Source organism: Mytilus galloprovincialis, chromosome 2 (genome assembly GCF_965363235.1).
Source record: "Mytilus galloprovincialis chromosome 2, xbMytGall1.hap1.1, whole genome shotgun sequence".
Taxonomy (NCBI): Eukaryota; Metazoa; Mollusca; class Bivalvia; order Mytilida; family Mytilidae; genus Mytilus; species Mytilus galloprovincialis.
Window position 1 is genome coordinate 50,392,218 of NC_134839.1, and position 142,750 is coordinate 50,534,967.

Genomic DNA, 142,750 nt, shown 5'->3' on the forward strand with positions numbered 1-142,750 from the left:
AAAACCAACTTCACTAATTGTTGATATCGATATCAGGATATGATATACCTCCCCCCCCCCCCCCAAAAAAAAAAAAAAGTCAATAAAATTTGTATAATTATGTGACACAGCATGCATTGAAAATGTATCAGTATCATAAAAAACATCCATGCATTGGAAATGTTCCAGTATCATACAAAATATCCATGCATTGGAAATGTACCAGTATCATACAAAATATCCATGCATTGGAAATGTACCAGTAGAAAAAATATTCATGCATTGGAAATGTACCAGTATAGATAATAACAATGCATTGGAAATGTGCCAGTATAAGTAATTATCATGCATTAAGGGCATACGATACAGTTTTGATCCCGTATTTACAGTTTGATGAACATTTCCATATAGGCTATGTTTTGCCTGATTAAATCAAATATGTAATAAAAAAAATATACCTTCATGTGCTACTTTGTGAGTTAAATGAGGTCGAAATTTTGTATATTTGCTCAAAATTTAGATCTGTGGCCGTATTTTTCCTTTCGAAAGAAAGCCATAACTTTTTTGTTTTGAAAGATAAACACAAACTGTTTTTTGCTAAATAATTTGTAATTTCTGTATTTTATAAGTATCATAAAAAATTTATGCATTTTTTATTCAGAAATAACTTATCAAATGGTCATGAATTGAGAAAAAAACGTCATTTTTTGCTGTATATTTATCAAAATTAAAAAAAATTGCACTATTTACAGTTTTATAAAATTTGGTTCACATAATCTCCCTGCAAAATGAAACAAAATGCCGTTTTAAAAAATAGGGGTCCATGCACTCGTTTTCAAATTAAATCAGTTTGAATGATAAAAATCAGTCGAAAAATGCATCTTTTCCCGATATGTCACAGTTTGACGTCGCGAAAATAACATTTTACGTTAGCAACGTCATTACCTCCCCTGTAACTGTATCGTATGCCTTAAAAAAAGAAATGTATCAGTGTAAAATGTTACCATTCATTTGAAATGTACTAGTATGCACTGTACTAGTATGAACTATCTATACTTTTGTTATTTTAATTTACAGGCAGACTACAGTAAAACGCTGACTGGCAACTTCCCTTCACTCGATGATAATATAGTTGCAGGTAGGTAATGATATACTGCCAATATTTACGCATAGACATGGAGTATAAATTATAATGGATATCTATTTAAACCAATTAAGAAAAGATTTCTTATATTTTTTAAGATTTACAAATTCAGGGCGATAGTTTTGATTAGTCTTGGGAGATATGTTCTTGGTTGTTTGTTGACTGCTAATTTGATAGGAGAGTTACGCAAGGGAAGCAGAAAATACATATAAAATACTGGTTCTAATCAACTTAAGATATGCCAACAAAGCAACAACAAAAAAATTGACAAAAGAATGAGTAAATCACATATTAAATCAGTCATTTGTAAAACTGACAAGTTTTGACTTTGCAATATTGAATAAAAGTTTCTAAACCAAAACTCTTCATAAGCAAATCAAAATCGATATGTAAAGAACAACATATAAAAAGAAGCAATCTTGATATTGTCATACAAGAGTATATTGAAACATTTTTTGATAGGTGGTGCAATATTTTATCTCTCCTGTTAACATGTTCAAAAGAATTTTTGGGTTATTTAGAAAAAGTTTCAATAAAATATTAAGCTTGTTTTTCATGGCAAATAAGATGGTTTTCAAGATTAAAAACTCATATATATATTCGTTCTGTGTAATGTTAGATTATTTGTAATTTTCCCATGGTGTACTGAACGAAAAAAAATACCTCTAAAAATTGTTTTTCAAAGGTTATAAAAATAACCACAAACAACGTAAGTATTAGATAGCATTTTACAATGTTCATCATTGATCTCTTTCTATAATAAACCAAACATCAAGTAATTCACTCGCATGTTGGTTGACTTTGTCGTTTTGTTTTTGGTAAAAAGGACGTACGTTAACGATATATCACCATATTAGGTTCTATCCTGTTACCCTTTATGGTACAAATGTATCCTAGCACCAATAGCAGTGTTGTCTTTTGTATAAATGCTAAATTGCAAAGATTTAGACGTTGAATCCTTTAAATGAGTGCAAACAAAAATATTTCATTATGTGTAAAAACAATGTAACAATATAAATACAATTTCTTTAAATCATTTCATTTAAATATTGTCTGTCCTGGTACTGTAACCATAGTAACAGGATAGACACCTTTTCATTTCAATAACTAATCCACTTGATGCATTGGTAATGTTTTCTTACGTTGATTTTAGTTTCCAATCCGTAATTGCACTTTTTACAAGAATTGTTGTAAATAATTAAGTTGTTAGTAACAACATAGACTTGTTAAAGGGTAACCCTTATTTTTGTTCCCTAATGTCTTGATTAATTTTCTCTGCACTGTTATGCAAGACATGTGCTGTTTTATATTTAAGGATGCTTTGAGCTTTTGAAATTATCAAGGAAATTCAACGGTTAATTTAGTATCTGAAACATGATAGACATTCAATAATTTTCATGTACGCCTATTGAAAAATGTTACAAAGAATAATTAAGGAGATTTATCATTAACATTCGAAAAAAAGTTCCTTTTGAAGATATCAAGACGATAAGAAAATACGAAAAAAATACACTGATCCTGTATTCACATAAATTACGCAAAAATCCAATTTAAACATATTTCAAACTAGATCTAAATCATGTTTATTATTGATGTTTTGACTCATAAATCCTAATTGGAAAGCTTTATAAAAATAAGCATAAGTGTACTGAAAATTCTACTCTTTTTTTAAAAAAAATTACCAAATTGTGAATGTATAGAAACTGATACAGTTTAACGTCTAGTCAGCATAATCCAAAATTCTTATGTCAATTATCCACAACAACATATCGTTGCATACATTTGTGAGCTTACTGGAAAGGGATTGCTAGAGAACCTGAAACAATTTAAATTATAAGAGAGATATAAATAAAAATGAAACCCGTTTTAAGAGACCGATAAAGGGAGAAGAAAAAAGTGGTCTCTTAAGACAGTTGGGTTTTTAATACAGGATCAAACTATTATATGAAATGTACTACAGAGGGATCGGAAATTTATGGTCTTGTAATACAGGTGGTTTCTTAAGCAGGTTTGACAGTATATAAGAAAGATCTGATAAATATGATTTATTGTATTAAATAGTCGACCCACATTGTTCTCATGACGCCAACCATCCGGCTAATGTGACTGTAACAGCCGATATGGACGTCAATGTATTCATACACTGCGAAAACGGAAGAACGTTTCATGTGGATCAGGATGAAGATCAGGTTCATTACATAGCTCATGTTCACTACTCCGGGAACGCATCTGGTGACAACTGCGTATTTCATGTATGTATATATATTAGAACTAGTCCATATAATTATGATATTTGAACGTTTTTTAATAATGATTAAAAAAAATTAAAATTGAACGCCTTTTTCGTCACTGAAAAAATATAAAATAGCCTTTCAAGACGTCATATTATAAGTTATATGGTTTGCTACTGACCCCTACGGATCCATAGATGGTTAGTAAAATCCATAGGGGTAGAGGCCGTATGCCGTTTAACCAATCACAACGTGAAAAATTACCCGCGGTGCGATAATAAAGTATTTGACTACATTGGAGCATGTTCATTGTTGTTCATAATAGTTTTACGTTTGACCGTGGGTTGTGGTAAAACATACAGTTGTTAGTCCGAGATAGCTCTGAAGACCAATCTCGGACTATGCTGTTGTATACAACAGATTTGTATCTGCCGTTCCAATTGCCATTGGAGTACAATGCATTTTGGAAATTAAATATGATATGTAATACCCATAACCTGTGATATGGTGTGGGTCACTTGTCTGCATGTCAACTGAAAGATATGGAAAAATACCCCAAAAAATCAAGGATTTATTTAGGAAATTGCTTTTTCTGACATTGTTGCGGCCTTTATAACAAATAAGTATATATTTTCATGTATTATCAGACCTAGGTTTTTAGCAAGGTCATGTTTCATTTGTATCGTTTTTGTGAGTGTTTCTTTTTTCTATCCATTCCTTCAAAAAAATATTCAAATCCCATTAAATTTTATATCTTTTCTTCTTCAGAGCAATAACAATTCACAATTCTATCAGGTGGCTTTAGAAATTTATTTCATACAAAATGGTGTGTTCCAGTATAAAGATGCCTACATTGTCACGTGTTCATATGCAGAGTATGGAACCAATGAAACTCAAGGAAATGAAGTTGATGTCCCGTATGTATTAGGTAGCAATCATTCAACTTCAAGGGGGTTGTGTTTTTTTGTCTGAGCTGGATTTTTTTTCCAACGCTGTCACATTTTCAAAATTTATCACTATCAGGTAAATGGGAAAATCTGAATTCAGATTTTTTTTTTGGTCATCTGTTTGATCATAATATTTTTTTCATCAAATAAGGGATCAAAATATTTGTTCTATGGGAAATCCTTTAACCACCCATCCCCTCTTTGAAGTTAAATGGTCGTTCTCTTATGTCGTAAATGTATATTTCTTTTTAAAATCTGCTTCAATGGTTCAATAGAACTAAAATCAATTAAGTGGTGTTTGTTTGGTTAGTTCTATCAACAACAAGATTAAATAAATCATACTCTTTAAAATTGCTATTCTATTAGTCAATAAGTTTTTTTCTCCGCTGAGCACAGCATATAAAGTGGTCATAGCAGAATTTGATCAACTCCCAACTTCACCGGCAATGCTCGTCAAAATGCATACTAGACATCTAATCACTTGGAGTTCGGATAATTTTGTTTTGGTCATTGACTTAGGTATATACCTTGTTAGGTCTGATATAAAGCAGGATGCAGTCATAATTACATTTTATCGTTTTTAACATTTATGGCATATCTTCAGATTGATTGCCAAAACGTTCATCAATCCGTTAAAACAAATGCATAGTAAAGTTAACCGCCCGGTCTCGTAGAAGAGTGATCGCTTCAACTTGTTTCTATACCGAACGGGTTAAAGTAAAAAATTGTGTTTGCTGTAGCGAAGCACGCAGCAGTTCGAAATAAGAGAAAATACTGGTTGGCTTTGAGGCCGAATAATTTGTCCCGATAGGGTGACATAACTTTCCCGCTTCAGTGAGTCAATCTAGTATAAAGCAGCGAGTTCATATTCATATATAAACATTTTTCTGTCCTTGTATGCATACAATATTTGTCACTTGACGCTAAACAAAAATCAATCGTCACCAATATTGACAATCATACCACATCTAATTACATGTATATAAAACTTATCGATTTCGTACTCAGTTATACTCATTATTCATCTGTGCACATTTAAACTTATTTTGCAGCATCGTAGCTCCGTATGAGACGTATAAACATCTTCACCGTGTCCACAACCATACACATACCAATGATTCATCGACATTTAATGTAGATATTCTAGATAACAGAGATCAAATCGTTATTGGTCAAATACCACTGGGAAAGAAAATCAAAATCCGTGTTACGATGACAGGTAAGTAAATAGTGCGGCACCTCTTCCAACTGAATCTCACTACATAGGGATATTTCGTTAAGAGTGTATACACCGGGATCAAGATGAGGATAACAAAACCAAAGAAGAATAATTAGCCAAAATAAAAGGAAAAGAAAAAACGTGCAATTAGTAGAGAAAATTGGCATAAACATTTCATTAAATAATACAGAATTGAAGGCCACTGAACGCGTGTAAAACATGACAAAGAGAATGCTTGATACATAGACATACTACAAAACTAATATTTCCTTGGAGGTGTACTTTCTGAGCATACTTCAAATAAGCTCCCTGACCTTTGTTAAAATGATGTTATCTACAAACTACTGATCTATCTAGTAAGAAAAACGATCGTCAATAATTCGCTTTGAAAAATTTGAGAGAATATTTAAGTTTTACTTGAAAAAACTTTTGGTCTTTTTTGACAGCTGGTTCAGCTGCCGAGGTAGGATTTCATGTGTTCATGTGTGAAGCCAAGGGTTCTGAAGGAACGCGACCATTTGCGTTTATTAGAGAAGGGTATGTATACATCATTGGCAATCTATTTCTTAAATTTATTATAACTGTCATAATATAGAACTTGTACAACTAGCCTCACTGTGATTGTGCTAGACAAAATAAAAGTAGGCGCAAAATTAAAACTACATGTAGTTGCAATTATAGGTTCGCAGTGTTTGCTTAAAAGTAAGTATACTAAATACGTTTTTCTAGCTGTTACATGTCTGTAGTTCAAGATTGATTGTTATGTTATTTATTTGTTTACATTATACATACATAAACAAGAGCTGTTTTGTGGTTATAATTGGGTTCGAGTACTATCTCGAGGGAGGAGAAACTTCAATATACGTACACTTTTAATTTCATACCGGTCGGTTTTATTTTTTGGAGTAAACCGGAGTCTCCATGAGTATAGCACTGTTATGTGGCTAATAACGAGTTCTAATACATTTAAGTAGGGCGACGTTAGTTTTCTCGTTTGGATTGTTTTACATTGTCATTTCGGGGCCTTTTATAGCTGACTATGCGGTATGGGCTTATATTCTGAGACAAGTGCCTGTGAACACAGAATAGAGAATAATGAGGGTGATAAAATACAAAGAACGGAGAATAATAGGCAAAAAATAAAAAACGAGAAAAATGACATAACAATTTCAGAATAGAGATATGAAGATCCATCCAAAAACTATTATGTTGTCAACATACATTTTTACAGGTGTGGAGAGGGGTTCATTATTCCGAAAAAATTAGGATTCACCTCGAATGGTCTGACAGCGGAAAGTCCATTTTTTAAAGCATTTGGATTATATGGGAGCCCAGCAGTGACACATGAGTGCCATTTCTATGTGTGTCATGAAAATTGTGATGGGGTATGTGTATTTATATCTATTACATAAAAAAGTGTGTGTAACATTTTCTTGGTATGGCCTTACCAGATATATATAATTATTATGTATGGCTCTGACCTAACAAGCTGTCTGTCTGTTCGGTTATTTTTTTTAAAGTTTGTTTGCTGTAGAGTACTTGCAGAATTTTTTTCACTTTGTTGTGTTGATGGAATGCATTCAAATACGTTAGTCCCTTTCTAATATCTCTAGTTAATACCATTTATTACGTTTGCAATCTAGTTCAAATGATTATTGCTTTGAAGCCCAAAAAAACAAAATAGATTTTTAAAAATCGAAGTTTTCTGGACTCGATAATATGTATTAACATTTCGTGAATATTTGTCTGGGCGCCATCTAATTAACCATCTAGATGACTTCCGAAGACTGCCGATGGTCATATAACCCTATATTAACATAAATATAAATAGGTAGCGGCCACTTGAATTTGATTTGTCTATGACTGTTTAATTTCGTATTGTAGGTAAAAAGTATGTCTATCATCGTTTTTACCTGCCTATGAATAATTTTCTTTCTGGGTTGAATCAGTCAACTAAGTAGTTCATCATTGTTTTACTTTCAATGTAGACATTCTTTTCCTTTTAAATTAATAAATGAAAACATTAATAACCAATCTCAGGCTAAGGGGTTAAAATTGAAGGTCACATGAATACGAATTGAATGAGGTCGAATTATTCACCTGCAATCTGCAAGTGTTTAGCTTATGTCAACAAATTTAATGAAATCTGCCGCTGAAAGCAAATTATTATTTCACTGTACATGTATAACTTTCATTATTAATGAATAAAAGAAAATCATATTTTAATGTGTTTTTGTATGTCTTTATACATGTAAGTGTCTTAGTAGTATGTCCAAAGATTTTGGACCACAAACGTATTTAAAAAGGAACTGAAGATAACAAATAGTCAATAAAAGGCGGGTAGAAGAAACAAATATGCAAAGATCATTCTTTCTTGCGTTATCTGGAGTCGAACTGAAAAAATAATATCTTGAATTTTTTAAATTTGATACAATATTTGTATGCCCCACCTACGATATTAGAGGGGCATTATGTTTTCTGGTCTGTGCGTCCGTCCGTCCGTCTGTTCGTCCGTTCGTCCGTCTGTGCGTCCGTTCGTCCCGCTTCAGGTTAAAGTTTTTGGTCAAGGTTGTTTTTGATGAAGTGAAGTCCAATCAACTTGAAACTTAGTACACATGTTCCCTATAATATGATCTTTCTAATTTTAATGCCAAATTGGAGTTTTTACCCTAATTTCACGGTCCATTGAACATAGAAAATGGTAGTGCGAGTGGGGCATCCGTGTACTGGGGACACATTCTTGTTTTATATTAATTGAGGCTTGTTTTAATCAGCTTTAAAAATTTGCACTGGTGTCAATAATAAATTACCAAAACTAACAGACATCCACAGGTCAACGCAACTTGCCAAGGCTTATAACAATAGATGTTCATACAATATGTTACATCGAGTTTAAAAATAAAGTTTTATCTAATAAAATAAGATCTGTCACTTTGCTCCGTTAGATGTGTTTGTCGCGAGCGATTTTGGTTAGATTTTAATAAATGAAATAAATTTAAAGTCGACTATAACATGTTTAAACTCGCAGCATTTGTATGCAGCTGTCTTAAGTCAGCAGCCTGTTTAATGGTTGTCGTTTGTTGATGTGGTTCATAAGTGTTTCTCAGTAATTTTTATTCAGATTAGACCGCTGGTTTTCCTTTTGGAATTGTTTTTCACTAATCATTTTGGTGTCCTTTATTGCTTGCTATTCCTTGTGAGCCAATGCTGTGTGTTGAAGGCAGTATTTTGAGCTATAATTGTTTACTTTTTACAAATTGTGACTTAGAAGGAGAGTTGTCTCATTGGCACTCATATCATACTTTCTTATTTCCATTAGACTTTTCCCGCTAAAACCAAATATGTATACTCAAATGACAATATACAGTAATTAAGATACAGATTGGAAAAACTGTCAGACGAGGAAACTGACTATCGATCTTTTTTTTTTTTTATTTCAGAGTTCCTGTATCTATAGTCATTTTCCAACCGGTAGTGCACGTCGACGTCGAGATACTTCTTTTGTATCTCATGACCGGGGGATGCAACATTCGGGAACAGGAAAACCACGGGTTAGGCATTCTGTTAAACGGATAAGAGCAGGTATTATTTTTTTAAAGTTTACTTGAAAAAATTGTGTTCTGACAAAAGTAATGATTACTAAGTAAATGATCAAAATTAAAACAATTAAAAAAAAACGTCTTTTAAAATATTAATATTTGTTTTGTATATTTTCAGTGGTTTAAAAGGTTCGAGTTCTAATATTACAAAAAAAAAATATAAAATGTTCAAAGAACTGCAATTGTCTTTCATACATGTAACAATTTAACACTGTCTATCTTAATCATCAGGTATGACTTCTGTAAATGAAGACATTGATTTTGCCAACCATTTCAACAGTTTAAACGATGATACAAACCAGCAAAAGGTCAAGTTCAACAAAGATGATAAAATATATGAAACTTTAGAAAAAAGTAAAAAAAACACCGTTGGCACACATGAAAGTCGGAATACAAATGCAGAAGTACCGTTTGCTTCTTCCAGAGAAAGAAAATCTCTAAAGCCTTGTACTAGAAAAACAGAAGAATCAGGAAAATCCATGAATGATGGAACTAAACAAAGGAAACTGATGTCTTCTGAAGATATGCAACACAACTCCCTAAGAATGAAGATTTTGTCCCCAGAACAGGTGCAGTTTGACCGTCCCGAAATGGAACTGCATGTTAAGATTCTAACAATTATACTTATGTCAGCAGCGTCAATTGCTTTAATGGCGATGTTTGTAACTGTCACGTGCATCTTGTATAAAAATTCAAGCAGACTTACCACACTTATCATACAGGACTGAGTCTTAAAAATACAATGAGACGGATATCAGGCATAAAGATAAAGATGGTGTTTTCTGTTAATAAAATATATATAATCATGTCTATGTCGCTTTTGGTCATACAATTGTTTGCGGGCACAAGGTGGCCAGTGGCCATAATACATATTTGAACCCTTTTCTCTATAACTACATTAGCAAATATATAAATTAGGACTGTTATAAAAAAAAAATATTGTACAAATTTAAGTCTAGTTGGACATGAAGAATGTTTTCCTAAATGGCGTTAAAAATCTTAAGGATTTCTGAAAAGATAGGAGATGTTCTGGGTGTTCAAATAGATAAATGTATTTAACTTTATTTTATCTATATGTGTGTGTGTTTGGTTTAAATTTTGAGAGTTTTCTAGTAGTCTGTCAATTTTGCCAGTTTTAGTTATTTAAAGAGGGTTTTATTACTTTATTGTTTAAAATGAAAAAAAGAACAGTCGTTATTGTAAGAGGGTGGTAAAGGGGGACCTAAACACGGAAACACGTTACATAAAAATCGCAAAAATGTTCCACGGAAAATAAAAATCGGGAAAAACGGAGAACGAGATATAAAATCGTTAATAATAAGAAAAAAGTTCTAGAAGTTATTACTCACCCGTTCTTGGAGATCATGCAGTTATTATTAATGGACGCAAAGACCCTGCGGTCACCTATTAGTGTCCTGTATTTGTGGAGGAACCCCAGTGTCTTGAGAGAACAATCGACCTCCGGTAGTAAACTAACAATCCTATTCAATAAAGATTGTAGTCGAATGCACATACCATGTGCGGGACTCGAGCTATGAAAACCTCAGTGTTGACTGGCTAGTGACACAGTAGTTTGATTACCTTTCAGATTCTAGACTACATAGACTTCTCGGCTAAAGAGGTCTCGTCAGTATTAAGATCATTGTACTCCAGACCTTTTATTTTGAAGCCCATTTCCAGTATACGGATATGGAAAGTAAATTGCACATTTGATGGAAAACACAGAAATATTGCTGCCAAAGTTAAAAACGTTACTAATTTAATACAAATTGACAACAAATACCAACCAAAATTTGCAAAAACAATTCAAAACAGTGCCTCTGTGGTAAAAATAGGGCACTTTAATATTAATTTTAAATCTTGTTTTGCAATCGGTTATGTTCCTTTCAAGTTGATAAGTGTTGTTTCTTCACTGTCAAAAATACAAAAAGGAAAAAAGGAAAAATCTTCCTACAAATTAAAAAGTATATTCAAAATTTTGGTCATATTGATTTATTTTCAAAATAGTTTATTCGATTGTTTTCATTTTCCGGATAATTCAATAAAAAAAAAACTTCAGGTAAAATAGCCATAGCATCAATAACCCCCTCAAAGGGCGAATAATCCCTTTAAAGTGTCAAATGACAATGATTATAGTCAAACAGACAGGGTTAGGGTTATAGACAGCATTAGGGTTAGGGTTATAGAAAGCATTAGGGTTAGCCGTTATAGACAGCATTAGGGTTAAAGTTATAGACAGCATTAGGGTTAAGGTTATAGACAGAATTAGGGTTAAGGTTATAGAGAGCATTAGGGTTAGGGTTATATACAGCATTAGGGTTAGAGTTACAGACAGTATTAGGGTTAATAGTACGGTGACCAAGTAAGGAAAAGTCGCTTATTTAAGGAGTTTAATCGTCATTCGGACTATACGGCTATAAATCACAGTATTGGTAGTTCAAAGGTTACACTTCACATTTTGACTTGTCAAAAAATCGTACGGTGCAATTTTTGTAAAATGGGCTTTGAAGTTCGTTCCCTTACTTTAAAGAAAAAATTACTTTCAAAAGAATTTAGGCCTACATTCTAAAAGAACATTCGTGATATGCTTTTTGTTATTATATGCATTGTTGTAAAACCTTATTTTAACAATTTCAAACAAAGTTTAGCAAAATTAATCTGTTATTGAAGAGTTTTTGTAAAAATTGAACACTACGAATATTTTGCATTTAATAGAGTACGTTTCAATTCATTTTCGTCATTTAATTTTACGATTAAACAACAATTTCAAAATCATTTATCTCAGAAGCATTACTTCGACTTGTGCATTGAAACAAAATATACACTACAAAATGAAGATACAGGTTACAAGTTTTCCTCTAGAAATTCGACTTGTACAAAAATATTGAACCGGACCGATACTATTATTTTAATCTATAAATGATATTTCGTATAACAACGATTTTTCATTGCCAAATTTGTTCAATTCGATCTTTTTTGTCAGTTCATAGTCCTATTTCGTGTTGGTTATCGTGTCTTTTTATGTATTTTTAAAAGATTTCTTATTTTCGTATGTTTATTTGATATGGTTTTTTTTCTTTTTGATATATTTTACAAAGTAAGAACCAAGTCTGAATTTGGACATGTACTTATCTGGAAAATGTTTGAATTATAAAGTCCTTTACGATTAGGTCCTAGTAAAAAAAGGCAACACATGCGTTTTAATTTTGAAAAGTGTATCGTCTGCCAGAGAAGAAGTACTGAATCACTTCCTTCACTGTAAAGAGTGTCTGTTGAAAGACTTAATTATGGAATCTGCTAGCAATGTGTTAAAGAGTGTGGGTCGTTTGATGAAATTCCTGATTTGGTGATCCAACTTGATTCTAATGTCTCTTGTGCACTTTCCTTACCTTCCTTTGTCCCATCACTCACAACTTACACCAGTCTGAAAGGTGGTATGGCATTGCTCAAATGTATTGATGATAACAGAAAGTAAAAAATTTGGTGACCTTGCAGCTGACTATTATAAAAATATGACCCAATGATTTTCTCTAGCGCACACAGTAGCAGACATTCTTTTACCGCTACGACATGAACAACTCAATAAAGTTGTCTGCTCCAAAGTAAAGCCGCACAAAGATTACAGCTTCCACCAAAGTGTATCAGATTATTGAAGGGAGAAGGATTCCTCTCTCTAATTTCTTTGGTAGTTTTTCTTCTTCACAACTCTGACAAATCCCCTATGATTCCACCTTATAGTGAGCTTAACTTAGCCGGAACGGTTGTAAATCCGAAATTGTCGGAGTTATTTCAGACAATAGTGTTAATGACTGTCGTAACTTGGTAAGCACCCAACAAGGGCCAATACTCGTATAATAACTAATGCCTTATACATGGACATGAAAAGAACCAGGACTGAGCGACAGAATAATCATACGGACCACATATACGGGTGTGATTGTTCTGTGTGTTCACTACTACAAACAGATGACACATGCATGCGAGTTGTAGATGCAGATGGGGAACATTAGCAGTGTAAAGAATAGTTGAAGAATTTTACCCATTTACCAACTATGTGCTTGCTTTTCCCCAACAATTTATAAACTGACTCCTACTGTACACACTCTTACCGGATGCGACACAACTTCGTCTCTGTTTGGAGTAGTGAGAAAATAGTATACAGGACTTTGAAGGACACGCATGACTATTGTAGTTACAGAGCTTTGGGAGTACTGACGAAGATGAAGCTCTTGTTTGTGCAAGAATTTAGTTTAGAAGATGCATGATCTGAAGAATATCTTTAAATCATGATATGAATAAAATGCGCGTCAAGCTTGCCACCAGTAAAGATGTAGGTTTAGCCAGGTTACCTCTCTTTGAATCGGCAATTTTGACCGCATCACACATTGCTAAACCCCCTGTTCCGTCATCTTTAGAATAAGGTTGGCGAAAATTAATTAATTCTTTACACACTGTTTATTTTGAAGGGCATATTTCAGCAGAATTATTGCAGGATCTTGTGTGTTCATGTGAGGGAAAATCTCCATGTGAAAAGAGTTTGTTCACAACAATTAAAACCTTAGATGTACGGAGCTTTGCTCCTGTCAAGGGTCAGAATTATGTAGAAATTCCTTGACAGACGAATCGGAAGATATTCCTTGAAGAAATCTGCTTTATGGATCATTTTGATTGGATTTTTTAATTGTAGCTGTTTTTGAGAGGTAATAAGTGGTTTTTGGTTGCAATGAATTACATGCATGAGCTTTTGCAAAATAAACGTTCGGTATAGAAGGCTTTAATCGAAAACAACATTTATCATTTATTGCTGAGGTTGAATGTCGCCCGGCAAGGTAACTTCAACGGAATTTGTATTGATCTTGTATAATAGAATGGGATCATACAACAAGTGTTTGAAAAACGCCAATTTTCAGAAATAATCGATTAAGTAATAAGATTCCTTTTTTTTTTTTTTTTTTTTTTTTTACATTTTAGAGATAATTTGTCAATTGATTTGAAATTTAATACAAAATGCTGCTGATATCTTTCAATTTTGAAAATATAGAAAGAAAACAGTATGTTGATCTTTGACCTTAATTTATACAAAACTGTTACCCCATTTCTTTTTGGCGACATCGATATTCCAAAAGTACTCATTTTTCCGGATCCAATGATATATGATATAGCCATATAGTATGTTTCACGATTAAATTTTAAAAATATTGGGTTTGGTCACCGTACTATAAGGTTATAGACAGCATTAGGGTTAGGGTTACAGACATCATTAGGGTTAGGGTTATAGACAGCACTAGGGTTACTGTTATAGACAGCATTGGGGTTAGGGTTATAGACAGCATAAGGGTTAGGGTTATAGACAACATTAGGGTTAGGGTTAAAGTCAGCGTTAGGGTTATATACAGCACTAGGGTTATAAACAGCATTAGGGTTAGGGTTATAAACAGCATTAGGGTTAGAGTTATAGACATCATTCGGATTATGGTTATAGACATCATTAGGGTTACAGTTATAGACAGCATTAGTTATAGACAGCATGAGGATAAGAGTTACACATCATTATGGTTAAAGATATAGACAGCATTAGGGTTACGGTTATATACATCATTAGGGTCAGGGTTATAGACAGCAGTAGGGTTAGGGTTATAGTTATCATTAGGGTTAGGATGATAGACTTCATAAAGGTTAGGGTTATAGGCAAAATTAGGATTAGGGTTATAGTCATCATTAGGGTTAGGGTTTTAGACAGCATTAGGGTTAGGGTTGTAGACATCATTAGGGTTAGGGTTATAGACATCATTGGGGTTAGGGTTATAGACACCATTATGGTTAGAGTTATAGACAGCATAAGGGTTAGGGTTATAGACATCATAAATGTTAGGGTTATAGACAGCATTAGGATTAGGGTTAGGGTTACCGACAGCATTTGAGTTAGGTTGATAGACATCATAAGGGTTAGGGTTACAGACAGCATTAGGGTTAGGATTATAGACGTCACTAGGGTAAGGGTTACATACAGCATTAGGGTTAGGGTTATAGACAGCATTAGGGTTAGGGTTACAGCATTAGGGTTAGGGTTAGGGTTACAGACAGCATTAGGGTTAGGGTAATAGACAGCATTAGGTTTAAGGTTACAGACAGCATTAGCGTTAGGGTTACAGACAGCATTCGGGTTAGGGTTACAGACAGCATTCGGGTGGGTTAGAGTTATAGACAGCATTAGGGTAGGAGTTAAAGACAGCATTAGTGCTAGGTATATAGACAGCATTAGGGTTAGGGTTATAGACAGCATTAGTGCTATATAGAGACAGCATCAGGGTTAGGGTTGTAGACAGCATTAGTGATAGATATAGACAGCATTAGGGTAAGGATTATATAAAACATTAAGGCTAGAGTTTTAGACAGCATAATGGTTAGGGTTATAGACGGCATCAAGGTTAGGGTTATAGACATCATTAGGGTAAGGATTATAGAAAGCATGCTGGGTTAGGATTTTAGAAAAAAAAATAGGGTTAGGGTTATGGACATCATTAGGGTTAGGGATATAGACAGCATTAGGGTTAGGGATATATACAGCATTATGGTTAGGGTTATAGACAGCATTTGGGTTCAGGTTATAGACAGCATCATGGTTAGGGATAAAGACAGCATTAGGGTTAGGGTTACAGGCAGCATTAGGGTTCGGGTTATATATTTGCATTAGGGTAAGGGTTACATACAGCATTAGTGTTAGGGTTATAGACATCATTAGGGTTAGAGCTATAGACAGCATTAGGGTAGGGATTATATAAAGCATTAGGGTTAGGGTTATAGACAGCATTACGGTTAAGTTTTATACAACATACATTATGGTTACAGTTATAGACAGTATAAGGGTAAGGGTTATAGACTACATTAGTGTTAGGGCTATAGTCAGCATTAGGGTTAGGGTTTTAGACGGCATAAGGGTTAGGGTTATAGACGGCATCAAGGTTAGGGTTATAGACATCATTAGGGTAAGGATTATAGAAAGCATTCTGGGTTAGGATTATATACAGCATTAGGGTTAGGATTTTAGAAAAAAATAGGGTTAGGGTTATGGACATCATTAGGGTTAGGGATATAGACAGCATTAGGGTTAGGGATATATACAGCATTATGGTTAGGGTTATTGACAGCATTTGAGTTTAGGTTATAGACAGCATCATGGTTAGGGTTATAGACAGCATTAGGGTTAGGGTTACAGACAGCATTAGGGTTAGGGTTATAGAGGTTATTAGGGTTAGGGTTACAGACAGCATTAGGGTTAGAGTAATAGACAGCATTAGGTTTAAGGTTACAGACAGCATTAGCGTTAGGGTTACAGACAGCATTCGGGTTAGGGTTACAGACAGCATTCGGGTTAGAGTTATAGACAGCATTAGGGTAGGAGTTAGACAGCATTAGTGCTAGGTATAGACAGCATTAGGGTTAGGGTTATAGACAGCATTAGTGCTAGATAGAGACAGAATCAGGGTTAGGGTTATAGACAGCATTAGTGATAGATATAGACAGCATTAGGGTAAGGATTATATAAAACATTAAGGCTTGAGTTATAGACAGCATTACGGTTAGGGTTATAGACAGCATTAGGGTTAGGGTTATAGACAGCATTACGGTTAGGGTTATAGACAGCATTACGGTTAAGTTTTATACAACATACATTATGGTTACAGTTATAGACAGCATTAGGGTAAGGGTTATAGACTTCATTAGTGTTAGGGCTATAGTCAGCATTAGGGTTAGGGTTTTAGACAGCATAAGGGTTAGGGTTATAGACGGCATCAAGGTTAGGGTTATAGACATCATTAGGGTAAGGATTATAGAAAGCATTCTGGGTTAGGATTTTAGAAAAAAAATAGGGTTAGGGTTATGGACATCATTAGGGTTAGGGATATAGACAGCATTAGGGTTAGGGATATATACAGCATTATGGTTAGGGTTATAGACAGCATTTGGGTTCAGGTTATAGACAGCATCATGGTTAGGGATAAAGACAGCATTAGGGTTAGGGTTACAGGCAGCATTAGGGTTCGGGTTATATATTTGCATTAGGGTAAGGGTTACATACAGCATTAGTGTTTGGGTTATAGACATCATTAGGGTTAGAGCTATAGACAGCATTAGGGTAGGGATTATATAAAGCATTAGGGTTAGGGTTATAGACAGCATTACGGTTAAGTTTTATACAACATACATTATGGTTACAGTTATAGACAGTATAAGGGTAAGGGTTATAGACTACATTAGTGTTAGGGCTATAGTCAGCATTAGGGTTAGAGTTTTAGACGGCATAAGGGTTAGGGTTATAGACGGCATCAAGGTTAGGGTTATAGACATCATTAGGGTAAGGATTATAGAAAGCATTCTGGGTTAGGATTATATACAGCATTAGGGTTAGGATTTTAGAAAAAAATAGGGTTAGGGTTATGGACATCATTAGGGTTAGGGATATAGACAGCATTAGGGTTAGGGATATATACAGCATTATGGTTAGGGTTATTGACAGCATTTGAGTTCAGGTTATAGACAGCATCATGGTTAGGGATAAAGACAGCATTAGGGTTAGGGTTACAGGCAGCATTAGGGTTCGGGTTATATAAAGCATTAGGGTAAGGGTTACATACAGCATTAGTGTTAGGGTTATAGACATCATTAGGGTTAGAGCTATAGACAGCATTAGGGTTGGGGTTATAGACATCATTAGGGTTAGGGTTATAGACATCATAAATGTTAGGGTTACAGACAGCATTAGGGTTAGGGTTATAGTCAGCATTAGGGTTAGGGTTACCGAAAGCATTTGAGTTAGGTTGATAGACATCATAAGGGTTAGGGTTACAGACAGCATTAGGGTTAGGATTATAGACGTCACTAGGGTAAGGGTTACATATAGCATTAGGGTTAGGGTTATAGACAGCATTAGGATTAGGGTTACAGACAGCATTAGGGTTAGGGTTATAGAGGTCATTAGGGTTAGGGTTACAGACAGCATTAGTGCTAGATAGAGACAGCATCAGGGTTAGGGTTATAGACAGCATTAGTGATAGATATAGACAGCATTAGGGTAAGGATTATATAAAACATTAAAGCTCGAGTTATAGACAGTATTACGGTTAGGGTTATAGACAGCATTAGGGTTAGGGTTATAGACAGCATTACGGTTAAGTTTTATACAACATACATTATGGTTACAGTTATAGACAGCATTAGGGTAAGGGTTATAGACTTCATTAGTGTTAGGGCTATAGTCAGCATTAGGGTTAGGGTTTTAGACAGCATAAGGGTTAGGGTTATAGGCGGCATCAAGGTTAGGGTTATAGACATCATTAGGGTAAGGATTATAGAAAGCATTCTGGGTTAGGATTTTAGAAAAAAAATAGGGTTAGGGTTATGGACATCATTAGGGTTAGGGATATAGACAGCATTAGGGTTAGGGATATATACAGCATTATGGTTAGGGTTATAGACAGCATTTGGGTTCAGGTTATAGACAGCATCATGGTTAGGGATAAAGACAGCATTAGGGTTAGGGTTACAGGCAGCATTAGGGTTCGGGTTACATTAAAGCATTAGGGTAAGGGTTACATACAGCATTAGTGTTAGGGTTATAGACATCATTAGGGTTAGAGCTATAGACAGCATTAGGGTAGGGATTATATAAAGCATTAGGGTTAGGGTTATAGACAGCATTAGGGTTAGTGTTGTAGACTTCATTAGGGTTAAGGTTATAGACAGCATCAGGGTTAGAGTTATAGACATCATTAGGGTTAGAGCTATAGACAGCATTAGGGTAAGGATTATATAAAGCATTAGTGCTAGATATAGACAGCATTAGGGTAAGGATTATATAAACATTCAGGTTAGAGTTATAGACAGCATAACGGTTAGGGTTATAGACAGCATTAGGGTTAGGGTTATAGACAGCATTACGGTAAAGTTTTAGACAGCATACATTATGGTTACGGTTATAGACAGTATTAGGGTAAGGGTTATAGACTTCATTAGGGTTTGGGCTATGGTCAGCATTAGGGTTAGGGTTTTAGACATCATTAGTTTTAGGGTTATAGACAGCATTAGTCTTAGACTTATAAACAGCATTAGGGTTAGGGTTATAGACATCATTAGGGTTAGGGTTATAGACATCATTAGAGTTAGGGTTATAGATAACATTAGGGTTAGGGTTAAAGACTGCATTAGGGTTAGGGTTAAAGACAGCATTACGGTTAGGGTTTTAGACATCATTAGGATTAGGGTTACAGACAGCATTAGGGTTAGGATAATAGACAGCATTAAAATTAGGGTTAGAAACCATTAGCGTTAGGGTTACAGGCAGCATTAGGGTTAGGGTTATAGACAGCATGAGGGTAAGAGTTAAAGACAGCATTAGGGTTAGAGTTATCGACAGCATTAGGGTAAGGATTATAGACATCATTAGGGTTAGGGTTATAGACAGCATCAGGGTTAGGGTTATAGACAGCATAAGGGTAAGGATTATAGACATCATTAGGGTTAGGGTTATAGACAGCATCAGGGTTAGGGTTAAAGACAACATCAGGGTTAGTGTTATTAGTGGGAGATATTATGGACATAATTGTGCAAATCGTGATACAAGCATGAAATTTGGTATAAAGGTTGACTAAATGATATTGATAAAAAATCCGCTGCTGGCCAGAAAAAAAAATCAACTTTTCAAGATGGCCACTACACATTTTGGAAATGGCGTCATTACAAATTGACAATGATTCGTTAATCCTTTAAAAGGTGTGTTATATGTAAAATCTAATGTTAGATTTGATAAAAAGCAAAAGACAGTTCCTAAATTACGACTAGACAATACATTATTGAAACTTTAGGTGACTTCCGGTTTCAAAATGCCGGTAAAAAAGTCAAAAATTTCAATTTTTATACTTTCAAGCAATTTCACAAGGGATGTAAATCCTTGAAAGATGTGTTATAAGTATAATCCAATGTAAGTTATGATAAAACTTTAAAAACAGTTCCTAAATACGACAAAACAATACATAAATGAAGAAAAAGAGTGATTTCCGGTTCCAAAATGGAGGCAAATACTTTTATAATTTTATCAACTTTATAACAAGTGAGAACACTCTTTATTAAGTTTAAATGCCTAGTTTGGATAAAAAGACAGGTTGCTTATCTTATAATTATCCGATAGTTGCCTAAACCACAACCCGTACAAGGAAGGGCAGAACGGTAGCATTTACAGTCACCAATGCCTCCGCATTTCAAAAGTTCCTGACACGAGGATGCAACGGCAGTCAAAGAAGTCCATTTCAGTTTCCAATTGTCATTGATTCTTTCTTTCATCCAACCCCAGTGTTCATGACTTGTACATGTACCTGTCGAATACATGAATCAGGCTGAGCCCAAACACCCCCCCCCCCCTTTTGATTTACTTCTCTTTTGATGTGCTCTGGAAAAGAACCTCTTGTAGGCGGAATTGCATCACAATGCCGCTGCTTCCTGGCAAATAATTCACATCGTGCCTCGATTCATAATTAAGCCAAAAAAAAAAACGTCCTTTACATCTAGAAAAAGACCTTCCATTGTTAGCCAAGCTGACCTCTTCCCTTTCCCACGACAATTCGACAAAGTGTCATATCCACTGAATGCATGGACGAAATGAAGATCAGCTACACAAGGACCAAACGCATTTGATATGTCACGTACAGGAAGCCATCAAAAGTCTTTATTCCGTTCATAACCTATCCACAATGTGTTATACCTAGTTTTGCTGCAATTCTTGATACTATTATATCTGTGTCAGTACTACCTTAAATTACATTTTACAACATTTCTCATAATCATGCCGAACCATGAGTAACATACACATTTTTATTAGTCTCAATTTTGTCAGCAAGAAACTTGTACAATTTCGTTTCGTTGTCATCTTCACAGAGAAAACTACTCCAAACTCTTGGTGTTCTACCAGAACAAACACCTTTCAATCTGGCACAAAAACCTTGCCTTTGTCTTGTCACAGCCTTAAACTTATTCATTTTGTAAACATCAAATACCATGTCTACTCTTGAATACTTATCGATGCAAGATTATATGTAAAGCGGAATGACATCATTTGCATAATAATCAAATATTTTTGCCTAACTTTGTGACCTGGAATTAACCTTTCCTGCCCCACCGACGATAAATGCGTCCGAATTTGGATCAGCAAATCGCAAAATGTTTCAAGTAAACCCATTTGCAGCGATTTAATACCACTATTTCAAGAAACATCCTAAGATAAAAACGGAGGAGCAGTTTGGTTTTTATGGATAAAGAAATATTCTATGTAAAACTGTCTACTGTAACAAGAAATGAAAAGTCTAGAAAAGTTTCCCAAACACTTTTAAGGTTCTCTAGCTTTGTTTTTGACAAATACGTTTGCAGTTTCATTTTGCGGCCAACATAGGAAGTTGTTATTTTTAATTTGTTATAAAAAGCAGGTTCTCCTTCGTTTTGCATTTGCTTCAAAAGATCTTCGTATTTTTTGGACCAATATATTGGAGTTTATTTACATATCTTACCTGTTCAACAATTTCCTAAATGGAGTATTTTTTTACAAATCTGACGACTCTTTTAGAAATGAATTTCTAAACTCGTTCATCACTTTACAGAGCCTTTAAAGCTGTTTAAAGACATCTTTTTGTGTTTGCGTAGTTATCATTAGGTCGTTCATCTGTTAAAGAATGACCCAAACCACAAGATCTTTCAAATTCAGCTTCTAGTATACTGACTCCTGGTCCAGCTACTATCCATTTGTCTAAATGGGATCTTCGGTTAATCCTAGAACACCAACATCGCCTTCACAATTGCATTATTCTGTTTTTGTGTCTGATCAATTGTGTTATAAGAAAGAAATTTGCTGGTCTTACATACAGTGAAATTATCATTTTCAAATTTCATTGCCACCTGTGGTTGATGTTCGGGAAGGGAAGTCATATCTTGGAGATGGGTCGGTAACGCTCGGGCATAATTTACACGATCAAGACCAAAAACAATACGCTATCATGCTTTATATGGACTGTTTGTAAAGTACGAAATCTCACTCATAAAATGAGCATGATAACAAAACCAGAAGAAGTTCTTATTTTATAATTGAACGCCAGGAATGAAACTTTAATTTAGCTTTCATAATCCGAAATTAACAGTTCAAGCAAAATACATGCAGTTGTCTGATGCGCCTGTCTAGTCCTAGATACATTTGAACATACATTAAAAGAATCTGCCGTTCTTGATGTTGCAATATTGGCTCCAGCGAGAGCACATGTCCATCCCCAATCACGCAATATATCACCTGGAGAGTTTTATAAAAAGTCATTTCAATGTGCAATCCACAAAACATGACGATAAACTTATCTTTTCCCTACAAATCAGACCATTCCCAGTGAATTTACTTAGGCATTTCCAAAAGTGGCTGATTTGCAGTTACAATTGATATTTTTCCGGGATTCACCACATTTTTGCCTTATTCATCGAATACCTGAGAATTGCCTGGTAGTGCATACAAATCGCTCTTGATGTCTATAAATATTTTGCACATGCGCAAAAGTGTTAAACACATGTGTATCATAACTTTGAAAAATGTTATTAAACCAATTCATAATATTATCATTAGAAATCCAAAAACACTAAATATATAGTAAATAGTTCAAATGTTTTTAAAAGAATTTTGTAACATTTTCACGCATGCGCAAATACTGGATATGTCAAATATTCATTTTTAATAAATATGTGATGTAAGGAAGGTAGCCGCCAAACCTGATAATTGGTTTTTACTAAACGAAGTTCAAAGAAAAGTTTTCCAGAAAAATCAGTATTTTCAAACTAAAGAAAACAGTCATTTTAGAAAATGTCCGTGGCCATCTTGAAATTTTTATTTTTTTTAATGGCCAGCAGTTATTTCTTAAAATGTATATAATAATGATGCTTTGTGGTAATTTTCATGCTTGTATCATCATTTGCACAATTCCCTCGATTTTGCTTGCTAATATCTTCCACTATATAGACAGCATAAGGGTTTGGGTTATAGACAGCATAAGGGTAAGTATTATAGACATCAAGTTTATAGAATGAAATTCAAAACAGTGTGGCTGTGGCCATTGATTGACACATTAAATTCATCCATTGACTGGGACAATTTACGTGAACGTTTGTCTGTAACGACCACTGTTCACGACGTACCTACGATAGACATTTAAACTGTGGGGTTACCAAAGGTTTCTTAACGCCTTTAATTATAAAATAATTCGAATAAATAATCAGGAATAACCTTTATGTTTTGATTTATATAATTGATATAAATCAAAACATCGTGTTATTTCTGATTAATTGTTCGAATTACTTTATTAAGGTGTTGAGAACCTTTGGTGACCCCATAGTTTAAGTGTCTTTAAAAAGTACACAGTGAGCAGTGGTCGTTACATACAAACGTTCACCTAAATTGTCCCAGTCAATGGATGAATTTAATGTGTCAATCAATGGCCACAGCCACACTGTTTTGAATTTCATTCTATATTGTTTAGAGGTGGGGATTTCGACCCAAATGAGGATCCAGGGGGGCTACCCCAGCCCCTTTTTTCGTGAGGATTGGTTGTATAGGGAATCACTGAAGTATGACTGGAGAGCCCCCCCTTTTTTTTAGGTCAGTCAGTGGGCCCCTTATATTCTTGATCTGCCAGTGACCATTACAAAATACAAGCACATTTTCAAATTGAAGGGGGTCAGGATAACCACCTAATATTTCAGTTGATTTGTTCTATTCTCCTGTTACCTTTTCTGAAGCCTGTGTGTGTCTATCACTTACCTGTTTTATGTAATGGTCATTTGAAAATTGGAAAAATTAAATCCCATAGGCTTTTATAGGCCCCTCAAAATACCCAAGTGCACAAACAAAAGATTGATGGCTCCACTAGACATGTTCGTCTAACATTTTATGAAACCCTAAGTAAATCTGACAAGCAGTTGAGTTGTCTTCTTAGATGGTTCGATTTGTCTCGGGGACGAGTTGTCCACATTTCTTTAAACATCCCATCAACATCAACTTTATTTGGCAAGCAGTGATAAACAGATTATAATAAAAGAAAGGAATTTAAATGTGCATAGATTTAATTGAAATCAATTAAATAATGGCAATCTTCCAAAACACAAAGAACATCACAATTATCAAAACTTACTTTATAATATCAAAATACTTACGTTTCTTGTAAGTTAAAATACCACCAACTTATACTACTATATATAACTATATTTCCTCTATTCTAGAGATTTGGTGTACAATATCCCTGCACCTTTTGCCATTTTGGTGATGTAAACGACTTGTAAATAGAGATTTTCGGCAATGAAATATTTCTTACAATTGTTCTTTGACATCTTAGCCAAAAGCACATGGGGTAATAAACTACATACAGATTTCTATTGAGCACAACTTCCTATGTCCAACTTCAAAGATTTTGGGTGGTTTGACTGCCATTTAAAGATTTTCTGGTCATATTTTTTGTATTCCAGAATTGAAAGTATGAACAAAGTGCCCAATTAGTTATTCATAGCATATTAGCCACCTAGATAATAAGTTAACAATAGCACTCTTTACACCATTCAGTGGGAAGAACACAAATCTAGGGTGGTAGCATAAGACAGCTTAACTGCCTAAAAAAGTATTACAGTGACCTTTAGTTGCCTCCATCTATGGCATCTGGTGGCTTGTTCTCTCATTGTCTCTAGGTGAACACTTTTATGGCTCACAATACCACATCATCTTATTTCTAAAGTGAACAAATGTTCTACTCAAATGGCCATATATGTGACTTAAAAATAACGAAATATTTCTTTATTTTCAAATCAATTTATTGAAAATAATTTGTTATACAAGTTATATGTTTTAAAATATTTTTTTCATTATGAAAATGAGTTTCTATATATAGTCAAAGAACAATACATGAATACTAACATTATATGGATAGTGTAAGAATTTGAAATCAACCTTCTGTTGTGATTGTGAGCAAGAGACATTCCATAAAAACGAGGAAAGTTGATACAAAAATCAATTTGATAATTCTTCAGGCAAGTTCCATTTCAAAATACATGATACCCACAGATGATAGGACAAGCAAAATATTTTTCTTCAAATTTTGATAAAAAATTCTATTCCCTATATGGGCCATTGAAAAAGCTGGTCTTATGACCTTGACCTAATGCCTTAATTTGTTGTAGAGGTGTGATTATGGGTTGAAAAAAATGAAAACTAATGAAAACTAAATAAAACAGTAATTCTATTTCATTAAAACAATTCCAGTTTCAAATAAAAAATTTGACCTTTTACTTCTTCAGTTCCAGTATTCAGTCAGACCCTATAGCTACCTTAGATGGCTTCCTGTAGAAATTAGTTTAACCTAATGTTTCATACCTGCACAACGTCAGGACAATAATTTGAATGTTGTTTGTACATCTTTTCTCAGAGAAGCCAGGAGTGGGGTGTGGGTATTGTCTGTTGTACTGACCAATGTTTTTGGAAATTCCTTTTATACTTTGATATTATAGCATTAACATAAGAAGATACCTTTGAATCATGATATCAAATAGATTCACGGATTGATACAAATACACATCTATTTGTAACTTAAGAGATTGCAGTACATGTTAATGAATTGCCTGCCATGTGACATGATGTATAGAATTCAATCTTGTGATCCTTCAACAATCCAAATTTGGGACAACTTTTTATCAAGTTTTCCCACCTTCACCCCTGTCAGGAACCTGTGGGAACCATGAATATCTAAATAGTTCTTTAAAATGAAAGTACATGTATAACCAACTCTAACTGGTATAAAATAACAAGGTCAAAGAAATACTTTTAAAAGTTACATCTTTTTACAATAATTAAAACGTAAATGTACATCTATAAAACAGAATTAAAATAAGAATTAACAGTGACAAACAGAAAATAATATAAGTCTGTTTCAGAGTTAAATATTTAAAATGACATGAAAGCAATTTTTTAATATACAATTAAAACCAGAAATACACATTTTCATCTCTGTCAACAACCAGAGGCACACCTGTGCCTGTATTGCTTCCCTTGTCAATTTTTTTTCAGTGGTTTAAAGTTAAATCATAAGAAATATCTAACAGATTTAATTAGCACTTAAGACCTAAACGTTGTTTTACAGCAATTGATATTGTATAACTCAACAATTTATGTCAACTTAGTGCAATGATTTTCAAACATGGAACATTTAATCAGAAGGTAATCTTCACTTATCTGCCTATTAGTGGAGTCTCAGAAATCTGTAAATGCTGCCACTATCACAATAAGTTTTGCTGCATAGAAATTACGAATTTTTTTAGTAAAATACTAAACTCTAATCTTTTCAAGCCAAAATCAGAAAACTTCATTTAAACAGAAATAATTCAACAATTAAACTTCAGATGGATATTATTCTGCAATAATATATAAAGTTCAGAATTTTAACATGACTATTATTTCTATAAAATTCACAGATATTATATAGCTAGTTCTATATTTGTATCACATTTTCAAAAGTTTTATTTTTTCTTCCTTTTAAATTAAAGAATATTTTAACAAAATTTCTAATATTCATAAACCGGGCAAGACTATGTATGAACAAAATTATTCAACAATTCACTTGGAAATAATATAATACATAAAGTTCTGTTCTGAAAAGGGATAGAATAAATTACCTCCCTCATATTAGCCAATCAAAATCTGGCATGTTAACTTGAAGTATAAAAAGATATCTTGTTCTTCGTTAATGTTTGACATAACAAACATACCTAAATAAATTTCTGTGAAAATCTAATACTGTGAATTCATAATATTCGTTGGATACTAATTTTTGTGGATTTCGTGGGTACATGAGAACCACGAATTCAAATATTCAACGAATTACATATTTCCTAAAGGAAACCACGAAATCAAATATCCACGAATATGCAAATTTTTCTCAAACCACGAAATCAAATATCCACGAATAAGCAAATTTTTCTCAAACCACGAAAATTGGTACCCATAAAAATAAATGAATCCACGGTATTAACTTGTATACTATCGCCTTATCACAAAAAGCTTTTAAACTTTTAGACTATCAACAAATTAGTGTGAATACTCCACTTTTACATCTAAACAAACAATTATCTTTCTACTTAAAACTTTCATTTTTTTTTTGTTTGAGGCAACAATACATATATACTTTTTAAAGAAGTAAACATTAGATTTAAGGCAACAATACATATATACTATTTAAAGAAATAAACATCAAAGACAAACAAGCTATAATTTCCCAATCAAATAATTTTTAAACCAACAAATTTGATATCTTTACTCCAATAACAACTTACTATTTCAAACGATTTAAAACAAGAATGTGTCCCAAGTACATGGATGCCCCACTCGCACTATCATTTTCTATGTTTAGTGGACCGTGAAATTGGGGTCAAAACTTTAATTTGGAATTAAAATTAGAAAGATCATATCATAGGGAACATGTGTACTAAGTTTCAAGTTGATTAGACTTCAACTTCTTCAAAAACTACCTTGACCAAAAACTTTAACCTGAAGCGAACGGACGCACAGACCAGAAAACATAATGCCCCTCTACTATCGTAGGTGGGGCATAAAAATATCTATTTTCATTTAGATTTGCAACAGAAAGTTTGGTAGCACTAAAACTATTTATATATACACAAAATAAATGTATTACCATAGCAACCATTTATCACATTTGTTCATGTTAAACAAGTTATATATATAATTTTTCAAAAATAATTTACATTATACACAGTGAACACATAGGGGTTCCCAGAGACTGATAGCCAGATCTAAAATATGCCAGATAAAACTTAAATCATGTACAAAAATAATAAAAATTGAACTTTTTTCAGTACTATCATAAGAAAAACATTCAAGAACGGATTGCAGCATCTTTAAAAGTACCATAATATGTGTTGTATGGTACTTTTTTTGAACCATAAAACAGTAGAAAAAAATTAAGACTAAAATATTTCATTACCACCTTTTTTTAACAAATAGATTTTACTTCAAATATTATGTTTAGTACATGTAAAAGTGACACAAATTCATCAATTTCTGTTATTTTTTTTTTATACCTTCCTTGCTGTTTATGTTCAGAATGCTTTGATTATTTATATTGGCATAATACTATAAAAGGCATGTATCAAAATAAATCTATTACCTATTCCAATCTATGAATGTACACAAGTATCTGGCATATTTTTGATCTGGGAGGATTTTCCAGTAAACAAACAAACTATACACATGAACAATAATTTACATAAAACATAATTTATATTACATTAACACTCAAATTTTATTCAGGATATAAAACAATCCTGTTCCCTGGATCGACTCACATAAAATTATCTAGTTCGATTCTCAGATAATAGAGAATGTATAAAAAATTGGCTGCCTTCTCCAAGTTGCTGACATTTAAAATAAAGAATAATTTGTATGATAATTAAGAATAAGGGAGACAATTAAAATTCTGATTTTTTTTGGACATGTGAATTGGCATATATGTATCAAAAGTATCATGCTTATAAAGTTGGCTCAAAAAGGGTTTGGAAGTCACATGTTTTTATTTTACATGTATTGTATGACATATATCATGTTTTTTTCAGTCGGCTCAAAAGGCTATTCATTCAAGGGTTTCGAATTCAAATTAAATTATTTCACAATAAAGTAAATTGTCTGTAGTTGGTCAATATGATGAGGTACCATCAACTAGACATCCCAAGGGGCATCAAGCAGTAACTTCTAAGGCCCTGTGAATTGCCATACAATAAATAGTGGTTGTTTTAGATCTTGGTAAATTTTCATGTTTAATTTTCTTTTTCTTTAAATCAACACTGAAATAAATTATAGCCCTAAGAATTTTCAGGACAGGAAAAATTAATGTTTTTGGACCCTTGTCATATACATGTAATCTAACTTCAATAAATATATATGAACTTTTGTACATGAAAATATATAAATATAATTGTAAATCAGTGTTACTTCTTGAATGTTGAAAATGTTAACAAAGTATTATCAAATAAGAGTACTCTTCTGAATAAAAAATAATAAAAATTATTTGTGACCTAGACAATGATGAATCAAAAAACCTACACTGATACAGCTTTCACTAGGTATTTCTACTACATTATAATTTTCATAAAATTACTCATATACTTTGAAATTATTGAAAAATTATTTTTGTAGAACTCAAATAATTTAATCATTTTTGTCTTTCTTCTCATCATACCCTTTACAAATCAGTAATGTCCCACTTATTTCAAAGCATTACAATAAGTAAGGTCAAGAAACATATATCTTCAAAGTATTTGAAATTCATTTAAGAATATTAATTATCTGCTTCAATCAGTTTTAAAATTTCACCTATCTTAATTATGATATTCATGATATATTTTGAAACAATCGCCTTTTACAGCCATTGCATGCTAGAGAATGCTTTTTCAATTAACATCATTTCTATAAGTCTTAACAACTCTAAATAGTTGATAAATTCTGAAGGTTTATTCAGATTACTGAAAGCAATTTTGTTTTTGTATTTAACCAAATCAGTAAATTTTGCAAATTTCATGCAATAAGCATTATTGACAAAAAGTAATGACATATATATCTATATCCATGAAATGTACATTTAAAAGCAGAGTTTCATCATTTGGTCTGTAAACCCTCCCACTGAATTAAATACTTTGTTTTCCCATCATTAGTGACATGTTTACCAAACACATTGTATTTCTCACCTTTTTTGAGACGATCAGCTGCCCCAAAGTACTGACACATATTATTTCTAATCTGAGCCATATTAACGGGCTCTGATTTCACACTTTCTATTGTTTGCACATCTAGAACATTAAAATATGATGTAGTAACTCGTTTCCGCTTACTCTGCCGCATAGGCTCTGTGGGTGTGTCCGCTGCTTTACGCTTACGTCCACGAGACTTTATAATATTCTTTATCTCTACTTTAGAATTCCCTGAGGTGATCGATGGTGGTGGAGTGGGTATGGCCTTAGTTGGATCGTCTTTAACGGATGAAACAGCTGACTCGACAGAACTCTGTGACACAAGATCGCTCTCGTACTCCATAAACAAATAATTAATAATTTCATTTTTTCGTTTATGATGTGCAAGTTCTTCTTCTTGTTCAAAGAAATGTTTAAAAGGATGATTGAAACCATCAAAGTTTTTGGTAGGAGGTATAAGAGCCTCCAAAGTGTGTTGATTGGCTACTATGTCTGTAGGTACAGAGTTTTCACTGTCATAACCTTTATATTCTTGATTTCCAGACTGAAAGAAGACAAAATAACATTAATAAAAAGAACAAACATTATTGGGCATATATGTTGTGTACAAATTGTAATGTACAAATTATAATTTGTACACAAATTTTGTACAAGTTGTCAGTGTTTTATTTACCTCTTAACACAAATGGATGATGCAAGCTCAAAGTCTTTTGTTTTGCATATTTCTGTCATATTTCCACAACTTCATGGTACAGTCTAACACTGAGCATTGATACAAACACATTATATAAACTCAGGGTTCGACACTAACGCTAGCCCGCTAGCCCGAGACTAGTAACTTTTGTGTCGGGCTAGTAAATGTCCGTTGCGCGGTAGCCCGAGGGGCTAGTAAATTTATTTGTCATTGAACATCAATCTGTTGTACTTTCGGCAAAGTACAGTCCAAACGCCGGTCAAATCTGACAACTTCGTCGAATATTGTCTACACTGGTTCCAGGGCCTCTTCATTTACATACAGATACACATACTGGAGGGTAAAATTTCTACCGTAAACCAGTCGTTATATATAGTCAACTCGGCCTAAGATTACTCGGCCTATAAATTAATGCACCACGTTTCAAGATAACCCGTTTTGAAATAAACATTAATTATACTGCATATACATTTTGGTTTTATTATATTTTATTATTAATCACATCAGAGATCCTGATAAATCGTGTGCATAGTTTAGCCTTATCTAATACATAGTCGTCACGTAAATAGTTTAAATTGGAAATGTCCTTTCGTTCTTAAAATAGAGCATTGAAAGGTTCCCTGTTGAAATTTTCCTTTACTCCAAAGGTACACGTGGTGATGAAAACTTTTCGATCTTCTCTGTCTTTATCGAAATAGCATTTGTCATGTCGTCATAATTCTTTTCGTATTGCTCAGGATTTATCATTACAGTTGCAATGGACTGAAACGAAAGTAAATTTCCGGTAATAATATTAAATGTGATTAGCTTCTTTTTGAGAGCTGAGGGGTGATGATGATAACAAGACTTATCTATTGGAATCAGAAAGCGTCCATTGTACAAACCAAGATGTATGCATGTCATAATGCATTAACGAGAACAGGGTTAAAACTCATCATGAGACAAATCAGTTGGAACATGAAGACTCAGCATTAGAAACCAAAAGTAAAATAGGGGACAAGTCAACTTATTTATGTAAATAAAATCAAACAAAAACATTGGCTTTTTTAATTTGATTATTTTAGTTGATGAGTTTTTTGTAAGCCAAAAAAGTGTCCCATGAAATTGTGTCTTCTTGAACTATATTTCACAATTCATCTGTGAAATTTCGTTCACAGGACAGAATATCACATTTTTAAATTGAAATTTAAATCAGGACAACAGAGATGTAAACAAAAATGGAAAGTGGTGAATATAAACAGCTATATGACTTTTTGTGTGATGGTCAATACCCTTCAGAGTTTGATATTATAATAATGAAAGAAGATCATTTAGAAGGAAGGCCAAGCAATTTGAAATTAAAAACAATGAAATGTTTTATATACATGTTGCCAAAAAAAAAAACACAGGAGAAAACATTAAAACTTGTTATTCATAAAGACAAACTGAAACAGGTATTGTACCTATGCCATAACGAGAGTGGATGCAATCTTGGGGTTAATGAGACCTCTTGTTAATAAAGGGCTGCGCTTTAGCGCATGAGACGCCCGTTGCTCTTTTAACTTGTCTTTTATGCTTTAAATGAATTTATATGATCAACTAGAAATATATATACAAATCAAAAGGGATGTTACATTAATATATTCACCAAAGTTTCATAATATCCCCCTTTTTTAAGTATAAAAATTCATTACTTAAGAAAACGTAAAATCTGAAATTTATAAAAATTGAAAGGGAGCTTACATCAATAGATATAAACAATTCACCAAAGTTTCATGGACATTGGTGAAAGCCTTTTTGAGTTATTGTCCGAAGTGTTGAAAATCCCCCTTTTTTTTATGAATAAAGCCCCATAAATCCAAAACTTAAAATCTGAAATTTATAAAAATTGAAAGGGAGCTTACATCAATAGATATAAACAATTCATCAAAGTTTCATGGACATTGGTGAAAGCCTTTTTGAGTTATTGTCGGAAGTGTTGAAAATCCCCCTTTTTTTTATGAATAAAGCCCCATAAATCCAAAATTTAAAATCTGAAATTTATAAAAATTGAAAGGGAGCTTACATCAATAGATATAAACAATTCATCAAAGTTTCATGGACATTGGTGAAAGCCTTTTTGAGTTATTGTCCGAAGTGTTGAAAATCCCCCTTTTTTTATGAATAAAGCCCCATAAATCCAAAACTTAAATCTGAAATTTATAAAAATTGAAAGGGAGCTTACATCAATAGATATAAACAATTCACCAAAGTTTCATGGACATTGGTGAAAGCCTTTTTGAGTTATTGTCCGAAGTGTTGAAAATCCCCCTTTTTTTTATGAATAAAGCCCCATAAATCCAAAACTTAAAATCTGAAATTATAAAAATTGAAAGGGAGCTTACATCAATAGATATAAACAATTCACTAAAGTTTCATAGACATTGGTGAAAGCCTTTTTGAGTTATTGTCCCAAGTGTTGAAAATCCCCCCTTTTTTATGAATAAAGCCCCATAAATCCAAAACTTAAAATCTGAAATTAAAAAAAAAACGAAAGGGAGCTTACGTCAATAGATATAAACAATTCACTTAAGTTTCATGGAAATTGGTGAAAGTGTTTTTGAGTTATTGTCCGAAGTGTGGACGACGGACGGACAACGGTATACCATAATACGTCCTGTCTAAAAGACGACGGGCGTATAAAAAATGACAATAAAAAAAATGTTAAAACAATTCACTGATTCCTACTGTATATTTAAAAACAAATCTATCTAGTCTTATTATTTTTTGTAAATTAAATTATTTGGTATTAGACAAGACTTTTAATGCAATTTGGACATGATTTCACTATGAAAAAATATCCATCAAAGGTCCAAATAGAATATAGTTTTAAGGGACACTTTTACACAGAAGTAGATAAAATGTCCATGGACATCATTTCATGGGGGACACTATTTAATCCTACATTAACACACACATTTGTTTTGATGTTAATGTAGATTGTCACTTTCTTTGTGGTTGGTCTATTGTTCTGTTCAGTACAACATTGTCATTAATTAATTTGATGTTGCAGGGTTATTTGTAAGTTGAATGTGGTGTCAGTCATTAAACCACCCTATAAACATAGTCCAGGTTTTGTGGTAAATATCTTTAATTTAGGAACTATTTTTTTTTTAAAGTAGGTCTGGAATATACAAATGTTAATGTTTGACTAAAAATGTTAACACAATAAATATTTAAGATATATCATCAATTCATTAACAGTAAAAATGCAAGTTTTGACAAATTCCTGCCGTTAGATTTCTTTGGTGTTAATTTTTTTTAAATTTTTTTTTTATGAAGATATAAACAAGTATGCAATAGTTATTTTTCAGACTGAAAACATCTTCTTAAAAGGCCTCAGAATGCAGGATTTTGCATTTAAATTTCAAAAAATTTAGGGGGGGGGGGGCATGCCCCCAGACCCCCCTAGCAAGTTCACTGGCCTAAGGCCAGCTCACTGGGCCCACTCACTGGGCTACCTGACACAGAACAGGGCTAGTTGAATATAATTTTTACTAGCCCTGCGGGCTAGTGACTACAAAAGTTAGTGTCAACCCCTGTTAAACACAAACAGACTTTTTACAGATATGATTTGGGTATAAGGAGAACTAGAGGCTCTAAAGAGCCTGTGTCGCTCACCTTGGTCTATGTGAATATTAAACAATGGACACAGATGGATTCATGACAAAATTGTGTTTTGGTGATGGTGATGTGTCTGTAGATCTTACTTTACTAAACATTCTTGCTGCTTACAATTATCTCTATCTATAACAGTACTTTCTGTGGAAAATGTTATTGAAAATCTTCTCCCTTAGGGGGTCAATTGACTATTTTGGTCATACTGACTTATTTTTAGTTCTTATTTTGCTGTACATTATTGCTGTTTACAGTTTATCTCCATCTATAATAATATTCAAGATAATAACAAAAAAAACAGCAAAATTTCCTCAAAATTACCAATTCAGGGGCAGCAACCTAACAACCGATTCATCTGAAAATTCCAGGGCAGATAGATCGTGACCTGATCAACAATTTTACTTCCTGTCAGATTTGCTCTTAATGCTTTGGTTTTTGAGTTATAAGCCAAAAACTGCATTTTACCCCTATGTTCTATTTTTAGCCATGGCGGCCATCTTGGTTTGTTGGCCGAGTTACCGGACACATTTTTTTAACTAGATATACCCCAATGATGATTATGGCCAAGTTTGGTTAAATTTGGCCCAGTAGATTCAGAGGAGAAGATTTTTCTAAAAGATTACTAAGATTTACGAACTAGAGGCTCTAAAGAGCCTGTGTCGCTCACCTTGGTCTATGTGAATAGTAAACAAAGGAAGCAGATGGATTCATGACAAAATTGTGTTTTGGTGATGGTGATGTGTTTGTACATCTTACTTTAATAAACAGTCTTGCTGTTTACAATTATCTCTATAATGAACTTGGCTCAGTAGTTTCAGTGGAAAATGTTGATAAAAATTTACAAATTTTATGAAAATTGTTAAAAATTAGACTATAAAGGACAATAACTCCTTAGGGGGTCAATTGACCATTTCGGTCATGTTGACTTGTTTGTAAATCTTACTTTTCTGAACATTATTGCTGTTTACAGTTTAACTCTATCTATAATAATATTCAAGATAATAACCAAAAACAGCAAAATTTCCTTAACATTACCAATTCAGGGGCAGCAACCCAACAACGGGTTGTCCGATTCATCTGACAATTTCACGGCAGATAGATCTTAACCTGATAAACAATTTACCCCACTGTCAGATTTGCTCTAAATGCTTTGGTTTTTGAGTTATAAGCCAAAAACTGCATTTTACCCCTATGTTCTATTTTTAGCCATGGCGGCCATCTTGGTTGGTTGGCCGGGTCACCGGACACATTTTTTAAACTAGATATCCCAAAGATGATTGTGGCCAAGTTTTGATTGATTTGGACCAGTAGTTTCAGAGAAGAAGATTTTTGTAAAAGATAACCTAGATTTACGAAAAATGGTTAAAAATTGACAATAAAGGGCAAGAACTCCTAAAGGGGTCAACTGACCATTTCGGTCACATTGACTTATTTGTAAATCTTACTTTGCTGAACATTATTGCTGTTTACAGTTTATCTCTATCTATAATAACTTTCAAGATAATAACCAAAAACAGCAAAATTTCCTTAAAATTACCAATTCAGGGGCAGCAACCCAACAACGGATTGTCTGATTCAACTGAAAATTTCAGGGCAGATAGATCTATACCTGATGAACAATTTTACTGATGTCAGATTTGCTCTAAATGCTTTGGTTTTTGAGTTATAAGCCAAAAACTGCATTTTACCCCTATGTTCTATTTTTAGCCGTGGCGGCCATCTTGATTTGATGGCCGGGTCACCGGACACATTTTTCAAACTAGATACCCCAAAGATGATTGTGGCCAAGTTTGGATTAATTTGGCCCAGTAGTTTCAGAGGAGAAGATTTTTGTAAAAGATGACTAAGATTTACGAAAAATGGTTTAAAATTGACTATAAAGGGCAATAACTCCTAAAGGGGTCAACTGACCATTTCAGTCACGTTGACTTGTTTGTAAATCTTACTTTTCTGAACATTATTGCTGTTTACAGTTTAACTCTATCTATAATAATATTCAAGATAATAACCAAAAACAGCAAAATTTCCTTAAAATTACCAATTCAGGGGCACCAACCCAATAACGGAATGTCCGATTCATCTGAAAATTTCAGGGCAGATAGATCTTGACCTGATGAGCAGTTTTACCCCATGTCAGATTTGCTCTAAATGCTTTGGTTTTTGAGTTATAAGCCAAAAACTGCATTTTACCCCTATGTTCTATTTTTAGCCATGGCGGCCATCTTGGTTGGTTGGCCGGGTCACCGGACAAATTTTTTAAACTAGATACCCCAATGATGATTGTGGCCAAGTTTGGTTTAATTTGGCCCAGTAGTTTCAGAGGAGAAGATTTTTGTAAAAGTTAACGACGACGGACGACGACGCCGGACGCAAAGTGATGGGAAAAGCTCACTTGGCCCTTCGGGCCAGGTGAGCTAAAAAGTATAATATATATACAAATAAGAAAATTATGGATTATAGGAAAGTTGCATTTTTTTCTCATAAACTACTTTTAGAGTGAATTAGAATAAAATGTTAAAGGCCAGGTGACATAAATATGAATATAAATTAAAAATGTATTATTGCAAGATGCTATTTATCAGGAATTGAGTTGCCCTAAATAAAAGTAGTAAAGAATTGGTGGATGTGCCATTTGCAATGAATCTGAAAGAATTAGAGAATAAAATATGTTAGTTTTAAACTAGAGGCTCTAAAGAGCCTGTGTCGCTCACCTTGGTCTTGTGCATATTAAACAATAGACACGGATAAATTCATGACATAATTGTGTTTTGGTGATAGTGATGTGTTTGTAGATCTTACTTTACTGAACATTCTTGTTGCTACAATTATCTCTATCTATAATGAACTTGGCCCAGTAATTACAGTGGAAAATATTTTCTAAAAATTTACAAAAATTTATGAAAAATGTTAACTAGAGGCTCTAAAGAGCCTGTGTCGCTCACCTTGGTCTATGTGCATATTAAACAAAGGACACAAATGGATTCATGACAAAATTGTATTTTGGTGATGGTGATGTGTTTGAAGTTCTTACTTTACTGAACGATTTTGCTTCTTACAATTATATCTATAATGAACTTTGCCCATTAGTAACAGAGAACTATATTTGGTAAAAATTTACATATATTTACCAAATTAATGAAAATTGTTAAAAATTGACTATAAAGGGCAATAACTCCTTAAGGGGTCAATTGACCATTTAGGTCATGTTGACTTATTTGTAGATCTTACTTTGCTGAACATTATTGCTGTCTACAGTTTATCGCTATCTATAATAGTATTCAAGATAACCAAAAACGGCAAAATTTCTTTAAAAATTACCAATTGGAGGGCAGCAACCCAACAACCAGTTGTCCAATTCATCTGAAAAATTCAGGGCAGATAGATATTGACTTGATTAACAATTTAACTTCTTGTCAGATTTGCACTAGATGCTTTGAATTCATAGTTATAAGCCAAAAACTGCATTTTACCCCTATGTTCTATTTTTAGCCGTGGCGGCCATCTTGGTTGAATGGCCAGGTCATCGGACACATTTTTCAAACTAGATACCCCAAAGATGATTGTGGCCTAGTAGTTTCAGTGGAGATTTTGTAAAAGATTACTTAGATTTATGAAAAATGGTTAAAGATTGACTATAAAGGGCAATAACTCCTAAAGGGGTCAACTGACCATTTTGGTCATGTTGACTTATTTGTAGATCTTACTTTGCTGAACATTATTGCTGTTTACAATTTATCTCTATCTATAATAATATTCAAGATAACCAAAAACAGCAAAATTTCCTCAAAATTACCAATTCAGGGGCAGCAACCCAACAACCGATTGACCGATTCATCTGAAAATTTCAGGGCAGATAGATCTTGACCTGATAAACATTTTTATCCCATGTCAGATTTCCTCAAAATGCTTTGGTTTTTGAGTTATAAGCCAAAAACTGCATTTTACCCCTATGTTCTATTTTTAGCGGTGGCGGCCATCTTGGTTGGTTGACCAGGTCACGCCACACATTTTTTAAACTAGATACCCCAAAGATGATTGTGGCCAAGTTTGGATTAATTTGGCCCAGTAGTTTCAGAGGAGAAGATTTTTGTAAAAGATTAATTTAATTTATGAAAAATGGTTAAAATTGACTATAAAGGGCAATAACTCCTAAACGGGTCAACTGACCATTTTGGTCATGTTGACTTATTTGTAGATCTTACTTTGCTGAACATTATTGCTGTTTACAGTTTATCTCTATCTATAATAATATTCAAGATAATAACCAAAAACAGCAAAATTTCCTCAAAATTACCAATTCAGGGGCAGCAACCCAATAACCGATTGACTGATTCATCTGAAAATTTCAGGGCAGATAGATCTTGACCTGATAAACATTTTTATCCCGTTAGATTTCCTCAAAATGCTTTGATTTTTGAGTAATAAGCCAAAAACTGCATTTTACCCCTTTGTTCTATTTTTAGCCGTGGCGGCCATCTTGGTTGGTTGACCAGGTCACGCCACACATTTTTTAAACTAGATACCCCAAAGATGATTGTGGCCAAGTTTGGATTAATTTGGCCCAGTAGTTTCAGAGGAGAAGATTTTTGTAAAAGATTACTTTAATTAACGAAAAATGGTTAAAAATTGACTATAAATGGCAATAACTCCTAAACGGGTCAACTGACCATTTTGGTCATGTTGACTTATTTGTAGATCTTACTTTGCTGAACATTATTGCTGTTTACAGTTTATCTCTATCTATAATAATATTCAAGATAATAACCAAAAACAGCAAAATTTCCCCAAAATTACCAATTCAGGGGCAGCAACCCAACAACCGATTGACCGATTCATCTGAAAATTTCAGGGCAGATAGATCTTGACCTGATAAACAATTTTACCCCCATGTCAGATTTGCTCTAAATGCTTTGGTTTTTGAGTTATAAGCCAAAAACTGCATTTTACCCCTATGTTCTATTTATAGCCGTGGCGGCCATCTTGGTTGGTTGACCGGGTCACGCCACACATTTTTTAAACAAGATACCCCAATGATGATTGTGGCCAAGTTTGGTTTGATTTGGCCCAGTAGTTTCAGAGGAGAAGATTTTTGTAAAAGTTAACGACGACGACGACGGACGCCGGACGCCAAGTGATGAGAAAAGCTCACTTGGCCCTTCGGGCCAGGTGAGCTAAAAATTAACTATAAAGGGCAATAACTCCTTAAGGGGTCAATTGACTATTTTGGTCATTTAAACTTATTTGTACATCTTATTTTGCTGAACGTTATTGCTGTATACAGTTTATCTCTATCTATAATAATATTCAAGATAATAACAAACTAGAGGCTCTAAAGAGCCTGTGTCGCTCACCTTGGTCTATGTGAATATTAAAGGAAGCAGATGGATTCATGACAAAATTGTGTTTTGGTGATGGTGATGTGTTTGTACATCTTACTTTACTGAACATTCTTGCTGCTTAAAATTATCTCTATCTATAATGAACTTGGCCCATTAGTTTCAGTGGAAAATGTTAGTAAAAATTTACCAATTTTATGAAAATTGTTAAAAATTGACTATAAAGAACAATAACTCCTAAGGGGGTCAATTGACCATTTCGGTCATGTTGACTTATTTGTAAATCTTACTTTGCTGAACATTATTGTTGTTTACAGTTTATCTCTATCAATAATAATATTCAAGATAATGACCAAAAACAGCAAAATTTCCTTAAAACTAACAATTCAGGGTCAGCAACCCAACAACGGGTTGTCCGATTCATCTAAAAATTTCACAGCAGATAAATGTTGACCTGATAAACAATTTTACCCCATGTCAGATTTGCTCTAAATGCTTTGGGTTTTGAGTTATAAGCCAAAAACTGCATTTTACCCCATGTTCTATTTTTAGCCATGGTGGCCATCTTGGTTTGATGGCCGGGTCACCGGACACATTTTTCAAACTACTAACCCAAAAGATGATTGTGGCCAAGTTTGGATTAATTTGGCCGAGTAGTTTCAGAGGAGAAGATTTTTGTAAAAGATTACTAAGATTTACGAAAAATGGTTAAAAAATTGACTATAAAGGGCAATAACTCCTAAAGGGGTCAACTGACCATTTCAGTCATGTTGACTTATTTGTAAATCTTACTTTGCTGAACATTATTGCTGTTTATAGTTTATCTCTATCTATAATAATATTCAAGATAATAACCAAAAAGAGCAAAATGTCCTTAAAATTACTAATTCAGGGCCAGCAACCCAACAACGGGTTGTCCGATTCATCTGAAAATTTCAGTGCAGATAGATCTTGAACTGATAAACAATTTTACCCCATGTCAGATTTGCTCTAAATGCTTTGGGTTTTGAGTTATAAGCCAAAATCTGCATTTTACCCCATGTTCTATTTTTAGCCATGGCGGCCATCTTCGTTTGATGGCCGGGTCACCGGACACATTTTTCAAACTACTAACCCAAAAGATGATTGTGGCCAAGTTTGGATTAATTTAGCCCAGTAGTTTCAGAGGAGAAGATTTTTGTAAAAGATTACTAAGATTTACGAACTAGAGGCTCTCAAGAGCCTGTGTCGCTCACCTTGGTTTATGTGCATATTAAACAATGGACACAGATAAATTCATGACATAATTGTGTTTTGGTGATGGTGATGTGTTTGTAGATCTTACATTACTGAACATTCTTGTTGATACAATTATCTCAATCTATAATGAACTTGGCCCAGTAATTACAGTGGAAAATATTTTCTAAAAATTTACAAAAATTTATGAAAAATGCTAAAAATTAACTATAAAGGGCAATAACTCCTTAAGGGGTCAATTGACTATTTTGGTCATGAAAACTTATTTGTAGATCTTGTTTTGCTGAACATTATTGCTGTTTACAGTTTATCTCTATCTATAATAATATTCAAGATAACAAAAAACAGCAAAATTTCCTTAAAATTACCAACTCAGGGCAGTAACCTAACAACAGGTTATCCGATCCATGTGAAAATATCAGGGCAAATAGATCTTGACCTGATAGACAATTTAACCCATGTCAGATTTTCTCTAAATGCTTCGGCTTTTGAGTTATAAGCCAAAAACTGCATTTTACCCCTATGTTCTATTTTTAGCCGTGGCAGCCATTTTGGTTGGATGGCGGGGTCACCAGACACATTTTTTTCAATTAGATACCCCAAAGATGATTGTGGCCAAGTTTGGATTAATTTGGCCCAGTAGTTTCAGAGGAGAAGATTTTTGTAAAAGATTTCTAAGATTTACGAAAAATGGTTAAAAATTGACTATAAAGGTCAATAACTCCTATAGGGGTCAACTGACCACTTTGGTCATGTTGACTTATTTGTAAATCTAACTTTGCTGAACATTATTGCTGTTTACAGTTTATCTCTATCTATAATAATATTCAAGATAATAACCAAAAACAGCAAAAATTCCCTAAAATTAACAATTCAGGGGCAGCAACCCAACAACGGGTTGTCGGATTCATCTGAAAATTTGAGGGCAGAAAGATCTTGACCTGATAAACAATTTAACCCCCATGTCAGATTTGCTCTAACTGCTTTGGTTTTTGAGTTATAAGCCAAAAACCGCATTTTACCCCTATGTTCTATTTTTAGCCATGGCGGCCATCTTGGTTGGTTGGGCTGGTCACGCCACACATTTTTTAAACTAGATACCCCAATGATGATTGTGGCCAAGTTTGTTTTAATTTGGCCCAGTAGTTTCAGAGGAGAATATTTTTGTAAAAGATTACTAAGATTTACGAAAAAATGGTTAAAATTTGACTATAAAGGGCAATAACTCTTAAAGGGGTCAACTGACCATTTCGTTCGTGTTGACATATTTGTAAATCTTACTTTGCTGAACATTATTGCTGTATACAGTTTATCTCTATCTATAATAATATTCAAGATAGTAACCAAAAACAGCAAAATTTCCTTAAAAATACCAATTCAGGGGCAGCAACCCAACAACAGGTTGTCTGATTCATCTGAAAATTTCAGGACAGATAGATCTTGACCTGATTAACACTTTTAACCCATGTCAGATTTGCTCTAAATGCTTTTGTTTTTGAGTTATAAGCCAAAAACTGCATTTTACCCCTATGTTCTATTTTTAGCCATGGCAGCCATCTTGGTTGGTTGGTTGGGTCACGCCACACATTTTTTAAACTAGATACCCCAAAGATGATTGTGGCCAAGCTTGGATTAATTTGGCCGAGTAGTTTCAGAGGAGAAGATTTTTGTAAAAGATTTCTAAGATTTACGAAAAACGGTTAAAAATTGACTATAAAGGTCAATAACTCCTAAAGGGGTCAACTGACCATTTTGGTCATGTTGACTTATTTGTAAATCTAACTTTGCTGAACATTATTGCTGTTTACAGTTTATCTCTATCTATAATAATATTCAAGATAATAACCAAAAACAGCAAAAAATCCCTAAAATTACCAATTCAGGGGCAGCAACCCAACAACGGGTTGTCGGATTCATCTGAAAATTTGAGGGCAGAAAGATCTTGACCTGATAAACAATTTTACCCCAGCCAGATTTGCTCTAAATGCTTTTGTTTTTGAGTTATAAGCCAAAAACTGCATTTTACCCCTATGTTCTATTTTTAGCCATGGCGGCCATCTTGGTTGGTTGGCCGGGTCACGCCACACATTTTTTAAACTAGATACCCCAATGATGATTGTGGCCAAGTTTGGTTTAATTTGGCCTAGTAGTTTCAGAGGAGAAGATTTTTGTAAAAGTTAACGACGACGGACGACGACGACGACGGACGACGGACGCCAAGTGTTGGGAAAAGCTCACTTGGCCCTTCGGGCCAGGTGAGCTAAAAATGGTTAAAAATTTACTATAAAGGGCAATAACTCCTAAAGGGGTCAACTGACCATTTCAGTCATGTTGACTTATTTGTAAATCTTACTTTGCTGAACATTATTGCTGTATACTGTTTATCTCTATCTATAATAATATTCAAGATAATAACCAAAAAGAGCAAAATTTCCTTAAAATTACTAATTCAGGGGCAGCAACCCAACAACGGGTTATCCGATTCATTTGAAAATTTCAGGACAGATAGTTCTTGACCTGATAAACACTTTTACCGCATGTCAGATTTGCTCTAAATGCTTTGGTTTTTGAGTTATAAGCCAAAAACTGCATTTTACCCCTATGTTCTATTTTTAGCCATGGCGGCCATCTTGGTTGGTTGGCCGAGTCACGCCACACATTTTTTAAACTAGATATCCCAAAGATGATTGTGGCCAAGTTTGGATTAATTTGGCCCAGTAGTTTCAGAGGAGAAGATTTTTGTAAAAGATTACTAAGATTTACGAAAAATGGTTAAAAATTGACTATAAAGGTCAATAACTCCTAAAGGGGTCAACTGACCATTTTGGTCATGTTGACTTATTTGTAAATCTTACTTTGCTGAACATTATTGCTGTTTACAGTTTATCTCTATCTATAATAATATTCAAGATAATAGCCAAAAACAGCAAAAATTCCCTAAAATTACCAGTTCAGGGGCAGCAACCCAATAACGGGTTGTCAGATTCATCTGAAAATTCCAGGGCAGATAGATCTTGACCTGATAAACAATTGTACCCCATGTCAGATTTGCTCTAAATGCTTTGGTTTTTGAGTTATAAGCCAAAAACTGCATTTTACCCCTATGTTCTATTTTTAGCCATGGCGGCCATCTTGGTTGGTTGGCCGGGTCACGCCACACATTTTTTAAACTAGATACCCCAATGATGATTGTGGCCAAGTTTGGTTTAATTTGGCCCAGTAGTTTCAGAGGAGAAGATTTTTGGAAAAGTTAACGACGACGGACGCCAAGTGATGGGAAAAGCTCACTTGGCCCTTCGGGCCAGGTGAGCTAAAAACTGCATTTTACCTCTATGTTCTATTTTTAGCCATGTCGGCCATCTTAGTTGGTTGGGCGGGGCACCAGACACATTTTTTAAACTAGATACCCCAATGATGATTATGGCCAAGTTTGGTTAAATTTGGCCCAGTAGTTTCAGAGAAGATTTTTCTAAAAGATTACTAAGATTTATGAACAAGAGTGCACACACTGAAATGTCTCGCCTTCTTTACTAATCATTGATATTATGTTGATAGTCCTAAGTATAAAGCTTGATTACAACTGTCACATAAACTTAACATTAACCAAGATAGCTAAACAAAGACCAATGAACCATGAAAATGAGGTCAAGGTCAGATGAACCATGCCAGGCAGACATGTACAGCTAACAAAGCTTCCATACAACAAATATAGTTGACCTATTACTTATAGGTTAAGAAAAATAGACCAAAACACAAAAACTTAACACTGTGCAATGAACCGTGTAATTGAGGTCATGGTCAAATAAAACCTGCGGGACTGACATATAGATCATAATATATTTCCATACACCAAATATAGTTGACCTTTGGCATATAATATTAGATAAAAAGACCAAAACTTAAAAACTTAACTTTGACCACTGAACCATGAAAATGAGGTCAAGGTCAGATGGCATCTGCCCGCTAGACATGTACACCTTACAACCATTCCATACAACAAATATAGTAGACCTATTGCATAAAGTATGAGAAAAACAGACCAAAACACAAAAACTTAACTATAACCACTGAACCATGAAAATGAGGTCAAGGTCAGATGACACCTGCCAGTTGGACATGTACACCTTCCAGTCCTTCCATACACCAAATATACTAGCCCTATTACTTATAGTATCTGAGATATGGACTTGACCACCAAAACTTAACCTTGTTCACTGATCCATGAAATGAGGTCGAGGTCAAGTGAAAACTGTCTGACGGGCATGAGGACCTTGCAAGGTACGCACATACCAAATATAGTTATCCCATTACTTATAATAAGAGAGAATTCAACATTACAAAAATTTTGAACTTTTTTTTCAAGTGGTCACTGAACCATGAAAATGAGGTCAAGGACATTGGACATGTGACTGACGGAAACTTCGTGACATGAGGCATCTATATACAAAGTATGAAGAAACCAGGTCTTTCACCTTCTAAAATATAAAGCTTTTAAGAAGTTAGCTAACGCCGCCGCCGCCGGATCACTATCCCTATGTCGAGCTTTCTGCAACAAAAGTTGCAGGCTCGACAAAAATGGTTAAAAATTGACTATAAAGGGCAATAACTCCTAAAGTGGTCAACTGACCATTTTGGTCATGTTGACTTATTTGTAGATCTTACTTTGCTGAACATTATTGCTGTTTACAGTTTATCTCTATCTATAATAATATTCAAGATAATAACCAATAAATAGTTGACACAGCATAGGTTTCTGACACAGAATGAATGTGTTCTAATGAACTTAAAATTTTTGTTTTCTCTTAGAGCAATTCACTATGCTGTTGAATATTAATCCTCTCAAAAAAATGTTTGAAGAAATTTTCTTTTTTATTTATGAAATTTCAAATGAGAAAAATTGAACCCAATTTTTTTAATCACATCCCCCTTTCCCTTATTCCAAAACTAATCTCAATTAAAATTTCTAATGGAGTTTGCAACAATAACTACTCATTTAAATACATCATAAAATATTAAGATGTAAAAAAACTGCTTGTTATCACTGAATGGTAAAGATTATTTTAATTTATCAGTTGGTAGTAAAAAGTGAATATACATCGTATATTGTATATAACAAAGATTTAAGTTGATTCTGGACAAAGAAAGATAACTCCAATTAAAAAAAATCTTGCTATTGCACAATATTTTGCAATTAGATATTTCTTGCTTACTATTCTGGACAAAGAAAGATAACTCTAATTAAAAAAAAATTTGCTATTTCACAATATTGTGCAATTAGATATTTCTTGCCATTGCGCAATACTGTGCAATTGAAAAGACTTGCTATTGCACAATACTTAATATAATAATTTTAGATCCTGATTTGGACCAACTTGAAAACTGGGCCCATAATAAACAAGAGGCTGTCACAATGACAGCAAACCGGATTTATTAATATTTATTTGTGTCCTGGCAATATCACAAGAACCATTACTGATGAATGGTGAAAGTGAAAATCGTCAATATCAAATTTGACCTCCATTTTGTCATCAGTATCAACATCTTAAAATTTGAAAAGCTTAGATTGAATGGTTCATGAGTAAATGCAACAACGTGAATTGAAACGCCATTTCACAATCTTTCAAGAACCATAACTCCTGAACGGTAAAAGTAAAAATCGTCATTATTGAACTTGACCTCTAATTTGCCATCAGTAACAACATATAAAAATTTCAAAAGCTTTGGTTGAATGGTTCATGAGAAAATGCACGAACACGACTGGAAACACCATTTTTCAATCTTTCAAGAACCATAACTCATGAACGGTAAAAGTCAAAATCGTCATTATTGAACTTGACCTCTATTTTGTCATCAGTAACAACATATTAAAATTTGGGAAGCTTTGGTAAAACAGTTCATGCATAAATGCACGGACACGACTGGAAACACCATTTTTCAATCTTTCAAGAACCATAACTCCTGAACGGTAAAAGTCAAAATCGCCATTATTGAACTTGACCTCCATTTTGTCATCAGTAACAACATATTAAAATTTCGGAAGCTTAGGTAGAACAGTTCATGCGTAAATGCACGGACACGACTGGAAACTCCATTTTTCAATCTTTCAAGAACCATAACTCCTGAACGGTAAAAGTCAAAATCGCCGTTATTGAACTTGACCTTCATTTAGTTGTCAGTAACAACATATTAAAATTTTAAAAGCTTTGGTTGAACGGTTCATGAGTTAATGCACGGACAACATTTGATGACGCCCGCCCGCCCGCCCGCCCGCCCGCCGTACATCCCCAAATCAATAACCGACATTTTTGTCACAAAAATCCGGTTAAAAATCTAAGTACATTTTTGGATTCAGCATATCAAAGAACCCCAAGATTTCAATTTTTGTTAAAATCAGACTAAGCTTAATTTTGGACCCTTTGGACTTTAGTGTAGACCAATTTGAAAACAGGACCAAAAATGAAGAATCTACATACACAGTTAGATTTGGTATATCAAAGAACCCCATTTATTCAATTTATGATGAAATCAAACAAAGTTTAATTTTGGACCCCGATTTGGACCAACTTGAAAACTGGGCCAATAATCAAGAATCTAAGTACATTTTTAGATTCAGCATATCAAAGAACCTAACTGATTCATTTTTTGTCAAAATCAAACTAAGTTTAATTTTGGACCCTTTGGACCTTAATGTAGACCAATTTGAAAACGGGACCAAAAGTTAAGAATCTACATACACAGTCATGACAGTTAGATTCGGCATATCAAAGAACCCCAATTATTCAATTTTGATGAAATCAAACAAAGTTTAATTTTGGACCCTTTGGGCCCCTTATTCTGTTGGGACCAAAACTCCCAAAATCAATACCAACCTTCCTTTTATGGTCATAAACCTTGTGTTTAAATTTCATAGATTTCTATTTACTTATACTAACGTTATGGTGCGAAAACCAAGAAAAATGCTTATTTGGGTCCCTTTTTGGCCCCTAATTCCTAAACTGTTGGGACCTAAACTCCCAAAATCAATACCAACCTTCCTTTTGTAGTCATTAACATTGTGTTTAAATTTCATTGATTTCTATTTACTTAAACTAAAGTTATTGTGCGAAAACCAAGAATAATGCTTATTTGGGCCCTTTTTTGGCCCCTAATTCCTAAACTGTTGAAACCAAAACTCCCAAAATCAATCCCAACCGTTCTTTTGTGGTCATAAACCGTGTGTCAAAATTTCATAGATTTCTATTAACTTAAACTAAAGTTATAGTGCGAAAACCAAGAAAATGCTTATTTGGGCCCTTTTTGGCCCCTAATTCCTAAAATGTTGGGACCAAAACTCCCAAAATCAATACCAACCTTCCTTTTGTGGTCATAAACCTTGTGTTAAAATTTCATAGATTTCCATTCACTTTTACTAAAGTTAGAGTGCGAAAACTAAAAGTATTCGGACGACGACGACGCCAACGTGATAGCAATATACGACGAAAATTTTTTCAAATTTTGCGGTCGTATAAAAACAGCAAAATTTCCTTAAAATTACCATTTTAGGGGCAGCAACCCAACAACGGAATGTCCGATTCATCTGAAAATTTCAGGGCAGATAGATCTTGACCTGATAAACAATTTTACCGCTGTCAGATTTGCTCTAAATGCTTTGGTTTTTGAGTTATACATGTAAGCCAAAAACTGCATTTTACCCCTATGTTCTATTTTTAGCCATGGCGGCCATCTTGGTTGGTTGGGCGGGGCACCGGACACATTTTTTAAACTAAATATCCCAATGATGATTATGGCCAAGTTTAGTTAAATTTGGCCCAGTAGTTTCAGAGGAGTAGATTTTTCTAAAATATTACTAAGATTTACGAAAAATGGTTAAAAATTGACTATAAAGGGCAATAACTCCTAAAGTGGTCAACTGACCATTTTGGTCATGTTGACTTATTTGTAGATCTTACTTTGTTGAACATTATTGCTGTTTACAGTTTATCTCTATCTATAATAATATTCAAGATAATAACCAACAAGAGGCTGTCACAACGACAGCAAACAGGATTTATTAACATTTATTTGTGTCCTGGCAATATCACAAGAACCATAACTGATAAATGCTGAAAGTGAAAATCGTCAATATCAAATTTGACCTCCATTTTGTAGTCAGTATCAACATATTAAAATTTGAAAAGCTTAGATTGAGTGGTTCATTAGTAAATGCAACAACGTGAATGGAAACGCCATTTTACGATCTTTCAAGAACCATAACTCCTCAACGGTAAAAGTCAAAATCGTCATTATTGAACTTGACCTCTATTTTGTCATCAGTAACAACATATAAAAATTTCAAAAGCTTTGGTTGAATGGTTTATGAGAAAATGCACGGACACGACTGGAAACACCATTTTTCAATATTTCAAGAACCATAACTCCTGAACGGTAAAAGTCAAAATTGTCATTATTGAACTTGACCTCCATTTTGTCATCAGTACCAATATATTAAAATTTGGGAAGCTTTGGTTGAACAGTTCATGCGTAAATGCACGGACACGACTGGAAACTCCATTTTTCAATCTTTCAAGAACCATAACTCCTGAACCGTAAAAGTCAAAATCGTCATTATTGAACTTGACCTCCATTTTGTCATCGGTAACAACATATTAAAATTCGGGAAGCTTTGGTAGAACAGTTCATGTGTAAATGCACGAACACGACTGGAAAAACAATTTTTCAATCTTTCAAGAATCATAACTCCTGAACGGTAAAAGTCAAAATCGCCATTATTGAACTTGACCTTCATTTAGTTGTCAGTAACAACATATTAAAATTTCAAAAGCTTTGGTTGAACGGTTCATGAGTTAATGCATGGACAACATTTGATTGCCGCCCGCCCGGCCGCCCGCCTGCCGTACATCTCCAAATCAATAACCGACATGTTTGTCACAAAAATCCGGTTAATAACAGCAAAATTTCCTTAAAATTACCATTTCAGGGGCAGCAACGCAACAACGAAATGTCTGATTCATCTAAAAATTTCAGGGCAGATAGATCTTGACCTGATGAACAATATTACCCCTGTCAGATTTGCTCTAAATGCTTTGGTTTTTGAGTTATAAGCCAAAAACTGCATTTTACCCCTATGTTCTATTTTTAGCCATGGCGGCCATCTTGGTTGGTTGGGCGGGGCACCGGACACATTTTTTAAACTAGATACCCCAATGACGATTTTGGCCAAGTTTGGTTAAATTTGGCCAAGTAGTTTCAGAGGAGAAGATTTTTGTAAAAGTTAATGCAGGACGACGACGGACGACGAGGACGGACGCCAAGTGATGAGAAAAAAAATAATATAAGAACTAGGTATCCTTATTTTCTGTTTTAGGACAAGGAGAATAGCACTCAATGTAAGGTTGAAGTATGTAAATTTGAAATTAAGACATTAAACGATACATTTTAGAAGATAAACTTTTATCACCTGTTGCAAGAAGGTGTGTATCAAAAAACTTATAACTTGTACAAAAACCCTGTACAAATTATAATTTGTACAAACTTACATCTTGTACACAACATATATATTATGCACGAAAGATTCATTATTATTCATGGGATACCAGTTTTTGTTAACATATTTTGACCATGAATATAAATGTTCCACGTAATACAAAATTTCTACAGACTTGTATATATGATATTAATTTCCATGAAAAATATATGAATCAACAGTACAAGTACTCAGCCAACAATAACTGCTGTTTTTGTAACTATGTTTAAGAAACAAATAAAAATCCAAAGTGATTTTGACATGATCAATCAAAGATTCAACTTACACACAAGTAAGAACTCTTAAAAAGTAATATTTACTTGTGCAAGTAAATTTGTCCAGTTTTAAATTTTCTTTTCAATGTTCATAAGTATTTTATTTTCTGCTTCTACAAAAAGGTTCTTTAGATGCAATTAAAAAGACTAATATTTTCCCCGTGAGGCCAAAACCAGCCACAATAAGAAAGATTAGCATAAGCACTACGAAATTGTATGCTTAAATTTAATTTCTTGCCTTACAAACATTGAATATTTTAAATTGTACATTGTGATGACAAAATTTTCAAGTATATTTCTATCTGATTTGTCAAAATATTCTATAACCAATATTTGTATATACAATAAAATTTACATTTAACTGATAGGAATGGATTCCCTGTTTACAAATAATACTTCTATAGCAGACATATTTTTGAAGCTCTTATTCAATCAGATGAAGCACTTTTAAAGGATATTACAGTCAGGAACCTGTTGTTCAGGGGTTGTTGTTTGCTGATGTTTCTTATTTCTTATATAGATAAGACCATTGTTTTCCAGTTTAAATTGTTTTACACTAGTCATTTTGAGGCCTTTATAGCTTGCTTTTCGGTATGAGCCAAGGCTCTGTGTTGACGGCCGTACTTTGACCTATAATTGTTTACTCTTTACACATTGTCAATTGGATGGACAGTTGTCTATTTTGCATTCATACCACATTTTCTTATATCTATTAACAAGTTCTTGTAGAATTTTAAAACATAAGTACTTACTGCCGACTGAAGAAGATTCCTGCGTACTTTGTCAGACTTGAATGCTATTGAAACATCAATTTCTAATCCTTTCTGTTTGCTCTGCCATGGTAAGCATACAGGTGATGTACTGAAAAATTTCAAAATATCCTAAAAAGGCTATTCAATTTAAAAGGACGTGAAATTGTATCAATGGATTTCCATACCCCATAAAGAACTCCAACTTTTGGCAAGTGCACAGGTTTAATTTGTATACAATCATAAATTACCCCTGATGTTACAGTTCAGCGCAAAGAACAATAATTCATTCAATCACTAAATCTGAATTATTTTAAGTGATCATAATCATAGGTAATACACAGACATGGACCCCACCTCTTTCTTAATATTTTAACCTTTTCACTTATTTACTATATTTTTGATAGATGTAAAGGCTGATCCAAGTCTTCAAGGCAGTTAAACCGTAAACCTTTTTATCAACAATCTAATTTCCTTTTATGAATCTTACCACTGTGAAGGCATAAAACATTTAAAGTTTTTGCCTTTTTCTTTGTATGACATCATCACCTCATGATTGACCTGACCAGTGTGAGGCAACATTACCATAGGTGCAGGTGGTGGTATCCTCACTCGTAGACCAAAGCAGGGTTTACCCATAGGCTTCTTCCTGTTTTCCTTCTGATTAGTAAATCTGTAAAATAGTTCATGAACATGGTGAATTCATCAAAACTCATTTCAGATGGTCCCATTGATAGATGAACAAGAATGTGTCCCCAGTACACGAATGCCCCACTCGCACTATCATTTTCTATGTTCAGTTGAACGTAACATTGGGGTAAAAACTCTAATTGGCATTAAAATTAGAAAGATCATAGGGAACATGTGTACTAAGTTTGAAGTCGATTGGACTTCAACTGGACTTCAACTTCATCAAAAACTTTAACCTGAAGCAGGACAGACGGACGGACAAACAAACGCACAGACCAGAAAACATAATGCCCCTCTACTATCGTAGGTAGGCATAAAAATATTGTATGTCGGAGGAGGAGAATCTTATCTGATTTCTTAGAATACTTAATAAGTTATTTTGTACATGAAATAGGCCCTTTGTTCTCTCGTTTGAATTGTTCTACATTGGTCATTTGGAACCTTTTATAGCTGAATATGCAGTATGAATTTTGCTCAATGTTGAAGGCCGTATGCTGATATATAGTTTTTAATTTTTGTGTCTTTTGGTCTACTGGGGAGAGTTCCCTCATTGACAATCATACCACATCTTCGTTTTATATATATTAAATGACAAACCAATATCAGTTCATAACTAGTTTAGGAACTCTTTAATTGTTCATTTTTTTAAGAAATAATTCTTTCATGTTTATTTTAAACAAGGTATACATTTCATTTGTTTATTTTTATATACAGAGCTTCAGCTAGGTGAACAATAATGAATATTGACAAAATTTAAAATAAAGTACCTACCTATGTTATAAGAGCACAGAGAATGCTTTGAAATTTTTTTCATACATCACATTACATTTTCATTTGCTAACTTTCCATTCCTAATACAGCATGTTTGTTTCAATAAGAGAACTTTTTTCAGGTTCATAAAAAAGATGGAAAACAAGGTTCATTTGAGGTAACATTATACATGTTTTATTCACTTACCTTGATTTATATCCATTCAAAGAGTTAACAACTTTTTCACGTATACTGTCCTTGTCAGCTGACAACTAGAAGTGGAATGATAAAGTGTTATAGAGTTTATAAAGCAGCAACAAAGTAAATTATTAGTTTCCATAAACAATAATGACAATTTTCAAAAGGGATGGAGTGCATAAATTTTGTTTCACAAAGTTGTTATACAAGTCACCATGGTATTCTTTAAATCTTGAATTAGGATAAACTTCCTTTATTATATACTGTAAATTCAGAAATTGTTGTGATGTTTTTATTATTGCAAAAAATGCGACACGGTTATAATCACAATAATTTAAAACTTGCATTTTGAAATTATTTATATGAATTTTATAGGTTTTTTCTCAATATCGCATAAATTAAAATCGCATTTTAGTCTAAAGTTAAAAAATCGCAATAACAAATGCACATAATAATTTCTGAATTTACAGTAACAGTTGTTGTTTGTTTATAACAGGTCATAGTTCATATGTAATTTACATTTCCTTCATTCATAAATTTTATATAAATGTTTACTAGAAGTCTGAAATCAGTGTTCATTCTTATAGTCATGCATTTAAAGAAAATCTAACATTTCACAAATTTCGTAAAAAATTCATCAGCAACCTTTGCCATCGTCACATCAAATTTTTTAAGAAAAGCCATCAACAGTACAACTTTAATGAAACTATAGTGAAATATTGTTGCTACAAGAACATCACAGATGTATTTTATCTTATATCATTGGGATTCCTGAATTTGTTGTGAAAAAATATTGAAAATTCATACTGTAACAAATTTAAAGAATTTTTTGTGTGTGTTGGAAAATGTTGTATATGGCAGATTTTACAATAAGAAGGAAATATTGTTTTTTTGTATCCATCAAAAAAGCAATTGCTGAAACTGTGAAACAGACTGTGTAATGGAGTAATGCATTATGGTATTGAATAAAATGTGTCTTTCTGAGTAAATAAAAATAAAAATTACTCTGTGTTTGTGTTTTTTGTTAGAATTAGAGGATTTTCAATTTCAAAATATTGGACATGGAATAGACATCATGACCTACTTTACTGACATCCAGCTTATTTGGAGTGGAATTTTGAAGTATTATTTATAAGTGGAGCCTAATAACATGGACTTCTATTTTAATAAAAAGTCTTCTTTTGTGTTTTAATCATAACTTTAAGGCAGATTTTTATTGGTAAAGGCTAAAAAAGGTAATTTAATAATATTGTTGCTAACGTCACGTCTTTTCCGTCCATTGTGGTATGTCACGATCGCAATTTTCTTAATGGTTCTCAGACAGCCCATTGTAGTTATTTTTATCCCGGGTTTTATAAATAATTGAAAATAGCAATCATATTAAATTTGGATGACGTAAGGGGTTCAAAGGACTTGAGGAATCAATATCATTGGCTGTTTTATTTTTTGCGAACGTTACTGCTCGACGTTTCCGTCCAAATCAGTGTCACGTGAGCAACATATATTTAGATCTGTAACTCTCCTGTATAGGAGTTACGATATCGCCCTTTGCAGAAATAGATTTGGAGTCAGTTCCTTCACATGATGGGGAAGCAAAGAAGGTAAGTTGTATGTAATATCGTTACAAGAGGACCTTAAATGTATTCCGTCCACCAAAAAGACGTTCGCAACAAAATGTAATGTCATGATAGTAGATGTTGCTAATGTTACTATTACGAATTGGTTTCTTGTGTATTCATTTGATATAAAGTACACCTGCCAATGACATTCTGTATATTTAGAAATTCTAAACCAGACTGTACAATTTTATTACTCCAGGCGTATATTAAACATCACTGTGTGCATACATTTTAACTTTTAAAGATGTTGTTGCTCATGTGACATGTCCAAATGTCGCTAACGTTACTCATTTTTTGGTTTCTTGTGTATTCATTTGACATAAAGTACACCTGCAAATGACATTCTGTATATTTAGAAATTCTAAACCAGACTGTACAATTTTATTACTCCAGGCATATATTAAACATCACTGTGTGCATACATTTTAACTTTTAAAGATGTTGTTGCTCATGTGACATGTCCAAATGTCGCTAACGTTACTCATTTTTGTCTCTGTCACGTTAGCAACATGAAAGTAGGAGACAGATCACAATACTGTAAAATCTGCCATATTTCAACATAAATAAGTAGTTTACACTTACAGAATTTACTTGTAGATTTTCCAAATTACTTGTGATGAATTCTACAATGGTATCAACATCAAAGAATTTGTTCCATCTGCCTTCTATTGTTAGGTTGTATAGAGTTAAGTGTACAACATCCACCCTGTAAATAGTCAAAAACAAGCATGAAGCATAATGTTCAAAGGCATCAAAGGTAAGTTCAGTGCAATATTGCAACATTGGAATGCAAAAACCATTTGGAAAATCAAAATTACATTTCGTGATTATTTGTTTGATACTGTGCTAGTGCTTTTTCACAAATTTTTTTTTGGGGGGGGGGTATAAAATACATTTCCAAAGGACAAAAGTCCACCCCAAAAAAATCCACTTTGTTTGAATTCATGCAATTTTTCATATATTTTATATTTCCAAAGTGAACAATGTCCATAAAATTCAATAGGCAGTCTTTATAACATAATGGAGACATTTGTTGGATGCATCATATCACTATTGGAAAAATAAGTAGGGAATGGACACAGATGATGCATATAACATTATATAGGGACAGTAAAAGTCACGCTTCTCAAATTTGTATTTGATCTGATTAATGTGGTAATAAGCATTGTGTATAAGTTTCATACCATCTGGTTGCAGCCAACTTAAGTAAAGAATGGAAATGAAAAATTCACCATTTTTTTTCATTTGTAAATGTACACGGCTCTGGTACAGTAAAAGTGACACCACACAAAAATTGAAACTTGATCTGTTTTGTGGTAATAAGTATTGTGTATGAGTTTCATAACATTTGGCAAACTCAAGTTAGAGAATGGAAACCAATTTCGGGATGTATGGATGGATGGACAAGGGAAAACTTAAAGCCCCCATGGTCACCTTATATTAATATTAATCAATAAAATCATCATACTAGTCTAACTGAGGTTCAAATAACCTGCATTATTCACCAAACTTACCATTTCAAATCTAGTCTTTTGATGTATTCTGGTCCAGTGTTGCAATGGGAACAAACAAATAAATAAAATCTGTCACCATTCATCAGAGGGTATTCTAAACATTGTATACAGGCTGGAAAATAAGTAAATTAATAAAGATTAGCCTGGTGCAGCCAAATATTTCATTAGTCATATTTAAGTTATCTTTAATGCATTTGAAAGATCTTTTAAAAAGAAAGAAACTACATTTTATTTCATGGAGATTGGATGTATAGTTTTTGAGGTACGACATTTTGAATGTGTTGAATATGTTATATTTTTAGAATGGTTCTATGATAACTTTAATACAGTAATATGGCACCGAAAACAGTTAAAAAAGCAAAAATCAAATAATGAAAATAACAGAACTTTTTAATGCCTCAACCTTTTGATGTAAAATTTTAAATACATATAAAGAAATATAAGAACCTTAAATGAGAATAAGAATTGAATTTTTTTTTGTGTTGGAAATTGAAAAAAATCCATAGTTACCATGGTAACGAAACAGAAAAAAATGAAAATAACTGCTTTGAGGGCTTTTTACTTGCAATAGTATCTACATAAGTCAGCTTTTTTATAGGAATTGTTAGTTTATTGATAAAACAAGTTTAGGGGTTCAATTTCTGCTGTTGTTTTCTGATATTTGATTATAAAATTTTCAGTTACCATGGCAACAGAAAGCATTATTTCGTATTTTTCGTGAAAATTTCTTCTCAAATGATAAAAATTCAAAATGTTGAAACTTTTCTGTAACTACAAAAGATGAGGTTTATTTTTATGACAATTTTAGAGTTAAAAATGCTTACAAAATATAATAATATATGTATTTTTGTTTCCATAGCAACAGTACAAATTCTGAAATTGTAAAAAAAATTAAAAAAATATCAAGTTGTTACGACCAAATCTTCATACATCTTTAATGAATCTGAACAGCTTGAATATAAGAAACACTGACTGAGTGACATTTATTGATACAATTATTGTAGTATTGAGTTTACTTATTGTTGAAGACTGTATCAGTATGAGGATAAATCTCGGTCACTGACTCTGGTAGATGGTGGATGGTTGTCTCATTTGCTAATATATATCATCCTTAATTTTTTTTAGTTTATAATGACTTTTTGAGTTTTTCAAAAGCAAAGAAACCAAACACATCTTTTTTGGGAGGGTAATTTTCAAACATTTGATAATTTTCATCAAACATCGGAGAAGAATCTTGTACTAAATTTGAAATACTATCATGTAACTTTTGGTAATATTGTGACATGTCAGTTATAGATGCATCATTACAATCAAGAAGTTTCCATAGTGGACGATTGATATGGACATCAACTAAACCAAGAGCTCTAACACCAGCAAGGGCAATTTTGAATTCAATGTCAGCATTCACAGATAGTAACAGATTGTTACCTGTACCATACATTTCAATAAAATCTTGGATATGTGTCAAATGACCATATACTGCTCTTGCATTTTGAAATAAAATGTTAAACCTATTCCCACGGAAAGGTACAAGATAATTTTTTAAACCATTTTCAAATAAATAGGCATTAAATTGCTGTGGCCTACCAGCAGTTTCACAACCATGTATTTGCAATAAGTTACAACACGAGCGTATTAATCTTTGCGCAGCAGACTCACTCCTTGTACCCCAATTACTAAATTGTGACAAAGTTTTCATACCAATTTTTTCTGCTGTACTAATTTCTTCAAATTTTTTCAACGATTTGTTAGAATAATCAGCAAAATTTGTTAGTAAATGTAAACCACAATAAAAATCATGAATATCTATAATTGATTGCTGACATTCTTCATTTAAAGTTTCCCAGTTTTCTAAGGCTTTGGGTCATAATGATTTACGCCATTCTTCAAATAGCTTAACATACGGTTTGTTTGTTGGAACTCTATCGCTCATAGTATTATGAATAGTTTTTACCATTTTGCTAATGACTTTTGCTAATATTTCAGGATTTTTTTCATTAGTCAATGATACATAAATTTCACCTAATTCGTTAAACAATGCTTTTGTTGCATTTAATTGTGTTGCACTGTTTTCTGTTGCTAAGTCCATTAAACTTGCTGAATATGTTTTTTCTGAAGTTGTTATGTCAAAAGTAAAACAAGAGTGCACACGCTGAAATGTCTGGCCTTCTATACTAATCATTGATATTATGTTGATAGTCTTAAGTATAAACATGATAAAGCTTTATTACAACTGTCTCATAAACTTAACATTAACCAAGATAACTAAACAAAGACCAATGAACCATGAAAATGAGGTCAAGGTCAGATAAACCATGCCAGGCAGACATGTACAGCTAACAATGCTTCTATACAACATATATAGTTGACCTATTACTTATAGTTTAAGAAAAATAGACCAAAACACAAAAAATTAACACTGTGCAATGAACCGTGAAAATGAGGTCATGGTCAAAAGAAACCAGCGCTACTGACATAAAGATCATAAAATATTTCCATACACCAAATATAGTTGACCTATGGCATATAGTATTAGATAAATAGACCAAAACTCAAAAACTTAACTTTGACCACTGAACCATGAAAATGAGGTCAAGGTCACATGACATCTGCCCGCTAGACATGTACACCTTACAATCATTCCATACAACAAATATAGTAGACCTATTGCATATAGTATGAAAAAAACAGACCAAAACACAATAATTTAACTATAACCACTGAACCATGAAAATGAGGTCAAGGTCACATGACATCTGCCCGCTAGACATGTACACCTTACAATCATTCCATACAACAAATACAGTAGACCTATTGCATATAGTATGAAAAAAACAGACCAAAACACAAAAATTAAACTATAACCACTTAACCATGAAAATGAGGTCAAGGTCAGATGACACCTGCCAGTTGAACATGTACACCTTACAGTCCTTCCATACACCGAATATACAAGCCCTATTGCTTATAGTATCTGAGATATGGACTTGACCACCAAAACTTAACCTTGTTCACTGATCCATGAAATGAGGTCGAGGTCAAGTGAAAACTGTCTGACAGACATGAGGACCTTGCAAGGTACGCACATATCAAATATAGTTATCCTATTACTTATAATAAGAGAGAATTCATCATTACAAAAAATCTGAACTTTTTTTTCAAGTGGTCACTGAACCATGAAAATGAGGTCAAGGACATTGGACATGTGACTGACGGAAACTTCGTAACATGAAGCATCTATATACAAAGTATGAAGCATCCAGGTCTTCCACCTTCTAAAATATAAAGCTTTTAAGAAGTTAGCTAACGCCGCCGCCGTAGCCGCCGCCGGATCACTATCCCTATGTCGAGCTTTCTGCAACAAAAGTTGCAGGCTCGACAAAAATGTTCCCCCCACTTGCTTGTGCCATCAAACTGCAACGTGTTTGCAGAGTCCTTGCTTAAAATAGTATCTGCCAATTGAAATTTTTCCATCAAATTAGCTTGCAGAGCCATTCTTTTAGCAAATGTAACTTCTGGCATATCATTCAGTTCTTGACCAGTCATATTTTTTATGACTGATTTAATTACATTGCTGCACATGTTACAGCTTACACCTAATGATATTAATTCCATATATGTTTTTTTCATTTCATCACAAAACTCTCGCGACCCATCTTTTCTCGTTTTAAAAATAGGTATTTTTGTGCATTCTTCAATTATTTCCTGTAGGATGGTATTCGATTCTTGAAGTTCCTTGTTTTCATCGCGCAATTTAGAAATATTTTCATTCTGTTTATTTTCAAAAAGTTCTGGTTTTGACTTAAGATATGATATTCTTTTTTGTAAATTTCTTTTATCCTCTTTTAAGACTAAGATTTCTTTTTCACTTTGCGTTATGCTTTCTTCCATAAAGGAAGATTTTTCTTTTTCATTTGTTAAAGTTTTGTTTATTGTCTCTAATTTAGTGTCTCTTCTCTGAATTTTTTTGTTAATGTTCCTAGTATTATACTTTTGAAGTTTGTTTATAACAGTTTCATATTTTTGTTTCAAGTCTGAAAGTTCTTTGTCTGATATTGTTTTATCTTTTATGATTTTATTTAGTTGATCAGATAATTGCTGATTTTCCTTATATTCTTGTGTAAGTTCTTCTTCAACTTCTTCTTTTTCATGTTGAAGTTGGTAATTTAAATTTTGAATTTGTTGACAGCACTTTATTGTTTTTAATTTCTGTTTCGAACACTTAGGATTTTCACAACCCTCTGCCAAGTTGTCTGTTGAGCTTGCTTTATTAGTACCCATTTTTGGGTATGTATATGTTTCATTCAAAAACTGTTCCGAAAAGCTATAGCCCTTTCTACTCATATCTAAACGATTCTTTAATAAAGATTTAACGGAGTAACGCATGGCATGTTCTGAAAAAGTTTCGCTTTTAAGCCCCACTATATGATGAACCCACTTTGTTAATTCTGTGAAAGTGTAATTATTTGAGCTACGAAACTTTTCAAGTTCATATACAACACCATTCGTGACTTGACCACAAACAAAATTATACAAATTATTTGAAAAAATTCTGAATTTTGAACAATGAATTCCTATGATGGTTGAATCTTCTGACAACAATAGAACTTCTCTTAAAACTTTTTCTTTTAATTCTTCTGTATTTGCTTTATCAAACTTGTTTTCTATCTTCCTTATCAAATCACTTATTTTACTTGGTATCTTTACTCTTGAGTTTACTTTCTTAAGAAGACTCAGTAACTTTTCTTGTATATTTTGTTGTTCGTACCGAAGAATATCTCGTAACTGAATCACGAACACATAATTAATGTCTGAAAAATAAAAACTAGAGGCTCTAAAGAGCCTGTGTCGCTCACCTTGGTCTATGTGACTATTAAACAAAGGAAGCAGATGGATTCATGACAAAATTGTATTTTGGTGATGGTGATGTGTTTGTACATCTTACTTTACTGAACATCCTTGCAGCTTACAATTATCTCTATCTATAATGAAGTTGGCCCAGTAGTTTCAGTGGAAAATGTTAGTAAAAATTTACAAATTTTATAAAAATTGTTGAAAATTGACTATAAAGGACAATAACTCCTTAGGGGGTCAATTGACCATTTCGGTCATGTTGACTTATTTGTAAATCTTACTTTGCTGAACATTATTGCTGTTTACAGTTTATTTCTATCTATAATAATTTTCAAGATAATAACCAAAAACAGTAAAATTTCCTTAAAATTACCAATTCAGGGGCAGGAACCCAACAACGGGTTGTCCGATTTATCTGAAAATTTCAGGGCAGATAGATCTTGACCTGATAAACAATTTATCCCCCTGTCAGATTTGCTCTTAATGCTTTGGTTTTTGAGTTATAAGCCAAAAACTGCATTTTACCCCTATCTTCTATTTTTAACCATGGCGGCCATCTTGGTTGGATGGCCGGGTCATCGGACACATTTTTTAAACTAGATACCCAAAAGATGATTGTGGATAAGTTTGGATTAATTTGGCCCAGTAGTTTCAGAGGAGAAGATTTTTGTAAAAGATTACTAAGATTTACGAAAAATGGTTAAAAATTGACTATAAAGGGCAATAACTCCTATATGGGTCAACTGACCATTTCGGTCATGTTGACTTATTTGTAAATCTTACTTTGCTGAACATTATTGCTGTTTACAGTTTATTTCTATCTTTAATAATTTTCAAGATAATAACCAAAAACAGTAAAATTTCCTTAAAATTACCAATTCAGGGGCAGCAACCCAACAACAGGTTGTCAGATTCATCTGAAAATTTTAGGGTAGATAGATCTTGACCTGATAAACAATTTTCTAATAGTCAGATTTGCTCTTAATGCTTTGGTTTTTAAGTTATAAGCCAAAAACTGCATTTTACCCCTATGTTCTATTTTTAGCCATGGCGGCCATCTTGGTTGGTTGGCCGGGTCCCTGGACACATTTTTTAAACTAGATACCCCAAAGATAATTGTGGCCAAGTTTGGATAAGTTTGGCCCAGTGGTTTCAGAGGAGAAAATTTTTGTAAAAGATTACTAAGATTTACGAAAAATGGTTAAAAATTGACTATAAAGGGCAATAACTCCTATATGGGTCAACTGACCATTTCGGTCATGTTGACTTATTTGTAGATCTTACTTTGCTGAACATTATTGCTGTTTACAGTTTATCTCTATCTATAATAATATTCAAGATAATAACCATATAACGGCAAAATTTCCTTAAAATTGCCAATTCAGGGGCAGCAACCCAACAACCGGTTGTCCGATTCGTCTGAAAATTTTAGGGCAGATAGATCTTGACTTAATAAACAATTTAACCCATGTCAGATTTGCTCTAAATGCTTCGGTTTCAGAGTTATAAGCCAAAAACTGCATTTGACCCCTATGTTCTATTTTTAGCCATGGCGGCCATCTTGGTTGGTTGGCCGGGTAACCGAACACATTTTTTAAACTAGATACCCCAATGATGATTGTGGCCAAGTTTGGTTAAATTTGACCCAGTAGTTTCAGAGGAGAAGATTTTTGTAAAAGTTAACGACGACGGACGACGCCGGACGACGGACGCCAAGTGATGAGAAAAGCTCACTTGGCCCTTCGGGCCAGGTGAGCTAAAAAGTAACCTACATTTTTGTGAGAAAAAAAATCCCCTACCCCTCTTGCTAGGATATTAAATTGTCTTTAAATTTCATTTTTCTCTCTCGAATATCTTTATTTTTTATTTTAAATATCTTATCAGGAAAGCATTATACTTATCTGAAAAACAATGAAAAGGAACCTACATTTATTGAAAAAAAATGCATCCCCCTCTATTGCCTTTTATTTCATTATTATATAAAAATTAGATCACTTTTTTTCTTGAATTTATGCGACAGTGTGGGAAGTTTTTTTTTCGAATAATTAATCAAGTTTCATTACAAATATCTAGTTTATTTGATGTTAGGAAACTATATTTATTTTATATAAGTTCTTCATAAGAGGATTGCGTAAAATCGAAAGTGAAACTTGATTTTCGTATTGTTTATTAATAGTTCACATAGTTCATTCATGTTACCGTTATCCGTAAGTTCTTTATTTTAGCAAAGAAACATATATCCGTATATTACTGTGCTAAATTACCTATGTTTTCACGTTTACACGCGTCTTCTACTGATTTAAACACGCCATTTATTTGCGCTGCAGCTACAGAAATCGAATTCATTTTTATCTGGAACGTTATCGACTTTCAGAAAATTTTGAAGGTAGTGACCTTTTTTCAACGAAGTAAAGTCAGTATCGCTTTAGTTTCGCATCTTTTGACTAGTTACTGTTTGGAAAGAGCTAAGTTTTAAATTTTTTACACGTATAACTTTTATCAATTACTTTTATAAAATTAATATTGAAAATTTTAAACGAAATTGTTTTTTAAATTTAAAATTTTGATACAGCTATAATATCTTCAAGAAAGTTATACGAAAATAAAGCTTAAAATACGCGCTTTCATTTTATGTTAATTTTAAATGTGTAAACAAACGGGCGAAGGTGGCAAATTTAGTCAGAATTCAAGATCGCTCTAAATTTACGCTGTCCAACTATCATACCGCGTATAAATATCGGTAACGTCGCCGAGTTTTAACATTCGGAGGGTAAGTGTTAATGTACAAATGTTGAATAAAAAAACAGATGAAATTAATCTACAAATGATTCTCTTTCGATTGGTATAATTTTCGTAAACATATTAAAAGAGGAAAATAACTAAAATAGCGTTTTAAAATCTTAGACATTATGCAAAAATCGTGACGTCTAACTGAACGTTACACTACACATGCACCAGGCTATAAAGATTGCACAATCAATAAGAAGGTCCTTCAAAAACATAGTAAACTAGCTATAAATTAATACTGTGAATTTATTATTTTAGCTCAATATCAATTTTCATGGATTTCAAGGGTACAGGTGAATCACGAAATTAAATGTTCAGTCATACATGTGATTCTTCCTGCGGGAGTCAAAATCTCCTGCTTTTCAGACCCTCTTCCGTCCCTCCTCTTTAAATTTGAAATCTTCCGCTTTTTCGAAAATGTCAACCTTGTAAAATTTTCAATACAAATTTTTCCTTACAAAATCGATTGGGACAGAGAAATAGTCCGAGAAACTCGAAATTGATATGGGAAAAGTCTGAGAAAAACAGAAGTTTCCTGTTGTGTCAAATCGTAAAAAAGTTAAAATCAGCCTGAGGTGTTTAGGATTAAACTGTATATACAACAATAAATCAAAGATAATAGGCAATTACCTGGTGATCAACTAGCTAGTTTAAGACACAAGCCTGGTTGATTTAAAGTGAAATACTGACAAAGGATTAAATTGACTAATTGTACAAGTTGTATAAACAACGATTTATTTGATGCTGTTGAAAACATGGAACATTTACTGAACCTCAAAGACTCAAATATGATATTTATGGCTCGTTTTCTATCCAAGCCAATGGAATACCTATATAAGTATAGTTGTCTTGGACTATTCTAAAATTTTAGAATTTGACAAAATGCAAACCGTATTTTATCACAAATACCCCAGCAGCAAATAAAAGAAGACCAAGTATCTAGCCAAATTCAACTCTGCCTGGAGATCTGATTTCAAATGGTGGAGATCCAGTACCAAGGGCCAAGACCATGCTTACTACACTTCATGCAGAGCTGACTATGGTTGCCCTAATGAGTATGACTAGACCAAACTTATGGAGACAGCTACCAACAGCAAGCCTACAACTCTTTCAATTTAACACCTTCTGTTACAAGCATGTTCAGTAGTGGTACCAAAGTTGACAATGTAGCTTAATCAGAGATACTTTTTGCCAACTATGTATGATGGCTGATCACTTTATCTTGAATTATTCATAATGAATAAATATTTGAAAACCCCTTATCTTTTCTTTTTATTAAGTAAAAATGGATATGCAGGTGTTTAGAGGTATGGAATTATTGTTCTTTTAACCAAAAAAAGGAAGATATGCATTTTAAACATACAAAAAAAAACCATTGCGTACGTCGATAAAAAAGTCAATAAAAATCTCCAGTTATGAGACCAAAACTCCAGCTGATAATTTCCAAAGCTCCAGTTGTGGCTTGACAACTCTGTCACATATATGTTCACTACGAATAACAAATTTTCTGTAGGCTTTTATAACTTTTTTTCCAGGATATCATGACTTTTCTCATGCTTACCTTAAGAAACTAAATCGTAAATATTAATTGGATACCTATAATAAATCAAGGCACAAACTGAATTTGTAAAGTCTTAGACATACATGTATCATTAGAATCTAATGTCTCTTTTAAGTATATTGTCACATACCTTCATGAAACCATTGTCTACACCTACAGCATTGTAACATCTTCAGGAACCAGCTGTAAAGAAATGAAAATTAATTAGTATGATATTCTGTTAAAAGTAGCAAAAGGCGCTATCAAAAATCAATTAAGGATCAAAACTCTTGAACATAAAAAGTGATTTTTTTTAAAAATCAAACTTGACCTACATATAACAGTTTGAAAAGCTTTGATTGAAAGGTTCTCAACTTATTGGATAGGAATTACTTTAAATACCCCTTTCCAATCAATGAAGGGCCATAATTCCTGAATGACAAAAAATGAAATCAATTTTGAACTTGGTCTCAAATTTGTCATTAATAAAACATATCAAAAATGTGAAAAGCATTGGCAAATGGGTTTATAAGCTATTGCACACCAACCACATAAAGTGAAATTTTGCAATTGATTAAGGACTGTCATTCTTCAACAGTAAAAATTAAAATAATCAATATTGAACTTGACCTCCATTTTGTCATCAGTTACATAAATTAATTTATTGTGTATCTTTAAAGTATTTAATATACAGATATGTTAGAATCCTGTGACTTTTCTATAAGTCAGTAAATTAATACCTTCCTGGACCCCCACAATAACAGTAACACTGTTCAACATTTGTCTTGTGCTGAGCATCCCAAGTTAACTTGTGTATCTGGAAAAATAAAGAATTTATCATTTACTTACATATACATTGATTTCATAAGTAATAAACACTTGATTATTCTCAAATCATAAACATGTATTTTAAAGGGGCACTAGCTACGAGATATATTAAAAAACTAAAGTAAGATTTTTTTTTGTTCAATCAATAATGAAAGTGAAATAGTGAAATAATAATTCGCTTTTTAGCAGCCAAAATGGTTAAATATTGTCAAATTAAGCGAAGAAACATTGATAATTACTCATTCACTTGCAAGTGAATTAGTCGACCTCATTTAATCCGTATTCATGTGAACTTAAATTTAACCCCTTGCTAGAGATTGACAAGGCATGCATTGTACGTGTACTGGTTATTTAAAGAAAAAGAATGTCATCAATGAAAATGAAACTACGGTAAATCTTTTGATTACTGATTCGATCCATATAAAATCATTCTTATACGGTTAAAAACAATGAGAAACATATATTTTTAATCTATAAAATAAACTCAAACAGACCTAAAAAATCCAATTGCACGAATTGGTTTAATCTATTCATATCTTTATTCATGTTTACATCGCTTATATGGTCATCTGAGGTCAAATCGATTGTTAATTAGATGGCGTCTGGACTAAAATACACACGAAACGAACCTACATATTGTCTACTCCATGCTCTGTAAACTGTTTATTTTAGACTTTTGGTAGTTTGGATAAATGTTTTACATTATTATAAATCAAATATGAGAATTTGAGTCAAATCGATGACCACGAATTTGACAGCTAGTGCCCCTTTAATAAACTTTTGATCTTTTACATATATATTAGTTTATTTTCAAACCTTTAAATTTTCTGTAAAACTCAGTACCTACTTGACAAACCAGAAATAGTTCTGTAATTTGAAGATAATACTTGTACCTAGCACCTTTTTGAATAGTGGTAGCTAAATAATCTTAAATTCAACTGATTTATGCCTAAAGCAGAGCTAAGGATTTCTTAAACTTGCAATGCAGTTTAATGTTTTGTTCCATGTTGATTTCAAGCATTAAAAATTTTGTCCTTTGCCTTCCCTTTTTATTAAATTTTCATATCAATTTATTTCAGGACTTAATGCACTCTCTCTTTTTACCCCAATACAATTTTCAAGGATATTGATGATGTAATAGCTTGTAAGGTCAGAAGCTTTTAAAAACAATGGGCTGAAGGTTTTTTTTTTTGTTTACGAAAAGGCATATCCTTAATCTGAAAGGACAAATTTCATGAGAATGAAATTCCTGCACTACGTCTTTGTCAGCAATATCAAAGAGGTTTGTGTGTTTTCTATATGTAATATAACATTTTATTGATCTTAGCTCATTTATTCATTTCAAGCATTTCTAATTAAATAAAAATAAGTAGAACAAAGCGCTATTAAGAATATGAAGGATGTTTTATTTTTGACATTCGTTTTTCTAATCGTTCAAATTTCACACACAAAAAAATGATGTTATCTTAATATTATATACACACAGGATATTCTGTCCTTTACTTACATCATATGGGAATGTTTGCTTCATCTTTTGTAATGCTTTTGCTGAAAAAAAGAATATTTGACATGAAATTAAAGATCAATATTTATTCGTTCTAACAGTTTTTTGTACCTTCTCTTGTTTTTTTAATTCTAAAAATATAAAGCTTTGCACATTTTATTTATTTTGATTGATTTTAACTTAAATATTTTTTTAAAGCTTTCTCAAAACTTGTTTTCTGATATCGGCTAAAACATATTCAAGATGGTGTTGTTTCTTTAATATGTGTAATTTTATTACTTCATGTTGCCCCATTAATTTGGAATAAAGTATCTTCTATTCTATTCTAGAATCCTATTATTAGTAAGACAGATTGTCTTTCAGATCGGTGATTCTAGGAGGCTAACTGACTCACCATCTGGTCCATTCTTTAAAGCACCACCTTTCTGAAAAAGTCAAAATCTATAATTATACAACAAATAATACACAACAAGATTTTTGTATCCTATACATCAACGTCATATTCCATGTTTTCCAGTTTTGAAATACGGCAGTTTACACTTACTTTTCCTCTCCAGATCATAAATTTTCATAAAATTAATAAGTTCATCATCACTGTACAACATCAGAAAATTATGATCTAGAAAGTACAAACATAAGTTTAAGACAATGTATATGGAGAACATGTCCATGGGACACGGATGTAATGTTTTAAAGGGACACAATTCAAGAAAAGTAAAAGTGACGACACCCAAATTTGAACTTGATCAGAGTTTTGTCGTAATCAGTATTGTGTAAAAGTTTCATATGATTTGGGTGAGACAAACTTAGGTTAAAGAAAGGAAACATAAAAATCAGCAATTTTTCTATTTGTAAAGGGGCATAACTGTAGAATGGTAAAAGTGATACCACCCAAATTCAAACTTGATCAGTTTTTTTTGTGGTAGTAAGCATTATGTTAAAATGTTAAAGCATTAGATTGAAGCAAACATATAGAGAACAGAAACCAATTTTGGGACTTGCGTATGGACAAACAGAGATTATGTACTAATTTATTCCCTTTTTTAAACAAATTACTTTACACCTGCCAGATGTTATTTTCACTCTCATAAAAAGTTGTGTTAGAATGTGTCAGAAAAGCATTAAAAAACATAGACTTCCAGTAACTTCACAATAAAATGTTTGTTTATAATTTTTGTCCATAAATACAGCTACACTCCCGCCAAGATGATTCCCGCAAAGTCCATCTAAAGACGCGGACTATCGCGACGGGGAAATTCAATTTTTACCGATAATATGCCGCGAAAAGTCCATTATGGTCGCGGACAAGTCAATTTTTTATCGTGGACCTTCGTGGAAATCAATAGAATATATATATTGTAATAACGCAGAATTTGATGTTATCGATAATGTTTAATTTTTGTTACAATGAATGTGCTTGAGAATTAATTATGGCGGTCAAAGCTGGTAGCGAAAATTTGTCAGTTTATTGGTTGTGTATTGTTATTTAAAATCACATTGACCCGTAATTACTCCTCTTGTCCTGTTGTTAGTTCTATTCAAGCTCAGGTAAAGTTTGATTGACATTGGGCGGTCTTTCGTTTGTACTTTTGTCTGAAAGGTAATGCATACCAGGAAAATACTAAAAATAGCCAATGAACAGGTGATCAGGTAATAATCGATTGTGGAAGGAGGAGCTACATTAATTTGTGTGGTGAGACATACCTGCCGGAAAATACACAAAAGTCATACGAGAAGTTTAAACCAATGAACGGGTGTTCAGGTAATAATCGAATGTAGAAGGAGGAGCTACATTACAATGTATGTTGACTGATTTTGAACTCATTATCTTTAGAAATTTGTAAAGAGATTCGTAAAATCATTAATGTTACAAGTTATTAATTATCAATAAAAAAAAATAGTTTAAAATCCTGCGACTAATTATTTTTTTTTACTTTATGAGGGGGGTTAGGGGGGTCCTGGTCCCGAAATCCCGGGCTTAAAAAGACAAAATCCCGTGGTCCCGAATTTAAATAAATTTAAATCCTGACATCCCGTATTTCGAAAAAAAAATTTCCGATCCCGAAAGGATCAATCTTGAAATCCCGAGCTTAAAAACACCCGATCCCGTTGTCCCGATAAAGATCCTACCCCCCCCCCCCCCCCCCCCCCCCCCTTTCTCTTTTATTGTTACCGTAGAGAAAAAAAATAGTAATTTTTAAAATGTGATATTCATTTTATCATCATAATGATACTTGTCTTACAAATTGGGCTTATTGAAATGTTGAATGGTTTTTGTTTAGGTTTTTACTGGGAACAGTTTATCATAATATATATGTTCCTGGTTTTTACAAACGTGAGTTCTTGAAAAAAAGAAAAATATAAATAATTAAAATAATTATTGATACAGCTCATTCGGATTTTCAATGTCACGCTGTATACAACTATGTACATTTTATAGGCTCACTTACTGTATCGCATTTGATTATTGATTGCTTTTAGTCTTTATGTCAATTGACAAATGATTCAGTTCATATTTTTGAAAAACACTACTACGTAATAGTACGGAAGAGGCTGACATCTGGTGATTTTTAAGTGAATTGTTTGATCGTGGAGAAACATTTTTTTGTTTTGTTGTAACTGATTATTGTATGGTGCATGTATGTTTAAAAAATCTAAAAGGACATCAGCAAAGACGAATAGAGACACTTGTTATACAAATATCTTTCTGTTCACCATTTCACAGAGATTACCGTATTGATGGTTAAACGTCCAGTGACCAATATATCAATGCATACTCAGAATAGACAGTTCAATATAACCTGCATGGGGCGTGTGCTTAACATTGTAAATCCTTGATGTACTTATGTAGACAAAATGTTCATGTTCTTTATTAGTGAAAGTTTCTATTATAATTAGGAATTTTTGTTTCTTTAAATCACGGACACTTGTGGGTTGGATATGTGAGTATATTTTTTAAGAAGTGAAATGTACTGGTGAATTTGAACTCTTTGACAATTTCGTAACAAGTCTGAAAGGATGAAGATTAAAATTTGAATGGCTTATGTACTATGATCTATTTTCTTATATTTTCTACTTTATTTCTTGGATAGATAGTTGTCTCATTGGCAAGCATACCACATCTTCTATATTTGTATGCATAACCACTTTTTCATATTGATTTTTATCGTTTTAAAAAATTGTTACAACAAATAAAGAATCTTTTTGAAAAATTTGGTGGCCCTGAAAAGGGCCGTTTTACAACTGAGTTAACAGAGGCTTTATCACTGGAACTGCAGACCTTTCAATCGCTTGATGACATCTGGGTCAGTCTTTAGCTTATTGTTGAAATACGCTAGCGATTTACCCCTTGTTCTCTCAGGAAAAATCTTGTCGGGCAGATGACCAGTTGCTGCTCCATTCATCAAGACACATACAGGTGCAACCTTGTATATATGATCAATGTACATGTTGCATTGCTCTACTGTCATCTTCTCGCACCAAAAGGTCTGTAAAGTGTCAACAAGCTCCTCTTTTGTTTTGGGGTCTACACGGGCAACATGACGCTTCATTTGATTCCATACCATTTCTATGGGGTTCAAGTCAGGACTTTCTGAAGGCCATATATCCCACCAATTTATACCGTTGTCGTTCATAAATTCTTTTGCCATTTTTGACTTGTGCTTAGGGTCGTTGTCTTGTTGGAATCTGTGCCCATCAGGAAACTTTACCCGAACATAAGAAAGAAGGTTGTCCCGTAAAATTGAGTTGGTGAAAAATTCTTTTTCCATTATATCTTCAAAGATAGTCAGTTTTGACGGACCCCTCCGACTTATGGCACCCCAAACATGGACTTTCAGTGGATGTTTAGGCTTTCCATGAACCATTGGAGCAGAATCTTTCTCTCTGTAATAATTGGTCTTATTTTGGAAGGTCTGTATGGAACTTTCATCAGAGAAGATTATGTCTGCAAAGTCGTCATTTTCGTCAATGAGGTGTTGGCAAAAATCAACACGTTTTGGTCTGTTTGCCCTTCTCACCATCTGGCCATACCGCGGTCGTGAATGGGTGAAGCCTGCAGCGTCGATGGCTATTTTGGTGAGCGACAGACTCAAGTTGGCACCATCTGCAAGTAGGGCTTTGTGGATCTGCTTGCTTGACATGGAAAAGTCTGACTTGATAAGTTCTTTGATGAGTTCGGCGTCTCTCTCAGAAACTTTTCTGAAGGTTCGTTGTTTTGGTTGGACATGAACACCAAGCTCGGAAATAAAACCCCTGTCATAGGCTCTCAGCCAGTACCGTACGGAATGACGCGAAATGTTATGGCCCCTGGACCTCAATATTCCAGTAATTGCTTGGATTGTGTTGCCCGACTTTCTCAATACTGCGATTTCTTGTTTGATTTTGTCGTCTACTCTGCCCATTGTTACGATGAAACTGATAATTTTTCATCAAACAGTTGGTATTTTAATAAGAAATCAACATGTGACAGCGAATTCATAAATTTCTTCAGATGGTAAACTGAAAAATATCAAGCCATAAAACCCTGTTGCACAATATATAAGGAAATGACATTATACTGCCCCCGGGAATAAACGAACTGGTCAACGGATTTCAACCAGGTAAATGTACATGTACAGGTATTCAGCTGATCAATACCCGAATATGTCATCGTAAACAATTTCCAAAATAAATTCTCACGGTTGTAAGAATATTATAAATACCCGTAAATGTAACAATTGGCAACACATATAAAATACAGATTTATTTTTGGCAGAATTTACTTACCATTTTTTTTTAATTGAAAACGTTTAAATTCTTGTACACATCTTTGTCGGAATTTATTTATTTAATTTTTTTTTTATTAATTTGATCTTTACGCTTCTTATACAACTTACTTTTTTACAAAGATAATCATTCTCTTACATGTATTTATTAAATGACACAACTGAAAGAAAATTTCCTTTTGCAAATAACTTTATCGGAAGAGAAGTCTATGAAACCTTTTGAAAATAACAGGTGTCAATAGATGTTCAGTTGTAAATTCTTACCAAACATCATACATGTACTCTCATTTTCACGCCAATTTAAACATCTAGCCTTTAATTCCGGTTACCATGCATATATATTGTATCAATTGTGTATTTTTTTCATTCGCCGAATATGTATTTAATATTTGTCACTGAAGGTTAAACGAGCAACCATAATTCAATCAATCGATTAAAATCAACATCTTTTAAATACATATTTTAGTCAATACGGACCTTGAATAGGAATCCAGTTTGACAGAAAACTAATTAAGTAATACATTTATTTTGGAATACTATTGTTGTGAAGATGAAAGAGAAAATTTGTTTTGATATAGAATAATTATAATAATCTTTATAGAGTCCAATCTAATTAAAATATTGATCTCTTATTAAGTTCTACTACATATTAGATTGCTTTATAGTCATAATTACGGCATATTTTAATTCAGGTGTAAAACTAGCATATCACACTTTTTTTTATTCATGCAAATGCATTTGTGCCCCCATAATACTATAAAGCAACAGGAGACTGCGGAGTTTAAAACAAATAAAAATTATATATTTATTCAATAGTTTGAAATCTTTTCACAAACTTTGGAAGCACAGGTGTTCAGCCAGACATAGTGTCGCCTCTTCGAAATCATCTGTAATACACAGTAACGTGTCAAGGCAGTGCACGTGTTCTGGGAGTAAATTTTTGGTTTTCCACCAATGAAATTTATGGAATCATTAAAAATCTTCGTCTGGGCGGTGCCAAATTTACTGGCAATAAATACGGAGGCCAACAAAAAATATTATCATTTCAGTTATCCGTTAACTAAAATATATACCATTTACTACAACTATGTCTTTACGTGCCCTAACCAGAGAGCAATCTGACTTTGCTGTCAGATTTGTTAACTGTGGGGGTGTCATGTACGCCAGAGAGTCCACATAGCAACAGAAGACAGAATAAAAGTAAATGAAATTTACCGAGTTAAGTGGAACAGTAAAGAGTACGCTAGTGCCATCATCCTTGGTTCTGGTGACTACGCGGCAATGTCAGCCCTAGTAGAAAAGGCAAAGCAGGACAGACGGTTTTCTCTAGCAGCCGAGAGTGATGATCCTTCAAGCCCACCTGTCGAGAGAACTCAACCCAAAAAGAAAAGACAGACCAAAAAACCAGCAGTTAAACCATCAGGTCCAATACGTCAAACACCAAGCAGACCAAAGGCTTCCAGATCCAAAACTGTACGACCCCTAACTAAAAGTGGTAAACCGGCAGCAAGAGTGATTAGGGTTGTCACTCCCCCAGGGTTTTACGACCCGTTACCAGTCATCAGACCACCTAGACGTCGCATTGCCACTTCTCAACAACCAGCATCTGCTGAAGGTTCCAATCAGACTCAACCAGCAGTCCCCCTACCTGTACCAACTTCTAGTACGCCAGTTGCCATCCGTGGGCCAAATCCGACAGCACCAACTCCACCGCTAGTATCGCCCTTTACACCAGCCAGACCAACCCATTCTTCTAGTCATCTCGGTCCTGTAATGTCTGCACTAGCAGCAATAGGTTCATCAGTAACATCAATCCAGAAAAACCTTGATACTATGAACAGAAAAAATGATACAGTACTCCGTAGGTTAACAGACCTGGAAGTCATGTGTACAAGACTGGCGAGGCAACAAGACCAGATTTTAGCCGGACAACATAGGCCCACCATTCCAGCAGCAGTTGTAGACGACCAACAGGTACCTGCCATACCAGACTTGTACAACATTCCAAATGAGGAGCTGACAAGAATCAAGGTTTCGGCAAAGAGCTCTGGTAATTTTGCGGCTGCCTTAACAAAAAGGTTTTTTCCAGAATTGTACGGCATGGACAACCTGCGCTACTTCTACAACTGGAATGGTGGTGGGAAGCATGGAAAGCGTGAACTGGACCCAGCCAGGCGAGAAATAATTCGTCAATTTACAGTTCGGATGTACCCTGAGGTCCGTCAGGAAGACATCTTCCGGACGAATGTCATCAATGCTGTGAATGAGATGCTGCGTCGGCAGCCAAAGAAGCAAAGACCTGCACTTGCTGCTGTCCAGATTGAGAACAATCCACCAGAAGCTGACACCCATTATCAAGAGCTAGACTTCAACGCCCTTTGAGGTGTATACAGTTTACACAAAGACTACAACGGTCCTTTTAAGGACCACACAAATCTTTCAAAAAGATATTTGAAATTGTTGCATTAAATTAAATACAATAAACTTAGCTCTTCTCCCAGTCCATCTTCTGTCTTTTCCTCTATGCTATATTACTACAAATTATGTCTTTTTGTTTGCCCAGCATTACATTTTCAATATACCCTACTAAGTTTGATAAAGCTTAGTTTTTGGCAAATCATACGACAAACATGTTTTCCACCATTTTTTTCTTATTATTTACATAATGTTCCAACCGTTATCTTCCAAAATGACATGCATTTATTAATGCAGAAAATAGGCATCCGAGTTTACAGTCTGTCCTTTGCATCATATAAGTACATGTATAAACCCCGGGTCTTAACCATGTCTTGTAGTGCTCAATGTTGAATGCATACCAAATGCCATTTAAACTCTATTTGATAACTGTCCTGTTGTCTAACAGTCCCAGGGTTTTAAAGACTGGTATATTGACCGGGGAATTAATTAAATAAACGTGCTAACCAGCAACATCGCTTAAAGAAATTGCACGACAATATACGAGATATTTGTCACTGGACATTTTACAAACAACTTCCAACCAGTCCAAAATGAGTAAAAACGATTGTGTTTAATAATTTGGTCATATTTTTATAATTATAGAATTTTAGCTGAAAATTTTATTACAAATAAAACCAGCATTTGTTTTTATTGCAAAATGATTGAAAGTGTTAATGGATTAAATTTTGTACTTTATTCAAATGAAATCAAAGACAATAATCAAACAATCCAAGTGACGTATTATCCTCCTGAAATAAATGTTTGCATAAAAGACTCAATTAAGAACATGTGAAGCTTGGTTTAAACTATCATTCAACAATTTAATAAAAACACCTATCAATTTCTGTTAACTAACTTCTGTTTACCTGTTGAAATATAAATCGGACACGTACTTGTTTATAACAGCAGGTGTCTGTTGGCCGACGCAGGTCATGCGTTTATTAACCTTTATTGGGGTAATGATTGACAGGCATTGTAATCTTTGTAACTTCCAAATTGGGGTACAAAAAAGGTAGCATGTTTTAAATTTATTAAACAATTTACCACTTTTTATTGGAGGATTAAATTAAAATTATTTTTATAATCAGAATAAAAAGAAATGAGTTATCGTATCATACATATTTTTTATGAATGCGTAAGCCTTTAAAAAAACAAATGTATTTTTTATTCTAAATGTACACCCAGTTAGACCTTGTTGCTTATCTATTGAACTCACAATAAGATCCAAATTAAGGTACACAAAGGTAGCGTGTGTCAAATTTGATAAACAATTTAAATCTTTTTTTCGGGAGGATGAAATTAAAATATTTTATCTTAATTCAGAATAAAAAGTATTTAGTAATCGCATATCATACATTTGCTTAATGAATAAAAAAACCCTTTAAAACATTTTTTGTTATTATTCTGCACGTAGACCCAATTACACCTCGTTGTCTTATCTCATTGCACTCGCATTAAGACAGCTCACATTGTATCAGCTACAAAATGTAGCATCACGTAAGGAATTATTTTAACCTGTAAATCAACCGTCATCGTGGACTTCGCGGACCAGATTTGGATATTATTTAGGTAAAAGGTCGCGATCTTTTAAATGCGTCCATCACGGAAATCCACGATCTTTAATTAATTTCCATCGTGGAATCGCGTGTTTTGGTGAATCCGCGATAGCTGGACTGTACATACATTTTTTGTACTTCCTACAAGTGAGGGTATACCCAAAATTATCAAGGATACAAGTTCTTCTGTCCCCTTAAAGCAGATTGAGGATACCTTTTACTTTAAGCATGTTAAGTGGGACCAGTAAATGTAAGATTACTATACAGAAAGCTAAAGGTGGATCATTGGTATATATTTCCTCAGATAGAACTTTTTTTATACTTGATCAGAATGTAGATTTTTCCATGCTTTTTTTCAAAAATACAAAAAAGAAATATGGGTCAGGGTGCTATATTTTAAGCTATATGTCGTGCAAAATTGATTAACTTTGCATAGATTGTTCATGAAAAAACACTTTTTTGTGAATAAAAAGACATCTTTGAGATGGAATTTTGAAATGAAATATGAGAAGAAAGGTTTTAGGTTTTTAAATATGCTTTATGAAAATACAACGAAAAAATGGTGCCACAGACCTTGTTTTCTTGCTACAAGTAAAAAACAAAAATTTCTCTATCATTCCTTCAAAAAAAAAACTATTTGAGGCACATCTCTTTGAAATGCAAAGTAGACAATTTGATTGAAGCAAGCTCAAACATTTGGTATATGATAAATCAGTTTGAATAATGCAATAAATAACTTATTAGCCTTTAATCCAATGAACAGTTTAACCCATTAATGGCCAAGTTGTCTCCAAATTTGCAGATTTAAGAAAGAACAAGACATAATGAAACTACTTTTTTACAATTCAAGATGGTGGTATACAGTTAAGGAAAAAACGTTTACATCTGAAACAATTTTAAATTATTTTTTTCTAATTGTAGAACTTATTCCGTTCTTAACTTTGCATGAAATACTTGTCACTTTACATTATGTATCCAACTCGTAATAAAAAGTAAATCCATTACCAAATTAAGAATCTATCTGAATTTTTAATATCGAGCAACCAAATGGTTGGTTTAATAAACAACTACCTGCAGTGTTTCCACAGACTCTTTACCATGGTGCAATATAAATTGATTTTACAATAGAAGGTTTCATATAAATGCTGGGCTATACTTTGAGGTAAACAGTGCTATTTATAGTACTGCGGAGCACACTACCTATGTGTGTAAGATACCATACCTTAACTGCAGCAGCAAATACACAGAGGCGGCAACACCATTCCACATCTGGCTGTAATACTTCTGCAGAAATATTAGGGTTGTGACATTCCTGATGATAGCCTACAACCATATTAAATTGTCAAACATTTTATCTTAAAGGAAACATTTTATCTTAAAGGTCGTTTTAATCAAAGAGCTGAACATGATTTTCAAGCATAAAAAAATTTCTATTCTAAACTGGTTACCGTATATTTCTTTCCACAAGTATATTACCAGTATCCGCCCATCACACCGGGGACATCAGGTATTAGTACACTAAATAAGTTGACCAAATGCAGCAACGACGAATGTAGCTATTGCCCTTGGATCAATTTCCGAAAGTCTTTCACAAGCATTCACAGAACGCAAATATAGAAAAAAATATATTGGGGACTGCAACACACCAAATATCATTTACATGATAACATGCAAGTCTTGTAAACAACAATATGTTGGCAAAAGCAAACGTCCTTTTAAAAATTGACTCAGCGAACATCTCCGATATGTCAAAAATAAGTCATCGGAGCCCACTGGTAAACATTTCAACCAGACAGGGCACAACATCCACATGTCTTTGGAAATCATCGAAGTCCTCTGGAACGATCCTAATGACCACACATCAAAATTCCTTAGGGGTAAAAGAGAGGATTATTGGATCCTCCAACTCAAGAGCGCTAAAACCCATTGGAATCAACAGTTTAGAGACTTCCAAATTTCCGTGCACCACTCACTCTATTCTCTATATTACCAGTATAAGAAATGCATTGTTTTATCTGAATAACTTTGCTAATATCAATTTATTTTGCCTAATAGCTAAGAACTTACTATGTTTACTTTTACAATAGTGGTTTTTGAATAATTGTTTCAAATTCAAAAATCTGAATGCCTTACTTCTTTCGTTTTTCAACTATTATGTCTTATGGTGGTTTTTTTTGCAGTAGGGGTTTGGCACCTCATAATTTGAAGTACATTTTTGTATATTCCCATCCCACCCAAATATCATGAAATATCTTTTTATTCATATCTAAATTTCTGTATGCATAGGTCTTGTGTGTACATACCACATACTGAATAAAATAATTTAAATCCTACCTAGTCCACAGTTGTCACAGAGAACTATTTCATTGGGTTTATCTGACACATCTGTTTGACATAGGCAACAGCTGACATCTCCTTCATTGGCACCTGGAATTATAAAACAATATAAAATTACCCAACAGACAATGTCACAAGAAAACAAGTTGTCATGTGAGCAAAGTTATTTTGTCACCAGATTGGCTTCAAAATTATACCCCCCCCCCCCAAAACCACCCCATACAGTAATGAAAAAGTCAAGGATGCAACATTGTTTAAGCAGGTATAGAAATAAGTTGTGTCCAAATGACTATGGTGACAAGATCCTTCTCAACCCCCCCCCCCAAAAAAAAAAGCATCATCTCCTCTTATTTAGTTGTTTATTGGTGTCAAAATATATGATTTCAAACTTAATTATTGAAAATGACACTGAACTTGTCGTTCTTCATACCTTTCTGTAGATCTTTAAATAATATCCAATACTCAGAATCGTCCTCAAATCTAACATAACATTTTCTTCCACGCTCATCGACCTACAAATATTTGAAGATGTTTTTAAACATTTTAAAATACAGCATTGTTATGAACAGAAGTATATATGTATATATATCATTAAACAAATTAATTTTTTTCTTCTGTACAGAGAGCAGCATATGACGGAAATGTGTCCAGTGTCCACATTTAGGGAAACAACTAAAACACTTGACAGGAGGCAAGCAAAACATAATATGACTTTTCAATTTTTGATCGATTGATTGTAGGTTATTTAACGTCCAGGCGCAAATATTTCATGCATGTTCAGGACGAAAACAAGTTTTCAATAAATACAATAGGTGGGTCTAGAAATGAAAGAGGCCTTCCGGGATGATGGTTGGGGAAATTTGGACTGCCACTGGAAAATGAGGGTATATTGGACAGGGACAGAAATTTTGTCTTGCAACAGGCCACCTACATACCCCTTAAAGAGTTGTTGCAAGGATTCTTAACGTGCAAAGATCGTGGCACTCACTTTACACGAGACATAGAATTTAACATCCCCATTCTGACTGGACGTGGCTGCAAACTTGATACATTCTGTGGCTAGCGTTTTACTGCCAGTTGGGAGAAGACCAAGTGACCATATTTCATTTCCCCAGTCAACCTTGGTGGGTTCAATTTTTTCCCCAATCTTAACCCATTTTACATGTTCTATGGATAATTTTATCATGGGCTGGCTGAAAAATTTAAGTTTGCTGGTGTTTTGATGCAATAAAGCGTTAAACTGAGAATAACAAAAAAATTTAATTAAAATGCAGAAAATTTATTTCAATTAATTTTTTTTCAAAGACGGTCAAAACAGAGATTTATTTTTTTCTTCATAAAAGGCTTAAAAATATAAGACACTATTCTTTTAAAGTAGCAATAAGCATGATAAAAATTGTTTCGATTCTTAACATTTTACCTAAGTAGAACAGACCATCATACTATCTAGCCAGCACTTAATAACATTTTACCTTAAAGACAGTTCCTAAGTAGAAGAGACCATCATACCATCTAGCCAGCACTTCCTGATTAATTTGAAATTTACATGGACTCAACATCACTTTCTTCCTCTTTCCAGAGGAGGGTCTACCTCTATTTCCTCCAGAACTCTTCCTCTGCCTTCCTACAGGTTTTCTTGGTCTAACAATTCGCCTATTTGCTTTATCTTCTTGTAATTTGGCACTAGCTGGATGCAACAATTGTTCATCAAAGCTGAAATTAGATATGGACGGATCATTTGTTTCGGAAGATGGAGTTGCTGGTTCTACTTTGACCTTGACTGGACTTCCTGCTTGCGGTTTAAGCGGACTGTTATTTTTTGTGGCACAAATTTCAGTTAGCTGCTTAAGATCTAGATTAGAAGCTGTTGGTCCTTTTGTCGAAGTATTGGTACCTTTCTTTGAAGCCTCACTCTCAGAATTTCCAACCGGAGTTTTCTGTGGACTAGATTGACCTTCTGCATCGCCATCTACTTTTTCAATAGTCTTTTCTTTTGGTGAAGTTTTAACATTTTCATTATCAGATATCTCTGTACTTGTTTTCTTCACCACTGTTTTACACTGAACAACAAAATTTACAAAAGTGTCTATAAAACTATTTGGCGATCTTTTTGATTGACAGCTAGTCATGCTAGTGGGCGATGTTTTACAAGGAGAACTTGTAGGTGAATTCTTAGCTGCAGAACTACTGGGTGAATTTTTAGATGGTGAGCTATTAGGTGATTTCTTTGCTGGTGAGCTACTTGGTGATTTTTTACCTGGTGAACTATTCATCATTTTTTTACCTGGACTCTCGTTATTCAATTTTCTGCAGACTGGTGAGATTTTTCGCTCAGCTTCATCAGCATTTGATTTTAGATGCTGAGGGGATTTCTTCGGAGAAAGTTCATGATCAGATTTCAAGTTTTTTGGAGAGTAATCCTTATAATTTTTTGGACTTTCTTTTGCTGCTCGTACAAGATTACGCCTGGGACTGTTTACTAATTCGGATTCTAAACTTGCTGGACTAATGATTCTAGATCTCTTGGGATTAGGACTTTCTAAATTTTCCATTTGTCTTTTTTTCCTCTTTTTATTACTTACTGCCTGAGACATGGACATTTTAGGACTGTTCTTACCTATTGTTCTAGGACTATATCTCAATGGAGAAGGTCTACTTCTGATATTATCAATCTGACGTCCTCTTCTTGGACTTGACCTTTCAGCTTTTGGACTGCAGGTTACAATTCTATTACAGTCTTTGAAAACTTCTACATTTAAAGGTTTCCAAACTGCCCTGGGGCTTGAAGATTTATCTGTCAACTTGCTGGCTTTTGGTGATAAAAACTTAGAAGGTTGTGTGCCATCTAATATGCTAGATTTAGAAACCCTGCTTGGACTCGCCTTATTCATTTGATTCCCTGCTCTGCCTTTTTTAATTGATGATTTTGGACTACAACCTAATGGGCTGTAACCTACTGGGGTTGATTTTTCACTGCTTGAACAGTCATTTGTGAGATCTATTAGAGATGAAGCTGGAGAGTCATCTATAGCAACATAGCAAATTTTCCGAGGACGTTTTCTGGCATTTTTAGGTGTTGACTCTAATTTTTCATCCCACAGTGGTGGTTGAACTGATTTTGTTTGAACTGGACTATTAGATGCAGTTCTGGCTCTCTTTGGGCTACTTTGCTTCCTACTTCTTCGTCCAGAAAGTCCTGAAACTGAGGTTCCAACATAAGATGAAGCTACTGAAACTGTTGAAAAGAGACTCATGTTGGAATTAATATCCAATGAACTGGTCTGGATAGTCCCAGATTTTGCTATATCATCCATTGTTAAACTGTCAATAAAAATGTTATTTGAGTGAAATGAACTTTGATTTTCCTGTAGGTTTTGAGCTGATGACCCTAGGGAATGATTTCCAAAACCACCATTTTCAACATTTATAACTGTAGGATTAGTTTGTCCTCCGATTTCTACATCTAACCTGTTAGTTGTTGTACTTTTGAGCTTAAATGCGCCATTTAATAAACTACTTCCTGGTTGTGATGGGGAGGAATGTGGTGACCTAATACGTTGACTTGTTGCTGCTGGTGATGAGGATGGAGACTGTCTGACACGATTTCTTAGTTCTCTGCCAGGTGAATATTCCATTACTGAAAAAAATACAAAAAAATTACTTTTTATACTTTTATTAGTCTTACAATTTTAGTGGTTAAATAACATACCATGGGAGTGTTGACTAGGTTTGGCAAAATGGATATTTCTTAGATTGTCATCTATAAAGCAAGTGATTCATTGGGAGTTCATTAGATCACATTTTTTTTTATAGATTTGTCAACAATGGCAGAACAAATTTAACACAAGATCATTTTGTCACTATTCTCTCTCTTATTGGTTGGGTGTCAGAGCATGGTGAATGGTACACAGAAATTTTCTGTTATTTTTGTGAGCAAACTGGTTTACTGGAACCATCAACTTACATTATCTGTTAATTCATGAAATTAGGATTTCCCCATCACAATTTTTTATTTTGTTTTTTATATTAAAATAAGGGAAAAACTCACAAACATGACATGGCATTAAGAAAGCAGTGCGACCTCTGCTGAAGAAATGGTATATTATATTTGATAAAATGAATCTATATAAATGCTGTTTCAGGTTAGGCAATTTTGATGGGCAATTGTCAAATTTTCAAAATATGTACTTCTGTTTCAGGTATACTGTATACAGCATGGTGATGCAAGCATAAAAGGCATTAGTTTGAGTAGTCAAAATAATTATGACGTCTTGAAAGGCTGTTTTATTTGTTTCTGTGATAACATCATAGGAAGGTGTCACAATAAAAAATTAAATAGCCTTTAAAGGTGTCACAAAAATTATTTGGACTAGTTTTAGGTAAGCTAATTTGTACGACTTTTCTAAAATAGAGTTGATAAGACATTATGAGAGATTCTGAGGGCAGCTAGATCATTAAATTACACGATTATACCAGGTATCCCGAAAGGGATTAATTAACCTTACAGGATCTTGTACGAGGGTGGTAATGGGGGTACCTTTATGAGGAATAACAGTAATTCTTGCCAAATGATGTTAACGGTAATTTTAGGTGTATGAAGATGAAATATGCACTTTCTTTTAGACGATAAAAAAATCGAATGATATTGTCGAATCATGTAATTTTTTCCCAAAAATAACAGCGACGATAATTATTTGAGACCTCTGACGAATCATGGTAAAATTTTAATCAATTTGACGCTAGCAGTAGCCGAAAATTGCAGTTTGACAACCGATGGTAAAGGGCATTCCTACCCTCTGGCCTCATATGTCATTGCACGGAGCGTGCCATTTTTAAAGTACCCGACAATATGTGCAAAGGAAGCACAGGAGTTCTTTGGGCTCATCTCCTTGGGAATAAGGAAATAATCTATGGTTAATATGCAGTTGTCTACCATGTCTACAGTGAACATTATCAATGTTTGTATTGACTAAAATTGTATCCTGCCATGAAAATGGGAAAGGAAACTGAAAGTAGCCAGCTCTAAACTCTTCGGATGATCGCAATAATGCAATCATCTATGATGCAATTTTCACGTTTTTAACTGTCTTTTTGAAAAGGAGTGTTGTTTTGCTGACAAAGCAGTTGTTTTTTCCTAAAATCGTATATATATATATATGTGGTCAAAGTTTGTATTATTTCGTTTACATTGTGCTTCTATCGCTGTTTCTGATTGCTGTGATTATTTGTGAGTATAATCGAACCAAAACTAGAGGTTACAAAATTGCTAGTACTTTGTGCTGAGGACAAATATTCAGGAGTTTGCTTCTTTTAGAGTGATAACTTGCTCTCTAATATACAATCATGTTTCTCCCGCCATCTTTAAGGCGTATGAATTTTCCATATTTCCGGTTTTTAAGAAAATACTGTATGGTGATTTCATTCATTACTGATAGAGATATCTTCTTTATATTGAAAATAATCAATTAACTTATAGCTTTTTTCTGATATCTTATCAAATGAACATTGACGATGAATAATTGATTGGGATTCTTTCGTATGTCGTGAAGTTTAAATGGCGGGAGTTTTGAATTTATAACCGCTGGAAATTGTCTCCCCTTTCGCGGAATTTACACATTTCTTTCAAAACAAACTGAGACTTGTTGAATTCGTGGTTCACTCGAATCAGAGACATATATTACAATTCTAATGTATGAAAATTAAGATAGTTAGGTAATATACTAATATTGATTACAAAAATGAACGATGCCGTTGATTTTTGCTATTAGTATAAAGATCTATAAAGTATAACTTAACAATAAATTCATTCAGGGATGTTGGATATCATGTACTGATTGATAATTTTGTCTTAGTGCATGATTTTTTTATTCATCATTTGTTCATTGTTGTTAGTGCCTTTGAACTAGCTGTCAGTAACTGCGAGTATTCTCAGATCTGTACTTAGTGGCCGTTTTGTTGTTGGGATATAAACAAGTAACCGTTCACGTCGACTCTGTGTTATGTTGTATAGCCTATTTCTATTTGTATCCATCTCATGAGTAGAGCCTTTTTCAACTGTGACTGATTGTTATAGTTCGTTCTTACATTGTACTGTTACACCACTGTCCCAGGTTAAAGAAGGATTGGGATCCCGCTAACATGTTTAATCCCGCCACATTCTGAATGAATGTGCCTGTCCTAAATTAGGAGCCTGTAATTCAGTGGTTGTCGTTTGTGGATGTGTTACATATATCTGTTTTTCGTTCATTTTTTTGTACCTAAATTAGGCCTTTAGTTTCTTGTTTGAATTGTTTTACATTTGTCATTCGGGGCCTTTTATATAGCGGACTATGCGTTATGGGCTTTGCTCATTGTTGAAGGTCGTATATTGTTGTTGATTTCTGTGTCATTTGGTCTCTTGTGGAGAGTTGTCTCACTGGCAATCATACCACATCTTCTTTTTCATATATCTCTTAATCTGCCTTATTTAAAGAACACTTTAAATCTGCATTGTTCCCCACCCCTTGAAAATACCACGACTTCAGTTTTATTAACATTTACCTTCAGTCTCCATATGTTACATGTGGTACTCTTCAAATTTGTTCAATATGTTTTGTAAGTCTTCTTTTGATTCTTTTGATTCAGACATGAGGACAGTGTCGTAAACATATTAATCTTGCAAGTCGTTCAATAAGAGAGCAAACAAAAAGCGACAAATTCTCGCCTTGCCTTTCCCCATATCACATGAGAAATAGTCTGATTTGTAATTATATTTTACGCATTGAAAAATGACATGATAATTTTTGACTTTAGTACCATTAAAAGAAGTTTATACCAGAAAGCCTCTCTCCAAACCTTTGCGCAATTCAGTTTCATATTTCTATACTACATTTTTTAAATAGCATATTCAAATAAACAATCGGTTGTCAAGGCCGATTTTCGGAATCCAAATTAATTGATTTTCCTTCAATAAGAGTTTTTCTTCAGAGAACCGACATAATCTTTCAATAAGTATAGCTGTAAAAACTGTAAAATAGGGGCGAAAGGTATCAGAGGGACATACAAACTCATAGATATATAGATCGATAATAAACTGTCAACGCCATGGCTAAAAAAAAAAGACAAACAGACAAATAATAGTACAAATAAAAAGACATAACATAGAAAACTAAAGACTAAGCAACACGAAACTGGGGGTAATCACAGTTGCTCCGGAAGGATAAGCAAATCCTACTCAACATGTGGTATGTGGTAAATAATTTACAAAGGCAACTCAAGATGGTTATCGGACAGACATTTTTGGATCAAACTGATTGCATTTACCTTTATATATAGATTTTGTATTTACAAGCCAAATACGAAGTTAAATAGCTTTTCATCAAGCAGAAGAAACAAATCTGCATTAGATTAAATGTATTCGTTTACTACATAATCTTTACCACAGGCTTTGTTGTTCTTCAGATTTTTAATGCATTTAGCTATTTCTTCTCATTGGTAGTATGGACATTTATTTCATCATTTTTTGTTGTTGAAAGTTGGACAAGTTCGCAAGCGGAATATTTGGTTGCTTTTTTCCCCTGTTTATTCCCCATGCTCCTATTTAAAAGATTTCAATAGTCTTTCGGTCGGAAGTTTTCATTTATACTGAAAGAAAGTCCCTGTTTAAGATTACTACACATTAAATTTTGCTTCATATATATACTTTTTACCATTCGAATCGCGTGTCTTTTATTATCGCTTCTCTGCTTCTGAAACCTGCTCGTCGTGACATATGCATGGGTATAACAAAAATCAGAGAGACAATATTTTAGTAGACTGTAACTAAATATGATTGCCATACATGTACAGCCAGTATGCTTTGCAAATGCAAGAGTTGGACTGTAACTAGATAGTATTGCCATATATATGTACCTGTACAATTCCTTTACATTCTTTGTTGACTGAACAAATTTAGAAGCAGATGCATTTGTATAAAATCATAATGCCTTTGAATAATTTTTTAAATCATATTTTTTACATTTTAAAATATATATTTGTTAATTGACCGGATTCAGTTTCTCTACTGGATTTTTGGTCATCTGATTCTGACACGGGGAGGATTGTTGTTATTGTCTACCGCATTCAACAGTATATCACTTGTCCCTTGGTGTGTCCTGTAAATGAACAAATTTCCATCTTTGAAAATTTGAAATATTAATCAATGCGTTTAGTAGTATATGGGAAACGAACTTGCGACAGGTTTAGGATATCTTTGCTAAGATCGACCTACGGCAGTTTTGAGACGAGGTCTGGGATAGTTTTTAGAGGATCATAAGACATGTCATAAGATATTCTAGTATCTTATGTCTCTTATGACAGGTCTTAGGATAGCTTCGCGAAACCGTCCCATATTTTATTTGACAAAAATCTTATCTCAACAATGTATTAAATTTTTAATTATTTCACACAAGCTAATTTATATATTGAAAATTTTAGATTCACATAATTTTTAAATTTGTTCAGTAATTGTTAACAAAGAATGTAAAGAAATTGTCTAATTTATGAAAATATTTAAAATACGTCACAGATATGAAATTTATATGACAATCATTTGAATGACTTATACTTTGTAGTCTTGTCTCCAATTATATTTTAAAATGTTATGTTATGATAACATGTTTATCGCGAAAAGGCGAAATCGAGAAATCGCGAAATCGGAAAGAAAAATTATTTTGCGTTTTTGCGTTTTTGCGTTTTCGCCTTCGCGTTTTCGCGTTTTCACCATATAGAATATGAAGGGCGAAACGCGAAATGACCTCAACCGGCCACCATATCTTACTTATATTTTAGCACTGTACAAGGTCATGCGTTTCTCAGACTTCTTCTTACGACACTAAATCCGTTGTGTTCGTAATAATTGATTCACCAGCCAGAGCCAATCTAATTTAGATGTTCTTATATCACAACTCGCGTGCTTGTATTGTTATGGCGAAATCAGAGTTTTTATTGTAATTAGCTTGAGTCCGAGAGAGCGTGATTAATGTGTTAAATCAAGTTAAGATAGTTGCAAATTGGCTTTTTTTAAACGCGGGTAGCTATCAATAACCACTACGAGTCTATTGTTTTTTTATGTAAGTGTTTTTTGTGCCTCGTACCGATCGTTTGAGTTAAATCAATTGTAATTGATATGGCTGTTTGTTCTGATACTTTTTGTCTTTATTCTATGAAAAAAGTCAACTTTCGAAGATCTGTTTTATTCATAAATTTTGTGAAATATTTGCCTATTGTCATCGTGAGACTTTAAACAGTCCCCTTATAAAATAATCTTAAGGTTAACAAAAGAGGCTGTCCCGATATTATCCCTTTCAAATTTCATTATATTTTGGACATTTGAGGAAGTGATGAAATATACGTTCTACGTGACCACAGGAGCACAATGGTTTTCGATAAGTTTTTTTAATAGATGGTCCCTTAATAAGAAGAATCTAGATTTTGCTTTGGAGTTTTAGTTTTGCAAAAGACTTTTACAATATGTCAGGGACAGGTTAAGCGCTCACAAACATGTTTTACCCCGCTACATTCTTCATGGTTCAAGTCAGGAGCCTGTAGTACTGTGGTTGTCTTTGGTTTACAAAATATGTCTCTGTCATGTTCTTCGTAATGTTTATTTATCAATTAGGCCGTTAGTTTTTCTCGTTTGAATTGTTTCAAGTTTTCATGTAGGGACTTTTTATAGCCTTATATATACAATATGAGTTATTTTTTCTCATTGTTGAAGACAGCACACTTGCCTGTTTTTTCTCAGTTATCGTGAACCACTTTGTTTAAACTCTGGTAATCATTGGCAATCTGACACAGCATCTCCTCCATTTTAATGATAGAATGCTTTCATTATTCACGTCTGTCAACGGGGCTTAAATGTCATATTTCCTTTCTATGAATAGCATAGATTATCAGAAAAAAAGATGTAAAAAGGTGCATCGTCAAAAAATATAACTTCCCAGAAAAATATTAAAATTCTCCAAATTTAGACACAAGATTAAAATAAGATTGTGATTCATCTACAGTATCAAAATTAAACAGTAACATCTTAAAATCAGTGAGTAATCACAAGAAAGTTAAAAAAAAAGTTGACACATGTTTGAGCAAAAAAAGTCAACAACAAAAAAACAACATAAAAAACAACAACAACAGAACAAAAAAAAAAAAAAAAAAATAATAAAAACAAAGTAAAAAAAAAATCCCTTTCCAATTTCTGGTAAATGTGGACAAGTACATTTCAATAAATCTAAGTTGCAAGCCCCTTTATCTATTAGTTCCAATTATTGTCAAACTGATTCTTAATATAAATCATTGTAACAGCACAAGGACATATAACTAACATATACGTCCTTGAACAGCATGATCAAGTTAGTTATTTCTCAAAAACGAGCAATTCATTTAAAAAAATATTTCATGTTCTATTCGTAAATTTTAGAATGTATTATGTGTAACAATACTATATCTATTTATGTAAATAAAAACCAATATATAGATTAATATATTTCTAAATAAATTAGGGTTCACGAAAATGTAATTAGGGACCGTTTGCGGGATTTGTTATACAGTTTTTTTTATAATGTAAATCATTTGGAACATTTCTGGTGTTATCCATCTCATTCGAGCATAATAAATATTGCCGGGAACTTGTCCAAACTTGGGTCTAAGCTTAAAACTCATACCCTTTCAATCAATGGGGAATTTATGCCGCAAACCAAAAGACAATAGACAAAGGTATCAATAGCAAATCCTTAGAATCGTAGTATGGATACTCACACTTTTTTTGATTTTCTGACACTTGTTTTATAGTTCTACATGATCATGATGATAGAAAATAGAAGAAAAAAAATAGAAGACTTTATTTTGATTCAACAATTATATAGCATGAAAACACATACCAATAGCGGATCAAGGGGAAGAGTCGGTGTGTTGGAACCCCCCCCCCCCCCCATTTTTTTGGACGATCAATGGATACACTGTAGTGCTAAATCCTGGCTGAACTTTTGACGCATACAACAATCACTTTTCCATTGTGGCGTCAGACATTTTGTTTTATGACATCAAAATTTTACGGGAACCTGTGTGATATCCAGTAATGGCTGATAAATAGCGATAAGGTGTATTTGAATGGGGACATATAGTTAGGGGAGGGGGTCCTGATCCCGATCCCAAAATCCCCAGCTTAAACACACAATATCCCTAGGTCCTGAATTCAAATAAATTTAAATCCCGATGTCCCGAAATTTGAAAAGAGAATTCCTGGATCCTGAAAGGGTCAATCCCGAAATCCTGAGCTCAAAAATACCCAATCCCTGAGTCCCGATACAGGTTCTATCCCCCCTCATAGTTGGGACCACCTTTTAAATATGGCTGGATCTGCCCCTGCACACAAATAAGCTCTGGTGAAATTTTTTATTGAATATTAAAGCATTTTCAAAACACATAACAAAGCATCATGCATATGTGAAATAAACTATGAACAGACTCTTCGCTTCAGGCTATATATACATGTAGAATATCAGTAAGACAGTAACACCATTTCTTTCTGTCAGATCCAAAAGTAGATGTCTTGTTTCCTATGTCAGTTCTCCCTATATATTAATTGTACATGTCTGCTATGGGTTTGAGTGTCCTGGGTTTATTTTCCCATTGACTTTGTTTTCCCTGGGTTTATTATCTCTATTTAATACCAATTCTCTGTAAGGACCATACTATTTAAATAGGAGCTTGGAAATGCATGTTCTTAGAATTCAGTCATACTTTGTCAAATAATTCATCTCATCATATAACATAACTGCAAGAAAAAAAAATTGAAAAAATTTAGTGCGTTACCATGGTTACGGGAACCTGTCGATTCCGGCTCTGTTTTAGGCCTTTTTTAAGGAAAAAAGAGCATTTTTCAGTCTCAAATAAAACAAAACAACTAAAAATTGAAGGAAATGCAATACCATTCATGCATTATACACTTTATTGGTAATATTTTTACTACATCTCAATCATTTCAGTTTAACACATTCTCAAGAAAAAAATAGTACAAACATGTGCTAATTTCAGAAAATCCACAATTTCAGAATTTAGCATTTTTTGGCATAATTTAATCTAATTTTACTAAAAGTTGTCAACATAAATTGGAATTGATCTTTTGTTCACCAAGTAGGTATATCATTAATAGATTCAGGAAAAAAATAAAATAAGTGGGGTCTCGATGGGCGATCCATGAAAAATCATGCTAAAAATAGCATGAATTGGAATTAGGTCAAATTGAGCCAATACAACCAAGATCTTTATTTTAAATATTTTTTTTCACAATTGCTTATATAATTGATCAGTAGTTAAATGGATCACTGTGTGGTTTTCAAATTATATTAAAAAAAGATTCAAAGTTAAGGGAATGCCTTATTTTGTGTGCATAGCGACATATTGTTACCATAGTAAGATAATTTTTTTTCAAAAAATCCAGTAATTTATATGAATACAAAAAATTCCTAAGGATAACAATGAATGAAAATTCTTTTTTTTATTTATAGATACTATTTAGCTAGATGCATATATCAATACTGATAAACAGCTATGTAAAATATACCATAGAAACAGCTGTACCACCATAGCAACAATACCAACATCAACTTTAAAATTCTTGTTTCACTTGATTTTTTCATTCGACCATCATCAAATTTTCTATGATCATGTTTTTTTAACAGAACTTGACAAACAGGTGACTTTAAGAAGTAAAATAATTAAGTTTATCATATAAGGATAAACTGTTTTAATAAAAGTTTAACTCCATTTTCCGGAATCAATCCTAATTGATTCTTAATTTAATCACATCAATAATACGTCATTTCGTGACGTCATTCATGCGTTATTCAAACAAGTGCAAAACTGCCAACATAGCTAACGAAAAGGCACAGTAACATACGTGCTAAAGAAAGTAATTTATTTAGATATGACGGAACACATTTATCAAAGATTGGTAATGATATTTATCTAAATAATTTACAAGGAGCACTTGAACAGTTCATGAGATCCGGCGGACCAGCTGTTTTTCCTCAGTGAAATTGATATTATTATGAGAATTGTCTTAAATTTAGATTGGTTTAATAACAAGTGAAACTCGGTCGGGATTTTAAAGGGGCACCAATCAGTTTAATTTGGGGTTGTTTCAGGGGTAATTTCTTTGGCAGTGAGTGGGTATGCCCCACTCATTTGGCGGGATATGGCAAGATGAAAATGGAACATGTCCCCACATTGTACGTTAGCTTTTATTTGGGGTTATATTCTTCTGTGTTCCACAGAGATTAGATTGGGTCTTCTTTGAATGTACCAAAGAGACCGGTTCCTGAATTGGTCCCAGTTTGGAACTTAAGGTGTTCTCTTTGAATTTAATAATTAATAAGCTGCAATGGAAACCAAAGAGTTCTTGGGGGGAATATTTGCTACGTATCGGGGTTCATTTTTCATACGATCTCTCTATTTAGCATTTAACGTAGAGGATTGTAGCTTTCATTGCCTACCAGTGAAGCACAGGCTTGCCAAAAATAATGGTTCGGCGGTTTGTACGTTCATCTTGCCTTATCTTGTCTGCGCAAAAAATTTAATACTGTAGCCATATCATTCCACATTCTTTGTTGATTATTATATTTATCTTTGAAAACAAAAGGAGCCGGTTTTACATTTCACACATACTACTATGGTAAAGAAAGGGTTTGATTGCACATGAGACATAATTAAGAAGAAAGCAAAAATTGGTTGATCGCCCATGAGACATGTATTTAATATGAAGCAGTTCGGATCTTTGATTAAACTTCTTACTATTCTAAAGAATCTGAGTTTTAACTACTTTTTGATGGGATATGGTTGATGATCAATTTGAGTTTTGCAATATAGAGATCACAAATGGTTTTACACTCAGCATGTAACCTCTGAGAAATGCTTGGAAAGTCTATTTCTAACTGTCTTTTTACATCATATAAATAACCTTTGTGTGAATCATTTTCTAATATTCTATATTATATCTTGTCTGTATTAATTCGTGTCTATTGAATATAGGTCAACATTTTTTGTTTAATAATATAACAATAAGATAAATTATGACTGCCAATGAGACAAATCAACATCCAAGACCAAATGTTGTTGATAAAAACAATTTAATGTTACCTTATGGTCTCCAACATGGAACATTAATCTTTAGATGTCTTTCTTTTCCCACATAAATATAGATTCTTACATTGATACCAGTGGATTATCGGATTTATCCAATCGAGATAGTTAAATTATCAATTTTAAAGTTCGAGCCGCCTCGGCGAGTACTTTAAAATTTATAATTTAACTATCGAGATTGGATAAATCCGATAATCCATGAGTAACTATGTAAGAATCTGTTTCTCTAATGATTAAAAAGATATTTTCTTTTTTTGTTTACCGAAAATCCCCTTCGAGTGCCTTTCACATTGCACGAAGTTGTCAATTTCATTAACACCTGTTATCATATTTTGGTTCATCCAGTCAGCCAAAAAGGTCATGACCCTTAAAATCAACCAATGATCTTCTGAGATCACCAGCAACCACACGTTGATTAAATTTTTTTATACAATGGGTTCGAAAAGGGATAAATTTCCATAGAATTAGAGAAATAATATTAATCCCTTAATTATTTTTTCAGAAGTTGTATAAAAAACAAAATTTGTAAAGAGGCCAGACTCAGCCCAAACTGACAGCTTTAATAAATCTTTATAAAGTGTAAAATTGACAAATAACAGATAAGATAATAAGTAGCATTGAAATTTAGTTGAATTGAACTTATTTAGCAATTTGCTGCAAAATTTTAGTTTTCAGTTCATATTTGCTGTCTTCCTCCTCAGCAGATTTAAAATCCCCAGGTTCAGAATTCCTGTCTTTCATTGCAAGTCTTGAAAAATAGGACGAAATTTGTTGTCCAGTCAAATAGTCATTCCTTTTGAAAAGGTACTGATCTTCTTCCTTCATATTTCTCATTTCCTCTGCTGCTCTAAAAGGATCTACCTTACTGCCAGTTCTTTTTCCTGCATAGAACCTATCATGCATGTATTTCCGCTGAGCCTCACTGAAAATTACTCTTTTTTTTTTGGTTTTCAGAGCCCATCCCTGACGCAGCCCACTTTCTCCTACAACTGAGTCTGATGGTATTGACACTGACTGGGTATTAATGAAAAGGCTATTTACTTTTGTGCCATACATAATTTTAGCCTTGTCATGAACAGAAATGACTTGTAGATAGTTACAATCTCCCAGCAGAAGGTGGTTATCCAATGTCTCATTAGAGCTAAATGATTTGATGCAGCCATCTTTAGGACAATCATAAGAAATTTTCCTTCTCTTTGGTTTAGGTTGTAGATCTTCATCTTTAAAAAAAAGTATAAAACTGTCAAATATATTACTGAAGCCTACAATTAATTAGGTGATTTATTAAAATGAGTGTTATCACAGGCTGGGCAGAAATTACCTTCCTGTCCAGGAGCATTATCACTTTATGTTAATAGTGTCAAAGCTTTAGTTTTCATATTTGTGTATACATCTGCATGTCTTTTTATGTTCCTGTGTGCTTGTATCTTTTTATTTAGGTTGTCAAGGTATTGAACATTTTGAAGTCCCACTCAAAGTTGTTTTAGGCATCTTTTTCTGCTTTTATGAATCACATTTACAAGTCATCTGTAACTTTCCTCTACGTCTCAGTTCTAGGATCATGTCATAAACTTAATAAAGTTGGTAAATGCACTGAGGTTTCATTTTAGATCATGACAACTATTTAAAATTTAGCCAATGACATTCAGTATAATAATCACAACATTAGTGCAATGCTTATCTCATCCAGTAGGAAATATTTTCCTTATCTAATTTAATATTTTCTTAATAAAAACATACTGCCAGCTGAATGCAACATTATTGTTTAGGATTTCTTACCTTCAGTACTCAAAGATCTGCTGACAGTTTCCTCATTTGTCCAGTTCAATTTGATGAGAAGTTCAGCTGGCTTAGGTGGAGACCCCAGAGATTTCCAGGGAATAAGTTGTCCTAAAATAAATGAAACAATTATTTTTTCTACCAATAGGAGCTAAATGATAACATACCCTTAGATGTAAATGAAACACTTAGCAAAGTCATCAAGTCATAATCATGCAGAAAATATTGGTCACACTATACATGCCTACAGCTATCACTTTTATGACTGGTAATGGTTTCCTGAGGGACAGTATATGGCTGCAAAAGCTTGAGTTGTTTCGAGGTTAAAGTGATCAAATTATTGGGTTGAATTATAAATACTTCTTAAAACATTACTGATAAAGCACGATATACTTTGACAGGTCTAGAACTGTTAACTTTTTATACATCGGGACTTAGATGGATACATTTTTTGTAGTTGTCTTATCGACACTGATACCATATCTTCTTATTTATACTGAGAAAGTATCTTTATGTAATTCACAGGTCCCTTTACCTTTTCCTATTTTGTACGCTTTCCATACTCTCAATCCATCAGATTCAAATTGGAAGTTATGGAGTTGGGTAATTCCTGCAATTGATTTGGTATTGTTTTTTTCACCATCAATAACGGTTACTGTGTCCACAACTTTAACTCTAAATTGACCATTTTGTCTTGCATCTATGGCCTAAAAAATATAAGTTGTTGATACATGTAAGTCTGAAATCACATTTATATAAGACCCATAATAGATTAGTAGGGTTTTTATTTTATGATGTATTAATTTCGTAACAAATTCGGCATCCACAAATACAGGAAAAGAGAAATCACTGAACTATTTAGCACTGTTTTGTCACTGAAGTTTGTCCATCAATTCATAGTTTAAATGACTTATGAAGTTTGTTTACTTTAAATAATTTCTTTTTGCATGCTAAAAATTATACACAATATTCAAGCTTGATACTGTGAATTTGGATTGTGATCAAATTGTTTATATATTATAGGTTTCTGACACAAAATAAATGTGAACAAAGATATAACAAATCTATTTTGCAATAACTGTGCAATTGAAGATTTGTTCTTGAAACTTTTAAAAAATTTGAAATTTGAAAAAAAATTATAAACCCCTTAAAGAAATTGGAAAAAAATACTCCCCCCCCCCTTTTTGGACCAATTACCGCAAAACTCAATCCCTGCATAGAAAGCACCATTCACTTATACATAAGATATTATTAAAAAAAATCCATGCCCTTAAGCTTAAGCTGTTGTCTGGAAACCAAATGTCTTCGGACGACAAGGATGAACAACAAAGTAATACCAAAATACTACTGGAAATATTTATTAAGTTGTTTTGTGGTCATATAAAAATGATGAGATATCAAAATTACTTGATATATTTACAAATTTAATATATATACATACTACTTTCATTTCTTCAGCTGAAGTAACATCATGACCTTCATTTATGTATCGCTTGATAACTGACTTAATATGGGAGGCTCTACGATCACATGGCCCTAAAATAAAAACAAAATCAAACTATTAAGCAAATTAATTCAGTATATGCACAGAAATCTGCAGGCAATGTCATAATTTTAACTTTAATTTTTAAAGAAATTCATTCAACATTTTGCCAATTTTCTGTAAGCGGTCCTCATAATGTTAAGTTTTAAAACAAAATAAATTTTGAAAAGATTCAACAGTGAATTTATTATATGCATTTTTTGTCAAGTGTATACAATAAATGCTGCAGATCATACCTTTGCCATCCTGAGCTTCTGAAAAGTTGTATGATTTTATTTTATTGCCAACATCTCTTCTGAGTGAAGCCATCATTAATGTGTTTTTATAGCATCCTGCATTGTCTGAATATATGTGGATTTCTTGAATATCTGGTATCAAGGTATGAAGATCAGCAACAGTATCTTTGATCAGAGATGATGTTATGGGGGAATCTTGAGATATCTGAATAACAAAATGATGACTTAATTAATACATGTAATAAGACAAATAATAACAAGACACATATTTCTGAACTTAAATTTGAACCAACAAATATGCAAAAATGTTTATTTTCAAACTTTATTTTATTTTTTCTTTGCAGCACTTGCGTATACATGTTAATTCTTTCTGCTTCCTGACAAATATTTTCTACAAATTCATCTTGTCATTGTTGTAGGGCAAATTGTTCTGTTTTTGACTAAAGAGTTTGTGAAGTTATAAGTTATTCTGTTATTTGTTGATAGCCCTTCATATGTGAGTAAAACGGGCATAGATGTAGAACTATTATTTGCTATTGGTACTTTCTTTTTGTTGAAGGCCTCCATGCAGGTACTTTCTGATCCAGAAAAAAATAAATATAAGGGCTGTTGCAATGCATTTTTTTTCTTATTTTACTGTATGTGAGTTTACGTGTTGTTTTATGCACATTTACTGCATAGTTTGATATATGCAGTGACAACATGTTCTTATCACAATATTCTAAAACTAACATTAAAAAATTGGTGAGTGAATTAAATGGTATTTAAGCAAGTAGAAATATAGAATCATACCTGAGCTGAAAATATATGCACATGTGTGAAGTTTTTGATGCATCCCTGTTCTTTAAAAACTGACACTGCTATGTGCCAGTTCATGCCTCTCTTTGCAAACCAGTCGGTTTGACCCTCTCTATACTTTCTTGGCAACATCTTCATTGCCCAATCACAGGTCACTAAAACTTGTCCGTTTTTCAAATCTCGTACAAGATCTAACCTTGCATCTTCTTGGTTTCGTGATCTCATTATATGAGCTTTCCAGTCTGTAATGCTATCAACAGCTGACTCAACCTGATTAAAAAAATTAATAAATAAAAAGAGGTTATACTTCAAGCAATTCAACTTGTAATTGAATATCAATTTATAAAAAGATGTTTTAAACACAGATACTGCATTCATCAGACAAAAGTATTTAAAAAATAAAAAAGAAAACCTCTCTCAATGAAATGACATAATGATAACCTACTTGACAAATGGTCAAAAAGGAGTACTAAAAACATGTCTCAAGAACATTCTAAATCCTAACTACATAATGATGCAATCATGTTCTAATTATTTTACAGTAGAAAAAACATGTTTAGTACCTGAAAAAGTACTGCATCTTTGTTTTCCCAGTTGACACTCTGAACAATGGTGGAAATTTCATTCAAGATTTCATCAAGATTTCTGCATTGCAGACAAATTTCTGTATGACTGTGACCACACTGCTCTTCACCTTCACTCAATGCAAAAAGTCTGCAATGATCTGCTATATTTGATTCAGCCTCTATGTGAACCTATAAAAATAATTTGTTTCTGTAATTCAAGTCAATATTTGACAATTTTTTGAAGAAATAACATATATCATGTATATCAACAAGCATTAATTTTATTCTAGAGTCTTATGTTAATTTTTGCATTTCATGACTGATGGCATAAGATAAATACTTGATCTTGAAAAGATCATATATGTTTAGTTGCTACTTTTTAACATATCTCCTCTAAAGTTGGATGGTTAATCAGCCAGCACATCTCATATAGTTTATAAGCTATCTCATATAATTTTCTTTATATCTTACAAATTACATGAGTTTACTAATAAATTATCCCTATGATATTAGCTTGTAAACTACATAAGATAGATATCCTACATAAAAAATGTGAATAAGTTATCTTACATATAAAAAGTTTTAAAAAAGATATCTTTATATCTTATAAAGTAATATATAATAAATTTTATAAAGTAAATTAATACAATGTATCTCATAAAAACTATACTAATTGAGATATATAAATGTTATAAATCATATGACATATCCTACATATTATATGAAATATCTTACATATTATATGAGATATCTTTCATATTATATGATATATCTTTTATATTATATGAAATATCTTAAAGTTACAATAGAAACAACAATGGCTTGCCACAAATAAATCTTAGTTGAATATGAAGTTATATTGTTATGTTCTGATTTATTAGCCATTCAAGTTGTTTTTTTTACAAATTTCCAATATATCATTGTTCTAAATATTCTGGTTTATATGTGCATACTCTATATATATTACCTTAAAGTCTGACTTTAGATAGCTTTTACCACTAAGAAGACATGAAATCATCTCTTTCTTTCTCTCATCAGTGATCTCTAATTTTTCTATAATGTTTTCCAGGTCTAGGAAAGATCTTCCCCCCTCAGCCACATAGTAGTCTAATCCCTCTATACATTTTCGTACAGATGCAGAACAGTCATTTAAAATCTTGTATAATGTTGAGGATCCTGTAAAATGAAGTATAAATTGTGAATCTTAAAGATCCAATTTTAAGTTAGAGGAAGATAAAAGTAATGTTCATGTAGTTATTATATAGAGGTTCAACTTAATTTTTATCATGTGTTGTATATCTCTGATTAGCAAAATTAAAAAAACATTTCAAAGAAAAAATATGCAAACTCTAATATTCTATTATACCTAATGGTTTGATATCTTCTGCTTCACAGTATTGTGTGTACTGTGTTATCAGTGAAGATGGTGCTAGGCTTCTAATGAGGTTTGGAACTTCAACAATCTCTCCTGAAGAAAGTTTCATTGTCTTTGTCCCATAAGGCAAATCCTTTATTATGTTAGATGACAGTATGTAGTCAATAAAATGTTCAAGTTTTTCATTGTCTACCCTGTTCCTACATTTTTTGTCAAGTGCAACTGGCATACCACATCCAACATCGTTTGTATGATGCTTGGCTTTATTGAACTTCCAGGCTGACACATTAGGTAATAACTGAAAAAAGTGATAAAGTAAAATATTTTTAATATTTTGCCAGGAAATTTATGTTTTAGTATTTACTATATAAGTCTAGAAAGTAAATTATTTCCTGTCAATAATATAACATCTGAATTAGGATCTGATAACTACCTTTTTTTATTGGCAAAAATCCAAACAAATTCTAAAAAAAAACACTATTCTTTGATAATTATTAAACCCATAAAATGAATTATTTTTGGAAATTAATCATGAACCTTAACCCTCTAAATATTTGAAAATAAAAATAGTCTTTTATGTAAATGATGCCTATACATATATATATATATTTATCATATACTTAGACTAAATAACATATGATTTTTACTGTATTATAAAAAAGAAGATGTGGTATGATTGCCAATGAGACAACTATCTACAAAAGACCAAAATGACACAAACATTAACAACTATAGGTCACCGTACGGCCTTCAACAATGCCCATACCGCATAGTCAGCTATAAAAGGCCCTGATAAAACAATGTAAAACAATTCAAACGAGAAAACTAACGGCCTTATTTAAGTAAAAAAATGAACGAAAAAAACAAATATGTAACACATAAACAAATGACAACCACTGAATTACAGGCTCCTGACTTGGGACAGGCACAAACCTAAATAATGTGGCGGGTTAAACATGTAAGCGGGATGATTATTATCATTTAATTCACGTAAAATCCGTATGTTTCAAACTGTTGCTTAGCAAGCTGATATGAAAAGTTTATCACATGCTTCAACTTATATCACATGCCTTTCCACAAAGTTATTGCTTGGCATTCTGATGATACTTTGCAAATTCCGGAAAATACACTTAAATGGTACATTTTAATGTTTTATCTAAAACCGTGAAAAATTTAAAATATGAGGACACTATAAAGCAATTCTTTTTTTTTAAATATTTTTAGGTCAATAGTATAAGGGAGATAATTCCAATTGAGGTAATAAATAAGGGAGATAATTCCAATTGACGTAATAAAGAATTGTACTGAAATTCATTAGGACAATATCAGCCAAGCAAATTGCAAGAAATTACTCTCAATCAGGATAAAATTTCACGCAAAGCAGCTAGTATCAATTTTTTTTTCATTTCTATAATTACATGATCTTACTTCCTTAATCTCTCCAAAAGTTCTGTCCTTGCAAATAATAGACAGTATTTGCCTTTGTAAAGTCCAAGACTCAGCTTGTAAATATACTTCCTTCAGTATAAAGCTAGTTTGATCTAATGTTGTAATCTATAATAGTAACAATAGAAATTTTTTAGAAATGTGAGTCAATATAATATACATGTACATACATATATAGTGATATTCCACATAAAGAACCAACACTGACTGAGACTGAACACTAAATCTGTGACACATCAAAACACAATAATTATGTTATTACAAAAAAATGTACATGATCAGTTAGATATATAATAAAGAGTTCTAGAAAATCAATATTTCAATTGTAATGTACATGTACAGATGTATATAGATATCATTAGAGTAATGGGGTCATACATCATTACTACAATTCAAAAATATAAAAAAGTCATGTGGTATAATTGCCAATTAGACAACTATCCACCAAATTTCAAACATAGTAGATGTAAGCAATTATAGGTATTTTTAATAAGGCTAATTTCCAATTGATTTGTTCTATATTCAGGGACAATTGTTTTAACTATAGATTTTAGTTTATCATGTTTAACTGCCATGTTTGCAATTTAAATTACCTGTTCATTAAGAAGAGTTTGTTTTGCCTGTAAAACCATGGTTTCCAATTCTTCCCCTTCACCTGGGCATATTGTGCTGCAAATAGCAGTAAGGCACTCCAATGCTTTGGATACACACTTTTTTCTTGTTTTCTCACAGGAAGTACTTAATGGTGTTGTCTTTTCTTTTACTGGAGAAACATTTGTTATTTCAAGATAAGCATTAAGCTTCTCAAGTTTCCCAATGCCACACACAGAAGCCTCAGAGTGTTGGCTGAATATTGGCTGGCTTTCACTATCAGCATCAGAAAAACAATTTACCTGTAAAAATGATAGAAAACTTGACAATATGAAAGACATGGATGTCTTAATCAATTGTGTTAAATTAAAAGAAGCTCACTAATATTTAAGTTAGGTCATTATTTACCTTTATGTTGGTTTTCTGTTTCTTTAAGACTTTTTGTTAAATATTCTAACAATCAAATAGAAACTTATTGCATTGTGGGAACAAACTTAGGTCAGAGCTATTTTTGTGTAGGTGAAAAAGATCAATCTAAATGCATCATAGTGGATATTTCTACATAAATATATTGCAGTATGGTCTTTGCTCATTGTTAAAGGCCATACAGTGACCTATATTTGTTGATTTTGGTTTCTTGTCTTGTGAAGAGTTGCCTCATTGACAATGACATACCACATCTTCTTTTTTAAATGTACATGTATACACAAGTTCCAATTACAAGCATTATTTACTGTTCAGGCTGTGATTCAATTGCTTATTATTTGTAGCTAAATTTATATTGACCTCAACAATAGTGTGTCGTTCTCGTTTTTCCTCAGCAATTGCAATGCATGATGTGGCACCCTCCTACAAAAATAAAATAAAATAAAAATATTATTTAGAGAAAATGGCATAAATACACCTATGTACTAGTATCCTAAAATAAATGAACAGTTTTGCTATTTTACATTTGCATCTGATTGTACAAGTTTTATAATATCACTTGAAATTGTTGAGACTAAGATGAACATGTACAATTAATAAAAAAAAATAAACATGTACATGTATGCTGATATATAATACATGTATATCCACAAGTATACATTCAAATTGTATTAACAATAGAAACATCTTTAATTCTTCTTATAAACTATGTTTCTGTTTATAATATTTTTGCATAAAATAATTATTACTGCAAATGAGACTACTAAATCTATTGAATAAAATGGATATATTAAATATGTAAGGAAACATTAGTACTGTTTAGAAATGTGAAAAACCCATACTATATACATATAGTTGAACATTGTTGAACAAATAAAAGGTTTCATCCTGACAACTGTGAAAAAATAAGAAAACTGACAGCCTACTTAATTTATAACAAAATAATTTATGGACAACAAATATGAGACTGAAACAAGTAAAATGTGCAACTGGTATAGTTTTTGTAAACCATACATTTTGTAAATAACTTACTGCATAAGATTCATGGCAAATAGTCTCTATTGGTTTAACTGACAACTCTTTTCTGCAGTTTGTGCAAATTGCTGGAAAAAATACAGTTTACATGATTATGTATATATATTGGTGAATACATTTAGTACTAGGAAATTAGAAAAAGTCATAATGGTCAAGATTAAGATAAGTTGGTATAGCTCTGAGGTCCTTTCAATTGATTTTGTTACAATATACCTCTGTATGCGTCGCATGTTTTGTTCCATTCATATATGACATTGTACATGTACATTTGAGAATTTAGAGTATGTGTGGTGTCTGTGTCTCATCCAAAATTGTTGGTCGGCTGTTAAACAATTTATTGTCATCACACATGTCACAGTACAATAGTAAAAAGTAAACTTGCACCAATATTTCACAAATAACAAAAATCCTTCTCTAGGTTGAAGTTTTTTCTCCTAGTTCTTTACAATGAACAAAAACAGCCAACAGTTTACACAGAAAAGAGGCAAAAAGTATTAAACAGGCTTCCATACTTGGATAAACTATATATAAAATTGTGAACTTTGAATTCATCTTCTCATCTTTTATTATAGCTACATGTAGCCTTAACAGTCATGTGAAATTATGAAAGGCAATAAAGGTGTCAAAACATGAAGTATTTTTTCATTTGTTTATTTTTTAAGCATATTCACAATTATATATGTAAAATTGAAAGAGTAAGACTACATTAATTTTACTAGATGTGTATCTGATTTAGTAGATACCAGATTTCACTTTTTTTCTTCATGTCAAGGGAAACATTACTGGATCCCCTCTTTTTTCTAAAATTTTTTTTTACTTTCAAATAATTTCAGCGGGACAAAAAAAAGAGAAGAAAAACTGCAACCCTCCCTCTTGTATAAAATTTAAAGAAAAGCCTGGCCTCTTATGAATTTTTTTTATGAAATTGTTAAACTAAAGAATTGTAACTATAAATTAATATGTTCTTGAAAGAGGGGCGGCATGACCTTTTTAGGGACATCGAGATCAGGTGTTTTTAAGCTTGTAATTTCGGGATTGACCCTTTCTTCTTAAAGTTCAGGATGTCAGATTTAATTTTCTTTAAATTTGGGACCTCATGATTTCATGTTTTTAAGCCCAGGATTTCGGGATCAGGACCCCTCCGACCCCCCTCTTGAAATAAAGCATATTTTATAAAACTACTTACGTGCACCAATAGGCACTACAAGTCCAGTTGTAGTAAGAATATTATGCATGACATCCTTTGTTATTTTTCTGTCTCCTTTAGCCACACTTTTGTGTGCTGAAATTGAGGATGGAATGCAACATTTTCTCCTGACCCATGAAAGACGATTTTCTTCTTTAATATTCTTTAAATGTTCACCACAAATGGCATACTCCTCTGTTTTGTAGGTGTTTAACAGACCGATTTCAGATAACAGTAGATCTGCATCGTCCGATTTCAGAGATGCTAGTAGAAAATTCTTTCCATCACACCCTACACCTGCATATTTACTGTCTTTAAATTTACAACTCATGCCATTCACTTACAAATTAATGTTTTTTCTACTTTTGTTTCAACAGCTCCTCATATGGCTTTTAACTAGGATCTCTTTTGAAAAATTAACAAATGTTCCAAGACATTAAGTATGGATAATATTTTTTGCTTTAAAAAATAGTGTTCAGATTGTGTCTGCCAAACACACACTCCTTACTGACTTTTACACTGAAGAGTTCTGCAAGGGGAAATAACTCTTGTATAAAATGAGGGAAATTGGGGGAATTCAATAGGCCAATGTTTCTAAATAAGCATAGACCCCACCAATTTTTGTTTTGAAATATGTAGTTTTATATTTTTTCTTCCAAATGGGAAAAAAATTTAATTCTTCTGATTTTGACAAAATATTTTTTTTTTGGTTCAAAAATAGGTCAGCTAGACCGAATCTAGGTCATATTACTAAGTTTCATGGGACAACAAACTTATTTTTTTGGCATAAAGTTTTCTTTCTCCAAATTTAAGAATTATTTGGATATCACTCTGATAAATGGAACCAGTAATGGAGATTTATTTATTAGAGAAAGAATGAAAATACATCTTTGTAGTAAGTTAGCTATCTTTTCAAAGGAATTGTGGAGTAAGGAAAATTTGCATGCCGTATCCATGGTAACCAAAACATTTCAATGAATCAAAGTTATGTTTTTCAACATATATTAGGAGGTCCTTCAAATTTATGATGAAATTCAAAAAATATGCAACCATGCATTTCCAGCTAATTTTGGTCATTACAGATAATTGCTTTTAAAAACAAGACAAAATAATGATATATCTGGTAATCAGTTTTTAAATACCACTACAGATATTTTTTTTGGTTAATATAAAAGAAATTTCATATCAAAATTAATGAAAAAATATGTCAGACACCAAATTTTCATTAATTGTTCATTTTCGAGTACTCTGCTCTACCATTAAACTCCTAAAAATGATTCTGTTCTCATGGTTCTAGTGAAAAGTTAAATACGAATCGAACGAAGGATTAGCTAAGAAAGGCTTTTAAATGAAACAATTAAAACTTTCTTAGGACGAATGAAAAAAGAATACATTGAAAATTATTTGAAAAAATTAATATATTTCAACATGTTGGATCAAAATTGTTTGACTGACCAGGTTTCATTTTCCAGTAAAGGGGTACATGTATTACAATTGTAGAGTTTCTCTAATTATCTGTTTTACATCCCAAATAAACTTGAAAATATTTGTAAGAGGCATAGATATCTTATTCATTTCAAATTGAACTGATAGTACTGGTAATTTATAGGATTATTTATTTGATCTGAATTTCATTTCCATTTATTTTTTCTCTCACAGTATTGGATTTGACAACCTGGAAAACCATACAGGTAACGCAGGTGATCATTGGAGTAGTCCGATGGATAAATATGCTGGTAGACATACAGTAGAAACATCTCACCCAGCAATCCATAGTGAAGCAGTCAATTGTCTGGCGAGAATTCAACCTGGCTTTTGTTTGTCTGGCAGTAAAGATCAGGTAGATTCTAGGTTATACTGTTTATCTGGCAGTAAAAACTAATGAAAGATATTAGGCATACAATTTGATACCCCATACACACCTTTCCTCTCAATATGATTCATCATTGACACTACACGTAATTATCAAAACGGTTAGAACGCAAAATCGAATACAAATATGAAGTTATTAGCATCAAAAACAGAAAATTTCAAAAAGTCATGCCATAAAAGATCGGGTACAATTTAGGCATCCTAGAGTTATACTGTTCGTCATGTTCATCTGGCAGAAAAAAAGATGCATTTGAGAAACTGTATTCTACCACTTATCCTATTCGAAATGATATTTTGCCACTTTGATAGATATATTGTTTGGTCACTCTGACATAGACATGATATATAAATCTACATCTACATCTACTTACCTTCAATATGTTGTAGATTACAAGAGGCACATGCCATAAACATGATATTTGGTCACTCTCTTTAGGTCAATCATGTAGGTATGATAGACCATTGTTAATTAAAAAAAAATAAAATGAAGTCAGCTTCAAAATATTTATTTTGAAAATTAAACTATGAATTCATTTATGTTTTTTGGTACCAATTTTTTGTGGATTGATGAAAAATCACATTTTCATGGACATATGGTTTTGTGGATTTGCTAGTTTGCATACTATTCTATATTAGCATATACAGAAGTTAAACATTTATATTTGTGGTTTCCCTGTACCCATGAAATTCTATAAATTAGTATTCTATGAGTATTAATGAATCCATATAGTATCTCTGGTGGACATATCATTCTACAAATAGGGTATTGTGGCTAGAATTGACATTTATATTGCAGCAAAAATTGGTACATTTGTATATGCTAGTGTTATTATGTGTTTTTCTTACAGTTAATATGACCTGTACATGTTAGTGTTGTTAAAGGCATGAAAGGAGAATTGGTAAATATAGATTGTAAATAAATTGTCTGTGCTTGCTCTGTTTTTCAGACATTGTGTTTATATAACTATTGTACCAACAAACTAGAAGATAAATGGACTGGACACGAAAAAGAAGTCACAAAGGTCGGTGTGATTTTTTGTCGAGCCTGCAACTTTTGCTGCAGAAAGCTCGACATAGGGATAGTGATCCGGCGGCGGCTACAGCGGCGGCGTTAGCTCACTTCTTAAAAGCTTTATATTTTAGAAGGTGGAAGACCTGGATGCTTCATACTTTGTATATAGATGCTTCATGTTACAAAGTTTCCGTCAGTCACATGTCCAATGTCCTTGACCTCATTTTCATGGTTCAGTGACCACTTGAAAAAAAAGTTCAAATTTTTTGTAATGTTGAATTCTCTCTTAATATAAGTAATAGGATAACTTTATTTAATATGAGCGTACCTTGCAAGGTCCTCGTGTCTGTCAGACAGTTTTCACTTGACCTCGACCTCATTTCATGGATCAGTGAACAAGGTTAAGTTTTGGTGGTCAAGTCCATATCTCAGATACTATAAGCAATAGGGCTAGTATATTCGGTGTATGGAAGGACTGTAAGGTGTACATGTCCAACTGGCAGGTTTTTGTGTTTTGGTCTGTTGTTCTCATACCATATGCAATAGGTCTACTATATTTGTTGTATGGAATGATTGTTAAGTGTACATGTCTAGCGGGCAGATGTCATGTGACCTTGACCTCATTTTCATGGTTCAGTGGTCAAAGTTAAGTTTTTAAGTTTTGGTCTTTTTATCTAATGCTATATGCCATAGGTCAACTATATTTGGTGTATGGAAATATTTTATGATCTTTATGTCAGTCGAGCAGGTTTTATTTAACCATGACCTCATTTTCACGGTTCATTGCACAGTGTTAAGTTTTTGTGTTTTGGTCTATTTTTCTTAAACTATAAGTAATGTGTCAACTATATATGTTGTATAGAAGCATTGTTAGCTGTACCTGTCTGCCTGGCATGGTTCATCTGACCTGGACCTCTTTTTCAAGGTTCATTGGTCTTTGTTTAGTTATCTTGGTTAATGTTAAGTTTATGTGACAGTTGTAATAAAGCTTAGCTTTATACTTAGGACTATCAACATAATATCAATGATTAGTATAGAAGGCGAGACATTTCAGTGTGTGCACTCTTGTTTTCCTATACTGTGGATTCATATATTTTCATGGGTATCAATTTTCATGGCTTGAGAAAAACCAGCATTTTCTTGGGTATTTGATTTCGTGGTTTTGCCAATCTCTGCATACAAAGCCTAAAGAAAATGTGAAATTCGTTGAAAATTTGAATTCGTGGTTCACCTGTACCTACAAAAACCTCGAAAATTGGTATCAAACAAATAATACTGAATCCACAGTATGAAAATAAAAATATGTGGAATAATTGCTATTAATAGAACAGCTCTCCACCAGAGACCAAACGACATAGAATATTAGCTATTATAGGTCACTATACAGCTGTGAACCTTCAACAATGAGCAAAACCAATACCCATAGCAAGCTTTAACTGCCATGAAATGACAAATGTAAAACAATCCAAACATGGAAAACTAACAGCATGATTTATGTAAACAAAAACAAATATGGAAACTTTTGCTATGACAATGTCATAACCCCAAAGCCATTTAGGAAATTTTCCCTCAACATTGAGATTCAGTTTTGCCATGAAATCTTTACTGATGTCAAGCATATACTGGTAAAAACATTCTTCTCTTTTGTGTACTTTTCAGTTAAAAATTTCCTGAAATATCCAAAAGTATAAAATGATAAAATAAGTATCAATCTCGTCCAGATGACAATGACCTACTTCTACTTAATTTTGTTTTACTTGTTTCAGATATGTTACGGAACATTTTGCCAAAGCATATTCAGTGCTTCAAGGGACAAGTCCATAAACATGTGGAAACGAAACACTCCAAATCCAGTTCAACAGTTCAAGGGTCATGACCTTGTTGTTACAGCATTAGATATTAATAAAGGTTAGTAATTTGTCATGACCTTTCAACCCTTGAAAGCCATGATTTTTTTTTCATATAAAATTGAGAATGGAAATGGTGATTGTGTTAAAGAGGCAACAACCCGACCATAGAGCAGACAACAGCTGAAAGCCACCAACGGGTCTTCAATGTAGTGAGATGTCTAGTTCTTTTGTTTATTGATTTATTAGATTATAACATCTTTTGATTACATAACATTGAGGTATTTGCAATATAGGGCATACAATTTCAGTATTGACCCCAATAATAAAGCCACAAATTGATGTTAGTATTATGTAAAGGTATTTGCTATTTATTTTTTGGAATTTGATGATGACATGAATTTTATTTGCTTTATTTCTAAAAAAAAATCTAGTAATTATAAATACTGGATACCAGATATGATTTTGGAATGAAGGACAGAAAGACTAAGGAAAAAAAGTGCATAAACAAAATTCCATAAAAAAATTTCCACAATTCAGTTTTGATATATTTTTTTCACATCTGTAAATATTCATTAAAAAAAAATTTAAACATTTTTGTATATCTCTTGCACATTTTATATAAATCAAGTTTGTTAATACAACAGATTTTCAAAAATGCAATAATGATCAATTTTATTTTTTAGAAAAAAAGCAGTCATTGGCAGTTAAATGACTTTTCACATGACTGGCTTCATGGTACACAGAAATAAATCTTTTGTATGATAAACATTTGATAATTTAATAAATCTTAAGATTGAAAACCAGAATAACAATCAGATTAAAAATGAGAATAACAATTAGATTGAGAACGAGAATAACAATCAGATTGAAAATGAGAATAAAAATCAGATTGAGAATAAAATTAACAAACAGATTGAAAATGAGAATAACAATCAGATTGAGAATGAGACAATCATAGACTGCATTAGTAATGTGACAAGAAAAATTCCTGTTAAATGTGTTTATTTATTAAATGATTGAATTTACTTTCAGATAACACAATGTTGTGTTCTGGATCCCGTGATAATACAGTAAAGTTATGGGATGTAGAGTCAGGAACCAGTCTTACTGAAAACAACATTCATCGGAATCTGGTAAATACAGTTTTGTTGACCTTTATTTCAGTCTTAGATAATTAAATAAACAAATATTTTGGACTAACAGGCTGAATTTATAATGTTTAAAAGAAGGACAGGTTAATCTGAAAGCATGATAAAATAAACGAATATCAAAAACAATATAAAAATAAAAAGGAAATGATATGATTTCCAATGAGACAACTCCACACCAAAGACCAAATGATGTAGAAGATAAAAACCATGAAAACTGTAGTTCACTGTATATCTTTCATCAAGGAGCAAAACCCATACTGCATGGCAAGCTATAATAGAAAGACAAATGTAAAACAATTCAAACAAGGAAAGTAACTGTCTGATTCATTTACAAAACAATCATATACAAAAAAACAAATATGATATACATAAACCACTGAATAACATGCTCCTGACTTTGGAGAGGCACATACAGAATGTGGCAGGTTAAACATATTTTTTTTGTGCTCAACTTTCCACTACCCTTGGACAGTGGTGCAACAACACAACATGATAACAAACCATAAAAATCAGTTGAAATGGGCTTAACTCATCAGACCAAGCCCTTTTCAGATTTTCAGGGACAGGCATTTGATGGGCACCTAGAGCAGCTGTTTTTTATTGTGATCTCTCTCTGTATAACCAATCATTGCAAAGTATAAAGCCTTAAACAAATGTTTGATTACTTGTTTGTAGGTAACAGATGTAAAGTTTATTCCTGAATCTAACCTGATAGTTCAGACAGGAGAAGATAAAGAAGTTAGGTAAAGTTAATAAAGTATAAACAGTAAATACTGGTTAACTTGTCATGGTGGGTTGCTGTCTGATTGGTTTATCTTTCACATCTCTTTTATTCATATTGTACTTATGTATAAGAAGGATTGCTGCTATCAGTGATTTTTTTGACTGTTACAAATTTCAAAATAAAAATATATTGATTCAAAGCACAGTGAATAACAGTTGCTTATCAACTTTAATTTTTGTTAATCTGTAAAATGTAAAATGTTTAAATCTTTGATAAATTTCTGAATAAGCCTTAACCTAATTGGTGGTCTTGTAGTAGTATGTGTGCACAAACTAAGATATTTATCCCCTTGCTGATCAAACCATAAACAGTAAATTATGATTTGTTGCTTTACAGCAAATCTTGCATAATTTATAAGTCTGTACAATGACAGTTTTACTAGGAATAAAAATTATGGGTCTAATGTAATGGGTATTTATTTCTTAAAACATTGGATCTTGCTTGTTTCACTTTTGAACATATCATATGTAAGTTCATATATGGTGAGTAGTGATTCGGATAACTTTCAAATAAGTAGAAATAAGAAGATGTGGTAGGCAGTGTTCCAGCTAGCATGAAATGGAGGGGCGCCGCGCCCCGCCCCCGAAATTTTGCGCCCCTCTGCCTTTTTTAAGCGCCCCTGCGCCCCTCTGTGCCCTTTTGAAAAAAAGTTTAAAAAACCGATCTTTTTTCCTCATATCGTTGACATTTTGTTGAGTTCTTTATACACACACTTCATTTAGACAACAGATTAAAATATTGTTGACACTTGTTACCTGTATATAATCACCTATTTGATTGAAGTCAATTACTTAATCAGGTGAAATTTACCACCCTGTCTAATCCCTTTGCCCTGAAGCACCAAACATCGAAGTTAAATGAATTGATTATTTTAACACCTGACGATGCAAAATAGAATTAATAAAATAAATGTGAACGGTGTTCATTTCTATTTGTTATTTATAAAATAACGTTCATTTAAAAAGAATCATTCCAATAGGTCAACACGCAAAATGCCGACGAAAAAAAAGAAAAATTGACCAACTCGGAATTGACAAGAAGAAAATATCAAAGACTTGCCAGTCTATTACATCTTTTTTCAAGAATAATGACCATCAAAAGTAAAAAAATAATTTAATTCTTTACCTTTATGAAAAATCGAGAAGAAGAAAGGTTTCTATCAAATAATGCAATTGTTCTTCTATTGTAAATTCCGCCGATTACGGAGCACTCGAAAGTCCGATTTTTATATCATCTTTTCTTAAATTGAAGTCCGTTTTGACTAACTTTAATATTGATATTATTAAATACGCTCAACATGAAGTAAACGGAGATGCTTGTTGGATTGATAATAAACTTACAAAATTGAAATAATTTATTATTGTGCCGATTACGGAGCTTTCGAAAGTCCGATTTTTGTATCAATTTTCTTATTGAAATCACAAGCACTTGTTTCCATCCATTGGAAGACCCCCATCAACGTATATTTCCGTAAATATACGTTGATAGGGGGTCTTCCAATATGAATAGAAACAAGTGCCTGTGATTGAAATCCGTTTTGACAAACTTATTGATTTTATTAGATACGCTCAACATGAAATATACGGAGATGCTTGTTGAATTGAACAGACAACAGTGAAACAATGTATGAGGGGGGGGGGCCTCATGTATGGTTATACAGAGATAGAAACTCTCCTTATTCAATAACAGGACTTTCTAGCTCTTGTGTCATCAGCAGAACTTACAGATCGTTCCTTATCTAGTCTGCTAGAGCTATTTCATTCACCTTGTCATTAGGATAAAAAACCTATTATCTTTATGTACCCTCTTGTTGCAAAACTATTCAGTGTTGCAATATGACATGTACATGTACAACCACTCAGTACAGCAGAGGTGGAGAAAATATTCTCTCAGGTCAAATTGATAAAGACAAGTCACAGGGCAAACTTGAAAACACAGACATTAACAAAAATATTAACTGTAAAATTAAACTGTGATGAAACTAATGTGTGACAACCTTCTTCAAAAAGAAAAACAGAAGATTTGTCATTGTTGTTTAATATTTATTTGCATTTGAACTCTTCTTTGAAAAAATCTGTAGTTCTGAAAGAGAAATGAATATAGTAATGTCTATTATTGCTATCAGTTTGATTTTAACTTATATGTTCTAAATAAATGATTTTTAAACTTGTATATAATAGCTATTTAACTAAGCTACATGCTTGCTAAAAATATGTCTTTATGTGGTAATATTAAGTATTTGATTTTTTTCATTGAAAACGCGCTAAAGTGCCCTTTTTAAAAACGCGCCCCTCTATTTTCAAATCCTAGCTGGAACACTGGTAGGAGTGCCTATGAGAAAACTCTACATCCAAGTCACAATTTGTAAACGGTAAATGGGGTATGATTATAGGTCTAAGTATGGCCTTCAGCACAGAGCTTTGGCTCACATGGAACAGCAAGCTTTAAAGGTCCCCAAAATGACTAGTGTAAAACAATTCAAATAGGAAAACCAAGGGTATTATTTTCATACAAAAAGAAGAAACAAGAAAACTTATGAATTACATCAACAAACAACAACCACTGAAAAACAGATTCCTGACTTAGAACAGGTGCAATCAAATGCAGCTGGTTGTAACGTTCTAACTTGTGCCCAACTTCACCCTAACCTGGAACAGTAATGACAGTAGTGTAATAACAGTTTCATTAAAACATATATGCAGACTTAATGTTACCAAGGGAAGGCAATTTTAAATATTTTTCTTGCATTTTCAATGTTCAAAAACATCAGAATGTAGATTAGAATATGAAGTATCCTCACTCATATATGTTTTTTTCCGAATAGACCTTAATATTTTGTGTATCTTTGTAAACAGTAGAAAAGAACTGTCTTATAATGCCTTATGGTGCCTTTTCAGATTATTTGATACTAGATCATTGAATGTGGTTCATAGTTTCCAACGTAAACAGTACATACAGACATGTTGTGATGTTAGTCCTGATGGTGTATACTGTCTGACCTGCAGTAATGGCTTTGGTGGAAATGGTTGTGAAGCTACAGTTAGTACTGTCATATATAGGTTGTCTTCTCAGATAGATAATGCTCATTTTTTGGGGCATATGAATTCAAAAGCAATCTTAACTTATATTGAAATTTTTATCCATTGACAATTTTTTGAAACATTCTTTGAAAGAAATTTTTGTTTTAATTTTGTTTCAAAAATCATATTTTACATTATAAAGTGTCTCCCAATTTTTTCCTTGTCACTGACAACATATCTGATAGGTATTATGTCTTTTCAAGTTCATTCTGCTGATGTATTTTGAACACATTCTACAGTTATCAAAGGTGGTTTAGACAAAAAATCTATGTAAAGAGGATTATCTTCATTAAATCAGCTACATAAACCGAATTTTCTTACTAATTTATGAAAAATATTTTCTAAATGGCCTGAAGGTTTAGGACTTGCAATTTGACATTGCAGCTGATTTTGTATTCAGTTTTCTTCTGTTTTTTTTTTGGAGAGAGAAGTTTCAGTTACAAGCTTAAGTGTATAAAGAGAGACAACTCTAACTTGTATCAAATTCCAAATAGCCAAATTTCAACAAAACTGACTGTTATTTTTTCAACATTCTGCTTTTATGTATGTTTAAAAAAAAATGATTTTATTTTTTCATATGGATCATAGGTAATGCTGCTTCAAGCAGTTAGAAAAATGAACCCTTAATATTTGATGCCTAAGTTTACCTTTACATGGAATAGAAAACGCTGCCTCATCATTCTTGTTGTTACTTTTTGCTCTGTTACGATTTAATTTGACTTTCAGTCTTACTTGCTTTTATATATAATAATTCTAACACACCCACTCTAATAGTAGAGATGCAGAAAATATAAAGATAATTTATTTTTGTTTTCAAATTTGTCCCCCATAACTTAAAGTCACAAGATTTTTGATAAAATTTTGCATCAAAATTGAAATATTAAATGTCATTATTTAAAAGTGATATTTGCTTGAAGTTAAAAGGTTATCAGAGACAAAATTCTGCAAAATACACAATTGAGTAAAAACCTCTATTGCTGGACATTTTAATAGTGTTTAATTTTTGTTTGTTTGTAGTTATGGGATTTAAGAAGTAGAAGTATAGTTCATGAGTATAAAGGTCACACAGAGGCTATAGATAGTTGTGTATTTTTACCTTACAATGGTACAAACTTAATAGCCACAGCATCAAGAGATTTCAGTGTCAAAATATGGGACAGAGATTCAAAAGGTAAGATGTTTATTTTACATTTCAAATTACAGATGACTAAATGTGTAATACTTGATATAGTGTATTCAAAAACTATATGTGAAAACTTTCTGTGTATGTAAGTTGGAAACATAAAAAGAGCAGAGAGATCATGGAGTTACGATTTAAGATTTTCTCAAATGGATAAATAAAAAAAGGAAGAAAAACAAGTTGCAATAATGTTGAAAATGAAGATGTGGATTATAAAGAAATGAATCATTAACCCAGCATAAAGAATTTCACTAAAATTAAGACCTAGACATCATAAGTCTTACATGATTGACAAGTCTCACATTATATGGCGAGCTGTAAATCACAATTAGTGAACCAATTAAAAAGATTTGACTGAATATCTGATTTCAACACCAATATATGAATATATAAATACCATCCAGAGCAGGCCAATGGTAAACATTTATTTATAGTTACTTCCTGCTTGATAAAATTTTTATTTCCCATTGAGTGTATTTGTAAATGTCTAACAACAAGAGGGAGTTTGTTTTGCAAGATATTGAATACAAATGTTGGCTGTTTGAAAGGAAAAGAAAAAACCTGTAACAGTTAATTTCTATATCAGAGGTAAAAATGAAATAGAGTATTTGCCTACCAACTTCTTTAAAAGAAAGAATTAGTAAAGATAAGATTCTAGGAATATTTAACATTTAAATCTACATGAGTAATCAAAAATTTACTTAATATCATTTTGGTAGTTATTATAATCTGATATTTACTTTTAATTATTTTCAGCATGTATATGTGAATGTGTGATAAGTGGGTCAGGACCTTTAACCTCAATATTATGTTATGGTGAACCATGGTATGTATTTTATCAAAGTCTGTTGAGTAATCTCTAGATAGTTGCCATTTAGGTCATAATGAAAAAGATCCTAGATTATCTCCCCTTTTTCGGAAATCTCAAAACCTGATTTTGGCTATTTTCTTTCATATTGCTGAAAGATTTAACAATTTATTTTCAAAAAGTTCAAATAAAAATGAAACATTTAGAGAAGTAAGAATATACATAGACAATAATCCCTCGGAAAGATAAATTCCAATAGATAAAGGAAGTTCTCTTTCATTGCTTTCATATTGAAAGGCATTTAGCATCAGCCACTGGTAGAATTGAATATTTGACTTTCATATTGTAACAGAAAGAAAATATATTATATAGATATAAGAAGATGTAGTATAAGTGCCAATGAGACAACTATTCATCCAAGTCATACTTTGTAAAATAAACCATTATAGGTTAAAGTATGGTCTTCAACACAGAGCCTTGGCTCACACTGAACAGCAAGCTATAAAGGGCCCAAAAAATTACTAGTGTAAAAGCATTCAAACGGGAAATCCAACGGTCTAATATATATAAAAAATAAGAAACAAGAAACACTTTTGAACCACATCAACAAAAGACGACCACTGACTGAACATCAGATTCCTGACTTAGAACACATGCAAACAAATGCAACGGGTTTAAACGTTTTAATAGGTACCAACCTTCAACATTAACTGACACAATAGTGTTACATCACAACATAGAAAGACACACTATAAAATATCAATTGAAATGGTTTAACTCAATTAAAAGAAGCTAGAATTGAACTTTTGCAAGTAAAAATGTTCACAGGTCAATGGTTCAATTTTTTTAACAAATTATTCTTCTTTCAGTATAATTGTATCCAGTTTTAACCTTGGTATTCAGCATTTAAAATTTTCATTACAAAACCAGACATTGATAAAAGAAGGGAGTTTTTGATAGGAGCCAATGACAATGTGTAATGAACTGTTTGTGGTTTATAAGTGTTTGAAATATGCATGTGAGCGCTAGAAAAGAAACAATGAATGGTTCTATGGATGTTTGTGTCATAGCATGACTGTTTATGTTAGGGTTTGACTGTTTGTGTCAGATTATGACTGTTTGTGTCATAGTATGACTGATTGTGGCTAAGTATGGCTGTGTGTGTCAGAATATGATATATTCTGTTAGATATTTCAATATCTTTGATTTGTGAAGATATTGAATATTGAAGCAATGATCTATATGTTTAGAACATTCAAATGCTTATGGTTGATTGGCTTGAATGTCTGAGATAAGGCTTGCATCTTTGTTATTGCTACAGTGTATGTTATGAAGAAATGATGCTTTCATCCCAATCATCCCCAGTTTTTGGTGGGGTTCGTGTTGCTTAGTCTTTATTTTTCTATGTTGTATCTTCTGTTCTATTTTGTCTGATTGTCTTTTTGTTTTTAACCATGGCGTTGTCAGTTTATTTTCAATTTATGAGTTTGACTGTCCCTCTGGTATCTTTCGTCCCTTTTCTATTATCTCTATGTAAATTTTTCAATAATTAGGGAAGTTTTTCATAAAATTTATCTTCTAACTGTCTTGTTTTATATTATTGTTTTCCAATGTTTAAAATAAGTCATGTTGATGTACTAAATAGCATAATTGTTGACTTTAGTGTGCAATTATACTGTGGATTCATTATTATTTGTGGGATTGCAATTTACATGGTTTTCATTGGTAATGGTGAACCACAACACAAGGTATTCAATGAAGTACATATTTTCTAAAGGCTTCATGCAGACTTCAGGCCATTCATTAGGAGGCGGTACCCGGTACTTTTACCCTCCTATGCTATTGACAAGTACCGCCTAAATGTAGGAATTTTTATATAAGATATTCATGGAATAAATTTAAAAGTACCACCTAGAAACATGGAAAGTACCTGTCAACATGAAAGATAATGAAACCCCTGAGACTTTAACAAAATAGACTTGGAAATACAATTTTCATCAATTCATGAAAATTGTTACTCATTAAACTAAATAAATCTACAGTAGCTATTTCTGTGCTTGTAAAGCGTTGTTTTTGTGTCTAATGTGTTTTTGTTGTTTTGATTTCCCTGTTTTAAGAGTTTCTTGTTTTGCTTAAAAACTTATGAACTATGTTTAAAACATAAACTTGTGTGGTTCTTCCAAAATAATGTTTTTCTCTTTTTAAGATGAGTCACTTTTGCCAACTCTCCCTTTTACTAACTCCTCAAATCTCTATAAACATATTATTCAAAAACATTTATAAAGTCTATTATAGCATTATCACAACCATTGAACAGATTGGATTTTATATTGGGATTTAGATAGTGAACTTTATTTTCGTAACTATGATTTTTTTTATTTTTTTTTTTATTGAAATATTTGGCATTCATTAATGACCACAACATATCATTCCATGTTCAACAACATTGGAAATATCATATAGTCTTTGCTGGACATGTGTTTTTACCACTTTCCTAACATTTTTGATTATGTTAATGTCTGGACTTTGAGGTGGCCATGATAATTTAGGAATATCATTTTCTGTCTTCCACTGATTTGACTGTCATCACACATGACAGGGGTCGACAGAGAAATGTCTAGCTATCACAGGCCACAAGTTTTCATCTTAAATATTTATATTTCCCTTACAGTTTAAGTTTCCTTTAATTGGTGTAAGAGTTCCCACTCCAACCCCGAAAGATGACAGAAAATCTAGCTTTGTAGGTGTTACCTTTGTTCAATCCATTACATTCTGGTTGTAATCATTCATCAATTGTACGCCACACAGAAACTTTGTTGTTCTTTTCAATCTCTATGTTGTCTCATCACTAAATAAACTTTTTTCCAGTTTTCTCGCATTTTCTAATGCAGTATTTCCCAACAAATTTGTTTCCTTTTCTCATGATTTACTGAAAATTGTGGTTTTCTTTGTAACTGGGTGCCTCTTGAAACCATTAAACTTTAGCTTCCTCCTGACTGTCTTAGAACAAAGATGGATAAAAGCCTGACCATTAAATGCATCAGTGATTTCATATAGAATTTGTAGCTGGTCAGAACATAACAGTCTATGAAGCTACCAATCATCCCTTTGGGATCAATCTTTTTCTTTTAGCTACTTCTCCCATTGTTTCCCTCTGATCTACAGTCATGAAACCTCTTTAGAAACTTGTTAATGGTTCTGCTATTCATTCCAAGCAATATCCCTATCTTATTCCCAGAATAGTCTTGTTCTGACAATCCTAGTATCATTTTGTTCTCCTCTGGTGTCATCTCTTTTCCGTGCAGTGCCATCTTGAAAGCAGACATATTATTTGTTTGTTTACTTTAGTGCAACATAAATGATGCAATCAACCAAATATTTGACACTAGGGGGCACTGTCAGTAATGACTTTTCTATACTATTAAACGAGAAGACCTCATTTTTGGTGTCGCTTCTCTTCTTTCCACAATACATTAATCAACACGCCTCTGTGTCCTATAGGTACAGTGCATAGTCGCATTTGTCATCCATTCATATGATTATTCAGATTGAGTTATTTTAGGAGAAAAATGAGAAAAAAGGCAGCCGGGTATTGTCCCGTCATTGTACGAAATTTTAAGTCAGATTAGACTTCCGGTTTGCGTTTTTCTGTATACTTTGAACATACATATACTACGAATAAATTGTATTTTCAGAATTTTATCTGCTATCACTTTCAAGTTTACTATCCACGGCAGTCACAGAGTTTATTAAATAGACAGGGGCTGTATACTATATCAATGATCACCATGGATCGATTAGTAAACTTAGAATTCAAAGTAAATACGCTTTATTTATATCATTATATAGTAATGAATGTTCATAATATACAGATAAGCGCTAAAATTATTCATGTGAACTTTTGATACTTTTTCTGAAATTCTCCAGTCATTAAATCTTTTACAAAATTCATTGATTACAAAAAAAAAAGAAGATGTGGTATGATTGCCATGTTGAGACAACTCTCCACAAGAGACCAAAATGACACAGAAATTAACAATTATAGGTTACCGTACGGCCTTCAACAAAGAGCAAAGCCCATACTGCATACTCAGCTTCAAAAGGCCCAGATAAGACAATGTAAAACAATGCAAACGAGAAAACTAGCGGCCTTATTTATGTACAAAAAATGAACGAAAAACAAATATGTAACACATAAACAAACGACAACCACTGAATTACAGGCTCCTTACTTAAATAAATGTTTATAACATACTAAATGTATGTTCATATTGAAATTGATAGAAAACCAAAAATTGGGAACTTTGGAAATAAAGGTGGAGGGTAAAAAAAAACATTTTCCTGTCCCCAATAACCTATGACTTATGATACTTTTGCTGAAATTCTCCAGTCATTCTGTATTTAACAAAATTCTTCCAACAACACTTTACATACTGATACTTTAAACTACGTTCTGAATGCCCGCGATTTCGCGGGTGTGTTCTAGTAGTATATAAAGAGTGATAACTCATGGGTAAAAGCTCAGTGGAAATTTACCAAACTAAGCATCAGCCATTTTGGTCCTAGTATTCTTCCTTATCATGTTTATGATGCTAATATGCATACCATTTCATTTGTTTAAATATTTGATTAGTATATAGCAACATTTTTATTTTAAACATTTTTAAGTTAATTTGATCATATATTTTCTTTTAAAAGTTCAAAATTGTATCAGTTTTATATTCTTCAACATGCATTTAATTTGTTCTGAGACTTATTATACATGTTATAGTAGTCTCAGCTTTGTTATTGTATTATTGTTATGATTGTGTGCATTAGTTTTACCCTGTTAATAAATATGGGTATTTATTGGATTAAGATAAAACTTGTTTCTGGTGTAAAGATTGCACTTGAACCCTATTGCCACTAGCTTCACAGCTACATTTAGCTTTTCTTTAAGCCTCTTATATACCTTTGTGAGTACACACAATATAGTGGAGTAAGTGATCATATGCATGCTCATGTCTAGCAACTTATAAATAATACATACTCATATATTTCAGTTACAAAATAATGTACATGTATCACCATACTTGTTCAGATAATATTTTATTAACACTTGTAAGTACATGTAAGTACATGAAGCATGAATCCATCTGTTTTACCCACAGTTATGGGAAAATGTGATAATTTCATAATACAATGCAATCTTTAATTTTAGTTTTAAATTCAAGCAGTCTTTACTCTTGAGTACTGACAGGATTGTTATTACAACTGACACATATGAAGACTGTAAAATAATGGCATTCTGTTAATGATATAGGTTGTGCATTTATTTGATTGTTACTTTTTAAAAGATTTTTTTATTTATGATTGTGTTGTGTGTGTTAAATTTAAACTCTGTGCTTTTTAAAATTAGCGAAAAAATTTAAGTATTTTTATGAGTATTTTATTTACTTTCTAATTATATTGACCTCAAAGGGACCAATAATTTAATTGAAATCTACTTAACCATTGCATTATTCATAAATCAGGCATTTAGTTTGTAGGGAAATAATGGATTATTCTTGATGTCCATATTCACGACAGTATTCTTTAAAAAATCTGATTAGCATACCTAATTATATATAATTATATGAACATACAACTTAGTGTTGGTATGGAACTTTAGCATCATATATGCATCCCAACAGGAAAAAGTAACCCTGACATATTTTTTCTTGCTTTACTGATACTTGTCAAATTTAAAAAAATCTCCTTTAGGATTATATGCACAAGAGGATCTAAAAATTGGATTTTTAGATAGTTTGACCTTGAGCATCACTTAGGAAACATTTATTATCAAAATGTGCATCTGGTGCCAAAAAATGTGTACCTTTTATGTTATTACTCTTATACAAGTCATAAGTAATTTTAATCTTATAATTATTAAATAATACGATTAAAACAGCCCTAATACTACCAAAACTGCATGTGTCATACTGGTGATGTCGCCCTGGTCATATAAATCATGTGATCTATATTGCTTCTTGGCCCAGTCCAATTTTTCCAATACGGGCTGGCAATGAATCCTAAATGACATGTAAACATATATTGTGCATGTAATTCATGATTTATTGCCAGTCCGTATTGGAAATATTGGCCCTATATTCACATCATTGCCAGTCTGTATTGGAAATAATGGCCCTATATTCCCATTTGATGCAAGTAATACAGCATTCTGAACAAGTCTGTATTAAAAAAGTTGGATTATTTAATAAAAGTGTTATGAACTGGCTGTTTCTGTATTGGCACTGGTATAGATTCTCGGTCAGCTGTATTGGCCCTCGACCATACATCAGATCTTAAATCTATACCAGTGCCAATACAGAAACAGCCAGTTGATAACACTTTAGTAATGTACATTGTGTGTACAATGGTTCTGATTGAGTATGCTTCATGTATGTGCTTTAATGTCAATTTGAATCCTTTGAATCCCTGTGTGGAGGTATGGAAATGATTTCAATAATCTGGTCAACATCTCTTAAGACAAAAATCCTTTATAAATCAGAAAAGTTGGGTGGTCTGCCTTCAAGGTGATTATTGTTTCCAATAAGTTTGAGCCTAAATACATTTGTTAGTCAATGTTAGCCTAATTATGCCATAGCTGTAGGTTATTTGACGTTAAGTGTTATCTTTATCACTAGCCCAGTAGCCGGCACTTCTGTGCTGACATGAATTATCATTGATATGGTCATATTTATAAATTAACTTTTATCAAAACTTTTGAATTTTTTAAATATTAAGACTTTTCTACCATAGGAATAGATTACCTTAGCTATATTTGGCAAACTTTTTTGGAATTTTGGGCCTCAATGCTCTTCAACTTCCTACTTTATTTGGCCTTTCTAACTTTTTAAGCGTCATTGATGAATCATTTGTAGATGAAATGCGCATCTGGCGTAAAAACACAATTTAATCCTGGTATCTATGATGAGTTTATTTACAGACTTTCTATCGCTCTGTCCTTCTGTTCTATTTTCATTTGTTTAAATCTTGTGTAGTGGTATTTGTGTCCTCTTACACATTCTTCTTTTATTCTATCTTATCCAATTATTGGACCGTAATTCATTCAGCCTCATGGGAAATCTTGATCCAATGTGCAATTTATATTCATCTTGCCATTCATGTCAAAAGAAATCATTTTTCAGCTGTTTTATTCCCAGTTCTGTTTAAATTCATTCTAAATCACTATCTGATATATTTCAGATTGAGAATGTAAAAAAAAGGCTGACAAAAAGACCAACTTCATCAAAACTACAATATTTCAATGTTTAAAAAATGGCTTTACTGATATACTGATGTCTTTACCGGTATATAGAATAATCATATAGAAATTATTTTTTTGACTTTTTATTGTGATGTTTTGTATTTTATATATTCATCCGTCCATTCTATGTTTTGATTTCTTTACATTTATACTATAAAATATTCTTTATATTTGTTTTGAACAATTGTGTAATTCATATATTTATTAATGATGTTTGTTGAAAAATAAATGCATAAAAGTGTCAAGAAATGATTTGTGTATACATTAATATTACTCTAGATGCTACTCTAGATTTGATGTTTAAAGCATTAATTGTCTGTCCAACTTTCTATCCATCCAACCTTAAAATTTTGTTTTGCAATTATTCTTTATTCTGTGCATCCTTATTGAGACTGCCATTCTGTTAACACATCATACAATAACTCAAATTTGCTCTCATGTTACTTTGACCCAAAATTAGAATTAACAGTAGCTGTAAATCGATTTTGAACAATTTTGGATATGTCATTCTAGAGTTACAGTACATTTTATCCGTTCAATTTTAGGCAATTTTTTACATATCTTGCACGAACTCCAGTGTGCCTAGATTGATTGCCTCAAAACTTTACACTATTTTTTGGAATTAATACATAGAAGTTCATTTTTAATATTTTATAATTTTCTGGTTTGTCATTCAAGAGTTATGGGACTTTATTGTCAGATTTAAGTAAATTTTTCAAATGTTGTATTATAACTTGAGTTAGCTTGGATTGACTTATTGGAAATTTTACATACTTGTTTGAATTTATAAAAATTTGGATATGTCATTCCAGAGTAATGGACTTCAGTATTTCTAGTATGATTGGATTTTATGGAAACTGTTACTATTTCAGACTGGTTTAGGTCATAACTATCCTCATTTTGTCAAGCTGGAATTTTTGTTTAGGGGTCAGCTGAAGTCTGCCTGTCTGTGTTGAAGTCACATTGGTGGCCTTTGTCTGTTTTCTTCTCTTTGGTCCGGTTGTTGTCTATTTGATTTGAAGTACTCACAGTGCTCTCCTCGCGTCATCAATGTCATGAGTCTAAAATGAACTGTTATACAAACAAGCTCATCAAGATAACACAATACTTAAGTTTAAAAGTAAATAAATATGTTTAAACTAAACTAAGCAACAACAACAATTCTATTATACGTTAGTTTTTAGGATATATTGTTCCAAAGTCTAAATTTAAAGATGATTAATGGTATTGTTTGTGCAGAAAATGAGTATATATTTCATTTTGTATAAGGAATATACTTACAATGTATTTAAGAATGCTAGCAGCAGATCTTCCTCTATTTTTTTGCCGGCTCCTGCAAAATAGCGGTCTATATAGAATTTTGCTATTTTGCCGGTCTTATTTCAAATTTTTAAACAGACTATTTGAAATAAAAATTTTATTGAAATTATTTATACACAAATTGGATATGTGGCTAGATGTCAATAACCTTTTAGTCTTTACTTTCGGGGTCTGGTTTATTCACTTTCGGTGAACTGCACTCATTAAATTACATGTTCATACGTTAATATCTGTTGAACAGTGACGTTCGAAAATGGGAAACGAAAATTTGTTATCAAACAAACTTGAATTAAACGCTATGTTCGACTCATATGAAGACTACGAAGAGCTACAGCAGGTTTTGAAGCAGTTTGAAAACGACAACTATGACTGTGGGAACGGGATTCGAGGACCATAAAATTCATGACAACCAGAGCACCAAATAAGAACTTTAATAATATTCTAGTCTATGGTTCAATAAAGTATTGCTGTGTTCAAGGCGGCAAAAACCACAAAACTTCATCCACTGGTAGAATCATCTATTTGTACATGCACAATTTTCAAAAGTATGTATACGTAACACATCTTCAATCTTCGAGATGTCAGCAATGAAGACTTATTTATGATACAGGGATTATCTGAAAGATGGAAATTATGCACATATACTAGATCTCATAGACATTTTAATTCACTTGCCTCCGAAGAATAAAATCACGATATTCTATTATAAGCAATCCCAAATGCAACCGTAAATTGTCACAAAGTGGGAAATACAGACAAGCACAGCTTCTTACCCAGCAGATTGCAACTTTGGTTCCAGTAGCAGCAGGAAACGATTATTTTGGACAAAAAATCCACTTTACAAAATATATACTAAAACATTCGAATGATGGAAAGCGTTGCTAAGTGGTTGAAGTTCTTAAAGTGGATTTGAATGACCAAGTGGAAAGTTTAACCGATAGTCAAAGAAGTGAAAGTAGTGAGAAATAGAATTAGAAATGAAATGAAGATTTTGTGAACGTGCTTTCTCAGTAGTAAGAAATCAGGTTGATCGTTATGTTTCTAAGCTGTTTGTCGTATGTTTAATAGATTAAGATTAACGCATTGTTTTTTTTTAGTTTGACATAAGAAGAATATTTAGTTCAAATGGAAAAATCATGCTTAAATCAAATTACAAGAAACAAAATTATGCTTCAATTATACTTTTTCACAAGAAATGTTGGAAATCATAATCATAAATGGGGATTTATAAACCAATTACATTACAGTTCATATGTACCGGCATATTTGTTGTCTCAATGTTTGTACTTCATAATTCTTGGAACAACACATTTTAGTCTTTATCTCGTCTATAGTGTCAACATAGATTTATTCCGCTTAGCAGACTTTTCCCTCGGTATTTATGATATAAGCAAAGCCATAATATATGTTCCTCATTGGAATTTATTTCATAAAGGAACTTCTATTTTAGCGCATAGTATAAAAGCTGAAATGTGCAGTTACTTATACATACTAAATATAAAATAGTCTATATGAAAATAAAGAAATGGGGTATGATTGGAAATGAGACAACTATCTATCAAATTTCAAATGAAGTGGATGTATAACAAGTGGAGGAAAATACTGGACATTGTGCATTAGAAAGGTAAGGATCCTGAATATTCATACATTTACAAATGTACAAGGTTGTAGTAGGAGGTCTTCATGTTTGTCTTCTTTATCTTTCTTGATTATTTCAATCTTATTATTTTTCTTTTATATTATAGCCGAATAGAGTAATATTCTGTTGTGCTCTTTTCTTTTTATTTGACACACCATTAATTTCTATTCTTTATTTCTCCTTTTTTATGCTGTAACTTTTATTAATCATTTTCCATTTTGTAAAATCCATTCACTCGGAAATCATGTGTACGACATAGTCATTTATGATCATTTATCATGTTTGAATTATAAAGGGACGAAAGCAACAGCATACAATTAAAACATATTGCGAAAATGTTGTTAAACTTTGAACGCACAAAGAGAAAAGCAACAATTATATATATAAAAAGCGAGTAGTTAAAGAAATGTTCACCTATTAGTTTGTGGATTTTACTAACATATGTTCCATTTATTATTAAAATATTTGTACATGCGAAATTATCTTTTACGCTAGATAAATGTTTTAATTTTCAGCAGTTAATTATAGCTAATACACAATATTCAACAAAAATCAATATATTTGTGAATACGTCAGTTCATTTAACACAAAAGAGTCGGACATTTGATATATATAATTATTTATATAGCCATTCTCAGTCAACTTATTGAGTGTGTATCACCATGAAAAGATAGTAAATAAGGGGTCTTCATGCTGTATTGTTGTGCAAACTTAATAACTCATCTTTAAAAAAAACTAAGTTAACGGATCCCTAATGTTAAAAAGAGTACTAATATGATTCTTGACTAAATTGTAGAATGAATTTGCGTTCCTAAACGTTTTCTGAGTTAAAAAGAAGTTTTAAAACATCTTCAGCATGGTAACTTAACTTTTCCATATTGACCATCCTAACACTCACACTATCTATCATATTTTAAATCTATAAATACTTAAAATATGTATAGTTTTTATTAGTTAAAAAATGGCAGCAAGAAAAAATGACACTGACTATTTTAAACAGAAACAAGGTGATAGGATATATCATGAAAGAGCAAGAAAAAGAGGTAACATATTTCATTCTTTTCAAGTTATATTGTAATATATCCAAAGCAATTCAATGAATATTTTGATATTCGATTATTTCTTAAATCTTAATACAAGGAGTAGATCAGACCCCTTTTTGGCCCAAAATATAGCGTTTTACAAATTTGTTAAAACAATCTAAACTTTAAGCTATTTATTGGAAAGTAGAATACGTTTGTCACATACATATAAGCTGTTTTGACAATTATACAATATTGTACAGCAACAGGTACTTGCATCATTAATCATGCACAATTATTGAAATCTCTACAGATTCAGCATTTGTGCTTGTTTTAGACGGGTTTGTCGAAATTGAAGTTGTCGCACTTGTGTTCAGTCATCATAATTGTATATATATGTAGTATTTGATGATAATTCCTGTAGGAAATTTGAATAATTAAATTATAGTTCATACACGACACAATGTATTCTTAATATATTTTTAGACAAATTCAGATGCATACTACTTTACATAAAGGACTACTCTAAAAATGCCTTTGTAGTTTACAAAGATCAAGAGAAACTGTGTTTACCAATTTCGTTCCCAAATTATTTTTAAAAGGGGTAAGTTATGAGATTTTTCTACCGCATCAGCAGTGGGTATTCATTGGAAGTTGAGTAACGCCAGTTAAGGCTGTTTTTTTACGTCATTTGTATCAGATTTGATATTTACGACAACATTTTTTCTGAAGCTGAATTATCGTTAGACAATTTAAGACATTACATTTCCATGAGGTATTTAGGTAATTTAAATTTATAAAATTGTCCTCTTCGCCGCTCCACTACCAGTTACAATCACTAATGTCAATAGGCCAATCAAACACTAGGCCAACAGCCCTACTTCTTGGTATATATTTGATTACTGTAATACTGAGGGCGTACATTAGGGGAAACTCACAAACGCAACCGTAGTTCATAAAGTAATTGAACATACAACTATACAATGCTGCAAACAACTAAATATATGTTGTCAGTCGAATCTCCTCCCTTATCCTTGGTGCCCCGCTCTTTAACAAACAATTTGCAAACCAGAAAGTCTATAATATGTTTTGATCATATGTACAATTTAGATAAAGTCTATCTTTGTACCAAAAGTTACCTTTTAAAAATACCTTTGCTTATTTCACAACTCAAAGATGTAACTCCTTGAAAATTTCCGCTTTGGATAACATATATCTTTTTCGCAGAACACGTACTGCAAAATGCTTATTTATGTTAATCCAAAAAAATATTTTTTTGGGATGATAAATACAATCTTACACTTATCAGAAACCAACCTTCGCGAAAGGTCCTACGACATTATCAGTTAACAACTCTTTATCGTGTCAAATCGTAAAGAAATGATCATAAAAGTGGGAGGTTTAGCTAGCTATGAAAACCAAGTTTGACCCAACCCGTTTTCCGTTCGTTGAATTTAATAAAGAAAAAAGGAAGGAAGGAGTGATAAACGGACGTCAGACAGTTTATTTGAAAAAATGAAAAAATCAATCGAAATCAGCTTATTTAGAAAAAAACCATCTAAATTTGTTTTAGAAATTGACCTGGACAAAAACCTTTAGCTTGACTTTTTGCTTATTGCATCAGATTACATAGTAATTTATCTACAACTTCTTGAAAACATTTTGCATACAAAACAGAACGTATAAACACATTTAAGTAAAGGATAACATACAAACTACTATTTATGTTCTAATTTATAACTTCAAATAAACTTAAACAATGTACAAAATAAACTTTACACCTTTGTATGGGATCAGTTTACCTGACAGTGTGCAGCAAAGCTTTAAACTATTAAAGACAAATGCAAAATAAAGTTCATATGTTACTGTCTGCCTAGACCGCTGCATGTTACAAAGACAAAAACCAATTTTCACTATGTTCGCAATACAAATTATGAATCAAATTAAAGATTCTGTTCTTACAAACATAGGTATTCACAATAAATCAAAATAACACAAGAAAAATACACTTTGTCGGATATGATGGTGGGAAACTGATTTTCTTCATTTAGAAGAAAAATTGCTTTCTAAAGTGATTATTTCAAGAATTTCCGTCATCAAGATATAAAATGTTTTTTTTTTTTTTATACAATCGTTTCTCCAATACTTTACTAATGGTCTGAGACGCTTGATAAATATGTAAAAACCGAGGAAAGACCAAAAGCTAAAGCAGTAAAACAATTGAATGGAATTTATCTTCTCTGGAAAACCCAAAATAATTGTGGAAAGATATCCAAATGAAATTAATAACCCGATTTAAAATCAAACTTATACAGATTATCATTTTTCTGAGTGTATTGCAGTTATTTTTCTGTCTTCAAATTTAATCTTTCTTTTTTTTCACCGATACAATCAAAGTGCTCAAATCTAAATTTAGACGCCTTTTCCCAGAATTTTGGGTTATCATCCTCAGCGGATAGTTAATGTAAGGTTAAAATGGGACATCAATAACACATCCTGAAATAACAAGTTCATTTGCAGATTTGCTAATAAATTTATTACTCTAAAGTACAGAATGATTTATTATTTTTCATGAATGTGCTACTATCAATAAATGAAATAATATATCCATTTTAAATGTATCTTAAATAAAAGGATTTGCACCAAGAAGATCCAAGAACTTAATACTTTTTACTTACCTTCCTTTTACATCAGAGGAAAAAACCTGTGTCAAATTTTGTATGTATTTTCTACTCATAATGTCTGCCGGTATGAAAACCTTTATATTTAACTGATTAGAACGCATTTTACTAAGTATTCAAACGGCACCGTAGACGTATTAAACGTTATCATGGTTTTGAAAGATAGGTATCCATCCCATATCCCCTGCAACTGCATCATTTGAAGTATATTCACCAACTCCAAGAAAAAAACTGCAAATCTGACTTTGATATGAATCAGGATGGTAGTCATATTGTAGTGATCTTTTCTTCCTTTTATGTGGACTTCTAATCTTTTCTAGATACATACAGTGCTTTCTGTAGTCTTTCATGAACCATAGGTGCTGCCCCTATGCTTCTTCAGCTTCTTGATAATATTGAATTCCTTCATATGTTAATTAAATAGGAAACACATTTTAGGAGTTTAAACTAGTTGTATCATGTGTACAAGCTCTATCATCTATATGAACAAATAAGGCATCCACAATTTAAGTCCTAGTTTTGCACAAATTTATAAGTATTCATTGTAAACACTTAACGCACTTACTTTATTGAATGATCTCTTTTAATAGAACAGCACCAATCAAGTCGATCGTGGACGCAAAGCCCAACACGTGTACACACAGGAAGCAACGCACAAGTAAATCTTTCACAAAGATCTGACGAAAAAGTCAAATGGCCAGTTATTGGAAACTACACAGAGGTAAATAAACGAATGCAATTTGAATATGCAATTGTTGATGACCTATAGTTAATAATTTCGTACAATCGGAGACAACTCCCAAAAATTGATGCTTTCTTATTCAAAGTATCTTGTTACTTCACAGTTGGAACCAATTGTTCAGTGACATCATGTGTAGTTCCCCCGAAAGACTTTATTGATAAAAAAAATTCCAAAATCTAATGTTTTATCAACAAACAAACAAATGAACAATAACAATCAATTATGTGTACATAAAACGGTAAAATGATATTATGTATGTTAAATTTAACAATACAGGACATAAAAAGAAATGTAAAAAGAAATATAGATTTTTTTTAATTTCTTATTTGCGTGTTTCTCTTTGACTGAGGAGGTAGTGTTTACATAATAGTAATACAATTTATATAATATATGGCATACAATGCTTTAAGTTAGTGAACGTCTGAAATTAATACATTTTAAGCAACATTCACTGACATCTTAATCATTACTTTGAAAAATGAGATGGATATGTTCATAATTATAAATTAACTGTTAACAAAACTTTGAATTTTTGAAAAACTAAGAATGTTCTACCTCAGGAACAGATTACCTTAGCTGTATTAGACAAAACTTTTAGGAATTTTTGGTCCTCAATGCTCTTCAACTTCGTACTCTATTTAGCCTTTTAAACCTGTTTTTATTCGAGCATCACTGATGAATCTGTTGTAGACGAAACGCACGTCTGGCGTAAATAAAATTTTAATCCTGTTATCTATGATGAGTTTATATGGATCGCATTTGTCAATTTCTGAAACTTTATTGAAAAATGGTAAAATATATGAAATATCCTTAAAATCCTCATTGAGTATGGTACATTTAATGGTAAAGTGTAATTAATTAGTTGCTTCACATTTACATAGGAGACATACTTATTTTTCTAATTCAGTCTTTCTATATCTGCCTTTTTAAAACAAGAATACTGGTATACTGCTAATTCTTACAAAGTTTGAAATAACAGCTTTGCCTTTATCCAATTTTTAAAAGTTCTCCATTTCAAATTTCTTCTTGAAACACTTGTAGGTTTTTAATTTGTTTCCCTGTTCATCAATAAGAATGATGCCAAATTTTCTGAAATCATTTTTTAGTTTTTTATTTATAGCAAAAGTTGTTCCCAGATATCGAAATCTAAAATGTTAACTGTTGTAACACACACGGTTATAACTTACGAGTTGAGAAATATATATAGACTGTAAAAATTGACAAAAGAGTTGGGACAATTCCACAAAAGGAAAAGGAAAATTGCGACTTTGTCGTAATTTTTGGATTTGGTTTTCCTGTGTAAAACTGATACATTCAAACTTAGAAAATAGGTAACAAAATGATACCTTCATGCGCTACTTTTTGCGTAAACTGAAGTCTGAATTTCAGATATTTGTTCAAAATTCGGATTTGTTGACGTATTTTTTCTTTTGAAAGAATTACAGAACTTTTTTGTTTTTGAAGATAAACATACGCTGTTTTTTTTGTCAAATTATTTGCAATATCTATTCTTTATAAGCATGCTTTAAATTTTTGCAGCATTTTTTAGTAGAGATTATCAAATAAAAAAAAATCTTGAAAATTGGTACCATAATCTTCATACGTAATTAAACCAAATGTCATGAACTTGTTTTATATATCAGGTTGAAAAAAGCATCTTTTCTGATATGTCGCAAAAAAAATGAAAATTTTGACGATCGTAGTGCGACCGTGCAGATCGCAGTAAGGTCGTAGTACAGTCGTGGTGAGGTCTTGAAGATCGTGATGAGCGTGGTCAACTTTGAACATGTTCAAAACAATCGTGGTGCGGTCGTGGCGAAATCAGGTCGTAGTAGAAGCGTAGTGAGAGCGTAGTACGGTCGTGATAAGATAGCAAAGGTCGCTTTACCATCGTAGCGAGAGCGTAGCGAAAGCGTGATTCTATTCGGAGAGACTACGCTACACTCTCACAGCGACGTTACTACGACCTGACTACGACCATCACGTTCTCACCGCGACCCATCTACGCTTCCACTACGACTATACCACATTTGCACCACGCTGTTCAAGACCATAGTACGATTCTAGTACGCCCATGCCGACCTCATCACGCTCTTCGTACGACCTGACTACGTTCATACTACGACCATCATGCACATTATCATTTTCACAAGAAACACATTAAAGCTCTCTATAGGTTTTGTTTGTATGTACATGTAATTTGGACCCCTTGTCCTTTTTCTCCAACGGCTCAACCATGCTTGACACATTTTATCTGTGTCATCCCTGCTATCGTTCTTTAAAACATCATCATTTGAGCTTGATGGACCAGCAATAAATTGTGGTTGGATTTGTTGATCCGACATCTCTACTGGAATCATGATTCTTTACTATCAGATCTCCCTCTGCCTCTACCTCTACCACTACCACTACGCCCACGAGTTCTGGTAGATTTTTGTTGCATGTGTACGTTGTGTCTGAGAAACTTTACGCATCGATGAGAAATAGAAGGAATGATACAATATTTATATAGAACACGATGTTGACGATATATTAAAGGGAGTGTAGTAAGATCGCAGTTATTGAACATGGTATGGTCGTAGTATGGTCGTGGTAAGAGCGTGCAATAATCGCAGTAGAAGCGTGATAAGATCGTGTTGCAATCGGATAAATCGTGGTATGGATGTAGTGAGGACGTGATGAGCGTGGAAAGATCGTGATAATCGTAGTGAGGTCGCAGAATAAACGTGGTATAATCGTAGCGGGATCGTTGTAGAAGCGTAATGAAGACGTAGTAGCATCGTGAAAGCAACGAAACTTTACATTTTCATGCCGCTCATACCGCGACCTTACCACGATCTGAATTTATTTTAGATCGCGGTGAGCGTGGTGCGATCGTGTTCTAGTAGGACTGGGGCTTTAACAGAAGAACTGTTGGTAAAAGGTAAAATAACAAAAATACTGAAAAAATTACTGAACTCCGAGGACAATTCAAAATGGAAAGTCCCTAATCAAATGGCAAAATCAAATGATAAAACACATCAAACGAATGGACAACACTTGTCATATTCCTGACTTGGTACAGGCTTTCTCCAATGTAGAAAATGGTGAATTGAACCTGGTTTTATGGCGCTAAACCTCTAACTTATAAAACCCAGCAGTTTGATTAGAGAAATCTGGATAATTCAAAGCAAAAACATAATCAAAGTACTCATGAATATTATCAAAAATATCAATCAAATAAAATTCCGACGGATCTTCATTTAATTAGTTATAATAGAAATGCTTTTAATACCGTTTTTTCTTAAAATGTTCTGTACCAAGTCAGGGAAATGGCCATTGTTATATTATAGTTAGTTTCTGTGTGTGTTGCATTTTAGTGTTTCTGTTGTGTCGTTGTTCTCCTGTTATATTTGATGTGTTTCATTAGTTTTAGTTTATAACCCGTATTTGTTTTTTTCTCGATCGATTAGCGAATTTCGAACAGCAGTATACTAATGTTGCCTTTATTTAATACAATATAAAAATCCAGCATCTACCTTAGAATAAATGTTTATTACTGTGATAACTATTGAATAAGTGTAAACATATCTTATTGACTAAAATCAAGTTAAACAATATACATAATTTGACATAAACATATCAATACAAGTAAATAACTATAAGACCATGATCCGGAATACAAATGGATCAATATAAGTTTGAATTGAGAATAGAAATGGGGGATGTGTTAAAGGGACAACAACCTGACCAAAGAGTAAACAAACAATCAGCCGCATGCCACCTTTTGGTCTTCAAAACAGCGAGTGAATCCCGCACCGGAGGCGGACTTAAGCTGGCCCCTAAGGTTAAAATTGATTTTGAAGGATAAGAGTTCAGAATATTCAATATTATGATAGATATTTTAATTTGTGCATCTTGCCGAACGGATGAATTAAATCTTTTCCTACTTATTTTTACAGTTATTTTGGTTATTTTGTGCTGTAAAACCTTGGTCCCATGTTATGAAACGGCCTAGCACTCAGACTCTGTTGGATATATGCAGCTGTATCATTTTCAAACAAACTAAAATTCATTACTGGATCTTTAACATGTTTAAATATCAATTCAATTTCCAGCCGATCAGTCGTGCTGAAAATTTAAAACAAAATACATAAAAATAATATTATAGTTATTTTGTAGATAAAAGATCATGAAGTAGCTGGAAGATCTTCAAGTATACACACAAAGAGTGAAAATCGGAACGACCAACGTGAAGAAAGATTAGAAAATCTATCAAATTATAAAAAACAGATAGATAAACGTACTAAAAAGCTCTTAGACGAGTTAGTTGAGGAAAATAAAAAACTCCAGGAGAGAGTTGATCAACATGATTCTATGCTTAAACGACACGAGTCTCTGTTGAATGCTAATACAAAGGATGGTAAAAAACGAGATGAAAAAATTCGTATACAGGAAAGAGAGCTGAAAAAAGCTGTTCGAGACGAAACAAATAGGGCAGAAAATTTCCATAAGGAATTTCAGGATGTACGTGATGAATTGGGTCGTAACAAACAAACAATCCAAATGATCACCACTCAAGCCGAACAAATATCACAAAAAAGTCAAAAACTTTCAGACCAAATAAATGAAGGTTTTGTTGATGTGCTTAAAAATCAGAATTCTTCAGATAATCGAATATTTGATAAATTTGATGCACTTGAAGCAAGACAAATGCGATATTTATTAAAAATCGAATCGGAACAAAGAAAAATGTTTGAAATGATACGTATCATTCAAGCGATGAGAAATCATAGAATAACTAGTGATAATGGACGGTATTTTGCAAACGCCGCAACAGAAGAAAACGAAAACGATAATATTCCCGAAGAGGTTTATTCTGTAGTTGCGAGTACATTGGATGACGACATTGAAATACTTGGACAGCAAACGGATGAAATTACTCCAAACAATAATCCTAGATTGCACAAAACTATAATATCCGAATCTAAACAAATAGTTACAAGAAGTCATCGTTCGTTTAACGAACAACGAAATCGTCGTCCGTTTAACGCACAAGGAAAACGAGGAATGCCTCCGTTCCACCAAAAATATTAAGATAATCATGTTACTGTCGCTTATAACAAATGCATGGAAACCGAATTTTATATTCATTATTAATAAATAATAATAGGACCGGAATAAAGGTTTTAAGAACTTCACATCTAACGGGGGAGGGGGGGGGGGGGAGTGTCATGGACATACCAACCAGAACTTAGCGCAATAACTAGCCATTGTTAAAACAATTGGTTGTCTTCGGCTGTTTCGACTTTGGTCGGGTGATGGTCTTCTCGACACATTACCCATTTCCATTTTCATTATTATCTATTGGTGTTCACATAGTGAGAAAATTGGGAAATTTGTACTCATTTTATGATAGAATTGGAAATTACATTAGGACTACCTCACTAGTATACACTGCCGATCGCACTTTACAATATTAACAAAGTGCTTCAGTGTATCGACTCCAACCACACATGAGGGGGGGGGGGGGTGGAGGAGTCCTGATCCCGAAATTTCGGACTTGAAAACATGAAATTCCGAGGTCCCGAATTTGAAGAAATTTAAATCCCGCCATCCCGAAATTCGAAAACAGTTCCCAGATCTCGAAATCCCGAGTTGAAAAACACCCGATCCCGGAGTCCCGATAACGGTTCTTCCCCCCGCACACATGCATGGTTCCCAAGTCTTTCTCGGTGAAAAAGTGTACGCCAAAAAAGATTCTAAATGGGAGGTGGGTGGAACTAAATACGTAAGTGTTATTCTATCATAAAACTATAATTTGAGAACAACTATTCCCAATTTTAACTGAAATCATAATACTTTCGTACAATGTAGTAGGGAATTAAATTAGGAAATTTCTAAGCTATCCACAGATAAAGAATCTTTCGGCACTTTGTATACTGTTTTTTTCATCACATCATTTCAGATATGAATAACACAATACTACAGTAAATATGTTTACTTCCATTTTCAATTACTTTTTTCTCTCTTTTTGTAAGATTTTCATACTCGTCTATGTGACATAAGTAAACACGAGTAAATATTGATTCTTTGCCCAGTCAGCTGTGTTTAAAATAGACTTCACAAATGCGTCATTAATGATGCCCAAGATGGTATCTAAGGCTCTTGTAGAATGAGCACGACATTCCTTGTCCTTTTGATTGTAAGCAAATTTAATTGAATTAACAATCCAAAACGAAATAGTCTGCGAAATAACCAGTTTGTACGGTTCAATAAAAGATAAAAACAACTTGTTTTCAAATTGACTGCTGAAAGTTTAGTTTTTTTTTAATTAATAATATATAACAGCAATAATGTTCAGCAAAGTAAGATCTACAAAAAAGTTACAATGACCAAAATTGTTAATTGACCCCTGAAGGAGTTATTGCCATTTAAAGACAATTTTACATAATTTGTTTTTCATCTTTGCTAACATTTAAAAATCTTCTCTTCTGAAACTATATTGCACCCAAAACATCTTAAATTTAACTGAATGTTCCTTTAGGAATCTAAATTATAAATTGCACATACATTTTCTATCCATCAACAAACATGGCCGCCATGGCTAAAAATAGAACATAAGGGTCAAATGCAGTTTTTTGCTTATATCTCAGAAACTAAAGCATTTGAGAAAATCTGACATGGGGTTAAAATATTCAAAAGTCAAGATCTATCGGCCCTGAAATTTTCAGACACACCGAACAACCTATTGTTGGGTTGCCACAAAATTGGTTATTTTAAGGAAATTTTGCAGTTTTTGGTTATGATCTTGAATATTATGGAAGATAAAGATGTTCAGCAAAGTAAGATCTACAAAAAATGTTTTTTATACTACCAAAATTGTCAATTGACCCCTTAATGAGTTATTTTACACAAGTTGTTTATGTTTTGTAACTTTAAAAATCTTCTCAAATAAATCTAGTATAAATTTTGTATTTTATTTCCTTGTTCGTCAAGAAACATAGACACTATGGCTAAAATGGAACACAGGGGTAAAATGCATTTATTTGCTTTTGAAGAAAATATGACAGAAACTAAAGCATTTAAATGGCATTTTAAAGCCACTCATTAATATATATTGAAAAACAAAAATAATCACCGATGAAAGATTTATAAAGCAAAAATATAACAGGTGAGCGAATCAGGCTCTTACGAGCCTTTTGTTTCTATTATAGTTAAAGTGCGAAGAATAACTGCAGTTTGACATTCATTTCTAACCTTTATCTAGAAAACTGGTACAAGAAATTTTACCTCTTTAAAATCTCGAACTTAAATTCTATAGGAAATAATTTTTCTCCATTTTTTTTTATACGTTATAAAAAGCATGCTAGTAAATAATTTTACCATTTGTTTTTTTTCGTTTGAATTGTTTTACATTTGTAATTTGGGGTCCTCTCTAGCTGACTTTGCGTTATGAAGGCCATACGGTGACCTGTAGTTGTGAATTTCTGTGTCTTTTGGTCTCTTGTATAGAGTTAGTTGTCTCATTGGCAATCATACTACATCTTTTTATTTTTACATCCTAAAAGTGATTTCTTTTTAAAAAGTTTATCGCGTTGTATGCAGTAATCATTTACTTTTAAGGTATTGAATTTTGTGGCAATAGAGTAGTAATAAGGAAACTGGATTATTATTTTTTTATTGAATAAAAGGGTACATAATAATTGATTTGAAAGGGGAGATGACATTATATTAACTGAAATCGGCTGACTAGCTATCTAATTGCAATCAAGGGAATACAAAAATAGTTTATTTTTAGTATATATTGGTAATGCAAGTTATCAGATTACGCCGGGAGTTACTTAAAGTTAACTGGAATTTTTTCACAGAAAGGAGTATTTAACTATGTGGTTTTTTTTTATAAAATAATTTCAACTAGCTTATTCATACTTCACTTGTATGACAGTCGCATCAAATTCCATTAATTGAGAACGATGCGTGAAAAAAACCCTGACATCATCGGTAAATTGTCAATAATACAGCAGTCAACATTGTGATATTATTCTAATCACTAAAAAAAATAAATTACAAACATGTAACAAACAAAGCACAAAAATACAGTCCAAGCATACATGCTTTTTTGTAACATGTTTGTATGGTTTTGAAAATAACAATTTCAGGAGGAATGAATAATTTTGAACAGTTGACCGTTTATATATTAAGTGATTTGGAAAACTCACAAACAAACATGGTAAACACCGACACATTTTGTTAGGGGCCGTCACACGATCAGACCTTTTATCCAATCAGTGTATTAGGTTATTGTCTGCTACATTGTTTGATTTCGCCTGATGGGTTTGAAAATCCCTTTGATAATTTTCACTTCTCTTGTACAGTGACCTTGTCTAAAACCATACAAGGCCGTACGGTGACCTATAGTTGTTAATGTCTGTGTCATTTTGGTCTTTTGTGGATAGTTGTCTCATTGGCAATCATACCACATCTTCTTTTTTATATTTATTGTATAAATATTATATAAATGCAATGGACAGACAATACCAAATCCAATCAAACTTTGTAGAAATTACACAGAATAATGGCAATGACATCTTCGAAACGATAAATAATTATCCAAATAGTACACAAAAAAAGATTGATTGCCTTTGGAAGAGTGAACAATTTCAAATCCACTTATTCACCTGCGTAATAGATAATACTAAAACTCGTTCTGTACTGGACTGTTGCGAAGTCGAGTGGAATAGTGGACTATATCTGCGTGCATACCTAAGCTTCATAAAATTCCGAACAAACAACGGTATATTGCTGGCTCATCTTCATGTTCCACTAAAGAATTGTCCATTGGATTGACTAAAATTCTGTCCGCAGTGAAAGAGGGTCTTACTGTGAAACTGTTTACTCGCGTAGTGGTGTTAACCATTTGTGGATTCTTAAAAAATTCTAAAGAACTTCTAGATAATTTTAAATCTCGGTCTTTTTCTGAAATTAATTCTATTTAAACTTTTGATTTTTCAACCCTGTATACCATCATTCCCCATGTGAAATTGAAAATTCGCCTGAAAGAAATAATCCACAATGCCTTTCAACATAGAATGAAATTCAAAACAGTGTAGCTGTGGCCATTGATTGACACATTAAAATCATCCATTGACTGGGACAATTTACGTGAACGTTTATCTGTAACGACCACTGTTCACGACGTACCTACGATAGACATTTAAACTGTGGGGTCACCAAAGGTTTCTTAACGCCTTTAATTATAAAATAATTCGAAAAATTAATCAGGAATAACCTTTGTGTTTTCATTTATATAATTGATATAAATCAAAATATCGTGTTATTTCTGATTAATTTTTCGAATTGCTTTATTTAGGTGTTGAGAACCTTTGGTGACCCCATAGTTTAAGTGTCTTTAAAAAGTACATAGTGAGCATTGGTCGTTACATACAAACGGTCATCTAAATTGTCCCAGTCAATGGATGATTTTAATGTGTCAATCAATGGCCACAGCTACACTGTTTTGAATTTCATTCTAAACATGGTAGCATACTTCATAATTTATTACTGTGGGATATCATAAGGCATATTTTGTTAATAGTGAAAAACAAAAAGGTAAAACATGCTACACAGAAGAACAAGTGATCAGTATGCTGGAAATTCTTATCGACAACATATTTGTTGAGTTTGGTGGTAGACTTTTTCAACAAATTGTCGGCATCCCTATGGGAACAAACTGTGCGGCTCTCCTTGCCGACCTTTTCTTATTTTCATATGAATCAGAGTTCCTTCAGACACTTGTCAAAAACAAGAGGATCAAAGAAGCCAGATTATTTAATTACACTTTCAGATATATTGATGATGTTCTTTCCATAAACAATCCGAACTTTTCTAATAGGGTTCCATTAATATATCCCCCAGAAATAGAAATTAAAGAGACTTATGTCTCGAATTTGACTTACACCGTCATTTCAGTACCAGAATCTATGACAAACGAGACGATTTTAATTTTTAAATTATAAATTTCCCCCACCTTAGTAGCAATATACCAACTTCACCTGCATATGGGATATACATTTTTTTTCTAAAAAAGTTCATCGGAAGGTACCAAGACTTTGTTGATAAATATTCCGTATCAACTTCACAAATAATACAGGATGGTCTCAATGTATAGATTCTGCGTACTGACGTTGTTTATCATCTTAACAACGAGTTATATTGGTTTTTTTTATTCGTCTCTGTTCTATTATTAATATTACTTTTACTATTGGATTGTTTTCTGTGATATCCGTTTGACGTGGTTCGGTATTATACATCCCGTCAATGTGTTTGTATTATCTTTCCTTTTTGCTGTTGTGTTTTGTATATATGCGACTTTTTGTGTTTCGTTGGTTCTGATAACGTGACTATGTACTTTAAAATATCCTGTCAGTATGTTATTGTTCTATTATATGTCATTTTATTATATTTCTATTATAAATTAGAAAATACGTGGAACCACAAACGTCAAAATTATTTAATTACGTAGTGAAATGAACCATTTATGGATTCTTATAAATTCTATAGAACTTTTGGACTATTTCAAATCTCGCTCTATTTTTGAAACTAATTCTTACATACTTTTGGTTGTTTAACCCTGTATGCTAACATTGCCCATGTGACATTTTAGAGATGGTTGTTTAAACATTGAACGACAAAAAGATGTGACGTATAAATTTTCTGAAGGAAGACACGCGAAATTGTTTTTTTTAAATTGTAACACGATGATGACTGCTGTACCCATATTTTGACTATTTTATTTATTATGTCTCTATAGTTCACGCATCATTGTAACTATAACGGAATTTGATGACACTGTCTTACAAAGTAAGAGGTTTAGTGCTATAAAACCAGGTTTAATCCACCATTTTCTACATTTGAAAATGCCTGTACCAAGTCAGGAATATGACAGTTGTTGTCCATTCGTTTTTGATGTGTTTTGTCATTTGATTTTGCCATGTGATTAGGGACTTTCCGATTTGTTTTATCCCCTGAGTTCAGTATTTTTGTGATTTTACTTTTTCCTAAGGTCATCTAAATCATATATTTTGTAAAAAGGGGTGACTACGATTTTAAACTTATAAACAATTGGTTTAACAGCTGCAAGTTAGGTAAGGAACTCATGTTAGGTAAAAAAAATCATCTGCCATTGACATCCTTATAAGAAACGCAAGCTCTCAAATAGTCAATTTAAAGAGATATATAAAATCAAATTTGCACGTGCACACTATAAATATTTATTTATTTTTTTGATATTTGCAGTTGATTGTGATTTGAATTAATATTGGTATTGAGTTCTAACAATTAGGATTCGGGCGGCATCGATCATTCGTCTTTTATAGACGAAACGTGCGTTTGGCGTAAAAAACTAAAAAAATCGGCAGGATTAACATGTGTTTACGAGATCTCCCTCTAGCCAACGAAGAACAAAGAAACGCATAACAATACGCACAGTAACACACCGTTTAAAAGAAGTCCGAGGTCAAAACAGAATAAAAGAAATTGAGCTTTATGACAAAGATACATACATAAACAAAGAACTAGTAGCAGTTACTAACATTGTAGCTCCAGACCTCAATTAATCTGATTTAGAGGTTATGTCTTCATCATATGGGAATCAAGCCCAATCCCTCCCGTCAGGAGTTTAGTATTATACCTTCATAAAATATTTGAGAAGAGCATAACCATATCCCGTATCATGCCAAATTTTATCTAAATACTTTATTTCATTGTATGTCGATTTCGATAATATCAAAATTGGATTGATTTTGTGAATGCAAGGGTTATAATAGTAAAAGTAAAAAAACTCACACGACAAAATGCATCCACCTTCAATGACCATTAACCCCAAAATTAAAATAACAGGACTGGTCATTTGAATAAACGGAAAATTATGGTTATACGTCGATGAGACATCAACCAATTGACACAAAACCCAATTAAAAGACATCCTGTAAATCAGATAGGTATAGACATGTATGTTATATACTGCGCATTTTGGTTTGGCTCAAGGTGTAATACCACCATTGATTTCCCCCTATTAGTCTTTGTTAAATTTGCACTTTTCAAAAAAATGTGCAGAATTTATCTTTGTTTCAAATAAAGAAACACTTGGCATGAGTAAAGTTTTATCCTGTCCAGTACTACAGAAAACATTTCACATAACATTTCACTGCACATAAGAAAATAACCATTATTGGAAGTTAACCAATAAACTTTCTCCCCTTATTTTTATCTGTGTACAAGGTTTAGTCACCATGTAACCTCAAGATTACAAAATATTCTATAGAAATCCCAAATAAAAAATAAAGGTGTTTTGAAATACTCAAGACATATGTTTATGACACAGAAATGTTTTACTGCAATACCATGTAGTATTAATTACC

General features: G+C 32.8%; 4 protein-coding genes across 7 annotated transcripts in view; 2 read left to right on the forward strand and 2 right to left on the reverse strand.

Annotated features, from left to right (window-relative positions):
• Window positions 1-9,929, forward strand: part of LOC143063790 (vitelline envelope sperm lysin receptor-like) — an 11,378-nt gene extending 1,449 nt beyond the window's left edge. For 2 of the 4 annotated variants that reach the window (XM_076236170.1, XM_076236171.1), the window contains exons 3-11: window positions 1,057-1,117; window positions 1,809-1,832; window positions 3,185-3,375; window positions 4,123-4,271; window positions 5,354-5,520; window positions 5,967-6,057; window positions 6,752-6,905; window positions 8,961-9,102; window positions 9,351-9,929. In XM_076236170.1, coding sequence (XP_076092285.1) covers window positions 1,057-1,117; window positions 1,809-1,832; window positions 3,185-3,375; window positions 4,123-4,271; window positions 5,354-5,520; window positions 5,967-6,057; window positions 6,752-6,905; window positions 8,961-9,102; window positions 9,351-9,847 — 1,476 coding nt within the window. In that variant the 3' untranslated portion in view covers window positions 9,848-9,929. The remainder of the gene's footprint in view (window positions 1-1,056; window positions 1,118-1,808; window positions 1,833-3,184; window positions 3,376-4,122; window positions 4,272-5,353; window positions 5,521-5,966; window positions 6,058-6,751; window positions 6,906-8,960; window positions 9,103-9,350) is intronic. The other 2 variants (XM_076236172.1, XM_076236173.1) reach the window with 1 other exon arrangement.
• A 15,041-nt stretch (window positions 9,930-24,970) lies between these two features.
• LOC143063792 (uncharacterized) lies at window positions 24,971-84,147 on the reverse strand. The gene is made up of 15 exons (XM_076236174.1): window positions 84,056-84,147; window positions 80,255-82,419; window positions 79,213-79,294; window positions 78,780-78,872; window positions 77,668-77,768; window positions 68,061-68,091; window positions 67,670-67,710; window positions 66,075-66,151; window positions 65,486-65,538; window positions 56,154-56,265; window positions 55,222-55,345; window positions 53,030-53,094; window positions 51,873-52,055; window positions 51,386-51,494; window positions 24,971-30,477 (listed from the first exon to the last, which is right to left on the reverse strand). Exons 2-15 carry the CDS (start codon window positions 82,415-82,417, stop codon window positions 29,842-29,844), a joined length of 3,870 nt encoding a protein of 1,289 aa, XP_076092289.1. The 5' UTR covers window positions 82,418-82,419; window positions 84,056-84,147; the 3' UTR covers window positions 24,971-29,841.
• Window positions 84,148-89,392: 5,245 nt separating this feature from the next.
• LOC143063794 (WD repeat-containing protein 31-like) lies at window positions 89,393-117,036 on the forward strand. The gene is made up of 10 exons (XM_076236177.1): window positions 89,393-89,513; window positions 105,580-105,760; window positions 106,740-106,814; window positions 108,571-108,712; window positions 109,687-109,787; window positions 110,481-110,548; window positions 113,487-113,628; window positions 114,687-114,840; window positions 115,606-115,675; window positions 116,527-117,036. The coding sequence occupies exons 1-10, from the start codon at window positions 89,473-89,475 to the stop codon at window positions 116,612-116,614; spliced, it is 1,062 nt and encodes a 353-aa protein (XP_076092292.1). The 5' UTR covers window positions 89,393-89,472; the 3' UTR covers window positions 116,615-117,036.
• On the reverse strand, window positions 92,586-102,829 carry LOC143063793 (uncharacterized). The gene is made up of 12 exons (XM_076236176.1): window positions 102,060-102,829; window positions 101,276-101,575; window positions 100,665-100,790; window positions 99,228-99,534; window positions 98,829-99,037; window positions 97,859-98,050; window positions 97,290-97,565; window positions 96,498-96,702; window positions 96,160-96,254; window positions 95,254-95,425; window positions 94,719-94,829; window positions 92,586-94,159 (listed from the first exon to the last, which is right to left on the reverse strand). The coding sequence occupies exons 2-12, from the start codon at window positions 101,312-101,314 to the stop codon at window positions 93,579-93,581; spliced, it is 2,313 nt and encodes a 770-aa protein (XP_076092291.1). The 5' UTR covers window positions 101,315-101,575; window positions 102,060-102,829; the 3' UTR covers window positions 92,586-93,578.
• Window positions 117,037-142,750: the final 25,714 nt, after the last annotated feature.

What these genes read in the sequence shown, in the direction of transcription:
- LOC143063792 (XM_076236174.1), bottom strand. Translation starts at nt 82,417, where the DNA reads ATGGAATATTCACCTGGCAGAGAACTAAGAAATCGTGTCAGACAGTCT. An exon ending in TTTAAAGAATGGACCAGATG is followed by an intron (nt 67,711 to 68,060) that starts GTGAGTCAGTTA and finishes TCTTTTTTTCAG; the next exon opens with CAAAAGCATTACAAAAGATG. An exon ending in AAAAGACTAGATTTGAAATG is followed by an intron (nt 55,346 to 56,153) that starts GTAAGTTTGGTG and finishes GACTATTTACAG; the next exon opens with GGTGGATGTTGTACACTTAA.
- LOC143063794 (XM_076236177.1), top strand. Translation starts at nt 89,473, where the DNA reads ATGGGGAATTTATGCCGCAAACCAAAAGACAATAGACAAAG. An exon ending in TGTCTGGCAGTAAAGATCAG is followed by an intron (nt 105,761 to 106,739) that starts GTAGATTCTAGG and finishes TCTGTTTTTCAG; the next exon opens with ACATTGTGTTTATATAACTA. An exon ending in ACAACATTCATCGGAATCTG is followed by an intron (nt 109,788 to 110,480) that starts GTAAATACAGTT and finishes ACTTGTTTGTAG; the next exon opens with GTAACAGATGTAAAGTTTAT.
- LOC143063793 (XM_076236176.1), bottom strand. Translation starts at nt 101,314, where the DNA reads ATGGTTTTACAGGCAAAACAAACTCTTCTTAATGAACAG. An exon ending in TGCATATATTTTCAGCTCAG is followed by an intron (nt 96,703 to 97,289) that starts GTATGATTCTAT and finishes TTTGTTATTCAG; the next exon opens with ATATCTCAAGATTCCCCCAT. An exon ending in CAGATCTTTGAGTACTGAAG is followed by an intron (nt 94,160 to 94,718) that starts GTAAGAAATCCT and finishes TTTTTTTTAAAG; the next exon opens with ATGAAGATCTACAACCTAAA.